Source organism: Argopecten irradians, chromosome 8 (genome assembly GCF_041381155.1).
Source record: "Argopecten irradians isolate NY chromosome 8, Ai_NY, whole genome shotgun sequence".
Lineage (NCBI taxonomy): Eukaryota > Metazoa > Mollusca > Bivalvia > Pectinida > Pectinidae > Argopecten > Argopecten irradians.
Genome location: NC_091141.1, coordinates 4,688,460 through 4,804,247, shown reverse-complemented (window position 1 = coordinate 4,804,247; position 115,788 = coordinate 4,688,460). Strand labels below are relative to the sequence as shown.

The 115,788-nt window shown below is 35.2% G+C and overlaps 2 protein-coding genes across 2 annotated transcripts; both read left to right on the top strand.

Annotated features, from left to right (window-relative positions):
- Nucleotides 1-14,865: 14,865 nt before the first annotated feature.
- On the top strand, nucleotides 14,866-36,330 carry LOC138329153 (sodium- and chloride-dependent GABA transporter 3-like). The gene is made up of 13 exons (XM_069275917.1): nucleotides 14,866-15,181; nucleotides 17,173-17,304; nucleotides 22,735-23,005; nucleotides 24,162-24,294; nucleotides 25,260-25,394; nucleotides 26,333-26,436; nucleotides 29,004-29,128; nucleotides 30,086-30,198; nucleotides 30,483-30,611; nucleotides 31,382-31,481; nucleotides 32,775-32,875; nucleotides 33,318-33,491; nucleotides 36,099-36,330. Exons 1-13 carry the CDS (start codon nucleotides 15,010-15,012, stop codon nucleotides 36,291-36,293), a joined length of 1,884 nt encoding a protein of 627 aa, XP_069132018.1. The 5' UTR covers nucleotides 14,866-15,009; the 3' UTR covers nucleotides 36,294-36,330.
- A 4,900-nt stretch (nucleotides 36,331-41,230) lies between these two features.
- Nucleotides 41,231-80,347, top strand: LOC138328907 (sodium- and chloride-dependent betaine transporter-like). The gene is made up of 13 exons (XM_069275623.1): nucleotides 41,231-41,396; nucleotides 45,355-45,486; nucleotides 59,652-59,922; nucleotides 60,304-60,436; nucleotides 61,550-61,684; nucleotides 62,278-62,381; nucleotides 64,107-64,231; nucleotides 65,720-65,832; nucleotides 66,830-66,958; nucleotides 67,309-67,408; nucleotides 68,854-68,954; nucleotides 78,421-78,594; nucleotides 80,065-80,347. The coding sequence occupies exons 1-13, from the start codon at nucleotides 41,231-41,233 to the stop codon at nucleotides 80,257-80,259; spliced, it is 1,878 nt and encodes a 625-aa protein (XP_069131724.1). The 3' UTR covers nucleotides 80,260-80,347.
- Nucleotides 80,348-115,788: the final 35,441 nt, after the last annotated feature.

The window sequence follows — 115,788 nt, the reverse complement described above, 5'->3', positions numbered from 1 at the left end:
AGTGATCTGAACCAATTCATAAAATCAATGTAGTTGATCTGAAAAAAAATTCTGATGTCAACTTCATTGCTCTGAAAAATCTATAAATAAAATTTATCAATCTCAACCTATAAAATCGATTTCATTTAATCTTAAAGTATTTATCGTCTGGTAGTGTCATGTGCGTTGCGCCTCATCAGAACAAATGGAGCTCTTGCTCATTTCATATTTCTTAGTAAAGCGTACTAACAAAGAAGTCATAATTTTGATCTGGTTTATGAAATTTACGTCTTGTTAACAGGCGATAGTGTCATTTAAAGGCTGCCTCCCAACATGAGTTACAATGTGAATACATGTGGGTTTTATAGCTACGCTGTATTTGTGTTGTGTCTCCGAAGACATCTAACAAGCACAATCACATTATATTGACAACGTGCAAACCTATTGTCCTACTCCCTTTATACTATGAGCAGAAACTTCCACGTTTATGGACTATGGTATGTTTCGCCTAGGGGACTTAATCTACAGCATACCTCACATGGGCGAGCGTTCAAGGGTTTGTGACACAAAAAGTGATAAGTTGTCTACATATTGGGCCCCCTTTAAGTTCACCGAAATACCCCACTCCATGGGGATGGCAAATGCACACACTGAGATACCAGGCTATACATAGGGCCATCTGGGCAGCTGACCGATATGCAAAAATGTATTGCGATAACGAGGCTGTCAGCCAGCTCACGTCACTGGTTCACCGACTGGCTCACCGCTGCTGATGAGACAGACACGAATAGAGCTATACACCTAAACTTACAGTTATCTTATTCTGTGTTTCACATGAAATAATTACAGGCTGTCATTATAAAATTCAGTGTGGTGCAATGTGCTGCTTATGGATGCTATAACAATCGCAGAAATAAAATAAGTTAAAATAAAATAAGTTTTATAAACAAGTTATTTCGCTTTCCAAAGAAGAAGAGTGTTCAAAATACATGGTTGTACTACATATGTGTCAAGTTTGAGCTGACAGAAAATCATCATTTGTGTAAATGGGGATAAGATAAGATAACTGTGGAGGCATTAAATTACTTCAGGGTCAATTTAATTCATGTTTGAAAAGGTGACCTATCATCTATGACCTGATAATGGTATTTATTGTACATTTATATTATAATTAGTCAGCCCTGTTTGTTAGTAAACATTGTACATGGAATGTGCTTGTTTCAAATGTGTGTTTGCTGGTAACAACTTAAGGACAATTCATCATCACCATTGCCAGCTACTCAATTACTCATACGAATGCTACAGTACTCATTATTAAATAAATAATTGCATGATATCAGTAATAGTATCTGGCTGTATAGTCATATAAATACATTATATCGAGAAGAGGATTGATGTAATGTATATAAATATTGCAACAAAAGTAACATTTCGTTAATAATAAATATATCAAAAGGTAAAAAATAATAAGAATATAAACAATTTACAGAGATGTTTTTTTTTATTGAAAACTATGGAATTGATATCATTTATCTCACAACAGCGGACCGTAGATTCCGATTCCATAACCATTGGATCACAGAAACCACATGAACACCTGTTGAAAATAAAAAAATATAACTAAATATATATCCACAACATAAAATGGAAAAATTGACTTTTGGTAATTGAACCATGTAATTAGCTTTGTTTTCATAGATGTAACTCATTATTATACACTCCTCTGTTGTTAAGAATATAATCCTCATTTATTGAATTTCTTCAATTGTTTTTGACATAGTAATAAAGTGTATTACACATTGTAGTTGATCTGAAAAAAATTTCTGATGTCAACTTCATTGCTCTGAAAAATCTATAAAATAAAATTTATCAATCTCAACCTATAAAATCGATTTCATTTAATCTTAAAGTATTTATCGTCTGGTAGTGTCATATGCGTTGCGTCTCATCAGAACAAATGGAGCTCTTGCTCATTTCATATTTCTATCTTAGTAAAGCGTACTAACAAAGAAGTCATTAATTTTGATCTGGTTTATGAAATTTACGTCTTGTTAACAGGCGATAGTGTCATTTAAAGGCTGCCTCCCAACATGAGTTACAATGTGAATACATGTGGGTTTTTATAGCTACGTTGTATTTGTGTTGTGTCTCCGAAGACATCTAACAAGCACAATCACATTATATTGACAACGTGCAAACCTATTGTCCTACTCCCTTTATACTATGAGCAGAAACTTCCACTTTTATGGACTATGGTGTGTTTCGGCCAGGGGACATAATCACAGCATACCTCACAGGGGCGAGCGTTCAACAAAAGGCCAAAAGTGAGGCGGTGTCAAGGGAAACGTTGGGAAGAGCAAAGTTAGTAAGTAGGAAGGACAAGAGGCCGATTGGCCTTAGCGGTCACCTGAGTTCGGATACAGAATGAAACAAAGGCACATAAACATTATATCTTGGCCCATAATGCCTTTGTAATCAGTCCGTGATCTCATAAATTTGACTTTTTAATCTATGAAGAGTATTTGGTTACAAGATTTTTGAAATTTTAGCCAATTTGACCGCTCTGGGGTCAGCCAGGAACCCCTCAGGCCCTTGGGGGCCAGTCGTGGAAAAGAGGCTTCAATGGCCAATCATACTGATTATTCTGATAACATTTGACCGATTTCCTGTTACAAATAATCAAAGAATGCTCAAAAATGTGTTTTTCTTATATAAACTTTAGTAATCTTGACTCCGTCGCCAGGGGAAAATGTTAGATCATAGGCTCACATAATTCGTCTTTTTGTAAAGGACCTAAAGGCCATTCAATCTATAAAAAGAATTCGATTCTACCATTTCTGAAATTTCAGAAGATATTTATAGTTTTAACATATGTGACAAATTTTTGCCTCACCCAAAGGCCCCTGGGAGGCTGGGACCATATTATTCAGAATTTTGGTTGACTTTTAGCCATGGAAGGTTTCTGCGTTATTTTCTACAAATTTGGTTTAGCAGTTTTGAGAAGAAGTCAAAAATATAAATTGTTTATCGCAATACGACGCACGTCGGACAGCGATGGACAAAAGGCGATTAGAATAGGTCACTTGAGGTGACCTTAAAAGTTTAAATCACAGATTTTTACGACCATGCATTAGGGGATGAACGCCCTACCTGCAGGACAGAGAAAGTCACTAAGCTATAATTTGGTTAGGTGTATTAGGCTTAATGTTATATTAGCAGCCATGTGTGCAATGTACTAATAAGAGCCTATACAGTATCAGATCAGACATGGAGAAGAAAAGAACAGATATGATCCTAAAGGAGGGTGGTTAAGCTATTTAAGTTTGTTGTAAGAGAAAACATTAAGCAACACCTACATTGCAAGTATGATGAGAAAATTGTGCCTGCTGCCTCATTGCATGACCGGAAAAGGCGACTAAATCTGGGATCTCAATTCTAGTGACTACCTAGATCAAAACATATTGGATTTCTGTCTCAAATATTATAGAGAAGGTTTCTTTTTCATGAAAACTTTCTCTGTCACTACAAACCAGTTAATAATAATTAGATAATATTCTCTTATGGTGAACACTAGATGTTAAATACATGTTATTGTCTGGTAAAGTCACGAGATAAAGGTTCCATATTTCATCGTCTTTTACGATCATGCAGCAGGCACAATTCTAATAAAATGCTTGCAATGCAGGTGTTGCTTTAGATTATCTCATAAAACAAACTTAAATACAGTGTAGCTTAAATATTTGCTTTATATATAGAAAATCCAGCATATACATAATTGACAGAATATACCTTTAATTTCATATGACCTCATTCATCCCCGTCACCCAGCTCATATGACCATAAGCTGCCATCATCTTAACCAGATCATTATAGAACCTAAATAAAGCTCTAAACGTCACTCTGAAGCTATGAATGGATGAAAATGTAACCAATGAAATTAAGATTCCAAATTTAGTCGCCTTTCACGATCATGCAGTGGGACAGAAGGCATAATTCTAACATCCTACCTCAGTGATGGCGGTGCTTGAAATTAAGCTAATAAAACAAGTCTAAATAATTTTTAATCCTAATTTAAACATGGGAAAATAGCATATGCTTAGTGGACCGATGATATCATTCATTGAATATGACCTAATTTATGCACATGACCTAGCCAATGTGACCCTAGGATGTAATCATCTTAAGCAGGTCATGTCAAGATCCAGATGCAGTACTAAACATCAATTTCAAGCTATCAAATTGGTGAAAAATCTTAGTTTTCAGCAAAAATATTAAAGTTTTTAATACTAAAATAGAATAAATTCTTAACTAGGTCACTGTGACCTACTTTTTGAACTTTTCATCTGTTTTCTGAACTGAACTTTACAAACCAAATATTTATAGGCGAAATCTGCACAAATTGTTATCTCTATTCTAATATTTCATTAATTAGGACTTAAACAATGAAAATGTGAATTTTCAGCCTTTGACCTTTGACCTCTGAAATTACCATGAGCGCAGAAAAAATATGATATTCTGAATATCTTACAATATCCAGCTGACCCTAAGGTATCTCCATGCAAAATATTTTGCTTATCACTGAGTGGCCGTACAACGACACAAAGTGATACCCCTCCTTTAGCCGCCCTTTGCAATCATGCATTGGTGGTAGCAGGTACAATATGCCACAAAACGACAAAGTGTTGATAAACAGTGAACGCGACATTGTTCCTATTTTTGCTAAATCAATTTAGGATGAAAATGTTATTTCAATTAATTGGAAAATAGATTCACCTTTTGAAGTTAAAACTTTATTTTTTAAAACAAACATGTTTATAGACGTCCGTTACATTATTGTTTAATGTTTTATCTGGAAGTGCGTGTTCGTCTCTGCAAGGCATGGTGCATATTCATTACTGTTTCCGAAGAACACTGGTCGAACGGTTGTGGAGATAGTTGTTGATTTATTGACAACAGGTAGCGTGTTCTTTACAATAACGCAATATAATGTCGGGACTAGTTCCTCGCAATAACACGAGGTCAATTAAGGATATACCTCGACCTTACAAAATACAATATAACTTGATGTTATTTGTCGTGCACACAGACAAGGTCGTCATTAAACAGCCATAGTTGTTGTTAGGTGTTACCAACAAAACACAAACAAACTGGCAAACGTTTGACAGGACGGGGATATTAATGGTGTGAAGATCGTCCGAAGTCTGCACAGGATCAATAGAGACACGCGACCTGATGAATAAGTAAAGATATTAGAAAAAAATAATGAAAATACCGGGAAGGTCAGTGCTATAATCATCGTATTGTACATTTCTTCTCCGACAGTTACATTAATTGTTCAATAAAAGACCAGCGTTTTCTCTTCCCCCTCCCCTCTTTTTCTAAATTAATGTAATATACTTAAAATATCTATTTTTGACACCAGCATATGATGATGACGAAATGAGTGACATTGATGGAACATTGGCGTCGATTAAAAAAACGTTCTGTTTTTCTAAAAGTGTCTTGAAAATATTGACTAATATTGACATTAATATTGATATCATATAACATTCTGAAACAACACAGCGTGAAGCATAGGACTGAATAGCTTCAGTTAGCATTTCTTAATTAACACACTGATCTTAGGATAAATTACGTTTACAAGAACGACAAAATTGCTTGATGGCGTACTTTTATATAAATTATTTATTTTCTCATTAACCACCGCATTGCGTGTCTTTGCAGAAGTACGTTATATACCTTGTTATAGAGGATCAGAATGACCATTGCTGAAGAGTAGATAGCGATAGTCATTATCGTACAGGTGTAATATGTTGCTTAGCTATCTTTGTTATGCCAACCCATCAATTATTAGTCAGTTCAGTGGGAGGAGGGACTATATCGTTAATTTTCAAATCGTCAAATTGCCAATGCAAACACTAGGTATTTCCCGCAGCACTTCTGCACAGAGGTATTGCATTGCAGCCTGGGCACGCAATAGAGACAGCTATCTATTCCAGCTTTATTATAGGTACACAGGTCTACGAAACAGTCGCTTAAAGAATGGATGGAGAAAAACTATTTTTCTTGTTATCACTTGTTGTGGCCATCACAGCACTTATCATACAAATACTGGCCGTGTCCTTGCCGTTTTGGCAATGGAATGCTATATATGAATATGTCAACGCGAATACCACACGATTGACACATAACCAGGTGCAAGGACTTTGGACTGCCTGCGACCTTAAAGATGGCTTTTCAAGTTGTTGGGAATTATATCAATCACAAAGTAAGTTTTTCATCGGAAATTTATGATATTTATACACAAACATCAACCAATTAAACGTAGATTCACAAGTATCTTTTTATTGATACTTGTGACATTCTTCTTGATCCACTTTGAAAAATGATACATATCTCTTAATCATTCTGCATCATTTCTTACATCAATTGATCATTTTAATTTAGTTTTAAATGGTAAATTGTTTATTCATGTTCTACATAAAGGATCTTACAAGAGTGAATTTATTGAGCGAGATCAATTATCATATTACATAGCCATTGAGCGAGATCAATTATCATATTACATAGCCATGAGAGTAAGACTATTAATATAGACAAATGTTATATTTTCGTTTCTGTGTCAGAGTGGAAAACTGCAAAGTGATCATAGATATTTAAGATTCTATGTATTTGTAGTAGCAATATGTTATACTTTACTTTTTATAATTTTACAATAGAAATGTTGGGAGCTGTTGCGGCCCTTGAAACTACATCCACAATATTGCTCCTTCTCATAGTGATATTGATGATTGTCTACCTGGCTTGTGTTTTCAAGAACATCATATTCCACGTTGTTGCAATCATAATCCTATGTGTTTGTGGTAAGTTTGAATTTTTGAACTATAAGCATTATCAGTTTTGAATTATGTTTATTTCAGAAAGAAAGGATTGTTATCAAATCAAAACAACGTTTGTTTGATATCTGCTATCAAAAACTTATTTCTTCTTTTCTATTTACTATCAAAACTATATAGAAAATTCAGTTTTTCATCTTCAAACATTAATATTCAATCTTTTACGTGTAGAAATCCGCGGAAATTGTATCAGAAATTTCCATTAAGTATTTTTTTTTTATATTTAACATATAGATGCCAGCCAATGATACAGATGGTCATAGCGATGCCTTTTTCATATGTTAATTAAACTTCTCTTTTTCATTCCAGCCATCTTGATACTTACTGGTATAATCCTATACGGAGTTCACATCAATGACTCATCACTTCATTTCGCATTTGCCTTCGCGTTTCTGGCTGCCATATTGTCACTTATTGCAGCGGCACTGCTAAATATATCTATATGTAAAGGTAGAAGTCATGCCAATAAAATTTCCGTGATAGAAAGTCGTGAAAACCAAGGAAACAGTGATGACGAAGATGACAAACATAATGACAACATGGTGGTGCAGACAGCAACAGTGTCACAAATAAGGGAAGTAACTCCAATCAAAACGACGTGTGGAGAGTGCGGGCGATCCCAAGGAACAATAGTGACGGATAGGTCGACATCAATGATATGGGTAGGAAGTGTTCTTCCAACTGTTACGAAAGGTCCAGATAAAACAACGAGATCAACATGTATGACACCTCTAAAGGAGATTGCTGGACAATTTAGACATCGGACGTCCCCGGTATACTGCAACAAGACTGTACCAAAAAGTAGCTTCGCATATAATGAAGGATTACATGGACCCTGTCCGAATTCATTATTGTGTTGTAGATGTCAACATAATGTTGTGAAGGCCAGGTCGTGTTCGTTATGTCATACCTTTATGGAAGATAGCGATATTTGTGAAAACTGCAAAGACAAACAAAGTAGGAAAGACAAACCTTTACACAAACATGATTATGATAGTACAAAAGAAACACCACGCCCGGTTATTCATGGGAGTGGTGCTATTACCAAAATAAATTATGGAAGGCAGCATCAAGTTTATGATAGCAGTGAACTGGAGAAAGCGAAAGTGTCCTCGCCTCCTCCTAAAAACAAGTCAAGTCGTGCAACAGAGAACAAAGACAAGTTGTCGAATGATGACGATGATACTCGAAACAAAGGAAAAGAAACAAAAGAAACACAGGCCATAGGCAAAGAACGCCATGTTAAGAATAACGAGGAATTAGCAACTGACACTACAAGAAATCTTAATCAAACGAACGACAAAAATGAAATCAAAACCAAGCAGACTGACACCAATTCTACACCTATTAGTGCTCCAATGAATGACAAGGACACATATAAACAGTCTAGTCAAGATCATTTAAGTCCACAACAGAATAAGATGGCGACTCCAACGGAAATAACTGGAAAGAACATAGACCAACAGTCAAGTCATGGCAAAACTAGTCCAAGTAAAAAGACGGCAATTCCAAAAGAATCAGATGTAAGGGGCATAGAAAAGCAGTCGAATCAAAACCAAGCAAGCCCAAGTAAAGAAATGGCAATTTCCAAAGAAACAGCTGATAGGGCCATAGATAATGAGCTTAGTCAAGACAAAGCAAGTCCAAGTAAAAATATGGAGATTCCAAAAGAAACCGCTGTAAAAGGCACAGGTACACAGAAAAATCATAACAAAGCAAGTCCAAGTAAAAAGATTGCAACTACAACGGAAACAAATAAAAAGGACATAAATAGTCCAAGTAAAAAGACTGCAATTCCAAAAGAAACAGCTATGATGGACATAGATAAAGAGCCTAGTCAAGACAAAGCAAGTCAAAGTAAAAAGATGGCAAAAGCCAGAAAGCCAGTCCGCAGTCGATATGCGTTCGACAGGACATCGGGAACGCTTCCCAACTATTCGCCTAATGACGCTGATGATAATAATGAAGGCGAAGGAAGGAGTACTACTGGCTCTTCTGGTCAAAAGAGTTCTAAACGAAGGAACCCACCACAAAAGTGGGAACGTTCAAGATGGAATTAGCAAAATAGATCGATGGGGCGATAATCTATAAAAAGAATGGCGCTTGTTTACAACTTTCAATCAATATCGCATCAATTACGTCATACGATATTGATTTTCGTTAGTGTTGCATAATTATCATGCAATCGTTTGGCGATTGATTTGCAATGTTTCTTACAACAAAAAAACTTTGATTGTACAATATATTTGTGTCTATCAGACACCCAATAGTTACAGTAGTTTACAATGATTACAATTACAGTAAAACATTTTAGTGAGATATCTTACCACCTTCTACGACCGTTTTAGCCAATAAAAAGGGATGCTCAAGGTGATTTTCACCTTTGGGTTTAAAACAAGAAGAGTTAATTTCAATGTAGTCACATTATACTACCATTACATATCACTGATTATTTACTGGTTCATTTTTCAACTAAAATAATATCCCGCGGAAATCACTAAATTTAATTTCCACGTAATTTAATGGAAATGTATAACTATTGACGTCACGATTCAAACATAATTGACGAGACGTCATGATCATGATCTACTAATAGTTTTAGACGTCCCCTATTACTCAAAACTAATCCTGATATGTCATTGTTTTATTTCAGATGAAGGTTTGGAGTTCTCGCTACAAACCTGCATTATTTCACAGTCTATTGGTGATAATGTACTTCACAAGACTATTTAAAACAAAAACATACCATCCGGGATTGATAGTTCATGTTTTAATCATGACGCTATAATGACCTTGGACTAAGGTAATTAGTCCTAATTGCTAATTTGCATATTGTTTTGTACATTAGCTCACATAAGCGTGGTATGTATTACCAATAGAAATGTAAGCCCTATAGAAGTTAAACGTTGCCGTTTGCTGAACCGTGGCACTAAACTGTATAATAATTTTCTGATGAATAATCCATTGGATTGTCAATGTATGTTGATGAAATTGTACAGCGTGCTAACTAACTAAAACTTGAATTTACGAACGTTATTATCGGCAGATTAGCAAACCTATTTCATTTACTACCTGCACCGGCAATGGATTCGATCCTTTCAATATTGTTCCAGCTCCAAACTTATTGCTAATTTGAAAATTGTTCATTTGAATATTTCCCTTAAACTATTTACGAAATTGTGATATGATGTATTTTACAACTATGTATTAAATATCTATTTCTGAAATAACTGTTAATCTCATTCATGCAAGCATGTCGGTTCATTGCTGATTGTATCGATTGCAATTTCCAAATATTTAATTGCCAAAATACCATACGTATGTTAATATTCTAACAGGATTTGACACCAGCCATAACATTTGTTAGTCCTAGTTATAAATGTGGTACAAACAAACAATATAAACATGAAACATATATACATGGTGTAGTTTATGAAGACAAGCGGAAGTAACTCCCTGATGGAGAACGATGTCATTGTTTTTATTTACTATAAGTCAACATTTATTTTATTTACCTTTAAAGTGTTTCCCAAATTAATTATTACTTGATTGAACGAAGAGACCGTTTTAGACTGCCGTCGTATCGATGTCACTTTGTCAGGACCATGTCAGGATCATTTTCAATTTCTTTTAACAAATTTTATTTCAAATAAGAGGCCCAAGAGCCTTAACATGTAGGAAATTAATTAGATACAGTGTCATGGTAGCCATCTTCGATTTGGTATCAACCAGACATGTAACAATAATTTGTCGGGACCATGTCAGGATCATTTTATGCAAGTTAAAGCCAAATCGCGTTTGTAGAACTTGAGAAGAAGTTCAAAATGTGTTTTAAAGATGGCGGCTGTAGCGGCCATCTTGGATTTCGGATCAACCCGAAAAATAACAACACTTTGTCGGGACCATGTCAGGATCATTTCATGCAAGTTTCAGCCAAATCGCACCGGTAGAACTTGAGAAGTTCAAAATGTGTTTTCAAGATGGCGGCTGTGGCGGCCATCTTGGATTTCGGATCGACCCGAAAAATAACAACACTTTGTCGGGACCATGTCAGGATCATTTCGTGCAAGTTTCAGCCAAATCGCACCGGTAGAACTTGAGAAGAAGTTCAAAATGTGTTTTCAAGATGGCGGCTGTGGCGGCCATCTTGGATTTCGGATCGACCCGAAAAATAACAACACTTTGTCGGGACCATATCAGGATCATTTCATGCTAGTTTCAGCCATATCTCACCGGCAGAACTTGAGAAGAAGTTCAAAATGTGAAAAGTTAACGCACGGCGGACGGCGCACGGCGGACGACGACGGACGAAACATTGACGACTATAGGTCATCCTGACCCTTCGGGTCAGATGATCTAAAAACGCCATTACTTTGTTATCAAGTATTTTGGAAAATATTCGATCAATAAAACATTTATCATGGGCCAGATATATTATCATATTGACCCTTTAACTAACAATCATTGCAGTCAATGGAGATATAAATGCAATCTTGGTAACAGATAAATACAATAGCGCCCGCTATAAACATTTATCTGCCACCCAGATGACATTTATATCTACTATTCTATAGTCATATTCAACAATTAAAAGATTGTTAGATTGCAATTAATAGTGATATAAATGGAATCTGGATGGTAGATAAATAGCATAGCGCCCGCTTTATATTTCCACTTATGGCAATGTAGCAATTCTTTAATTGTTATATTTACATTTTTTATTCGATTTGAACATTTGAAATTATTTGGTTTCCATTAATGCTGGTTCAGCGTTGCGAGGCTGAGTGTACTGGTCACTGGTGTGATGTACGTCCAAGTGATATCAGTGTAGCTGAAGTCTTCCACATTTCCAAGAAGGCGTTGGCTTAAGGTCAATCGCGAACTTTCTTTATGAAACATCTATAAAAAGATTGTCTGTTCATAGACGTAAACAAAAGAATGCCGGTCATGCTTAGAATTTAATTTGAATAACTTTTTGAAGTATCAATTATGCAAAAAAACTTACATTATGTGTTAAACTGTGAGATTTTGACACATTTGAGCGTAACACTAAACAGTCACTAAATTTGTGTATGTATAATGTATCGCTGTGTATTACAGAGTGAAACATTATCATCACCTTTAACCTCGTCTTTTTCATTCAAATATACACCATACAAACTCTTGTCTAGCCTCCGTTCAATGCAATGGAAATTGTAGCTATGAAAGTCCAGGGATCTATACTGCGTTCTTAGGCCGGTACATCAATGACATACATGCAGCAGCTCGGGGTGATTTCAAACTATGTTATCAATGGCCATACATTCAATATCTCAAACTAACTTCCCTCAGTTAAAATCAAATATGACGGTTCGCTCTACTTCTAACCGCATTACTACTCTGACAGTGATACTTAGCCGTTCCACCGTGGTTATCTCCAACTTTTTCTTCGAAATAGGCTTCATTAATACACCTTAGTTACATGCATCTCCATTTTATTTCTAAATGGACATCACTGATTTTCTTGTTACAATACACAGGTATAAAATCACACGCGAAATATGATATTACATGTCTAGTGACGCAGCATGTCTGGTAACGCATCATGTCTAGTGACGCAGTTTTCATTTACGTTTTCTTGTCAGAGTGTACATATTTGTACATATATGTCCATCTGAAGTAATATCGTGTATGTAGCGTATAGCTAGTGTAGTTTCCAGAGTGACTTTTGAATGATTAAATATTCTAAACGATCAGTTCTTTTAAGCGACCAGCTCAATTCTGATCAGTATGGTTTATTCCATTAAGAGACTATTTTTCAATTTCCCTTGGGTGGTCTCTTAATACAGATTGGACAATAGTCGTAAAATGTATATGAAATTAATTAAATATGGATTCATGGTAGCCATCTGTGATTTGAAATCAACCAGAGATGTAACGACACTTTGTCAAGATCATATCAGGGTCATTTCAGGGAAGTTTCAGTCAAAATCTCACCTGTAGAACTTTTGAAGAAGCTCAAAATGGGTTTGTTAAGATGGCGGTTGTGGCAGCTATCTTGGATTTTGGATTGAACTTAAAAATAACGATACTTTGTCTAGATCATGTCAGACTCATTTCATGCCAATTTCAGCCAGATTGCACCGGTTAAACTTGAGAAGAAGTTCAAAATGTGTTTTCAACATGACGGCTGTGGTGGCCATCTTTGAATTTGGATCGAACTGAAAAATAACACTTGCTCGAGACCATATCAGGATCATTTCATGCAAGTTTTTGCAATATAGTACTGATAGAATTTCAAAAGAAGTTCGAAATGTGTTTTCAACATGGCGGCTGTGCCGGCTTGGTCGAAACCATATCAACAACATTTCAGGCATTTTTTGGCCTATGGTTGAGCGCTCGCCCCTGTGAGGAAGGCTCTGGGTTCTGTCCCCTGGCCGAGACAGACCAAAGTCTGTAAAAGTGGTAGTTTCTGCTCCTGCTTAGCGCTCAGCATAACGGGAGTGGGACGACTGGTTTGCACGTTGTCAGTATAATGTGACCGGTTGGGGTGTGTTGCCTGGTGTCTTCGGCGGCATGCTTCAGTGATATAGCACTATAAAAAGGGCAACAGTTCCACTATACAAGAAGACACAATACGAATATACCGCAGTCTCCCAAAACACGCACCTCGCGCAACATACACGCAACACACCGCATACATGGGAGGCCGTCCTTACATGACCATAGCTGTTAATAGGACGTTAATTAATCAAACAAACAAACAAACAAAAAAGCCAAATCGTACAGGTAAAACTTGCGATGAAGCTTAAATGTGAAAAATTTACGGACGGACGGCGCACGGCGGACTACGACGGAGGAAACTTGATGACCTAAATTAATTATAGCGCAATCACTGTACTTATGATCATATTTGTACTTAATATCAAAAGAAATGCATACTGCAAACCAACTTATCTTCGAGTGCGATTACAAACTGCGAAAACAAATCTCCACAATTTTTCACATACAGATAAATGTTGAACCGAAGAGGTAAAGATCGCGAAATTAGGCCGCCGCGAACCTTTTTTAAAATGTGATGAAGTGTTAAATAAAAAAACAGGGATTGGGAAGTACATAACGCTACAAACTTGCGATGAAGCTTAAATGTGAAAAAATACCAATACAGTTCTTCCCCGTGAAGTTGTTGTTAAAGGAACATAAAATGTAGCTACTTTGAACACTCAGCTCAAACTGACCATTTCTACAATTTCGAATCCCAACATCGATAGGATAATGCCTAAATTATGAGCCAGACCCGTTGGTATTATAAAGGATATAATAATTGCTCGCGTTGAACCCTTGAGACCCAAAAGGTTGAGGTGACCATTTGTAAAATATTTAATAATTTATAACGTTCAGACAGGAAGTAGTTGATACCACGCGTACTCGTGGATAAGGTTAAATCCAAAACCTACCGTGATGCTTCAGGTCAATGAATTACTGACACCAATCACTGAACACAACGTATAGTCGGATGCGGTCTGACTTAATTCCTTTTAAGTCATTAAAGCTGAACATGTTGCTGACAAATGGTTAGTATGTGTATTTGATGAACCGGTAAACAACAGGCATGCTTCAGCTGTGCATTGAACGTGTGTTTGTTTACATTGCCAACACCAGTTATTTCGCCGGTATAAAGAATATCCATGCATAATCTGCATCATTCTTCATATATTTTATTTAGTTTACATGGAGGAAAACGTATACAATCACGCATTTCATACAATCTGAATTCTAGTAACGATTGTCGAGGCCCTCGTTAGTCGTCGAAACGACAGTGCTTCACTATTTTGGCAACTGCTGTCAGACACACGATTTTGTCAGGTGTTCCTTACGTCATTGCATTTGTCGCTTATATCATTAAGAAATGCAAATCATCTATTGGGGGAGATGAGCTAAAATCTGTAAACCTGAACGATATGACGACACGCTTCAGTAAGGACAATCAAAGCTAAACGCATATCTAACCAATATAGCGACAAGCCTGTAAAGCTATTTCAATACTCTAATTTGTTAATATATTCGTGTATGTTGTGTTAGATCTATACTAACGCTTTTATACACAAGGACTTCACCTGGTTGACCGTTCTAATTGAGTGGCTGGGTTGCTATCATGAGTGAACAAACCTCTTGCGATGTTGATTCCAGTACCGAAGGGAGCCATGGTAAAAAAAGTAAAAGAGTTTGGAAAAACAAACTGGAATATATAATATCTCTCGCTGGATATACCACGGGTTCGTCTGACTTCTGGAGATTCCCGTACATGATCTGGAGGCATGGCGGAGGTAAATTTTCGTGGTCAAGTGTTTTTAGATTTTAACGTTTAATAAGGACAAGTTAACTGATCAAAAGTTTTGAAAGATGAAATTCCGATAACATACGGCGTAATGTAATTAATTTACATGTAGGAAGTAACTGATATAATAATATAACTACATATGATACAATTGTAACTAAAACACATTTACACGGGTAACGAGCCCGATATCAAAACCAATATTTGCAAATATTTCGTGATCTGCTAGTAACATTTTGTTGCGGATAAAGCTGAGAGTCGTCATAATACATATACAACTTCCGGATGCTCTTACACCCCAAAATATATTTACTTTAATTTTTCTAACCGCACGCTCTATAGGTTGAACTACATGGTCGCCCATGATCAACTCAGTCGCGTCTCTCTGCACTCCTCCCTACTCTCTTAAAATCTTTGCACTCGAAGATACTGCTAGACCGCGGTTCCAACTTAGAACCTCCAAATACTAGACAAATTATCTACAGTCTGTGCAATATTATTGCAAATGCTGGGAAGAGTGCAGTCCCACTACAGATTTCTATTTGCTCTTTAGAAAATCCTACCGAGACAAATGATTCTAACTTAACAGATATAGTCATATACTTTCAATACTGGTGCATTGAGAGATGTAAACGATGTGGATGAAGTACGATTATCGTCGATTAGCCGCATTGTCTAGTTTCTGTGACGTCACAAAAATAAATATATGATGGATATCACCATTACCAGAATATGGGACTCATCGTCGGATAAATCGTTCTTCACCCATGGTTGTTTTGGTATCTCAAAATCGACATATTACTGGCAGCGAAGTAATGAAGTTGAAATATTTTATTCAAACTTCTATAGAGAACGCCAAAGGTATATTTCTATTACAGGCCATTTTAGTATCTGTTAGTTACCGATAACATACCATATCAGGTCGTCTTTAGAGCGTTTAGATATCTGTATAATAGTAGGATCGTCTACCAACCCAACAGAGATTGATCTCACAATAAAGTACACAGCATGTGGCGATCATATGCAGTGAATACTGAATTTGAATATGAAGTGGATTCTCGGTAATGGAATCAACACACTTTTAACATAAAAAGTACTATCTCTTTATCAGTTATACACGTATTTCATAACACTGTTAAAAGTTTATCACGTATAAGGCCTAGCTATATATATAGCTCAACGATGAGTAAAAGGAACGTTTGAAATGCTTCAGGGTTGATTTGAAACTCTATTTAAAACTTCTTTCATATACCCGTTGGACATATAGGATATCCAAGATATTAAATTACACGTATATTTCATACATAAATCTAAGTAAAATACGCAATACAGCTGAAAAATAACATTGACGTGACTATCACCGACTTAAAATCATTGCTTTATTGTAATTTCTGAGACCAACATCAATGATAATATTTCATCTAGATTTCGCTATTCGGCCTGGATCCGTTTTTTTATACATATAACTAATATTTCCATTTTTGAATTTTATCAATCGTTTAACTTAAAAACACACATGTAGTGTTGTGCTAATTATTCGACATTTTACATTTATATGTGCCTTAACTGGGCAAAATTTTGACATGTAATTTTTTTATTCAGTTAACTATTGAAAACCGTCAGGCTTGATGAATTAATCTGCAAAAAAAAAAAAAAAAAAAAAAAAAAAAAAAATTCAAATGGACCGACAAACACGATGTACTCATTTCATAGAACTGTAGATTTAAATACAACGATTTTGGCAGTACTGCCAAAATCATTTTCAGCACAAATTTGTATTCATAAAATAAAAACTAGTGCATACTAAGTATCAAAATTATCAAAAGATTGGTAATTTTTGGTGCTGAATCAGCTAATAAAAGCTGTTCTTGATTCGTGGGTATGAAAATTACGGCAAATAGAGCTTTAGTACCTTATGACCATGTTACGCTTTGTGATACTGAACTATTTTATTTTTCTAATGTAAAATGGTATTTTCAGGGACATTTATCCTGGCTTACGTCATCAGTGCTGCGATTATAGCTGTACCGTTATACTACCTAGAGGTAGCCGTCTCCCAGTTCTCCGGACGTGGGATGTTTGACGTCTGGGATATCGCCCCTATACTGAAAGGTGATGGTCGAGATACTCTGCGCTACAGAGACAAACTTTTCTCTTGAGCCATTACACTGTGGTAGTTTATTTGCATGCAAATACGCAATAGAGCTCATTACTTAATTCGAATGTGATTACGAAGGGACCATTCAAAATCGGTCAAAGGCGTACCTCACCCCAATCTGATTCTAAAAACGAACTGATTTGTGAAGCCCTATTCTTAAAGGGACAATTCACTCAGGCTAATTCTTTTACATAATCAAGAAGCAAAATATGGCATACATGTATTGTTCTACATTTCTTATGAAACATAAGCATGAATTATTGACAAATTCCACTTCAATGTTTAGTATCTTAATTGATACCATTGTAATTACAAATCGTTGATCAATACGATTAAGCAGATGAAATATGTACGCTGTACTCATACCCGTTAAAGAAATGAACTACATGGCCACTGTTGAGGTGATAAAATGATTTTTTAGGCAAGACAATTCACCTAATAAGGTAAGCACAATACTATCAGAGCGATTTGAGCACTTCTAGACAAAAGTAGCATTACTCTAAAAGCAAGGGACAGGGTTCGGCATACAAAATGTTTGACCACATTTAGAATGGCGGACAGCGAGCGCGTTTGAACATTTCACAAGCATTTCACCACCACGGGCTTTTCTGGCATATCACAGTAAAACCGACTGATCTAATTTCCTTTAGAACTGTTTTTTTTCTGATATCTGTACAAATTTGAATGTTCTCTTAGACCGAATTGTCCCTTTAATTCTAATCTCACTATATGAACAACCCACAGCACCCACTTTCCTTTATACAACACATATAAATACGATATCAGCATTCCACGCTTGGTTACACCCACGAACAAAAATAACACCGCTTTGCTATTTTGGCATTTACCATAGGCTATTATCGTACATTAGTGTAGAAGAGAATGTTTATTTATAGTTAATTCATATATGTATTCAATTACATGTCACAGGGTGCAGGATTTACAATAATTTTAATACCTGAATCTGCTAGTGATCGAACTCGGGACCTCTGGATTACTAGTCTGACGCTCAACCGATCGAGCTAAAGAGAACTTCTCTCTAGCCGAGCGATATATTGCGGCTAGTCTTGATCAGGGTTACATACACATCATTACCTGTCATGTATGCTAATATTTCCATGTAATCATAAGAACGCATGACTTAGCTGGTGAGAGTTTGTCTAGTTCGTGCGATTTTATTCAACGAAAGACATGCATTTAGATCTTAAAGGAGTTTTTTTTACACAAAAAGCATTAAGTCATACCGTATTCAAATACTATTTATCAATCAATGCCTTATCACGTATATGTTTGCTCTATGTTATACACGTATATTCATAGAAAAACCTTCAGAGGTCACTTTTTATTTTCTTTTACCTAGGAAGACAAGGATGTGACATTCATATTATGAACGCGTTATTAACGTATTGATATATTAATTTTAATTATAAAATTAAAAATATCACCAAAAGAGTATAAAATCCCCCAAAGATGGAAGTGATAAGTGTTGTTATGTGACCGAGTGATTTCGATAAGGTTTGGATATATGAGATATTTAAGGCGTAATTTCCTTTCGTTTGTTTTGATTAATTAATGTCCTATTAACAGCCAGGGTAATGTAATTGATTTAAATGTAATGTAAATGAAGTGTTTGGTGTGTATTTTGGGAGACTGTGATAGATTCGTGTATTGTCTTTTTGTATAGTTAAACTCTTGCACTTTTCATAGTGCTACATCACTGAGCATATTTAAGGCGTCGAAGATACCAAGAAACACACCCATCCGGTCACATCATACTTATAACGTGCAAATCAGTTGTCCGTCGTACTCCCTGTGTGCTGAAGCAGGAGCAGGAAAGACCAGTTTTATATACTTTTGTGTGTCTCGGGCAGTGGACAGACCCAGAGCCTACCTCACAGTATTTCATGTGTGTGGTATGTAGATGTCTGTATGTTTTGGAAAGTTGCGGTGTATTCGTGTTTTCCCTTTTTATAGTGCTACATTTTTTTGTATCTCACTGAATCGCAATGATTGTTTTACTTATCGAACAGTTGCCCAAATGGGCCTTGGCCTAGCACCATATCTTTTTATACGTCTGTGTGGTATAGATTTTCAGCCATGACTTAAATAGCTATAGACAATTTATCACTTTTTATGCCACAAACCCTGTTATATCATATAATGTTTTATGAACGTCAATGTCAAAATGAACTTCAAAACTCCAACGGAGACAGACATTATGTCCAATCGTTTGCGAAATCCAAACGTGACGTCATTTAATTGGTTCCGTCAGATGTCACAATGAATGTCCTGCCAGACGCAAGCAATATGTTATATTACACTAGTGATATGAAGAACTATCCAAGGTCGCGATCACTTGACATTAGACGGATTGTGATAATAGACCACAATCTATAGATCTAGACCACAATCTATAGATCTATGTATTTTTAAACTGGTGGCTTGTTCATTCCCTCTAAACCCAAAATATTCCAATTGATAGAATGAAATTACCCGTATAAATGTTCACACGGAGAAACATTTACATGTACTGCGCATGGGTATCATCAGTTTAAATAGATAAATGAAATGCAATAAAACCAAATCGTCTTGGCCGCTGAACAAAATATCTGAAAGCCATTTGCAAGACAAATAATTTGATAATATGTTTTCTACATAAGATATACACACGTATACATAAAGACTAGATGAAACTATATAAGCTGGAAAGTATTATAATTTCTCGTTAGTACCATGTAGTTTCATATAAATTGATATGATATCTGAAAACTGGCTCATATTTTTAATTTTGTGTTTGAGCATCAAAAAGAAAAAAGAAACAAAAAATCCTCATTACCGTATACAGATAGTTTCCGAAAATGATTATAAATTTTAATTGAGAAGAGTGGGTGTGGCTAGTGGGTGTGTCCATAGTCTATAAAAGTGGTAGTTTCTGCTCCTGCTTAGCACTCTGCATAAGGGAGTGGGACCACAGGGTCGCCCGTTGTCAGTATAATGTAACCGGATGGGGAGTGTTGTTGATGTCTTCGGTAGCATACTTCAGTGATATAGCACTATAAAAGGCAACATTTCCACTATGCAAGAAGACAAAACACGAATATTTCATTTCATTTCAACAAATTTTATTGCAAATAATATGCAAATGGATTTGGCAACAGGCAAAGCCTATATTAGCCATCTCCAAACAAATCCGGTATAGTACAATTATCAACAAAATATTTTAACATTTAACATTACATTATGAATTAATATTTTTATTAGTGTATCTCCCCAACCTATCATAGTAGAAAAATCTAAAAAAATCTTTTAGTTTCAGATATATATTCTGATATGCATTGCAATAAATATGTATTTTTTTTCTTCATCACAATTGTCACAGCCACGCAGTAGAGTTTTTGCGTTAAAATGCGAGTGGGGGATATTAGAGTTATGTATTTTGGTTCTGAGTGATGATCTTTGTTCATTAAATAAAGGACATATGAAAAGATAATGTTCGGCTGTTTCATTACCAAGGCCACAAGAACAAATTGGAGAATCTCTCAAATGATCGCGAAATAGGTCAGAATTTAGATTGCTAGAGGAATTTCTGAGCTGGCACAGAGTAATATTTATAATTCGAGAACCTTTGTTTATAAAGGTATTTGTTATATCAGGTTCCATTTTATTAATGTTAAAAAGGAGTGTTTTAAATTGTGCAACAGTAGTAACATTCGATAAGTCAAAGTTTAAAGCGAAAGAATTAAATTCTCTAAAGGTACTTGGAAAAAAACTAGTATAGTAACTTGCAGTTCTGCACATAGGAATATTAAAATATCTTGTCATCCTTAGTGGATATCTCTCATTTTCAGGCTGATATAAAAATGGTTGTACAATTTCAATCAAATGCTGTGGAGCAAATCCACGGAGTATCTTAAACATAAGAATAAGTTTGTGTTTTTGACGCCGATCAGAAAGAGATTCCCAAGCTAGTTCTTTATAAAGTATATCATGGGAGGTACCTCTGCGCAATCCCGTTATAATCCTAGCGGCTTCTAAGTGGACAGACTCTAACAGAAGTTTACATTGTTCAGTACAGTTATCCCATAAAACATCAGCATATTCTAAAATAGGTAAAATATAACTTTTATAAATGTTTAAAAGAGTTTTACGTGACACTTTTTTTTAATGTTTTTAAAACACGAATATACCGCTGCCTTCCAAATCAAACACCCGCACTTCACACGATACACACCGCATACATAGGAGGCCATCCTTATACGGACCTGGCTGTTAATATGACGTTAATGAATCAAAAATAAGAATGTAGGTGTGGGGAGTCACATTGGTTATTTGTAAACAATTATGAAAATATGGAGACAATTTCACCAACGGGTAATGTTTCTTGTCAGGTCAGTTTAAGTCATCTGACCTGAAGGGCCAAAATGACCTATTGTCATCAAACATCGTCCGTCTTCCTGCGCCGTGCGTACTTTTCATTCAAGCGACTACTTCTCAATAACCGAATTGATATTGGGCCTGTGATATGCTGGGACGAAGGGCTACCAAAGTAGGGGTATCACTTTGGGCCGTTTTACGGCCACACAAACGGCCACACAGTGATAAGCAAAATATTTTGCATGAAGATACTAAGGGTCAGCTGCATATTGTATGCTTTTCAGAATGTTCGATTTTTTCTGTGCTCATGTTTTTTTCAGATTTCAATGGTCAAAGGGTGTAAATTCACATTTTCATTGTTTAAGTCCTAATTGATTAAATATTAGAATACAGATAATATTTTGTGCAAATTTTACCTGCAAATATTGGGTTTGAGAAGTTCAGTCCAGAAAACTGATGAAAAGTAGGTCACAGTGACCTAGTTAAGCACTTATGCTTTTTTAGTAATAAAAACTTTAATACGTTTTGCTGAAAACTAGAATTTTTCAAAGATTTGATAGCTTGAAATTTATGTTTAGTACTGCATAAGGATCTTGACATGACCTGCTTCAGATGATTACATCCTAGAGTTACATTGACTAGGTCCACGTGCATAAATTAGGCCATATTCAATGAATGATTTCATCTGTCCACTAAGCATATGCTGTTTTCTCATGTTTAAAGTATGATTTTAAATGATTTAGACTTGTTTAATGAGCTTAATTTCAAGCACGTCTTCACTGAGGTAGGAGGTATGGTATATGGTTACGTTATAAAGACATTGTGTTATAAGCTTTTGACGAGGCTTTTCGCGTCATAGCTGACAAAGATTGTCTCCTCCTAAAACACTATCGCATTTTCCCTCCATTTTTCATTCATGTTATTTTACAAAACGCATATATTTCGTCGGAGTCCTGAACCAAATTTGGATTTGCTTATGTATATGTAGTTGATATGCTGCACTTTTTCAGGACTTGGAGTAGGAATGTTTATTATCAATATACAGTATCTGATGATTTCACCTGTCTTCCGATTGTGGATAATGCAATATGTCGGATACAGCTTCATGTCACCGTTGCCATGGAGAACATGTGACAACCCATGGAACACTCCCGCGTGTGTCGCGTCATATAAAACTCTGCAGGAAATGAACTCTACATTGAATACATCAGTTTCAGGTGTAACTACCTACAATGTATCAATAAGAGTTCCACAAGTGCTGGCCGAAGAGGAGTTCTTTCTGTAAGTAAATGACATTAAACTTCTCCTCTTCTTATCCAATCCAAAAATAATGTTAGAAGGTTTTGTACTGGTTGTACATATGGCTCACAAGCCGATCTGGCAGAGTAACCCAGGTGCCAGTTTGCTCAAAAAAGAAAATAACATTGATTTTAATGGTGTACGGAGATACATAAGCAAACTGTCTTTTACATAACTCACTGGCAAATGTCAACTATTAAGATTTACCAATAATGAGCTCCGTGACATACATTTACGTTGACCACAAGTTTCCTTTCTCAAAAAGAAACCTCAAACATATGTAGTATTTCTTGTCCCCAAAAATATTTGAGAAGTTTCGGTTTGATAAAATATTTGAGAAGTTTCGGTTTGATAAAAAACTTGTGGTAACTGTAAGTGTGTGCTAAATGACTCAATCTTCCGGGAATTGACTCTTGTCTGAATAATTGAATTTTACTAGTGTGTTCTGTAGCTACCCCTTTAATTGCGTTCTCCCCTTATCTAAAGGAAACCTATAATTAGATTTCCTATAGCTTAGCTATTATATGTATAAGTCATAATACTGATTTGAACACATTAGCGGAAGTATCACTATATTATATCAATTTACACTATGTACTTTGGATGTAAAAAAGCATTCATACAGCTTTTCAATCGAGATACATTGTGTATTATGTTTATCATTAAGACAATCTGATGATGTTCATTGTTCTTATTTCAGTATTTTACACCTTCTTAATACGCTTGATTCTTATTTTTCTGTGGTCCTTTTCCAATGACTTTGTTTAATTACAGTAATGTCCTATTAACAGCTAGGATCATGTAAGGACGACCTCCCATGTATGCGATGTGTAGCATGTATGTACATGTAGCATGCGATGCGTGTGTCGGAGAATGTGGTCTATCAGTGTTGTTTTTTCTTGTTTAGTAAGAACCTACACGGTCACATTATGATGACAACTGTCGGACCAGTCGTCCGAATTCTAATGCTGAGCGCTAAGCAGGATAAAAATACTACCAATTTTGACGTATATTTGCCAGGGGACAGAACGCAGGAGGCAAGCATGACATGTGGAAGTCCATAGAAGGTCTATCATTGTTTTAAGGAACATTATTGTTCCCTCTCATTTTATTTGTACTTATCATGTGTCTTTTCCAGGCACAAGATACTACAGTTATCTGACTCAATCACTGATCTCCGCACGCTGCGATGGGACCTTTGTCTGTGTCTATTAATCTTTTCGATTTGCTGTGCAGCCTGTGTGATAAAGAGTGTAGAATCCATAGGAAAAGTAATGACACTATCTATACCTTTTTTGTCTTTTCCTTTCTTCCAAGTGTGTACGTAACGTATTTGTATCATATGACTATCATGTTTTCTCGTTACACAATTGTATTTATTACACACGCCTCTATACTTGTATTACTTATTTTATTAGAAGACCTCACCTAACAATAATAAATGGTGTAATCAAAATTAAAATCGCATAGTTCAAATGATTCCACACGTCATATACAGAATGTTGTTTGTGAAGTCGTATGTGCTTTTTATAAGTTACAGGCATTTTCATTATATTGTTGCACTAATTTCATTAGTTTATTTGTTTCCCATCTTACATCCTGATAAAGAAATATATTGTTAATTAAGTTATGTTTCTAAGACTGAATATTTTTTCGCACTATTTTAATAATGCGCATATGTACTTGACCGAAGTTTAGTTTTTACGAGTACGGTCCGAAACGCTACTGATCGTTCAACTGGCTGCAAACTAACAGAATGAACAAGTTTGGACTCTTATCATTAACCTAGCATAAAGATAATCACATACCATAATGGTAGATCATTCAATTGACCTAAAGCGTGTTCAAAATCTAACAGAATTAACATAGTCTTGTACATTTATCTCAAATATCTGTTAAACTAGCCTCCAGTCTAAGAATCCATTAAAACCTACACATCGAAAGCTTTTATAAACTTATCAAATATGTATGAAATAAAACTTGTGAAGTGCGAAGTTTTAGATAAACACTAGAAAAATGTTTTGTAAATGAATGCATACTGCAATCATTGCAATTCAGGTTCGCATAATCGGTGACAGTAATTACCCAACATTGAAGTGTTTTCTATGATAATGATTCTGATACAAGTTTTCGTTGATTGAAATGTTTTAATTCTAATTTTGGATGTTTTTCCTGATCGCCCATGTAAGTTTTATATTAAACGTTTCCTGACTACTTATATAATCTATCATTGTAGGCCATGTATGTAATGACATTTCTGCCGATTTTGCTGTTGATCATTATATGGATACGATCTCTCATTGCACCTGGATCCGTGGCAGGGATGAAATATTTTCTGACTCCAGACTTTACCAAATTAGGAGATTTAGAGGTAAAGTTTCCGAAGTAGCCTATTCAATTTAACTATTATAAATTGGGTATAGGGTATTTTACTTGTTTTTGTATTGATAATAAATTTTACGTGTTAGACAATGTAAATAATACTACTTCATGAGTTAGTTATTCTTTCATTTAGTCTGGTATCAATTACAACATGGTCAATGTTATCAATAAAAGTATATGTATATACCTTTTAAATCTGAAAAACAAATGCATTTTATACCAAGTGATATTTATATTCATTATAACATAAATAGGTGACCTAATGTATATAGATATATAGAACATGGTTCAAGTCTAATAAATGTATGGAATATCAAATCTTACTGGATGAAAGCACAATCTCAGCCATTTGTTAATTAATTTCGTACCTAGATAAAATATTCAATTACAAATATGCAGAATAAATATGATAAAGAGGAAAAAAGTCATGTCTAGACGATTGGTGTTTTCTTGAAATTTAGTTTGAATAACAGGTTAAGATCTACCTATAGAGGACTAGGTTGAATCGTTGGAATCTGTTTCTGGCAGTTCACCGGTAAGTGTATGTGAAGGGTCAAATAGTTTGTTTCTTATTATACGTATTTATGATCAAACATTTCAGAAAACAATTTCAATTTTTGAATTGGTCAAAATTCTTCACCATGGCTCAGTTTGTCTTAATCCGTATTCGTAATGAGCCAAATTTCTTATTTACCATTGACGGAAAATTATACAAAACTTATATTTGAATTTTTTATGATTTTATCTATAATAAATACTATGGTGTACCAATTATTTGAGCTTTTCCCAATGTTTTAAATTCAGAAATCAAGTAGTGACATGACCTAAATACTCTGAACGATATACGAAATGAAGGTACTTTCTTAGCTAACCATAGATATGTTTTACTGGTGTCGAAAATTAACTGACTTCTTTTTTCCTTAACAGTTATGGATCCAAGCCGGATTTGCCGCTGCTTTTTCATTATGTACAGCTAATGGTGGGAATATGGAAATAGGTAGTCGTGCATCGTTTCGGACAAGTGTATTTAGGTATATTTAAGCATTATTCTCAATATCTTTTAGGGTTATGAGGTCATAGACAAAACACGGAAGGACATTCTTCATAGACGCGAAGCGATATTGAGAACAATGCTTGTAATGTAATTTAGATAACTCAATCAGGTACTAAATAGGCATAAATTGTCGTGATTTTACTTACTTTTACAATGAAACCAGTGGAGTTGAGGCGCAATGATATCTATCCAATAATTCAGTTTAGCCAATGACTGTGCCGCTGTTAAAATTCCCCGCGAAACCGTTCTGTGTGTATGACATCATAATACTTGACGTACCATTCTTTCGGTTTATGGAAAAATAAGCCCAAAGATTTATGGAAAAATAAGCCCAAAGATCTTTCCAATAAAATGAGTGTAATATATGAAAATAAATTATATATGTAAACACTCAAATTGATTTGCATGTTTTCCATGTTCATGAAAAACATTTCCATGTGATTCTTTGTTTTCCATGTTCATGAGGAACATTTCCACGTGATTCTTTGTCTTCCATGTTCATGATAAACATTTCCACGTGATTCTTTGTTTTCCGTGTTTATGATAAACATTTCAATGTGATTCTTTGTTTTCCGTGTTTATGATAAACATTTCCACGTGATTCTTTGTTTTCCATGTTCATGAGGAACATTTCCACGCGATTCTTTGTTTTCCATGTTTATGATAATATCGGTAAAATTGCGGATTATTACATAAAGAAAATATAAAATTTCACTTACTTCCCAGCTTTTTCATTGCGCCATTATCACAAAAGCGTTGTCATGCGTCAAAAGTGATGACATCATCTACAATGCACGTCGCGGTTACGTCGCATGTATTGTTGACGTCACGCAATTGTCTAGTACGTATGAGTTGTCCTACACACCAATGTGCAAGATAGAGTTTTCTACCTACCTATCTTCACATATTTTTCGTTGATGTTTACCCGGTAAAAAGACTTATTGAACTGGTTTTCAAAAATATTAGTATGTCTATGGCTGAGAATATTTTAAAATTATTTTGATTCGTGTTTGTTACTGTGCAACTTTAACAAATTTTTGATGAAGTAAAATAGAAATATACAAGTTGATTTATTGATTATTCTGGAGATAATTGCGTATATTTGTAGTTTTTATCACTTTTGAGGAAATCACGGGTGCAGAGAAGTATCATTTCCTACCTAGAGAATAGGTCAAGAGGAGATTCACAGATTCACACGACAGTCTATAGTCCTCAGCAAGACTCGGGTTAGACAGTCGTGAATCTCCTCCTCGGGTAGAGATTTCTCTATCCTATCTTCAAGGTAGGGGAAGATCCTATTAATCTTTCCTTTAGCAACCATGTAATATCATTGTCAAGTATCGGAGAATAATAGAATATAACATGGATCTATCAAGTGGACAGATATATCTCAGTCCGAGTGAAAAACTTTGGGTCGTCAACCCGAGGCTTGCCGAAGGTAGTCTTTTGTTTGTTTGATTGATTAATTAACGTCCTATTAACAGCTATGGTCATGTAAGGACGGCCTCCCATGTATGCAGTGTATTGCTTGTATGTTGTGCAGTGTGCAAGTTTTGGGAGACTGCGGTATATTCATGTTGTGTCTTCTTGTATAGTGGAAGAGAAGGGAAGATAAGATCCTAAATTTAGTCGCCTTTTACGATCATGCAATAGGGGCAGCAGGTACAATTCTAACGCCCTACCTGCAGGGCTACCGAAGGTAAACGGCCAAAATCTTTCACTCGGTTTGAGATATCAATTTACATGTTCATGTTTGATTCCTTTTCTCCAATACTTAGTAGAAAAAAAAGTGTTAATTGTTCGTTGCTTTCCAGCTTTTTCCTCGCGCCAATAAAGATGTACCGATTGGTAGGGGTTCTTTGGCGACATTCTCGCTTGCAGATATCCTCCATTGTTGAGATATGCGAATCTCTTGCTGTCCGGCGACAACTTCTTTTCAATTCATAGACACAGAAATAAAATAAAAGTAGACGTATGATTGATTTTGGATTAGTTACGTTAGTCTCGTACCCGTCTAAATGTGTGTTTATATTTTTTTTTAGAATTGTTAGAATGATTCATAAATTGTGTTAGTAAACAAACTAATTAACTGACGTGACCCTACTATGCCACACACACACACACACACACACACACACACACACACACACACACACACATATATATATATATACACACACATATATATATATATATATATATAGTAATATTAGTTTTTACGCTATTACGTTTAAATTTACATTTGATAATTTGTAAATACATGTAAAACGTATTAGTTTTAACAATTGTAACGAGGTTGTGATAGCACACATATATCAAACTTTATATCACGCGATTATCTTTTGAGACGTCCCCCGTCAGAGTTCACATTCACAGCTCATTCTCACCTTCGCTCGGTTGGTGGAAAATGTCTATTAAAACAGAACATGCTGTAATTGACATTTGATTTTCAATCAGTAAAGAAAGTAATGATTTATGAGTCACTAGGATTTTTAGGCATTTTTGCGTTGGTTGATAATAATTGTAATATTTTGTTCCTTTCAGCGCTTCTGTGATTCCGTGTATAATAGATGTGGCCGGGAGTATATTTACCAGTATGGTTATATATTCTGTGATTGGGGTGATGGCACACGAGAGCGGGATGAAGCTTGACGAGACCCTGTTTTCTGGTAGGTTTATAACTACATGTTATCTTAAAAAACAACAAGGATTTCCTTTTCACGCTTTAATAGAACGTGACGTACAATTCTTTCGGTCTATGGAAAAATAACCTCAAAGATCTAACAAATAGAAATAGGTGTGTAACATATGAAATTAAATTATGTTAAAAGTAAACACATATTGCATGCTTCTTTAATTCAATCATTTTTGTATATTTCTTCCTACCTTAATATACGAAGCAAATATTAACTTAAATATTAAGTTTTTGTTAAGGTTTAAAATGAAGGGTTTGTAAAAATAACAAAACTCAAACGTATAGCTGAGATTCATTTATCAGAAAAAATCTCTTAGGTTTATCGAAAAACAAATAAATTATATAAAGTAAATACTAAACTTGAGGCAAAACTGGGTTAAAACTAGAAGGAATATGAACCCATTTTTAGACTGTTTTGTAGATTTGAATCGATAGACTGTGATAGACTTCTTTATAAAGTTAACTTCAAAAATGATCAGAAAGGAAAAGGAAATCATGGGACGCTAACGCCATGCAATTAGCTTAAAATTACAAAGTAGACCAAATCATCATGAGATCTTCCGGGAACTACTTTTTATAATGGCTAATGACATCTCATCAGATTTTCAAATTATGAGTGCAAAAGAAAAGTTAATTTTCTTAACGAATGAGGAATCTCTTCAACACATTTTAGCTAGAGTAATATTTTATATATGAGAAAACGCTGTTCTTTTTACCCTTATTAATAACGCTTTTTAAGAAATATGTCGTGTCTCGTAAGCCAAAACTGACTAGGCATTGTATAAATCATTTATTATTAAATACTATAATGTGTGTATTTTTTTAAATGTGTGACACGTTTCAGATATTAAAAGCCGATGTTGACAATCATTAATGTACTCACTACATGTGAATTTCCCCTTTTTTAAATGCGAGAATAAATTCTTTCCAGGAAACTCGGCAGCATTTGTTGCCTTCTCCAGAGCATTTTCATTCTTCCCATTACCTAACCTCTGGCTTGTGTTATTCTTCGTTGCATTTCTGGTGGCGACATCGGACATTGTGGTTGGTATCATTTGAAATTATAATGTTTTGTGAAAAAAAAATCCAAAATCATATAATTTATTAAATATTTAAACCTTTTCGTGGTTATTCTTAATTTTGACATGCAATTACCATATGGATACTCGATTTCAAACAGTTTTATTGGCAATGTCAAAGCAATCAGTCATTGTCTATAAAGATATTTGTTCTATATTCGTTTTTGGTAAGGAGATAATGCGAGTAGATTAACAATGATGGAGTGATCCTATTTTATAGTAAAATATCTTTGTTACTGCCATCAACAGATATTTTATGACGAGATACTCAACCGGTTCCTTAAGACGTTTGTTCCTTGTCTCAAACATAGGCCTAAAGCATCCTTTGTCACCATGTCCGTCATCAGTGTCCTCATTGGACTTCCATTCTGCACGCAAGTATGTTTGTTTTACATGGTAATCAATGCATTTGTATGACGACATCGAAAGTGGGTTGTAAATTGATGAATTACACGAGCCACGAGTCCTGTCACAAACACGTGTGTTGTTACATAAATATCGATGATTTATAACTTTACGCGTGGGACTTTTTTTCAAATATCTTTGACGTTCAAACAGTTGTTTTTCCCATAACATTTTTATACTAATTATGAAACGGTCTCGGCATAACCCGCGTTCGTTCGTAAGGGTTACTTAACACGATACCCCCTTACTGTGTCTACGGAATTCATTTCCATTATTAACATTATATATTACCTGAACGTTATTTGTGTTTTGTGTGTCTTGATAAAGAGGCGGATTGTTCCGAATGTTATGCAGTATATTTGTCCACTGTTGGAAGTACGTCTTTGCCCTGTATACTTATCTAATTAATAGATCAGACCAATACAAGATTAAAACGTTTCATCATTTTCAAGTGTATATGTAATTTTTGAAACGTGCATTTATTGAGTCTCGTGGGGTCATCATTTGTTTGTTATTTCTCCTTACAACTTAAATATATGTAACAGTTTGTGTATAGCGTTGATTTCGTTACCTTTATTCCCTTTTAAATATAGGCTGGACCTTACCTGTACCACTATATTGGCTGGTACGTGGCTTTGATGGGGGTCTACATTTGTTTCTTCCTTTTCTCCTTACAATTTAAATATATATAACAGTTTGTGTATAGCTTTGCTTTCGTTACCTGTATTCCTTTTTATTTATAGGCTGGACCTTACCTGTACCACTATATTGGCTGGTACGTGGCTTCGATGGGGGTCTTCATCATGGCAACCATAGAGTGTATCATTTTCATGTGGATTTACGGTATGACTGAAAATATCATTAAAGAATAGAAACAATGGTTTAATTTTCATTAAAGATGCTCCACTGCCGACAGAGTATAAACGATACTCAACATTTGAACAATAATCGGTGTTTAATCGTGCATATCTGTCTAATTTACACAAAAAATCACATAAAATAATTTATTTTGTTTTTGGTGCATGCGACTTCAGCACTTCATTCCATATAGGACAAAGTGCCATGGAATTTTTGATATTTTTGTCTTAGTTAAAATTAGAAGCTCAAACTTTTCAATGTGGTATTTTTTTCAATTTCAACAATATTTTATTGATATTATGTACATCAATAGGATTGGACATCAGGCTACGCCTATTTAAGTCCTCTCCAGATCATATTTCAAAGTATATACATGAATTCATTCTGCAATTCATTAATACATATATTTATATATACAAATAAATTGAATTAGTTACAGTATAGTGATAATAATATTAATAATTACTAATTAAAGGGGGATAACTCCAATTTTATTTTTAATAGAAACTTTTTCAGAACAAGTTTAGTTATTTGGAATTCATATTCCTAATGATTGTAGTTTTTGGATAAGGATAAGAATCATGCTCATTTATTGACAGACTAACATACATACACACCATGAGATATTAGGCCAAAAAGAATGTGGCAATTTAATTGTTTAAAGTAAGTAACTTTTGTAACTGAAGAGAAATGCTTATTCGTCTGCTCCTTTTTTGATGGAGAAAAATACAATTTGTCAGCGATGGAGCACCTTTAAAGTTATACCCGATATGTGCCGTAATTTTTATACCCACGGATTAAAGAGTTTTTGATATGTTATTCATCACACAACATTTATCAACATTTTGAGAATTATAATACTTATAATGCATAGGTTTTAGTTTTAAAGAAAAAAAGAGCTAGAAATCAATTTTGGAAGTATCGCCAAATATCATGATATTTACTTTTATAGTGCAGTAAATCAAGGTACAGATGGTCAAAACGCCAACCTGAGGTTTACAGTTATTTTCATATTTTAATAGCAATATTAGTGACGTCTTCATAAATGTTTTAATACATAGATATTTACAGCAAACAAACAAGAACTATTCCAGTTCATTCCATTTGTGTTATTACCTATGTTTATATGCACCATACATGTTTGTCAAAACTGAAGAAAAATAACACGTCAAAAGTTTCCTCCATTTCGGCACATATAACTAATATAACTAAATCATCGTTACAGATATGATCATACCATAAATAAAACATGTCTAATCGAGTGTTCTTTCACCGTAGGAAGTCAGAGAATGGACCAAAACATACAGTTGATGAACGGTGTAACGATGCCACATCTGGTCCGGTTTGCAGCAGCGTTCATATGTCCCGTTCTCTTCCAGGTCAGTATTGGAATTAGTGATGAAAATGACACTCTTCTTGTGTCAGAGCAAATGATTAATTATGGTATTGTACACATAAAACCTTATTTTGACATCATTATGGTACAGTCGCAGAATGAATCAAGAAATATTAAACTTGCCTTTTCAGCTAATAAATTATAAATAAACTGTATAAGATGCATGTAACATCTCGTTCAAATGCTTGATTTTAAGTAAAGTGCATTGCTCATGGTCTCACTTATCTAAATAAATATGGTTTTACAATTAGGGACACCTTGAAAGATTTATACTTTACTTAATATTCTATGAAATAGTCTTATTATTATCATACAGTCATAAAAGACATTAATATTGTCTAAAATTGTCTTCTTAAAATAATCGTTTGTGGTTTGTTTTCGAACCTTTGATAGTTATTACTGAAGCATGTGTTTGCCATCTACAGGTGTTCCTAATACTTGGTATTGTGCGGTACAAGCCCCCGGTATTCGGAACATACCACTACCCGAGTGCTGCCCAAGGAATTGGTATCACCATAAGCTTATTGCCAGTTGTACCACTGTTGTTCTGGATAGTGTTGACCCTGTACAGAAACAGGAACACCGGATTCACTAAAAGGGTACAATATTTCATACATATTGGTTACAAAGCAGGTAACATGTGAATGATGGATGTATGTACACAGTACATTATAATATGTTTTGTTACATTTTATAGTCGTGCAAAACTATAGGTCTTACCTCCAAATAATTGCAACATAATTAGTTTTCTGCTTTTTGGTTGGAGCATCTTAGTATTTTAACACGAAAAAATCGCCAAAAATCATATGTTCGGAAAGTCGCTTTATCAACACTCAAAACATAAAGAAAGACAAACATTAGGTTAGTATAAATAAGTTGAAATGATACAAGAATTTCAGTCCATTGAAAAAATAATGAAGGATGCAAACGGCTCAAAACCTATTCAGGCAGCATTACCATTTGTGCTCTTTTCATATGAAATATAAAAAAAATATCTGAACCTGAACGATATCAGTTTGTTTTACGTCTAATAGGCTTGCGTTTTCTTTGAAGTATTTTCATATTCAGATATTGAACAAAACACTAATTTTGGTTGCCAATATTTCGGAAAATTGAAAGTTCAAAGTATGTTATGTTCTGTTTATATATATATTCTGTACATTATTTTGTATTTAAAACTCCATATCACGCAAAGACTGAATACCAAATACCAGAAGTATGGCTAAGTCCATACATTTGCACGAATTTTTCGAATATTATTTATTCGATTGGCATAAGATTTTGCTGTTAAATCAATCAGTACAATAATTGAAATAGAACCAGAACTTTTATTGTGTTACATTATCTTAATGAAAATTATGTTACCCCTATCTAGTTCCATTACGGAAAAATAAAAACACTGACCTTTTCAAATATATGATCACTTTATAAGAAAGCTTCATTATGGTTGTAATATCTGCCAGAGTATTTTGCAATCTGTTGAGTCACAAGATATATATTCACATTTCTTATTATTCAACTTAGCGACACAGCCAGTTTGAGACGTTTAGTCAAATTGGCACAAAATCGGGATTAGATCGACCTCACGACTTTTATGTTAGGGGTATCCTGATATATGTCACTTTTTGGTGAGAAAAGCCTACATAGAAATGAATGATTAGCTAAACACTTTAGACGTCCATCAGAATACAGTATCCTGTCACGTGATGCTCAATGTGGACTTCAAAATAGATTTTAAGGATGTATTCTTCTGAGGTTTCCGTCCCGTTAAAGTCTCGTTGCGTCATAGATCAAACAAGTTATGAGATTTTTAAATACAATTTATCAAAATCTGTAGTATGATAAAAAATAAAAAATAGTGTCTTTTTTCGCTTTGAGTAGAGCCACAGTTTTACCCTTTTTTACTTCAATTGTTTGTACTTAAATCATCAATGCGCCAGCATTTTTAGCTGCATCAAATTATGTTTTGCTGTAAATTTTTACTTGGTTCATTGTAATTAAAAAATGAGCATTATTTTGATAATTATACGCTTTTATCACTTTATTTTCACATTTAATGGTAATTTGAAATATTTACTTTAAAATATTGAAAAATAACAAATATTTAAATGTCAAAAAGTAAGTTCACGGAGCCCCCATTTTTCTGCCTGATTTAGAAAGAACAACCCGTTCCATATTGATATGCAAACTTATGACAAAAGTTTAATACCATAACTTTTTCTATAAAGGGTTTAATTTGTTTTAAAAAATGGCTAAAAATGGTGGATTTTTGAGCTCAAAATGAAGAGGTAGGAGAAGCATATGTTGTTATTCTGAGAAAAAAAAGTCTTATTAATCATAACTGGTATATTTATAAAAAAGACTTCTTGAAAATAAATTCTGCAAACATCCATTCATATCAAACACCTCAATAGGAGATTATGGCTTTAATTTCTCGTGTAGTGGTCAAAACGGCAAAATTCCCATAAAATCCAATATTTTGTCAACAAGGTATCTTTGAGTGACAAAAGCTCAAAAACGAGCACATGGACATATGTTTTTTCTTCTATTTTCTTTTATGGTATGGACTTCTATTTCCAAAAATCGATATGAGAAAAAAATGTAATACAAGAAAATTTTGACTTCTCAGAGGAGTACTTCCTTAAAAGGGCCAACATACCAAACTTTGAGCAATTTTGTTATCTCAGCGAGTAATTATTACAATTTCTTATCTAAACAATCCAACAAAAGCTTATATCGGTGTTGTCTGTGAAGTAACTGTGATACAGTATGTGATTGCATTGGCGAGTCAAAAGAATAACTACAGAGACCACTGTTACCAAGCATAGCTTATTTAGCAAAATTTTCATTTCCGGATAACTTGAAAAAAATCTTGATGGAATTTGTTTCAAACCTGCAGACAATGTTAGTTTATGCGGTTACACAGGCTAAGGAATAAAAAAAATGTCAACTAGTAAAGTCATTGCTACTTATATACTAACATACGGTCGCGGTAAGAGTTGCAGGGATCGGCAGTGGACAAGGAACAAGGGGCAGGGACTGCGTTGACCACAATGATTGCTTTTATATTTATATTTTATCTTAATTATCTTTGTTAGTGTCATTAAAATTTTCATGTGTTTAAGTTACAATGCTTCCTATAATTATTATATATTTCACGGATTCCATATTTTGTTGTTGATAACAACTTACTATTGTTCCTGCAGGGTCTAGGGAAACTGTTCCAGCCGAGTGGTCTCTGGGGACCAAGTGACATAGACGTCATGGACGAATACCAGGAGTACGCGACTAAACAGAGTAGCTGGTCACAAACAGCTTACTATAATCTTACAGGGCGACAAAGAGAAATAACTCGTGAAACGACGGATAAACAATGTCATGCCATGGCGAAGATGATATAGTTGGACAGGTGTTTATAATATCACGTGTTTACCGTGATATCAGATGAATTTAATTTCGTGTTTACCGTGATATCAGATGAATTTAATTTGTTAACTTTATATATTACATAATTATTCTTTTAAAATGATATAACATATTGATTACTACGTTAATTAGCAAAACTGGTGTCGTTCCTTTTAAGTATGACGTAATTCCCTAAAAAACATGACGTAGCAATCAAACCCGATCAATCAGATAAGCTAAGCGAAATAAAAAATATGGAATATACATGTGTGCTAATCCAATTATAGGAACATTGCTTTGAATTGCACATTGTATCATTAAAATATCATAATTGAGTGTTACGTTTGCAGTTGTTTTATATCAACGATTTCAAAAAGAAAATACAATATATCTGTATATATATATGATAATTTATCAGTATGACTTATTTCAGATCTAGCTGGCATAACATACTTCTTTTGTTATGGTTATCAACATATATTCTACAACCTGTATTTGAGTACATGGTTACTATAGAAACTGCACAACGAATAATAAACACTAGAACTCTCTATCCCAAACAGAGTTTGGTGAGATTTAAATCAATGAAGAATATACCACAATTTGTGCTATATATTGCCTTTAATTGAGTTCCCGTTGACTGTGTTTCGAGATAATACTTGATGTATCATCAGCTATGGGTCACCTGTAATATATGTTAACACTGGACTTTTTCAGAATAATGTGACTGGATGAGGTGTGCTTGTTACGTGTCAATCAGAGATCCCTATAAAATGGACAAACGTTTCTACTATTGACGCAACCAAAAATAGACATTTTCACACCGCGATATATTAAATTGCACTGGATGTAATTGAAAACTTTTCTAAATCAAGAGATCCCAGAGGGAAAAAGACAGTTAGAAAGAGAACAGATAATATCCTAAATTGTCTCGCCTTTAAAGATCATGCAATAGGGCCGGGGCAGCAAGTATAATTTTCAACGCCAAATCTGCAACAAATGAAATTGGAGAAAGTTTTCATCGGTACTTTCCCAGATATTGCGCAAACAAACTTCAACTTAAAAAGTCCAAGATAGCGGCCTGTTGGCCTTCGTGTAAACTGATCGGTCCCAAAAATGCAATATACACAACTAGGGTCCAAGTGGAACTATCATTATATGAAATATTGGTACAGATCCCTTCAGTTTTTTATGGAATAGCGGTAACATACTTCCACTATCAAAATTTAAGATGGCGGCCTGTTAGCCATCTTGTTGAGCGATCGGTCCCAAAATGCAATAGATCTAGCACGAATATCTAACCAACAGTATTTAATTATAAATATTACAGTATCAAGGGTATGAACTCTACGGTAGAAAAAAACCCCGATCTATTTCTTAATTCATGATTATTTCACAAACGGGCTCTATAAATCAGTGACGCATATCTTACGAGAAATAATTCATCTTTCCAATGAGTGCTTGATGAACAAAAATGGCCAAGTATGGACCAATATATAGCCAGATGAACAGAGAAATATACCAAAACAGGGCTAGGTAGACATTACATGCCGCTCTAAATGTCGTCTCGACTGTAATGGGTACCTCAATTACCAAGCCAAAATAACAAAATCTACGCTTGTGTGGTACACGGTTCCTAATTAAGCCAACACTGTGTTCACCCATAATATCACCTTGGAGGTGTTATGCCCCGTATAGTATTCAAGTTGTAGAAATTCCATTTAAACATCCACGCCATGTCAGCCATTTTATGTATAAACGCAAACATCATGTGTGGATCATATCAAAACGTTCAAGATGAATTTCACCTAGTTTTTCGTGTGTTTCTATGTACCTGAAGATGACCAAGAGGCCGAAAAGTTGTGGAAGGGATATTTATACTATTTAATGTTTATATATATTCTCCCTCTAGAGAACTAGTATTTGAAAGATTATGAATATGAATTTTGTGTTAAATAAAACTAATACTTTATTTAACCAGAATTTCCTTTATACTCTTCATTTATGTCCTAAATTATGATAAGACATTCTGACAGCTACATGTGGTAGTTTTGTAATTAATATTAGTCGACATGACCTTCATTGACACATGCACACTTTCTACACGAGTGTATGTGCGATATGCGATACAAATGGAACACATTTCATATGTATGTGTGATCTAGTGTATCACACATGATGTGTTAGGTATGTATGCACACTGTTATATTGTTATTGGTACCAGATATTTATATAGTATCTATGTCTCTGATGGTACATAGTATATCATACTCATTAATATACATTTACTCGATTCCGAAATTTCCAACATATGCCTTGTTAACCGACTGAAGTCACCGAACTAGATGTAAATCTATATCGATAATCAATCAATTTGTCTGTCAAGCTTAAATAGCATGAATAATCCTAGTCAAACCTGTTCTGGCTACATATTAATTATATGGAAACCATGTATGTTCTGTTTTACACAAACTGAAATCGACACACTATCAGTGAAATTCATTCCAAGTCCTCGAATTATAAACTTCAGCGCAATTAATAAATGGTATTATCAATTATAACTTGAACAGTGGGCATGAGTTCAGCGAACCGGCTCGATACAGATGACGCTATCACATTTAAGGTGGCGCTTGTCGTACAGCATTTGTTTGTGTGGTCGAACACTACAATCATTCCCCCAATACACGCAATCCCCAACAAATATTTGACTATCATTGCCAGAAATATAAAAAGTTTTATAATTCGAGTAATTATATCATAAAATCAAGACAATTTTCATAAATACGATCAATTTGTGAATGGTCAACTCGTCAATCTAATAGGTCAGAACAGTTTTGAAGGAAGGCGGCCCAAGTCCCGAAATAATCTTGTCTGCCGTGGGAGCTCTCTGGGAACCTGCAAAATACCATCGATTTCCAAGACCGACTTGTTGTCGATTTTTGCCTGTTTGACCCAAGATATCTCCACTAAACGATTTTTCCCAACTGCAATTTCAGTAGACATATCACGCCTGGAATTGCTTAAGTTTAAAATTTCATCACAATCGATGCATCATTTCTGTATTACTCAAATCGCGGTTTTAAGCAGGTTGCTAGCTAAAAGTTGTCGTGTTTATATTCGATCCGAAGAAACGATAACTGTTATCGCCCTTTACGTCTCTCATTTCATACGCATGTAAAACATTAATACAAGTTGACTTATTCAGCAACAAAAATGGTTCAAAAACTATTTCAATTAAAGGTTTAGCTTGAAAAATATTCCAGACAAGTACTGTAATTACGGAACCGTGGCATATAGCAATCTTCCATAATTTTAAGGTATTTTCACCATTTCGAATCTATAGTCATACATGAAGTTTACAGTATTACCACACTAAATATACCTATTTAGATATCACCTAGTATATGTTTAAAAATGTACAAAATGTTATACATCATTTGTTATGCCAGTAGTATACAAATAAACATCAAAGACTTTTCACCTATAGTGTAGGAACAAACAAACACTTGATGTGGTTACTTGTTGTAATTATATCATAAATGTTTATATATTATACTATTTAAATCGTGAATTTAAATCTGCATTTGTACAGTATTTGAGAAACATATATCAGAAAAGTAATTAATGTATTTTTGCTTAATAAAATTAATGTGATAGATAAAGTTTCGATTTAAGTAACTTCATTACCGTTACTCCAATATTACTTTAGTAACTTTAGTTTGAAATAATATAAAAAAAACCCGCTATCTCATTATACATTTATGCTTAATTTTGTGATTTTACTCGTAACAAGATAGTGTTAATTGTACTGTTAAAAATCCAGAAATTTAGATAGTATGCTATCTAAATCTCTAAAATAAACAAGGATTCGTAAGTCATCTACGTGCTATATTCAGACTGATCAGAACATTATTTTGATATAATCATCAAATTGGATTAATTATCAAATCTAAAGTGAGATTTGCTGGATTGAAATGTTTTTAATAAGGATGTTTTGAAACTGAAAATATAAAGCTATAGTCGATACTACCCGTTAATCACGATGACACAAACCAACCGATAGCACTAAAAGCTAGTCGATTCCTTGGATTTGACTTGATTTTTCATTTATCTAAAGCAATTTCCTGACTTATCAAAATTCTTTAACGGACGGAAGGACGGAGAGAAAGAAGGTAGGATGAAAGTCCGTTAAAACAAACAAAAAACGTTGTGGTTTGTCTTTCCCTAACACTACGAGTTATACGACCACACATTTCTACCAATGATCAAGTTCATTGTAGCTGAACATTAAGCAGCTGAAGAGACCATATATGCATATTTCATTAGTATGCTGCGGCTCGTACAAAAAAAACCATGGTATACAAACCCAAATTAATTTCCATGTAGACAGACTCTTCTAACGCCAAAGGCGAAAGTGAACTTTGTTAGAACTTTGATTTTCCTGTGTATATTATGGATATACCAGGAATGTTTATATCCTATCCCACAATCAACAGTATTAATATTTGTTGTAATATTAAACGATAGCCATGATGCATACACACTTTCTATCACCTGAGATATGTATAAACACACTTACGAAGTGATATAGAGACATAAAAAACATTACTACTTTAAACAGGGGTACTACTTTACGTCCTTTTGTAGTTCTTCACAATGCATGGTATTTGGAAATTTATATGTATTTTCGGACCATGCACAATAATAACATGCTTCAGTGACGATCATTATGTTTTTTTTATTCTCGCTCGTTCAGCCACACCGAGCAATTCGTGTGTGTAGGCTTCAGACAATCTAAACAACGTGTCCTCATTTATAGTCGAAGGCTAACACACACGTGCGGGTACCTGTTCACGTTAATTCTTATGTGTACATTTACCTGTTATTTTGTTTTATAAACTATCATTGTTATAGAAAGGTGAAATCATTCATAATGAGTGATAATTGTGATAATGATAATGGCTCCAGTAGGGATGGAAACAAAAGAAAAGAAGGAATGTGGAAGAACAAAATGGAATACATAATGTCTCTTGCTGGTTACTCCACGGGGGCATCCGACTTTTGGAGATTCCCGTATATGATCTGGAGACATGGAGGAGGTAACAAGGCGATGTATTTTGTCATTACAAATTGATTAGATTCATAAGTACTTGTTTCTTTGTTGTGCCTTATTCCTATGTATGCGATTTGTTGCGTGTATGAAGTGATGGATGTGTTTTGGGATATTGCGGTATATTCGTGTTGTGTCTTCTTGTAAAGTGGAACTCTTGCATGTTTATAACTCACTGAAGCATGCCGCCAAAGACACCAAGCAACACATCCAACTCGGTCGCATTATACTGACAAGGGGCGAACGCTAGGCAGGTGCAGAAACTACCACTTTATAGACCATTATGTAGACTCATCCAGGGGGCAGTACCTAAAGCCTACATCACAAAAGTGACTGGTAATGAAATCCAAATGTGAACCACTTATTATCAATTTATTTGTCTTTGTATTTTGTTTACATATGAGCATAAGTACGTGTTTTAAATTATATTTTCATTTTTCAATCATTGTTTTTCGTTGACTTTTATTCAACAAATTGGGAAAATATTGACATTCAAGTCGTCGAATGTCTTCTGTAAAGATTCAATGTGATACCAGTTAAAGCATGTGAAGACACGATCATCGACTGGTTCGCCCGTAGTCAGTATAATGTGACCGGGTGGGGCGTGTTGCGTGGTGTTTTCGGCGGCATGCTTCAGTGTTATAGCACTATGAAAATGGCAACAGTTCCACTATACAAGAAGACACAACATGAATATACCGCAGTCTCCCTTAACACACACCTCGCACAACATACATCCAACTCCCGTATTGCTGAGCGCTTGAAGTTACCACTTCTTCCCGTTACTGTGAAGTTCACGTGAACCTGTGCATATGCCATCATGGAATGACAATGACAATGATTTTATTCTCATAAACGTAAAGTCATACATGTATAAATAGACATTTGATAAAAAAGGGAAATACTTAAATGGAATTGATCCGAATATCTGTTTGATGAATCTACAAGTGAAACTAATTCGTCGTCTACAACAAAATTAAAAAGGGTATTGAATTTAAAAGCGCTGGGTCTTTAATAATAGTATCGAGATAACATTTTTTCTGCTATTTTATATTTGACGGTCATTACAATTGAATAAATAATGAAATTCATCTACACTGCGTTCTGATTACAGAGGTTACATGTTCTTTTTTCTCTGAGGATGTTGTTCCTTCTACCATATGCCACTGGTAATTTGCTATTACATGTTCGAGATTTACTATACATGTTAGCTAGTCGTGGAGGGAGATCTAGTAGGTACGTTTCAAATGTTAGGTCGTGTTTATAAATTCTGTAGTTGTTCCCTTTTAATGAGTTAAAACATCACTTTTCCAATAATATACGAATACCTTTTAAAGTGTATGCAAAACAGTACTTTTCAACCATTGTACAGTAGAAAATTCATAATTTTCAAAAACATGTAATAAGTTACATTTTTCAAAAATACTTTTTTTATACAATTCGATCATAGTTTATTATAGTTTCTGGATATCTAATACAGTTTGTCACTCTGTTTATTATTGTCTGATAGTACAAGTTTGGCCTAGTAGCTAACCATACGCACTTTTATATTTATATTTAATGGAAATCTTCTGAATTCTCCATATACCATAATATTGGGTGTGGCGGTTTTTATTTAAGAAAATGAGAATGATTAAATTAAAAACTAAACCCACTACAACCCACTACCATTGAAATGTTTTGTTTTGTAATTACAACTATCACAAGCCAAGAAGAATGACTACCACCGATCCAAGCTTACCTTGAAACTCACTCAGGTATAAAACTTTACATGTTTTACCTGTATCACACACGACTGCACCGACCGAGGGTAGGTCACGGGTGTGCGCTCCATTTACCCACTTTTCAGAGAACAATGAAAAGTGTTGGTATAGAAGAACAATGTTTGACCTACACTGTATTTGTTGATGTTTTTCATGTTTTCTAGCTCTCTTTCCTCCTTTCCCCTTCTCTTTAAATTTCCTTTCGTTCATCTATGTCCTTACTACTACTACAATATGTAGTCGAACTTTAGATTTCACATAAATAATATAATTATACTTTCGGCAAATTGTCAAGGTCTCAGGGATAGGGCAAAAAGGAAAGATGTCTTATCTTATTTACGAGACAAAATTATAGAATATTTTGTTTACAGGATACTCATTTCACAACAGATCAGGAAAATACTATTAGAAATGAGTGGGGTTACGAATGTTTCTTGAGTTCCTATACCTAAAAATCACGTGGCATATCAATTCTTTAAAATAATTATTTTGAATGCAAAGTACACAAAGGAAAAAAAAAATTTAAACGGTCATTTTCATGCACTTGATTTAGGTATTGAGGGTTCCAAGTTTACTCTTGTTTCCCTTTACGGTTCTAACCGAGATAATCCAAATTATTATGCCCTAGTCTCAGAAGTAATAAAATATTTTGATATTTAGAACGTAATAATTTGTGGCGATTTTAACTTAGTTTTTAATTCTGAAATGTACTACAATAATAATTATCAAAATACATGTATTAATAATGCTGATTCAATGGAAGCAATTTTAGAATTAATTGAAAATTATAGTCTTGCTGATATTTACAGAGAACATCACCCCGATAATAAAAGATACATGGTGTAATGTTAATCCAATAAAACAGGCCAGATTAGATTTTCCTTGATTTCAGAATCACTTCTATTTAGTATTCACAAGTCCAGTATCGAACCTAGTTATAGATCAGAACATACTGTATATATATTTGTATGTCAGACATTGAGAAAATTAAAAAAAATCATTAAGGAAGATATTCTATGGAAAAATCCAGATGGTCGCTAAATATCATTACCCCTTCCCCAACTCACCGATACACACTAATTATAACTACGGAGAGGTAAATACGTGTGGATATTTTAAATATTATAGTTTGGTAATAAAACAAACTGACCTACTCTTCTGAGAAAATAACTGACCCAAAAGGAGTATAAAAGGCCCCCTCCATCTATGAAGCGTATTTGATTCTATAATATGACTGAAGGCTAGGCCTTAAAGGGCGCAGCAAGATGTTTCGGTGATCATTAATTATGCAATGTTAAAAGTATAATTTATGGAAATAACGGGGCTGAATTTTCTGTTTATTTTTTATTCATATATTCACACTCTATCCTTGTCTCCAAACCCGCATTTGAGAAGGAAACCCCCATCAGAGAAGGAAGAAATTTTATTTCCGTAACAGATATTCCGTTTTTGGCCAGCTGATTATATTGGAAGGTGGTCTATCACTTGAACACTTGCAAATAAAGACGAAAGCACTGAGCTTCTGCCTGATGAAGATTATTTTTATCGGATTATAAAAGCGTTTGAACTGCTTGATATATAATGAGCCGACTTCAATGCACCGCATTCACGCTGATGGGATTTTTTACGGTGGGGGAAAATAGCGGCCGCAAACTGAAGCTGTCAGTGTGTAGGATTGAATTTGAAAGATTGTGGTTTTTTCTCATATATTCATGTATGTGTTACCTAGAAGTGTTTTGCACTTCGTGCCCGAAGCGCACTTTGTGCCCTTAGGGCACGAAGGGCTGCGCCCTTATTATCTAAACATAAGAAGATATTTAAAGTTCCCCGCCTCACAAGTCCCTGGTGGTTAGGATCATATTACGGAAACTTTAGTTCAACTTTAGCTATGGAAGGTTTCTGCGAAATATCAGCAGTTTTGGAGGATTCGAAGATGTAAATTGTTCACGAACAAAGACGATGTACAAAAGGCGAGCGCAATATGTCATCTATGACTTCGTCTCAGCTGATTTAATTACATGAAATTTATAGCCTTACCCCAGTTTTCTGATTTTCGTGAAGATTATTTAAAACAACATAAAAAACATATTGTTAACGACTTCCGCATCACATGAGTATGAAAATAGTAATAAGGATGTCCCTCATTACTAAACTTGTTTGATCTTTGTTATGTTTTTGTTTCAGGAACTTTTATCCTAGCCTACATCATCAGCGCTGCTATTATATCGGTTCCCCCGTACTACCTAGAAGTAGCTGTATCCCAGTTCTCTGGACGTGGGATGTTTGACGTCTGGGATATCGCCCCTATAATGAAAGGTAAGGATTGATTTGATATTCGTTTGTTTGTTTGTTTGATTTATTAACGTCCTATTAACAGCTATGGTCATGAATGTTCTTTAATGTCATACACACCTTTTACACTTCACCATGGTAGAGTTAGTGTGCTAACACGCTATGCATATGCGAAATACACAAGGAAGAAAAATTAATTTAAATATGCTTAGTAATTTCAAACTGCCCTAGTGTCGAATTCGTATCGCTTTTTAAAATATAATATATAGTCCTATTTGCTTCGTTAATTTATTTATTTATATTTCCTGTATGAAAAGCATTCGCTAAATGGCTGACCATAATAAAACGTGCAAAAACAATGCGTTAAAAAAGGGCAATTTTCCTTTAGAGGAGATATTAACTGCATCTAAGACAGTTTTATGTGTAAGTTAAATATAAATTCGGTTTCTCGATTCGACAAAATAACACTGTGGTACTATGGAGATGATTTTGACAAACGATAACATTTAAACATAGCTTGAATGGATATGCTTTTATATTTTGTATTGAATTTAAACAGACATATCTATGTACATCTAGATAACTGTTGATATTTTCGCTATTCATACTTTTGTCACGGACCACAAATTATAAAAAGGGATGTAAATCATCAACGTTTCACTGACCAATATGGTCAAGGTTATCGTCCATCCATTCTAGGTTATAGATCATCCGTTCTAGGTTATCGTTCATCCATTCTAGGTTATAGTCCATCCATTCTGGGTTATAGTCCATCCATTCTAGGTTATAGTCCATCCATTCTAGGTTATAGTCCATCCATTCTAGGTTATAGTCCATCCATTCTAGGTTATAGTCCATCCATTCTAGGTTATAGTCCATCCATTCTAGGTTATAGTCCATCCATTCTAGGTTATAGTCCATCCATTCTAGGTTATAGTCCATCCATTCTAGGTTAAAGTCCATCCATTCTAGGTTATAGTCCATCCATTCTAGGTTAAAGTCCATCCATTCTAGGTTAAAGTCCATCCATTCTAGATTATAGTCCATCCATTCTAGGTTATAGTCCATCCATTCTAGGTTATCGTCCATCCATTCTAGGTTATAGTCCAGTCCATCCATTCTAGGTTATAGTCCATCCATTCTAGGTTATAGTCCATCCATTCTAGGTTATAGTCCATCCATTCTAGGTTATAGTCCATCCATTCTAGGTTATAGTCCATCCATTCTAGGTTATAGTCCATCCATTCTAGGTTATAGTCCATCCATTCTAGGTTATAGTCCATCCATTCTAGGTTATAGTCCATCCATTCTAGGTTAAAGTCCATCCATTCTAGGTTATAGTCCATCCATTCTAGGTTAAAGTCCATCCATTCTAGGTTATTGTCCATCCATTCTAGGTTAAAGTCCATCCATTCTAGGTTAAAGTCCATCCATTCTAGGTTCTAAGATATATACTAATGTCTAAATTTATGAATTTTTAGGATTTAAAAAAAAATCATATTCCCCCCTATCACTTCCCTTAACATATGAAGAATATACCCATACTATTTTCATACCTCCAGTATAAGCAATACAATTCGTAAAGATATCAAATACGTTTTCTGAAATAACACGAACTAATTAAGTATATTTTCTAAATAAATCCAGGCCCGTTTTTAGTAAATGACTTAATATGGTTACGATTTCTTCTGAAAATTTGAATTAAAACAACAACAACAATTAGTGTTAGAATTTACAAAAATGAGTTTCTATCTGATACCCCTTAAATACTCACATAATGCTTAAAAATGAGCCTTTTAATATTTCATGTTAAGTTTTTATGAATAATTTATGATAGGTGCATCGACATATAATACAATGATTACATATGTGAACGTTATGCTTTAATGTGTTTCATACTGACGATTCAGTTTTATCAGTTCAGTCAAAAAAAATCTACATCTACGTTTTCACCTAACAGTGAAATGAGTACATAAGGTCAGCCATCAAGCCATGTTATGGTCGTCTACAATTTCATTTTACGTTTTAAAGTGTTGTTAACAATTTTGAAAGTGATTTCTGCAGGTATATTTCCATCCAAACATACAATAAGCTTAGAAAATAAAACTTTACAATGCATGTAAGTGTGTTGTTGATATTGTTTATAAGGCATCGTTCATATTAATCTGATCATTTGAATGACTGTCAGATAAAAATATATCTGCACAAATCACTTTAAAATTACTAGCAATACTTTAAAAATTCATGACATCTATAATTACCTGAATTGATCGAGTCGGGTCCTGTAGTACTTTCTGTGGTCGATAGCCTCGCAAATTGTTTGAATAATTAGCTCGTACATCATCTTTCACTTATAATTACGAATGTTTCCTCCGATTGATTAGGCCTTTATCTTTGATACCATGACAGGGTTTTCGATGCGCGAGATTATTATTTTTATTTTGTCATTTTTATCAATGTGTTTCAATTAAAATGAAAACTGAAATGTTACAGAAAAAAAAGCCCTAATCATTTAGATGTACCTTCTATATTAATACGGTATATTATTATAACAAAATAGCTTCATTTTTTTAAGAAAGTTTCAACATCGAAGTACACCTTGATTATGTTTCTCCGAAAACGCCATGAAAGCTTTATTCTGATTGGTCGGCATTTCCTAATATACTTTCTTCAGGAAAACGACGCAGATCGTATCAAGTAACCCACGGAATTAGACATTTGGAAGAAGAAAGCTAGTAAGGAAGAAATTAAAAGAAAATATCCTTAATTTAGTCGCCTTTTACTATTATGCAATAGGGGAAGCAAGGGCGATTCTAACACCCTACATGCAGTGCCAGGCTAATCACTTGAGGACCGACGATACATTGTAACTGTTGACCTTTATCTTCAGTGATTATTATGTTCAGTCACAGAATGGCATTATTTTATGAATTTAGTATACGGTAGAACTATAAAAGTTGATCCTATGATAATATTGGATTATAGATAACCAGATTCTATTGAGGGTTCCATTTAACATTAATACTGATGCTCATGGTAATATTGAAAATAACATATTGTCTTATTTAATGTACCCTTTTCAATTAGTATCTTGTCTTTTTAGGCTGGAATTTTTTATTGATTTTGTATGTACATATGTAATGTATTTTGTTTTAAATGAGTGACATTATAAAAAAAACATATCTTACTTACTGTCTATAACCACCAGCGCTCAGCATACAGGGAGTGGGACGACTGGTTCGCCCGCTGTCAATATAATGTGACCGGGTTGGGTGTGTTGCTTTGTGTCTTCGGCGGCATGCTTCTGTGATATAGCACTATAAAAAGGGCAACAGTTCCACTAGTTCCACTATACAAGAAGACACAACATGAATATACCGCCGTCTTCCAAAACACGCACCTCGCAGAACATACACGCAACACACAGCATACATGGGAGGCCGTCCTTACATGGCCATAGCTGTTAATAGGACGTTTATTAATCAAACAAACAAACAAACAAATTATACCCACCACCCTGACATTATAATGCATTCAAACTAGGATTGAAATAATAAAAATATGGCAAAATACATGGTAGTACCTTGAGACATATATTGCATCAATAATTATCAATAACGTTGTTTGTTGTTATTTTGTATTTGTTATACGTGTGATTAAGATTTCAAATTAAATTGGATTTAAATTGCATAGTAATCGACAGTATAATCACAACGAACCATAAAGTCAATTCCGTCATGACCAGCTACAAGCCATACAGTAACCCCCGAATAAAAGGCATTATTGTAGACATTCTAAATAATAATTTTTTTCACATAAATTATCAGGTTGTCTCTCCATACATAATTTATCATTTGTCAATAATTAGAATTGCAGAAATTAGGTCGGTGCGAATGCTAGTGTTGTTCATTAATGGTTGGTTATAAACAAATATGAAGTAGTTATCAATATATATATAATTGTATATATATTGTACCGATTGCAAAAGTTAAATAAATAATCGCTGAATCTATTTTGATATATAACACGATATATGAAGTCCCTAGAATTATTAACACACACATTGAATATAAGAACACGCTTATCTGTTTTTTTTTAATCTCTCGCTGGCGGTCGCAACATCCAGTATTTATAGAGTGGAGTTCGCCTTCTGTGAATGATAGTAATAATCTACCATCGGAATCGAACAATGTTGTAAATCACTCTGTATGTAAGTCTCTCTAATTTTATTAGTTTTGTGACTCTCGAGTAGAATATGCCTATCCTTCACAATCTGATTACAAGAGGCCCAGAAGGCCTTATCGCTCGCCTGTTTATTGTAATGCCAAGTAATGTTCTGGAAACAGGATTATTGTTTCTTTTCTGACGGAATTTCCCAAGGATGTTCCTGGTCAAATTTGGTTACATTCCATGCAGAACTCTATAACTAGTAGCGCTTTAACCCCTTAACTCCCAAGAATGTTTTATGGAACTCACGCAATTCCAATATTCTGTTTCAGTGATTTTTCACCCTTTTTGGTAAACATCCCATATATATTTAGAAACTTCATGTCACACCCTTTTCAGATGCTATAAGATGTTAATGTTTTTGCGTTAATGACGTTACCATAGCAACCGGAAATTGGGACTTTCACAACAATGTTAGAGTTTCTTACATGTATAGCTCTTAAGCATGTGAAAGTGATTTAAATGTTCTTTTAACAACTTAATAATCAAGTATATCATCGAATAAGAGATGAAAGTTCTATTGAATGTTACATTTTTAATTTAGTTTTTGCTGTTACCATGGTTTCCAAGAAATATTTATAACCGATGGTTTTTGAAAATGTTTTGATTTAGCGCTGTATTTCCCATTCTTTAGCTGTAGCAAAATGTTTTGTTTGAAAATTTTGGTTACCTTTCAACTTTCATATTGACTTTTGAATAGAACATGATCAAAGTTGAGGACAAATTATTGATTTTTGGCACTTAAATGTTACAATGGCAACTGAAAGTGGGCCTTTACAATTTGTTTTAGCTTACAGAAACATTTATGTGAGGTCCAGTCTAATGAAAAGATATTTTTATTATGTTGTACAACGTTTTGTTTGACTCATTTACTGTTAGCAACATTAAATATTCTATATTTATGAACGGGTCTTACTATTTAAGATGAGTTTTGAAATGTCAATATTCCACATTACATGTATAATATTCTATAGAAATCCTTCGATATTTTGTCATAGTTACCTGTAATCCGATAGCATATGTGTTTCGAAGATCATGAAGTTTTGATGAATAGGTTTACAAATGCCATTGGATATAACCAAAATTGTAGTGCAGTACTCTTCATGTGTGCATACTGCATTGATTTGTTAGTTACCAAGGCAACTAATTTATCAATTTACCTACTGTTACCCTTTCCTTATACCGCCACACAAAAGTATCAATACCAGCAACATAAATGTTGACAGAGCAAAAGTTTGTAACATGCAGGGACTTATATGGAAACAAATTATGTATTTTACCTGTATAAACGGAAACAGGAAAAACAAAGCATGTATTTACATATGTACACTTTTCAATGTTTCATAGGGTTCGATTTATTATGCATGTGTACAATGTTCTGTCTATAAAGCTGAGGAAAAGACATGTATAGGGCAGAAGACCCCAATGTCTTGGCCATATTGTATATACCATTCAGTGGTACTTTTGTGTGTTGTGTCTTGTTAAGTTTGTAGAAACACTGCACAGTACTTATGTGTTTAGTCTTGTTCATGCAGTCGAAGCTGACGTGCCTGTAAGTTTTCAATAAAGCATTTTTGTAAAAACCAACAAGAATCATATTGCTGAAGTATATCATTTGAATGGCAGTCCCTGTTTGTACAAGCATCAAATGAAATGTATGGTGCACTCTAAGTAACTAAGTATAAATACATATATCTAAAAAAAATTAGAGGCCCAAGGGCCTTAACGGTCATCTGACTATTCATCCCAGTATGTCACAGGCCATATATCAGGTATCTAGGACTCTTAGTTATACACAAGAAGTCATTAAACGATTTTAGCCAATTTGACCTCGTGACCTTGAATGGAGGTCAAGGTCTTTCATTCGATCAAACTTAGTAGCCCTTATCCGATAATGCCACAGGGCCAATATGAGTACCCTGAGCCTTTTTGTTCTTGAGAAAAAGTCGTTTAAAGATTGTAGTCTTTTTGACCCCTGTGACCTTGAATGAAGATCAAGGTCATTTACTTGAACAAAGTGATTAGCCCTTCATTCCAGCATGTCACAGGCCCTATAACAGGTATCAGGTATCTAGGCCTCTTAGTTATACACAAGAAGTCGTTTTTAGCCAATTTGACCAATTTGACCCCGTGACATTGGGGTCAAGGTCGTTTATTTGAACAAACCTGGTAGCCCTTCATCCCAGCATGTCACAGGCCCAATATCAGATATGTAGGCCACCTAGTTATTCTCAAGACGTTGTTTAAAGATTTAAGACCCAGTGACCTTAAATGAAGGCCAAAGTCATTCATTTGAACAAATTTGGTAGCCCTTCATCCCAGCATTCTGCAGGTCCAATATGAGCATCCTAGACCTATCGGTTCTTGAGAAGAAGTTGTTTTAATATTTTTCCTGTGACTTTTAATGAAGGTCAAGGTCATTCATTTGAACAAACTTGATAACCCCTCATCAAAGCATGTCACGGGCCCAATACCAGGTATCTAGGCCTCTTAGTTATTCAAAAGAAGTTATTAAAATAATTTTAGCCTATTTGACCCCTGTGACCTTAAATGAAAGTCAAGGTTATTCACTTGGAAAAAACATTATAGTCCTTCATCCCAGCATGTCATGGGCCCAATATCAAGTACATAGGCATCTTAGTTATTCACAAGATGTTTTTAAACGATTTTAGCCTATTTAACCCCTGTTAGCTTAAATGAAAGTCACGGTCATTTATATGAACAAACTTGGTAGCTCTTCATCCCAGCATGCTAAAGGCCAAATATCAGTACCCTGGGTCTTCTGGTTCTTAAGAAGAAGTCGTTTGAATGAATAGTTTACGCACGGCGGACGGCGCACGACGACGGACGGTGCATAATGACAATAGGTCATCTGACCCGAAGCAATAGGACCTAAATATGTTCATATTGAACACATTAGTGCTGCAATGAATTGCAACACGGCCGAAACGCACTGCCTTCATTTCTATTGTCCGTTGATCGTTACGTTCATTAAAAGTAACCGTGAACAAAGTAAAAGTAACGGTTTGTTTGAGGTTTTGGTTGAAAGCCCTTCCCGCTCGTTCTGATTGGTCGTTTACCTACAGTTAATGAAGGTGTCCGACAACAGCAGAGTCACGTATATACGCTAATTCATTAAAAAAAATTGACACACCGTCAGATATACTTCAAACACTACATTGGATTTTCTGCTAATACGCATGTTTATCTTCGACTATAACGAGAAATGGGGTCGATATATTTACATATACATCGATATGGATTTTATTATAGTATTTTGAAATAATTAAAATAATCATTTGAAATTATTTTCTGCAATGCATGAGGCTGTTATTGTATTTTTCATTAAAATGATAGTATGGATCGAACTGATAATGAAGTCAAATAACATCTATACGAAGACTGCATCTGTATTAAGACCACTTGCTGCACATGTAGCTACATAAATACCATAGACACCCATCATTGATATTCAGAAATGTACACTCGACTATGGTGAACCAAAACGCTAGGGCATATTACATTATATGTCTCTTTCGTATTGAAGGGAGATAAGTTCAATGTTTGTATATTTGTAAAAACGAGTCAATAATATAGTTATAGTTTTATCCGCTGCGCACGAACCCGCTCTGTTTCCACCATGGTGGAATTCATTGTAAGAGATGCAAGGCATGTATAACATTTGATAGACTGCCCTTCAGGTAGGGCGTTAGAATTGTACCTATTGCATGATCGTAAAAGGCGACTAAATTTAGGATCTTATCTTTTCTCTTCTTCCTAACTGACTTTTTCTTTCCTAATGCCTCCCTTGGCACCGCCACACTTTTGGCCTTGAGTTGAGCGTTCGCCCCTGTGAGAAAGGCTCTGGGTTCTGTTCCCTGGCCGAGACACACCAAAGTCTATAAAAGTGGTAGTTTCTGCTCCTGCTAAGCGCTCAACATACAGGAGGTGGGACGACTGGTTTGCCCGTTGTTGTAATATAATGTGACCGGATGGGTTGTGTTGCTTGGTGTCCTTGGCTGCATGCTTCAGTGATACAGCACTATAAAAATAGCAGACTTAAGTCAGAACCTAAGTTTTGCTCCTTATGTAACCTATGTAAAATATTTTTACTTCAGTCATTTTTTGACGAGAAATAGGAGATTTAAAATTGTGTAATGTTAATCTTCTCATGCAGTCTTGATATCTGATCCTTTGTTTTGTTAGATGGAATTTAAACAAACGTGCTGTCACGCTACTCTTTCAAACAAAGATCGAGTTATCATTAACACTTACTAGTAACCTGACGAATAATAGATAGTTATTGTAGCATTGAGCAAGTCTAATATAGTGTTACTGCATTTTTTTTCAAAAAGATGCATATGTCTGGAATGTCAATCACGACATCAATATGACGTGTCAGATTTTGTACCGAAATATAATCCAATATACATTTTTTTTATTCGTCTCATATATCAAACGATGTTTTAAAATTCCTATTCTAATAACAAAATTTTTGTGTGAATAAATTTATCTTTATTTATATAGCTTGAAAAAATAAACTAAAATTGATGCCGTTTTTGATCGCACATGTGCTTGTTTTGTACCGATGACGTTAAAGTCGTACAGGGCAGCGATTTCCGTCGAAATTATTAGGTCATCATGTACTGTCCCTCGTCGTACGCCGTGCGTAAACTTTTCATTCAAACGACTTCTACCCAATAACCAAAAGGCCCAGGGTACTGATATTTGGCCTATAACATGCCGGTTTGTACCAAGTTTGTTCATATGAATGACCTTGACCTTCATTTAAAGTCACATGGGTCAAATAGGCTTAAATTCCTTTAAACGACTTCCTTTGAATAACTGAGAGGCCTAGATACCTGATAGTGGGCCCGTGACATGCTTAAATAAAGGGCTATCAAGTTTGTTCAAATAAATAACCTTGATCTTCATTCAAGGTCACAGGGGCCAAAAAGGCTAAAATCTTTAAACGACATCTTAGAACCAGAAGGCCCAGGGTACTGATATTGGTCATGTAGCATGCTTGGTTGAAGGACTACTAAGTTTGTTCAAATGAATGACCTTGACTTTCATTCAAGGTCACAGGGATCAAATAGGCTAAAATTCTTAAACAACTTCTTCTCAAGAACCAAAAGATCTAGAATGCACTTATTGGGCCTGCAGAATGCTGGGATGAACATCTAACAATTTGTTCAAATGAATGACCGTGACCTTCATTCAAGGTCGTATGGGTGAAATAGGCATCAATCTTTAAACGACTTCTTCTCAAGAACCAAAAACCCCAGGATACTCACGTTGGGCCAGCAGCATACGTTGGTGAATCGCTACCAAGTTTGTCCAAATTAATAAACTTGACTGTCAGTCAAGGTCACAGGGGTCAAATCGGTTAAAATCTTTAAACGATTTCTTGAGAATACCTAGGAGGCCTAGAGACCTTATAATTGGCCTGACATGCTGGGATGAAGGACTGCCAAGTTTGTTCAAATTATTGAGCTTGACTGTCAGTCAAGGTCACAGGGGTCAAATCGGTTAAAATCTTTAAACGACTTCTTGAGAATAACTAGGAGGCCCAGGTTCCTTATATTGGGCCTGCAGCATCCAGGGATGAAGGGCTGATAAGTTTGTTCAAATGAATAACCTTTTTACAATAAAGAATTTTGTCCCGTTATTATTTTTTTTCTTGGATAAAAAATACGGCTGTAGTCACATTAAGTAAGTTGGTTGCGTGGTTATTTATTGTGATTGTTTATTGTCACAGGGGTCAAATAGGTTAAAATTTTAAAACGACTTCTTGAGGATAACTAGGAGGCCTAGAGACCTGATATTGGGCCTTTGACATGCTGGGATGAAAAGCTTCCAAGTTTGTTCAAATGAATGACCTTGACCTTCATTCAAGATCACAGGCGTCAAAATGGCTAAAATCTTTAAAAGACTTCTTGTGAATAACTAAGAGGCCTAGATAACTGATATTGGACCTTTGACATGCTGATGAATGGCTACCATGTTTGTTAAAATGGATAACATTGATCTTCAGTAAAGGTCAAATGGGTCAAATAGGCTAAAATCATTAAAAGAATATGTTGTATTGTGGTAATGGTCAGATGACCGTTATGGCCCATTGGCCTCTTGTCTAATTTGTAGAGGCAATAGAAAACTTATTTCGGCATGTTATGAATTACATATTTGAGTATTTTGACATATGGTTTCTCGGTTTTCGTGGTATGTATTATTATTATCTTTATCTTCCTCCAAAATGATGAGTACATATTAAGGATAATAGTAGGTACACAATTAGAGGTGGAGAGAAAAGGAAAAAAAACCCACGACATAATTATTATATATCAGAGAAAGAGAGAAGAGGACACAATTCTCTCTGATACTTCTATATCAGAACTATTTCAATGTGTATTCCAGAAAATACACGAGTATGTTTTGTAGTAATTGTAAAAATGCTACATATACAAACTGAACATCTTTTTAAAAGTAGACACTGATGACAATCTGAATTGTTCCATACCATACCTTTCCAATGTATAGGCCAAGGGACCTCCTAATAATACATGTATTAGCTCAAATTTTGAGAGGGAGTATGAACATGAAAAAAAATCTACATTTGTGATTGATACAATTGAACATATGAAATCATCTGTTATTTGTCCAGTTAATGAACAATTAAAATTAATGTATGTACATTTATCTGTATAAGTGCCTACAATAGATCCGAATCTTTTTTTTTTAAATTTTATTTCATAAAACATTTTACATATAAACAACTTGTACGTAGTCATCAAGTGTCTAGAATAAATCAGAATATTTTTTTTTTAATTTTATTACATAAAACATTTTACATATAAACAACTTGTACGTAATCATCAAGTGTCTTCAATAGAACAGAATCTTTTTTTTTTTAATTTTATTACATAAAATATTTACATATAAACAACTTGTACGTAGTCATCAAGTGTCTTCAATAGAACAGAATCTTTTTTTTTTATTACATAAAACGTTTTACATATAAACAACTTGTACGTAGTCATCAAGTGTCTTCAATAGAACAGAATCTTTTTTTTTTTATTACATAAAACGTTTTACATATAAACAACTTGTAAGTAGTCATCATTCACTTATTACCCATCTGTCATCTATTATTTGTGAAAATTTTGTTATACAATCATCTTATATATTATCGCACTGATATTACCTTTCAGTGTACAAATATCTCTCATTCTCTCTCAATTTATTACAATCCCATTAATACTATCATTCTCTTACTTACTCCTCTTTCATTCAATACTATAATCTTTAATTCAACATAATATCGAATAGTTCTGCAATACAAATCACGTTGTATATTTTTTACATCACTCTTGTTCTATTACAAATATCGTAATCAATGTTTCCAGTGTCCGATCAAATCCAAAACAAAAATGTTTGCTGTTCTGCTTAAATTAATTTTAATGTGTCTGAATATTAGATTATCATCATGATCAATGTCTTGATATTTAAATACATTTTTTGTTTTCCAAATCACCATTATGTTGTCATTATAATAAAACTGGTAATGCTTTGCTGTTCTTTGTTGAAATTAGTATTCAGTCCTAACATGATGGTTTTTTTCTTCCACAATATAATTTTGTGTAAAATATACTTATAATGATATTTTTAAATGTTCTTGGGCATTCTCAGACGGTAAGGTCTCCCAACAGATGACCATCACACCGTTGAACATTTTACTGTTTTATTAGGACATGAAACAGTGTCAATCATAACGTGGCGCCTTGATGCGTCTTGTACATAATTGTTGTTACAGGTTCTTCTGTAGATTTGTTGTGGTAAAAAGCTACAATACAATAGAAAGAACAATCTTACTAAACTGACATATCCATAACTTGCATCAAAAGTGCATACAACGTATAGAGAGTGTTTGTTTTCCTTTACATGTATACTATATATGTTCAAAAAGTGATACTGAAGTATTTTGCAAAGCGCTTACTAAGATATATTATCATTAGAACTAGTCAAAAACACACGGCAAGCTAACGATACTTTTTACCTAACATTCAACTAACAATTCCAAAATTTCTCTATAAACATAGTACACATGAGTGGCTGATGAAGATAAACATATTTGTAACAATATACACTTACACCATGCGCTTGTTAACATATAAAAGTTGTTTCTTGTTGCTGAAGCAGCATACCCTTGTCAACATCAGCATGTCTGATGGCGGCATTTTAAGCTTGGATGGCCCCTTACAACATTACAAAAATAACATTACAGCATGGTCGCTTTTGTACTTACAAAATACAAAAAAAGTACCAAATACACAAATTTCAGCCGATAGTTCGAAGGGAGATAACCGCTAAAACTTTCACTGACAAAATTACTTTAGAAATAGACATGATAACATGACATTAATTTTGCCATATTATTTCAATTTTTGGGCATGCATTTTACAGAGTCTTCTAAACGTAGACACATTCATTTTCATTATGTACCTTACATTTTCAAGGCAATTTGGATGACGTAGAGCTAGTTTCCAAAAGAAATGGGGTTTTAAAAATCATGTAAAGATAAGAATCGTGTGAATTCTGCGTCATTTGACATTCTCGATTTCCTGGCGTTTGTTTAATACATAGTTACAGGTTTGTGGACTAAAGCCTTCCAACAATATCTAGTAGGAAAAGATCTGTTATCGAAAAATAAGATATATTCTTATAAGTTATATTCCTTAAGTATTTTAGTAATGTCTGGAATGAAACGTTTTTAAACATACGTAGTCACATTATTTAGAAAATTGCTAACATTGAAAATTCTAAAAAATCAAATTCGTTCTTTTCATTCTACAAACTCTGCCTAGGAACACTAGTTTGTTAATATTTATATAAACCTCAATAGAGGTCCATTCTATTTATGAAGTACACATATCTAGTTCTAGTTCCTCTGTCAAACCCTTGTATAGACATTATAATAAAATATTGTTAGAGTGAATTTCTTTCAATATAAGTGGTCACACACAAAAGTGATACAAATATTCATTCTTGCCACTTGTTGCAAAATTCGAATCTCCGCGCTCCGGCGATTACGCCATCTGACACACGACGTCAACAATTTAAAAATGTTTTGAATTAAGTTGGCATGATTTTTCAACTCACTGAAAGAGAACAAAGACGTTGCCGAAAATAATTTTTATTTATCCCGATAGCACAACAAATAAGGGAGATATTGCAATTTTTCCAACACTGACATGAAATGCGTAGTTAGGAGTTAAGGGGTTAAAGACTTTACCTCTATTTTTCCTATTGGACACCGCACCTCCTGCCCCCGGGGAGTTAGAGCTGAAATTTATAAAAACCTGTTCCCCTTCCACAATGGAAGTTACTGACCAAATTTGGTTACATCCCATGCAGAGCTCTATGACTAGTAGCGATCTAAAAAAACAATTTTCCCTTATTGTGCCCTGCCCCTCCTGCCCCCGGGGACAAAGCCAAAATTTATACAAACTCTGTTTCCGTTCCCCTATGTTTATGGTTAAATTTGATTACATTCCATGCACAACTCTACGACTTGACGGACGGACGCCGCGCCATGACATAAGCTCACCGGCCCTGTGGGCCAGGTGAGCTGAAATTATAGTCATACCACCCAATGAGCACATTATAGCTATATGTACACATGATGCGACGAAGTGTTAGTTTCAGTAGATTTTTTTTTATCTAATTAACGTCCTATTAAGGGTCACGGACATTTCAGAAGCTGGGTCGAAACCTTGGAGGTACGGCAATATGTCACCAGAACGTGACCACAAATGGGATGTTTAAACTGAAGGTGGAATAACGGCCAGTATGTTACAAAGATTTAACCGTCATATCTATCAACATATGAAAGAGTCCTATATATAATTTGTAAGTGTTTGGAGATGTTTGTATGATTTCCTTCCATTATTTCCTATTGGTAGGGTTAGGATTCGGAATGTTTATTATCAACCTGGAATATTTGATGATGGCACCCAGCTTTCGTTTATGGATTATGGAATATATCGGATACAGTTTTATGTCGCCATTACCATGGAAAAGTTGTGACAACCCGTGGAACACTTTCGCTTGTGTAGACTCGTACAGCAAACAGCCTGGAATGAATGCAACGATGAACGTTTCTCTACCAGATAGTTCTGCATACAATGCGACATCAGGGGTTCAACAGGTGCTAGCGGAAGAGGAGTTTTTCCTGTAAGTAGACTGATTTGCACTATATATACTTTCTCTAACGAATCAATTACGATTCCACTGCGAATCTTTTCAGATTAAGAGAATAAATCAATGTTCATAAAGGCATTGAACGTCTTTCAGATCGCATTTATAGCCAATATGAATGCTTACTGGACAGGGGCAAATTCCATGAAGTGCGCTTGCGCTTCATTTTGAATCCCAAGAGTCCGTGCATCTAAAATTTATATATAAATAATTCGTGATTGCACTGGCACGAAATTTGTGACGTCATAATGATAATGACAATAAGGGGATGGAAGTCCATTGACTGATCTGTGCTTGGTACGTACGGTTGGAAATTAAAACTTTATTTATCTACATATATCAATGTTTATATTTCAGTCATAAGGTGTTGCAGATATCTAGTGGTATACACGATTTCCAAACACTGCGATGGGACCTGGTTCTGTGTGCTGTGATATTTGCAACTGTTTGCTGTGTTTGTATTATCAAGAGTGCGGAATCAATAGGAAAGGTAAAAGTTTACCTACTGACAATGCTAATTCTCTTCTTTACCTAAGAACGAAGAAGTGTCCAAATGTTAAACCGCCGGACTTTTGAGCCTAGTTTTAATCATTCTACACTGATAATGTCGGATTCTTAACTTACTACTTTTATTTGTTTGAGAGACATATTGTTTTTTTTTTTCCTCTTACTCTCATTAATCCGTGATATTTCTTGAGCAATACGGCACGTATCTTTGCAAAAATATTCATCATAGTGTAGAGCTGTGGACGCACTTTTTAATTTCCCGTCTATCAGTAGAATTTTCATTTCCTTTCATTCTGATTGATCAGCAATAAGACATTGTACGATTAGTTGAAATTTGATATGGGTTATGAGGAATACCAAGCACAATTGTAAAACTGTGGAAATCTGCGTTGCCATGGTAATGAAATAGAGGCATCTGATTTTGTTTGACATTTTGATGATCTTATTACTCCGAAAATGAACACACATATACCTATGATTTGAAGGATGCCGAACCCAATATTAATTTAATCTCTTGAAAACAGGTGTTGCCATATGGTTTCTCATTGTTCTAACTTTCGTTTTTAATGAAAATTGGTATACAGGTTTTTACGGATATCGAATGCAATAGTAGGGCCGTGAGGGCATCATGGTCACTAAGTACAATAAGTACTTTTTGTCATTTATGATACAAAACACCCGTCCATCAATCTGCCATTTGTCTTAAGTTGCTCATTTTCGGCTCATTCAAATGTTTTTAGAGACCTTACCACACATTCTTATTCCGAGCAAAACCAAGTTAGAGAGTTGAAACTGGAATGATTGCTAATATTATTCAGTTTTTTTTCTTTTGTTATCTATTTCTTTTTTTTCCTTACATTTATAAATATTATTATGAGTTAAGATATATCAAAATATTTCATTTTGTTTACAAATGACTAAGATTTGGTTTACAAAGTACATTTAAAAACATACTCATTCAAAAGAATGATCCGCTTTTGATTTCCATTAATAACATTTTATAGATATGATTTATCTGCGAAATCTTTTATCGGTTCTTTTTAAGTAATAAATGTCGCATAAAGGTACACAAAATGTCATCATACTGTCATTGTAGGTCATGTATGTATTCACGTTTTTGCCGATTTTGCTGTTGATCATTGTTTGGATACGTACACTGATTGCGCCTGGATCCGTGGCAGGGATGAGCTATTTCCTCACCCCTGACATCACAAAGTTATGGGACTTAGAGGTAGCAATTTATGATGGATCATCATGAAACGATGTTTCGTTGAACAATATTAACATGTCATAGCCCACAATAATCTTAATAAACTAATAGTAAGTACATTTTCAAGAAAAAGAATTGAAGCTATTTAAGGATATTAATTTTATCATATGCATTTTCTTTTTCAATTAAAGTTTTGTATCAATTTTCTATTTTGTAACTTCAAAAATTGCAAAAATCTTAATATTTACAGGGGCATACAGCGCAGAAAGCACGGGGGAGATTAGTTAACTTTCGAATAAATACTAATAAATCCTGCATTTATAGGGCGTCATGTACATTTTTTCCAGAAAATAATTGAAACGGAAACCACATAGTTAATACATATGTACTTTTTGTTTGTTTGTTTGATTAATTAAAGTCCTATTAACAACCAGGGTCATGTAAGGACGGCCTTCCATGTATGCGGTGTGTTGCGTATATATATACTAGCTTAAAAATGTACTATTCCCAAAACGGGGTAGTGTCGTGGTAGCTTTAAAAGAAATAAATGATCAAAAATCAAATATATTCATTTAGGATATGTATTACTAAAACCAGTTTGTTTTAATGAACAGTTATGGGTTCAAGCCGGATTTGCTGCCGCCTACTCTCTGTGTATAGCCAATGGAGGGATTATGGAAATAGGGAGCAGAGCACCTTTCCGAACAAGTATATTCTCGTACGTTATCATAATTATATAAGCACATATTACGCTTCATCAAACTAATCGGGATTTCTTCAGGCAATGGAAAATTAACACACATAGACATTTAGGAGTTCTACTTTCTGACGACTGTAAATGGACTCACCACATAGATTATGTATACCAGAAAGCATTTAAAAGGAAAAATATTTTAAAAACATTAAAAAAAAGAGTGTCACGTAAAACTCTTTTAAACATTTATAAAAGTTATATTTTACCTATTTTAGAATATGCTGATGTTTTATGGGATAACTGTACTGAACAATGTAAACTTCTGTTAGAGTCTGTCCACTTAGAAGCCGCTAGGATTATAACGGGATTGCGCAGAGGTACCTCCCATGATATACTTTATAAAGAACTAGCTTGGGAATCTCTTTCTGATCGGCGTCAAAAACACAAACTTATTCTTATGTTTAAGATACTCCGTGGATTTGCTCCACAGCATTTGATTGAAATTGTACAACCATTTTTATATCAGCCTGAAAATGAGAGATATCCACTAAGGATGACAAGATATTTTAATATTCCTATGTGCAGAACTGCAAGTTACTATACTAGTTTTTTTCCAAGTACCTTTAGAGAATTTAATTCTTTCGCTTTAAACTTTGACTTATCGAATGTTAATACTGTTGCACAATTTAAAACACTCCTTTTTAACATTAATAAAATGGAACCTGATATAACAAATACCTTTATAAACAAAGGTTCTCGAATTATAAATATTACTCTGTGCCAGTTCAGAAATTCCTCTAGCAATCTAAATTCTGACCTATTTTGCGATCATTTGAGAGATTCTCTAATTTGTTCTTGTGGCCTTGGTAATGAAACAGCCGAACACTATCTTTTCATATGTCCTTTATTTAATGAACAAAGATCATCACTCAGAACCAAAGACATAACTCTAATATCCCCCACTCGCATTTTAACGCAAAAACTCTACTGCATGGCTGTGACAATTGTGATGAAGAAAAAAATACATATTTATTGCAATGAATTATATCAGAATATATATCTGAAACTAAAAGATTTTTTTAGATTTTTCTACTATGATAGGTTGGGGAGATACACTAATAATAATATTCATTCATAATGTAATGTTAAATATTAAAATATTTTGTTGATAATTGTACTAAACCGGATTTGTTTGGAGATGGCTACTATAGGCTTTGCCTGTTGCCAAATCCATTTGCATATTATTTGCAATAAAATTTGTTGAAATGAAATGAAATGGAAAATTAAGGGAAGTTCCATTAGTTATCCTGAGGTCACTACAGTAATTCCATAATTTCCAAAATTGGTTGCTTGGTGTTTTGATTCTTCTTGTTCCCTTTATTGTACACTTATGCTGTTAACCATGTTTTCAACAAGTGCTTTGTTACGTCAAAGTACATCCTTCACAGTGCACATACGTATATCATATGTGATATCGCGTTTGATTTGGGTTTTCTTCAAGTTTTATATTCATTCAATTTGGCTACCATAGTCTTTCAAAGACGACTTTCCATGTGCGTAATGTGTTGCGTTGTGCATATGTCTATTTGGCAGACTGCAGTTTATTTGCGTTGTGTCTCTTTTTAATAGTGGAAATATTGCCTTTTGTATATCTCGTATACCTCAGCGAAGCATACCGCCGATTTCTCTTCGATAAAACAGTAAAGGTATATCTCATTTGACATGTATTCATGATATTTTCCTGTTTAGCGCTTCTGTGATTCCGTGTATAATGGATGTGGCCGGGAGTATCTTTACCAGTATGGTTATATATTCTGTGATTGGGGTGATGGCACACGAGAGCGGGATGAAGCTCGACGATACACTATTTTCAGGTAGGTTAATAGCAATAAGGTGTTACATGACTTAATTTAGTAAGATAACAAGAAACAACGGAGCTTGGATTACATATGTCTGTTTCAGGCCTAAGTCACAGTTTCCGAATAGGGCAAATAGAGAAGACAAGAAAATCAAATAACAATTAACAATATCGAATATGATACTCTTTAAAACGTAGTAACAATGGTAAAGAGGTACTTCCACTAGGGAATGCAATACGGTTTTTGGAATGTTCAAATGCTTTACCTGATGATATCTGATAACCATTTATCACATAACAATAAATACTTTTCAATCTATCATGCTCAAAACGTTTACAATATACATTCTTAGCATTATTCTCAATATCTTTTGGAGTTAGGAAGTCATAGACAAAAACGGAAGGACATCTTCATAGGCGTGAAGCGTCTATGAAAAAGAATGTCCGTCCGTTTTTTGTCTATGACTTCATAACCCCAAAAGATATTGAGAATAATGCTTATAATTTAATTCAGATAACTCAATCAGGTACTAATTAGGCATACATCTCCAATTATTCAGTTTGGCCAATGACTGTACCGCTTTTAAAATACGTCGCGAAAACGTTTTGTATTGATGACGTCATAAAACGTGACGTACAATTCTTTCGATCTATGGAAAAATAACCTCAAAGATCTAACCAATAGAAATGGGTGTGTAACATATGAAATTAAATTATGTTAAAGTAAACACATATTGCATGCTTCTTTAATTCAATCATTTTTGTATATTTCTTCCTACCTTAATATACGAAGCAAATATTAACTTAAATATTAAGTTTTTGTTAAGGTTTAAAATGAAGGGTTTGTAAAAATAACAAAACTCAAACGTATAGCTGAGATTCATTTATCAGAAAAAATCTCTTAGGTTTATCGAAAAACAAATAAATTATATAAAGTAAATACTAAACTTGAGGCAAAACTGGGTTAAAACTAGAAGGAATATGAACCCATTTTTAGACTGTTTTGTAGATTTGAATCGATAGACTGTGATAGACTTCTTTATAAAGTTAACTTCAGAAATAATCAGAAAGAAAAAGGAAATCATGGGACGCTAACGCCATGCAATTAGCTTAAAATTACAAAGTAGACCAAATAATCATGAGATCTTCCGGGAACTACTTTTTATAATGGCTAATGACATCTCATCAGATTTTCAAATTATGAGTGCAAAAGAAAAGTTAATTTTCTTAACGAATGAGGAATCTCTTCAACACATTTTAGCTAGAGTAATATTTTATATATGAGAAAACGCTGTTCTTTTTACCCTTATTAATAACGCTTTTTAAGAAATATGTCGTGTCTCGTAAGCCAAAACTGACTAGGCATTGTATAAATTATTTATTATTAAATACTATAATGTGTGTATTTTTTTAAAATGTGTGACACGTTTCAGATATTAAAAGCCGATGTTGACAATCTTTAATGTACTCACTACATGTGAATTTCATTTTTTCTCTCTAACAGGAAACTCGGCAGCATTTGTTGCCTTCTCCAGAGCATTTTCATTCTTCCCATTACCTAACCTCTGGCTTGTGTTATTCTTCGTTGCATTTCTGGTGGCGACATCGGACATTGCGGTTGGTAACAGACCTTTAAGTCTAATTCTTTTATTTAGAATTTGGAGTAATCGTTATTCACGATTCTTGGATAATCTATTCTATGGATGTGAGGAATAGTAAATTAAGATATTTTGACGTCGGGAAATTGTGGTGTTTTTGTATAAAACCAGGAAGTTTTAATATTGGTGTTTTAAAAATAAATTTGGCGTTTTTTTGTATTTGGCGCATAACTAAGGTAACAATTTTGAAGATTTACTTGTTTCACCTGTCCTTTCGTCGCACAAATCCCTAAACAGTGAGAAACTAAGGTGATTTGACTTGAAGCCATATCGATATTTAGACAAACTCTTGAAATATTGGTCTTCAATAGAAGTGATTAATAATCACATATATTTATACGTGTTTTCACAAAATAAAGAAACATGTGCACGTTTATTGTTTTTCTGGTTGATAGAACATACATGAGCACTTGCTTCATTTTAAGTACTAACACAGTACTAAGTTTCGGGAGTAATTTCTAAATCATAAGCGGAGGGCAAAATGTTATTTTAAATATCCATATATATATATATATATATATATATGAAATAAAAGTCAACGACTTTCCTCTTGTACATTCGCCATTTCATGATGGCTCTTCAGGGATATGTTTATTTTTCAAAGAACAAATTAATGACGTCACAAATAGCGTGACGTCACAAGGTACACACGTTTACATTAATAATATGAAGTTGCGCCATTTTCTATTATGGCCTATTGAGAGTTGGTTTTTATATTTTTATAAGCTGATTCTCCTTGTTTTCCAACAAAACAGTGCCTGAAGAATGTAATTGATATAATAATATATAAATACATTGATTGTTTAAATATCTTCAAATACATATAATTTTAATATGTACTCATTTCGAAGAATATGAAGATTGTAATTTTTTATGGTGTGGCAGACAGAGTAGACATTGAAAAACAACCTTTGCCGAAACATTCTTCATCGATGGAGACCTTTCCTTTTTTACAGATATTTTACGCAGAGATATTTAACAGATTCCTCCTGAAATTCGTACCTTGTTTACAAAGAAGACCGAAGATATCGTGTCTCGTCACATTCATTTCGATGCTTTTTCTTCTTCTGCCCTTCTGTACACAGGTAGTATATCTTATTTACATAAATATATTTTTAGAATATGTTAGTACACTACACAGATATCTATTTCACTTTTGAATTGTGCTATCGTGATTATCATAAATCATAAAACGACAACTTATTCGACTTAAATTTCACCTAACATATTCCTTAACGTATAGGAAAAGCAGTAGAATTTCATCCGTATCTTATAGACATATTTTCTTTCACTTTGGAATACGTTTGAAAAAAGTAAAAAAAAAAAAAAATGAAATCCTAATACTCTTGATATTCACCTAAAATTGCTGTTTTGACAACATTTTAGCAGAATGTACTCTTGAAGTCTTTACTATGTTTTAACCTTTCTACCATAGGCCGGAGCATACCTGTTCCATTTTATGGGGTGGTATATTGCATCTATGGGCATGTTCGTCATGGCAACAACAGAGTGCATCATTTTCATGTGGATATACGGTATGTTAATATAGAGGATAATAGAAATAATTTCGTGATGTAGATGTTTATTCTATATTTGTATATCTTTTATTCATAACCTTGCATTAACAAAACGGAATCAAATAACAAATCAACGAAATATCACAACAGAATTTCTGTTTTCTATTAAAATTATATTTCATACCAATTTCTATGTAACAATATGTCACTTAAGCATCTGATATTTAAACATTGACATGTAACTTGATGATTTAGCTCCCCAAAAGCATATGTCGGTCTATAAGAGAGCCGGAATCTAGGGTAATATCTTCCTGGTATTGAATAAAACGCCTTCAATCACCGCCATGTTCAGTACCTTCGGGTTTTTTTTTTTGGAATTCCGAATCATATCACGTGACTGACGTCAACACGACCTGCACGTGGCGATCCAGTTAATTAGCGTAAGCGCACGTTTGTTTATGTTTTCATTATGACTAATATGAGCAGATCGTGCTGGTATATGTCCACAGAGTGAGTATTTGAAACATTTAATTCACACATTGCCGTAATTCAATATTGTGTGTATCAAATATAGTAATTTGCGAGCATCATTTTCATTGTAGATCCAGTCTGCTGAGGTCGCCCACATGTTTTGTTTACGAAAAATGGTTGATATTTTCTCTTGGTTTCACAACTCTCGTGAGATTGTCGCGACGATGTTCGGAAGAGTTCGGAATGATTTGGCATCTTTTGAGTCTATTTTTCACGTGCACACATTTAAAAGGTTTTTCACTTTTATAATTAATAATACTTCCAGTGCTGCAACTTTTTAAAAAATGGTAAAATTAGAAAGTTTAAACCTTGGACAGACGGTGAAAAAAGTGTAAGACACTTTAAACAGTTTTCACTATGACAAAAATAGCGAAAGTTACAGACTATACAACTTTAAAGGTAAAACAGCCAATTAAATAGTTGTTCCAATGTATATTTATTAAATGAGCAGTAAGTGAGCAGGCGATTTCCGGAGTCTCCAAACATCGACCCGTAGAGATGGCCGATCTCTAGATCCTAACTGCTAACAAAATATAAGAGATGAAATCAAATGCATAATTGGTACAATGGGTGATATCCGACCTGTACATGTATAAATGTCTATTGTGACTGGCCAGTACTCTGACAGGTTTCATGCATCTCATCTAGTGTCATAAATCTAGAAGGGTCAGATTGTTAAATAATTTGATCGGGTATTTGAGACACAAGAAAATTGTTTGATAATTTCTATTTAACCATATGTCAGTAAATAAAGGGAAGAGATGTACATATATACGATAACTGAAAATATATCATTTCAAAATTAAAAAAACCAACAAATTAAATTTGCGGAAGTTTGCGGAAGGAAACCAAATTATAAACTAATGTTCACAAAGAAGCACTTTTATCATATTTTCTATGATAGAAAGATAAAGTGAATTGTATAATTTCAGGAGGTTATAAGATTGACCAGAACGTGAGGCTGATGAATGGGAGACCAATGCCACACCTGGTACGGTTTGCCGCTGCATTCATATGTCCCGTCCTCTACATCGTGAGTATAAACGTAATGAGGTTTTATCAAATTAAGCACATGTATACTATTAACTAGTCAATTAGACCTCCACAGCATGCTATAAACTAGTCAATTAGACCTCCACAGCATGCTATAAAACAATTACTACATCATGGTATAATTAAATAAGTTTCAGATATTGCGTTTGATATTACTAGCTGTTTTTTGAGTTGCTTGGTGTCTTCGGTAGCATGCTTCAGTGATATAGCACTAGGGCAATAGTTCCGCTATATAAGACACAACACGAACACATTATACTTTCAACCGGCGAACCCATCGTCCTAATCTCTGTATGCTGAGCGCTAAGCAGGAGCAGAAACTACAACTTTTATAGCGTCTCGGACAGGGGACAGAACCCAGAGCTTACCTGACATGGTCGAGCGCTCAACATAAAGCCAAATGTGAGGTGGTGTCAAGGTAGACGTTTGGAAGAAGAAAAAGAGGAAAAAGACAAAATATAAGATCCTAAATTAAGTCGCCTTAACGATCATGTGTACAATTCTAACGCCCTACCTGCAGGACAGCAAAACAAATATACCGTAGCCTCGCAAAACATACATACATACATATACTTCAATACATGCAACACATTGCGCACAGAATCGTCCTTGCATACATTTTATTCGGCTGTTAATACATGCATTAGCCGTTAATATTACATACTTTATGTACATCAGCTATTTATAGTAAATACATCAGCTGTTAATAGTAAGTTTATTATCTGTTAATAGTAAGTTTATTATGGGACAAAGAAGTAATTCCAACCGTGTGGACAAATAATTGTTAAATTTTCAAAGCGATCTGCCCCTTTATCAAAACACACAAAACGAACACGATTACACAATATGACACGAACAGTAAAATGGGACAATGAAAGAAGACAAATTTATACAGCACAAGTAAGTTAATTAGCTATAAATAGAAAACATTTTAACTGTTGATAATAAATACATTACTCTTACTAGAAAATGAAAATGAACAATAAATGTTATAGTAAATATATTAGCTGTTTACTGTAAATACATTAACTAAAATAGTAAATATAGTATCTACTAATAGGAAATGGATCAGCTGTTGTTTTCTTGTACTAGTAAATACATCAGCTTTTAAGTTTAGATACACTAGGTTTTGATAGGAAATACATTAGCTGATGAAATTATATAAATTAGCTGTTAATAGAACATTAAGACAACTGTGTTTTCCATTGTGATGGATCATCGTGGATATTATATGCAATATAAAACAATAAAAAACCAGTGTCAGTTATTCTCGTCTTTTCTCACAAAAATGAACACATTTAAGGGTAAGTTACGAATTTTCCACAACAGCAAAATTCAAAACACTAAAATAATTATCATGACAATAGAAGAATCGATGAAATGACTTTTATCTAAACAAAATAAAACAAATATTAAATGCTTTATTGAAGTGCAAACGATTTCGTCATCAACGACATCGGTCATATAATCCCAGAGGGATCTTTGCGCCCACAAAAAATAATCTAGGTCTCATATTGGAAAGAGGGATCTTCTCTGCTTTTCAAACTTTTTCATACATATAAAATTTTAGACAGATCGCTTCAGTACTTTCTGCGAAATAACGGTAACAAAGTTCAATTATCAAAATTCAAGATGCCAGCTTATCGGCCGTCTTGTTCACCGATCGGTCCCAATATGTAAGACTAGAGCCTTAGGGGAAGAACCTGCATATAAAATTTAAAACAGATCCCCAAGTATTTTCTACGAAATAGCGGTAACAAACTTAAACTATCAAAATCCAAGATGGCTACCTGGCGGCCATCTTGTTGATCGATTGGTCCCAAAATGCAAAATACACAACTAGAGAAACCTATATATCAAAATTGAAAACGATCCCTTTAGCCTGTTTGTTTGTTTCATTAATTAACGTCCTATTAAAAGCTATGGTCATGTAAGGACGGCCTCCCATGCATGTATGCGGTGTGTTGCGTGTATGTTGTGCGGATGCGTGTTTTGGGAGACTGCGGTATGTTACATTAACGAATAACAGAAAGGAGAAACCAGCAGCTAAATTCAAAACACAATTTAATTATATATACAATATTATACAGAGATGGTTTACAATATCTAAAGTAATTGGTGGTGGTACAAGACTAGTACGATGATTTAAAGTGTTACTTATCTGTATGCGAATGTCCTGGTATAATCCTTGATCCTTCCAGGTTTCAAATTAACAATAATCACAAATTCACAAGGAAATTGAATGTCCACCGATGATTTGTAAAGTTCCAGGCAATATGAATAACTCCACACAAAGTGTTGTAATAATCCACAGATAAAGTCACAATAGCTCTCCCAATAGAATCTTATATGGCGCTGTACAATTCTTGATATGTCTTATTACAGGTCTCATTACAGTTCTGATTAGCCTTGGACAGCTGGAGTATATATAGCTAAACCGTAATTCAAGAATATTGGAGAACCTTCTACTTCTAGAAATATCTAACTAAAAACAGTAAACAAGTAAACACACATAACTTTCTGGAAATAGATCATTCTAGATCTCTACTTAAAATCAACATGTTTACAAACATATTTGTTTATACATGATTAAATTCTAGAAAGTTCTATAACCTAAATCAATGATATGACCTTCATAGGATGTATTGATAAAAAAAGCTATAGGAGTTATCTCCCTTATCTCATAACTACATGTATTTAGTGTCATACATAACACACCCCTCCTTAAAGAAAAGAAAGTTTTCTTGAAAAGGAAACTTTCTTGACATATCAAGTAATATTTAAATCCTTGATAAAGCATCAGCTAGAATATTGTCTTTCCCTTTGATATGTTTGATGTCAAGATTGTATTCTTTGCAAAGTCAAACTCCACCTGAGAATTCTTTGATTTTTGTTTTTCATTTTCCCAATGAATGTCAAAGGGTTGTGGTCGGTGAAGACCAACACAGGCACAACTGTAGTGCAGAGATACACATCAAATTGGTTCAAGGCCAAAATCAACGCTAAACATTCTTTCTCAATGGTGGAATAATTTCTCTGGTGTTTGTCAAACTTTTTCGAGAAATAACAAATTGGATGGTCAATTTGTTCAGTACCTTCTTGCATCAAAACAGCACCAACACCTACATCGCTGGCGTCAACAAACAGTTTAAACTGTTTATTAAAATCTGGAGCAGTCAGAACTGGTGAGTTTGATAGTATGGCTTTCAATTTCTCAAAGGCAGACTTACATTCGTCTGACCAGACAAATTTGACATTTTTCTTTAACAAAGCAGTAAGTGGAGCTGCTATAACAGAGAAATTTTGACAAAAATTTTCTGTAGTATCCAGCCATACCAAGAAACCTCATCAGCTCTCTCTTGCCTCCAGGAGCTGGAAAATCTATAATTGATTCTACTTTGGCCTGAACAGGTTTAACCTGCCCCTGTCCTACAACATGGCCTAAAAATTCAACAGTTGCATGACAAAATTCACATTTCAATAAGTTTACAGTCAATTTCATGGTAGTGAGTCTTTCGAAGAATTCACGAATCCCGCGTAGATGGTCTTCCCACGTGTCGTGGTAGTTGATGACGTCATCAATGTATCCATCACAGCCTTCCAGGTCTGATATCACGCTGTTAAGAAGACGTTGAAATGTTGCCGGGGCATTCTTCATACCAAATGGCATAACTTTGTACTGGTACAAACCTTGCGAGGTTACAAATGCCGACACTTCTTTAGCTCTTTCTGTTAATGGCACCTGCCAATATCCTTTCAACAGGTCAAACTTGCTTACGTACTTGGCTTTGCCAACTTTGTCAATACACGAGTCAATCCTTGGAATTGGATAAGAGTCTGTTTTACTGACAGAGTTTACTTTTCTGAAGTCAGTACAGAACCGGTATGTCTTGTCTGGCTTTGGCACCAGAACACATGGAGAGCTCCATTCACTTTTGCTTGGTTCAATAATATCATTGTCCAACATGTATTGAATTTCTTTCTTTAAATGTTCTTCTTTTAAAGGATTGACACGGTAAGGATGTTGCTTGACAGGTGGCGCATCGCCTACATCCACGTCATGATAGATAGCATCTGTTTTGCCTGGTGTATCCGGAAACAAATGTTTAAACTCAAGTATCAAATCTTTAAGTTCATTGCATTCCTTTTCCGATAGATGACATAGTTTCTTGTCCAAGTTCGCGAGCACATCTGAGTTCCGTAACTTAACACCACAGTCTAAACCTACATCTTGTACACCACCATCTAAGTCTAATTTACAAATATCAGCTGTACTTTCACTTTGTGATGGTACAGAGGCCAAAGTAGCAATAGGTTGAGAGGTCTTGCTCTCTTCTCTATCTACATATTCCTTAAGCATATTAACATGACATAATTGAGTTTTCTTGCGCCTCCCTGGAGTTTGTACAATGTAGTTAACATCATCGACCTTTTTCTCAACAACATAAGGTCCAAAATATCTAGCTTGCAAAGGCTGACCCGGTATTGGTAATAGAGCCAAAATTTTGTCACCTGGATCAAAACTTCTTGCACGGGCATCTTTATCATACCATGTTTTCATTTTGGTTTGAGTAACGGCCAAATTTTCTTTTGCCAGTTCACATGCCCTTGTCAACCTTTGCTTAAAGTTAGACACATACTCTAAGAGATTCACTTTAGAATCTTCGTCCAAAATTTTGTCTTTCAAAATTTTCAAAGGACCACGTACAGTATGTCCAAACACAAGTTCAAAGGGACTGAAGCCAAGAGATTCTTGTACAGATTCTCTAACGCCAAACAACAACATGTGTATACCTTCGTCCCAATCTCTTTTGTTTTCAAAACAATAAGATCTCATCATATTCTTCAATGTCTGATGAAAACGTTCTAAAGCACCCTGAGACTCTGGATGATAAGCACTAGACTTATACTGCTTGATCTGGAGCTGGTACATGACTTGTTGAAAAATACCAGACATGAAATTTGAACCTTGGTCCGACTGGACAGCTTTTGGAAGACCAACCAATGTAAAGAATTTAACCAAAGCCTTGACTATGTTAGGGGCCTTAATATTTCTGAGTGGAATGGCTTCAGGAAAGCGTGTGGAAGCACACATAATAGTTAAAAGATACTCATTCCCAGACTTAGTTTTGGGTAGAGGACCTACACAGTCTATAATGACTCTACTAAATGGTTCCTCAAATGCTGGAATGGGGTGCAAAGGTGCAACAGGGATTTTCTGATTAGGTTTCCCTACCACCTGACAAGTATGACAAGACCTACAAAAATCAGCCACATCCCGTTTCAACTTGGGCCAAAAGAAGTGATCTAAGATCCTGTTATAAGTCTTGGTCACACCTAAATGCCCTGCCATAGGTACGTCATGAGACAAACTTAGAATATCTTGCCTATACCTCTGTGGGACAACTATTTGATTGACAACCTTCCAGTCTTCCTCGGGAGACACATCAGGGGGGCGCCACTTGCGCATCAACACACCTGACTGACGGAAGTAACAAACCGGGACTTTCTCAGCCTCTTCCTCACTCAAAGCCCGATTACACAATAAGGAGATTTCAGGATCTTTCTCCTGTTCTACTATAAGCTCCTCTCTAGACAAAGATGTTTTACTCATCATGTCAGACAAAGAAGTACCCTTGTTAGGAACAACTCTATCACTATCAAAGTCTACAGGATTGCTCAAAAGATCACACTTGCTCCCGACATCCTCTATATCATGAGCCAAGAAAGTGTCACCTAACCCTGGACTATAATGATCCTCAACTACTGCAACATCAGAAACCTTCTTACTCATTGAACAAGTTACAGCACAAGAAGGGAAAATACTAGGAAATTCCTGTTGAATAGTCTCAGCATCATCTGTTTTATCAGGGATACTGGACACTAAGGGATCTACCCTAACTTTCTCTCCAGCCAAGTCATTGCCTAAAATGAGCGACACGCCCTGTATGGGAAGTTCCGGTCTAACACCAATGGTGACAGGCCCAGTAACCAAGTCTGACTTTAAATAAACACAATGGAGAGGCACATTAACAAAACCTAACTCTACACCTTGAAGCAAAACACTACTACCAGATGAGGTCTCCTCAGACAAAGGCACTACGCCATCTAATATCAAAGAATGAGAAGTCCCAGTATCTCGCAAAATCTTCACAGGTTTCAAGTTGGTAATATCACTAGTAAGTGAAACAAAACCTTCAGAAATGAATGGAGAGTACTTCTCCAAGACACTATCAGACTCTGAGCTCTTAATCTCAACAGACACTTTAGAATCTTCCACAATATCACTAAGTTTCTGACTAGGCTTTGACATAGCTAACACAGAAGGAACTGACTGTTTACGCCTTTGCTCCTTACGCTGGAGAGAATAACATTCAGACATAGTATGCCCTACTTTCTTGCAGTAATTACAAACAGGACCAGAAGGAGACCCCACACCTGCCCTATGATCTGTTTTAGAAGCAGACTTAGTTTTATCACCTAATTTAGGTTTGTCGTTGGAAGGGCCACTAAAGGTTGGGTTCCTAGGCTGACCAAATTTACTAGTACCTGTGGTACTGTTTTTGTCTTGAGAACTGTTTTTAACAAATGAGCCTTTGTGGGTGAGAGCGTAATCATCAGCCATTGTAGCTGCTTCACTAAGTGTTTCAACTTTTCTCTCATCTAAATGAGTTTTTATGTTTGTGTGGACACAACGTTTAAACTCCTCTATCAACAATAATTGCCTCAATTTACCGAAATCCTCATAAATTTCTTTAGAATCACACCACCTATTAAATAATTGTTCCTTTTCTCTGGCAAATTCTACATGAGTTTGTTCATCTCTCTTTCTCGAGTTTCGAAATTTCTGGCGGTAAGCCTCAGGAACTAACTCATAAGCTTTCAAAATAGCTTTCTTGACTACTTGGTAATTTGAAATCTCATCTACAGATAAAGAAGAATAAATGTCTCTAGCTTTACCAATCAAGACACTCTGAAGAAGCATTGTAAGCTTATCTTCAGGCCATTTCATACTGTCAGCTATTTTCTCAAAATGCAGAAAAATACTTGTCAACTTCTTTCTCTTGAAAAGGAGGAACTAACCTAATGTTTCTACTGACATCAAAACCTCTGTTTCCTTGTAAACCCCTAAAAGTTAGATAACTTGAACTGTCTTGAGAAGCTAGCTCTAATTCTTTCATTCTAAGTTCTGTTTCAGCTTGAATTTTCTGCTTCTCTAGCTCTAACATCTGATCTCTCTCAATCTCTTTTTCTTTTAATTCTCTTTCAATTTCTTTTTCTCTTAACTCTCTTTCTTTGTCTATTTCTTTTTCTCTTAACTCCTTTTCTATTTCTAATTGTTTCATTTTCATTTCATGTTCAAGTTCCATTTGTCTAATTTGGATTTCTGAAGTGACTGTTTCCTCTATACTATCTAATGCACTAGAGTCAAATTTGTCATTGTCAACAAAATATCTTATAATTACATTCCTAATTTCAGCTTTCCTCAAATTAGTTTTGATAGTAAGGCCTAAATGTTTACCCAATAACAGTAAATCCTTCTTACTAACTTGCAAAAGAACTTCCAGGGATGGCGCTTTAACAAACTGTTCTACCTGCATAGTAGTCATATTTATCTAGCTGTTGGTTTCAAATGTAAACTCAAAGTTTGTACACAAATTTTGAAAATTTCTAAATTAATTTTTCAAAGTTAGATTTCACAAATTAAATATCGATCTCGGACACGAGCCCCCAATTCTGTTACATTAACGAATAACAGAAAGGAGAAACCAGCAGCTAAATTCAAAACACAATTTAATTATATATACAATATTATACAGAGATGGTTTACAATATCTAAAGTAATTGGTGGTGGTACAAGACTAGTACGATGATTTAAAGTGTTACTTATCTGTATGCGAATGTCCTGGTATAATCCTTGATCCTTCCAGGTTTCAAATTAACAATAATCACAAATCCACAAGGAAATTGAATGTCCACCGATGATTTGTAAAGTTCCAGGCAATATGAATAACTCCACACAAAGTGTTGTAATAATCCACAGATAAAGTCACAATAGCTCTCCCAATAGAATCTTATATGGCGCTGTACAATTCTTGATATGTCTTATTACAGGTCTCATTACAGTTCTGATTAGCCTTGGACAGCTGGAGTATATATAGCTAAACCGTAATTCAAGAATATTGGAGAACCTTCTACTTCTAGAAATATCTAACTAAAAACAGTAAACAAGTAAACACACATAACTTTCTGGAAATAGATCATTCTAGATCTCTACTTAAAATCAACATGTTTACAAACATATTTGTTTATACATGATTAAATTCTAGAAAGTTCTATAACCTAAATCAATGATATGACCTTCATAGGATGTATTGATAAAAAAAGCTATAGGAGTTATCTCCCTTATCTCATAACTACATGTATTTAGTGTCATACATAACAGGTATATTCATATTGTGTCCTCTTGTATAAGGGGAACTGTTGCCCTTTTTATAGTGCTATATCACTGAAGCATGCCGCCGAAGACACCAAGCATCACACCCCACCCAGTCACATTATACTGACAACGGGCAAACCAGTCGTCCCACTCCCTGTAGGCTGAGCGCTAAGCAGAAGCAGAAACTACCACTTTTATAGACTTTGGTGTGTCTCGGCCAGGGAACAGAATCCAGGGCCTTCCTCACAGGGGCGAACGCTCAACTCTAGGCTAAAAGTTAGGCGTTGCCAAGGGAGACATTAGGAAAGATAAAGTCAGTTAAGAAGAAGAGAAAAGATAAGATCCTAAATTTAGTCGCCTTTTACGATTATCCAATAGGGACAGCAGGTACAATTCTAACGCCCTACCTGCCAGATTCCTTTAGTACTTTCTGAGAAATAGTGGTAAAAAGAATTGTTAACAAACGGAATGACAGACGGACGGAATTTTTGTTTGTTTGATCGATTAATTAACGTCCTGTCAACAGCTAGGGTCATGTAAGGGCGGCCTCCCATGTATGTTGTTTGTTGCATGTATGTGGGCGAGGTGCGTGTTTAAGGAGACTGCGGTATATTCATGTAGTGTCTTCTTGTATAGTGGAACTGTTGCCCTTTTTATAGTGCTATATCACTGAAGCATGGCGCCGAAAACACCAAGCAACACACCCCACCCGGTCACATTATACTGACAACGGGCGAACCAGTCGTCCCACTCCCTGTATGATGAAAGCTAAGCAGGAGCAGAAACTACCACTTTTATAGACTTGTCTCGTGTGTCTCGGCCAGGGAACAGAATCCAGGGCCTTCCTCGTTGACATAGGGGTGATCGCTCAACTCAAGGCCAAAAGTGAGGCGGATGGACAGACCACGGACGAAAGGCGATTTTGATGGTGGGCTAAAAATAACAGATGTCAGAATGAGATTCAGATGTTTAGCTATTTAACTATATTTGAACTTTCAATCTACAGGTGTTCCTAATATTGGGTATTGTGCGGTACAAGCCCCCGGTATTCGGAACATACCACTTCCCGAGTGCTGCCCAAGGAATTGGTATCACCATAAGCTTATTGCCAGTTGTACCACTGTTGTTCTGGATAGTGTTGAGCCTGTACAGAAACAGAGACACCGGATATACGAAAAAGGTACTACATAGTCGCAAATATTTACTGTCATTGGTGAATTGAGAGTATAAATTGATTACACGTTGATTTCAACCAATGGCTATGAAATTGAGTATGTCACGTGCACTTTGGAGCCATACGGATGAATATATAAGATGGCCCTCAACAGAAACTGTTAAGTGTTTTCAGTACCGATCGTACGACCGCAGATCATGTTTCATGTAACAATACATGTAACGCCATGTGTAAATACAAATGTAGAAAAGTTACATTGTTTATGTTACTTCCGTATATCTTTGAGCAATGCTTCCATGCGTATGATAAATATACAATGTTTCGATGACGTCGCAATGTTTATATCTTGTTTCAGCAACACTGTGGTGTTCGCTACAATAGGTACATCCTATTTATATTTTTGTTATATGCAAACGAATAAGGTATGTCAGGAAAAAACCAGTCTTAGTGTAGGACAAGTTTTACCGAAACAGTAGCACGACACTACAGCTCGTTCAAGAGAGTCTCCGGAATGTGGGACACCGTGGGCCTACCTGTGTTGGTACATGTTCCTCGGCCGATGTCCAATTCGTTGGAAAATCTCCAAAATCCTAAAATAATGACATTTAGATCTAACCATAATGAAATTCGTGTATTCAAGTAATTTAAAACGTGAACCCGATCAAAGTAGAACACTCGTGATCACAAAATTTAAGAAACTGTTCGTCATATGCACCTCCTTGACGCAGGCGGTTTGAATCGGACGCCGCGTCACAACTATGTTAAATATCCTGTCACGTTATGAATTGTGTAAGCGTGGGTAATCACACTATGCAAACGCCTATAATCAAATTGATTCGCACTGTGTAGTGTTTAACATCAGTTAATAAAATAACTTATAATTCATGCCGGGAAACCCCCAGATATTATCACTATGCTTCATCAGACGTAACTCATTTTATTTGTATTTTCATTGATAAATTGGCAGGAATGCCCGCTACTTCGTGTGGCTGTTGCAAATGCCTGTCAGAGCCAAACGATTTTATTTTATTTTAATCTTATAAACGTCATAAACACTAAATGTGATAAATATTGAGCTATTGAAAATATAAAGATTAAATATCTTTCTGGTGTATTTATCGAAGAATATAGTTAGAGTACGGTATCGATAATTGTTTTATGGACCGCTTCCAAATATTCCAAATATAGATACCCTAGACGCGGTCTATGAAACAAATACCGATACCATACTCAACTTTATCCTTCGATAAATCCACCAGAAAGATAGATTTATCCTTAATTAAATCAAGCATTGTTATTGAATAAATGTGACAATGTGGTAAACGACAGACTGTGGTAGACTGAACTCACGGTGGTAAAAGTTGAATGAAATAAAAATCTCGGGGATACAGATATATAACAAAATTCCACAAAATATAAAGTACGTTCGTATCATATTTGGTTTTACGTTATGACACTTCTACATTGTATTTGCAGACTCTCTCAAAGCTGTTCACGCCGAGTGCTCTCTGGGGACCAAGTGATACAGATCGTATAGATGACTATGGAGAATGCGCGTCCAAACCAATCAGCTGGTCCCATACGGCGTACTACAATCTTACAGGCCGTCAAAGAAAGATAACTCGCGAAACGACGAATGAACAGCCGTACGAAATGACGAAAATGGTTTAGTTTGACGAGTATGATATAAGTGTCATGAATTTCAAACTGTGCTTTATGATTAACAATGCCTATGATCCCCAAGTGTTTGTAGTCATTCAATGGAACATTATATGCGGTTATTAAAATTCATCTTTTCTTTCGAAAGTCTTATATACATTATTAATTATATAAATATATATATTGTATTTTACCTGCAACCATCATTGATATTCTTTAAGCAAGTGCGCCGATTCGGACTGATCTATATCCGAGGCGAACCGAAAACTATCAGAGGGATATGGCATCACTGGTAACATCACTGGTAACCTCAGGTTCTATACTTTTATATGGGAGGTCCCATAAACTTTGTCATCTGCTGTATATAATTTGCATTACTATGGACAGTTGTGGTTTAGCAAAAGAGGTATGACATAGAACATAGATATTGCATTCCACGAAAACAGCTATGTACCTAAAAATCTACAATGATATTGTTTTAATTATCCCCCGCCCAACGAAGAGATTTTTCCACGAAACTTCATACACACATTGGTCTTATGGTCTAGTAGTGCCTTTTGCTATTTTTAGGTTTTCATTTTTTGCATTTTTTCCGTAACCATGGAAACATTGCAGAAAATATCATATGTTTGTACCAGGTTCGTTTCCGGAGCATAACTCTAAAACCAGAAGAGATATTTCCACGAAACTTCATAGACACGTTGGTCTTATGGTCTAGTAGTGCCTTTTGCTATTTTAAGGTTTTCACTTTTTGTACTTTTTTCTGTAACCATGGAAACATTGCTGAAAATGGCAGATTTTTGTGTAAGAATCGTTTCCGGAGCATTACTCTAAAACCAGCAGAGATATTTCCATGAAACTTCATAGACACATTGTTCTTATGGTCTAGTAGTGCCTTTTGCTATTTTTAGGTTTTCACTTTTTGTACTTTTTCCGTAACCATGGAAACATTGCTGAAAATATCATATTTTTGTACCAGGTTCGTTTCCGCAGCATAACTGGAAAACCGGTCGAGATATATGCACGGAACTCCATAGACACATTAGTCTTATTGTCTAGTAGTGCCTTTTGCTATTTTAAGGTTTCCACTTTTTGTACCTTTTTCTGGAACCATGGAAACATTGCTGAAAATGGCAGATTTTTGTGTAAGAATCGTTTCCGGAGCACAACTCTAAAACCAGCAGAGATATTTCCATGAAACTTCATAGACACATTGTTCTTATGGTCTAGTAGTGCCTTTTGCTATTTTTAGGTTTTCACTTTTTGTGTTTTTTTTCTGTAACCATAGAAACATTGCTGAAAATATCATATTTTTGTAGCAGGTTCATTTCCGGAGCATAACTCTAAAACCAGCAGAGATATTTCCACGAAACTTCATAGACACATTCTTTTTATGGTCTAGTAGTACATTTTGCTATTTTTAGGTTTTCATTTTTTGCACTTTTTCCGTTACCATGGAAACATTGCTGAAAATACCACGATAAATGGTAAATGTTACTTTGCAAAACTCCACCCATCTTTGTGTATGTAGTCTAATATAAATGTCAAGGCTGTATACCTGATTCAACAATTGCAGCCCCGCTCTACTTGAATTATACTCCATCTTTCTTTAGCTCAACTTCCTTTTTCCTGTTTTTTTTTCCCATACACATAAGTCTCCACAATCAAACTTACTTCAGCTTTGATATCTCCATTGGCGGGGGATCTGAATGACTATGTCCTTGTATATATTTAATTATGTCCCTTTACAATATTTAATTATGTCCCTTTACAACTTTCATATTTAGTTTCGGTTCAGCTTTTTTGAAAAATGCGTTTAACATGTCTTGCAAACAACTTCAATTGCATTCAACAATAAGCTTGCACTTCGTCATACATCCATCACACACTTTTGGTATTTATTTTAGATTTAGATTCAGATGCATACACTTTAATATGCCTTGTAGAAAAGTAAATGCATTTAATATCATATCACATAATTACGGGGTTCAGACGAATTCTAGTTTTTCATGAATAAACAATATCCCAAAATGATATTTTAGGAAACAAAATGACAGGTTCAATTTCTCTGAAACATTAACAAAAGATGGATAACTACATATTTACTTTGTAGAAATCTAAAAAGCATTGATTTCTTTGTTTGATTAAATTAACGTCCTATTAACAGCCAGGGTCATGTAAAGACGACCTCTCGTGTATGCAGTGCGAGTTGCGTGTTTTGGGAGACTGTGGTATAGTGGAACTGATTTTTATAGTGCTATATCACTGAAGCATGCTGACAAAGACATGAAGTAGCACGCACCACTTGGTCACATTATGCTGACATAGGGTGAACCAGAGGTCCCACTCCCTTTATGCTGAGCGCTTAGCAGAAAGAAGCAGAAACTAATACTTATTGAACTACGAAAAATTGGGGTATGCGAGTCTACCACTTTAAGCTTTCAAGTGAAACTTGATTCGCTAACAAAGATGAGGCATATATGAAAAGAATGTAGGCCGGAAACGTCTACCTCATCTGCACCATAAGGGAGTTGGTAAAGTACGCAAGTGGATTGACTTTAGCGGTCTTAACTCAGACCACAAACGACAACTTCCCATAACCCTTTTTGGTTTATCATATGTACGTCTTATCAGCAGACTGGGTCATTTAAGGACGGTATCTCGTGTAAGTGGTGTCTTACAGGTGTGAAGTGCTAAGTGTTTGTTCTTAGAGACTGCGGTATATTCGTATTGTCTCCTTGAAGAAGTGGAACTCTTGCCCCCTTTTTAGTGCTCATCTATGCATGTCGTCAAAGAACCCCGGTCATATACCGACAACATGCAAATCAGTTGTCCCACTCTGTTCATGCTGAGCGCTAAGCAGGAGCAGAAACAACCAGTGTGTCTCGAGCAGCAGACAGAACCTAGGAAGGTTCAACTAGAGGCCAAATGTGAGGTGGTGTCAAGAGAAACGGTAGGGAAAAGAAGTCAGTCCGTGCGAAAAAAATTGTAAATTACTAAGTCGCCTTTTACGACTTAGTAACTATAACTTTGTTAAAGTAATAGGAAAATACCTCATATAAGAATAAAACATAAAACACAGTATTCCATTGTATCTTGCTACTGACTGAAATCTGCTACCCGTCAATACGAAATTCTGTTGCAGGCAATATATCAGCGGTTGCTTCCCTTCAACCAGCGTAACAGGTTTTGTTAAAATAAATGTTTAACATCGCGCTTTTACCTCCACACAGTAATACATGCTGTTTGGTAAATTACGTTTCTGCTTTAAGTTTCAGTAAAAATCACGTAATGGTACAAATTAATCTGATTAAAATAAAGATCCTTATAATCACTACGCTGTATTGTTGAATACTTTGACATTTGTAAATGAGATGTTGAATTTTATCATATTTGTTGCTGTTTTCCCTTTTGCTCACGAATGCTAGGCTGGGAAAGGAACTTACTAATTTACAATAACGGACAACTCGCCAACAGGAGAAGCTGGGTCAAGCAAACGTTACATACTGAAGAAAACTCAAAACATATTGGGTAAAATCAAGTTTCAGGTTGTAGGAAATTTAGGTTTTTATGATTTGTGTAGTTATACATATGTATACTGTTAATTCATCGACTATCTGGTTGAGAAACCGCCAATATATTATCGTAATAATAGCGACATATGAATTTCGTCAGATGATCTTTTTTTTATTAAAAAAGCTGCAAAATGGTGTGATAATTATTTCTGGGACAGGGTAATACAATATCATGAAATCTTAATTGTCCTAGAAATATACCTTCTGCCGCTATTGTGTAATTGTTAAAGGCGAGTAGATTTAGGATTAATTGTTTTCTCTTTTACCTACCTAACTTCCTAACGCCATTTTGACACTGCTTCACTTTTGACCTTCCGTTGAGCGCTAGCCCCTGCGAGGTAGACTCAAGCAAATCCAAATGTGGAGCAAATATCTTCGTTCCAAGATATGGAGAATTATATTTCCCAACGATGGAATTATGCAACTTTATATGAGTTAATTTTTTCTAACACTTGACCAAGTACAGTTTGTATATTGAAAAAAACTTAAATCATTATAGCAAACGTAAGTTAACATTCAAATATTCCCGCCCTGGGGAATCTGCTCCAGAGGGTCAAATTCCGTTAAATATAGAAAATTCCCAACATGAACTTGTCAGCGGTCGTTACATATAACAGATGACGCATGACTTTGTAATAAATGATAACATGTTACATGGTTTGTTGTAGTTTGTTTGTTTTACTTCTTACGTGTTTTTCACTAATTTTTCCAGCTTTCAATGTTCAAATAAGTCGTCCATTATGTGTTTGCAAATTTAACTAGGTTTATAGAAAATAGAAAACGAATTGTTATTTTCTTACTGTTCAAGTTATTTTAAACTGTTGTTTTACGTAATGGACAATCTATTATTTAATTTCTTTTAGCATTCTTAAGATATCAATGAACATTTTTTTTTATTTTGTTATACACGTTAAGGTTAATATAGATGTATAGTTTACAAATGAGTTTGTTAACGATTTAACCTTGATGCCTCTTGTTCCTTATCCACCGCTGACCAATCGTATGTTTTCTTATAGATGCCTCTTGTTCCTTATCCACCGCTGACCAATCGTATGTTTTCTCTCAAAAAGGGGGCAGACGAATAAGCATTTCTCTTCAGGTACAACAATTTCTTACTTTACACCATTACCATCATTGAAAAGTTTGAGCTTCCCACTTAAAGCTAAAAATATTAAAAACAATTAATTGCGTCCCGAAAAAAAATCCGTGGTAATATTTCCGATATAGAATAAAGTACTTATTGTGCATGCACCAAAAACAAAAATAAATTATCTTGTGTTATTTTTTGTGTTGATTAGACTTATATACACAACGTCAAAAGTTAAGCACAACTCTATTTTTTTAATTTCAAAGTACGAATAAACAAACAACATGTTATTTATACATCATTTGTTTATATTAACAATAGAATAGTACATACAGTTTCTCAATCACAGAACAAATATTTTTAAATTAAGACATTCAGCAATGCAGGAAACCAGCTCGACAAAACTGCAAAATAAGATAGCCAAACAAGTATGGTTAATAGAATAAAATGGAAAGTCAATTTAACAAATGATATTAGTCACAGATAAAATATCTTATTTGCACGAAGAGCTGTTTGTCAATATATGTTGCATCCTCTGGTAACAGTTAGTGTTTTTGTCTTATGTCATCGCATGCTTCATATTAGACGACATATCCGTATCATCAGGTTTCTTTAATATTCCACATGGAGTGCCGCCGTTAAATCTAAAAGCTTTTGAACCTGAAGATCTTTAGCTCTGACTCGGCGTTCTAAATGATCCCACAAACGCTTTATGGAGTTGAGATCAGGACTATTCGCAGGCCAAGAAAGAATGCTCAAGGCGTTGGTTTTGCAGAAGTCAATCACAACACGTGCCCTGCAGGTAGTGCGTTAGAATTGTACCTGCTGCCCCTATTGCATGATCGTAATAGGTGACTAAATTTAGGATCGTATCTTTTCTCTTCTTTAACAAACTTTATCTTTCCCAATTCCTCCCTAGTCACCGCCTCACCTTTGGTCTTCAGTTGAGCGTTCGCCCCTGTGAGGAGTTTCTACTCCAGTTTAGCGTTCATCATACAAGGAGTAGGATGACTGGTTCGCCCGTTGACAGTATAGTGTGACCGGGTGGGGTATATTAATTCGTGTCTTCGGCGGCATGCTTCAGTGATATAGCACTATAAAAAGCACAATAGTTCCACTATACAAGAATACACAACACAAATATAACGCAGTCTCCCAAATCACGCACCTAGTACTGCATACACACTACACATTGCATACATGAGAGGCCGTCCTTGCATGACCCTGGCTGTTAATAGGACGTTACAATAATCAAACAAACAAACAAACAATGTTTCCTAACATGTTTTCAACTCGTTTATCATTCTGAGATATTTCTTTGCACTTCTCTATAAACGACGAGATTTCTGTCAACATTCGGGGGACATCTAGTACATAACCACACATAGTCGAACCGACATAAAGTTTTGTACTCCTTTATCTTTAAACATTGTATACAGTACCTATCTTTACATTGGCCGCATTCAAGATGTTCGGGGTTCATCGCTACTAATGCCTTGGTTTTAATATACTTCTTCCAAGTCTCAGTAATGGATGATAATTCTGTTCCCTTACTTTGATGACCGTTCTCTGGTGCATCAAGCGTAAGCCTACTGGATGACCGCATTTTGTCTACTCTCCCTGTCGATCCGCAATGTTTACTTTCCTTAATTTTCGTGTCTTAAGTCATCGTGGACCTAGTTCCTGTTGTTGTTCCCTTCAATATATCTTTGTAACATCGCCGTCCTAAAGAAATTGTCCAGAATATTGGAGTTTTACTACTTGTAGCGTGGATTATATTGTTTTAAATTGAAAATAAACGAAATGAGCTCAGTGATGGTCGGAGCGAAAAAACTTCGGCTGTATCCAGGAAGTCTGTAGATAATGTCTGTTTCATTTATCTCGTTCGCCTGCCAAGAAAATATAAATTATTTCAAAAGAAATATTTATATAGTATTCAGATTGTTTATTGTTAACTTTAAACACTTACATAAACTTCATATCACTGTATTTAAATATAATAGTAGCTGAATTGTAAAGAAAGAACATCAGTATCGGGTGTCGACTACCTTTCTTCCGAAATGTTTTTGGGGGCCTTTTTCTCCATGCAGCCATCACCAATTACGAACACGGTACACTTGCAAATTGGGCGATGTTAGAATTTTATTTAGTTATGTTTTTGTTATGTTTCAGTGTTATTTCACTTATTATGTAAATCTTATGGATATCTTAATTATTTCATTGCGTAACTATTTAATAAAACATTCTTTATAAAGGAAATTCAAAACTTTAGCTTGACCGGAATTTCTGTTTTGATTTGTGTATAATATGTCATGAAAATTTATAGTTATTTTGAAAGGCAATTGTAGTGAATTGGTGATTTGAAAATATTGATGCGTCATATTTAGAAAAAAAGATATCTATCTTTTGGAAAATATATATTCCCTACAATACTTATGAAAAGACCAGTATGTCAGTAGTGTATAATGCAGAAGAACAATATTTAAATAACTGCCTGGTAATACGGTGAAGATGCAGAATTTGGCTGAGATTCATAGGCAATATAAACTAAGTTCATTCAATGCAGACGAATGTCTAGCTTGCAATCCTCGCCTATCGATTGCTTTATATTATGCCGACATGGACCGGTAATTTAAATTTGAAGATGCGGGGGTGGGTCTGTCCCAGTAGACTATAACAAATATCATCCAATCTAGCTATTCACAGGTTACGCAGAAACTTGTTCTAGAAGTAACGCAAATGTATCCGATCGTTTCTGAAATAAGACATAAACAACAAGCCGGGATCAGAATGATCTCCTAGAAGACGTAAACACAGAGACGCGCTGAGATCCCATTGATAACTATTCAATATAAGCTCTCTTACTTTTAGCGTGTTGCGATATATCTCCGTATTTCTTGTGTTTTATTGTTTTAAAATAAAGTTGATTGATCCTATGATTCCTTCGAGCCATTACGTAAGGGCGGTGTTGCCTTCATAAATTGCATGTTCATGTCAACGTGAAACTTTTCTCTTTTATATCCCAATTGAGTAAGATGCCAAAACCACCGGTTAAACCAACCGTCTCATCTGTTCACAATCCATTACGACTTATCGGTCGAAGTCAACGAAGAAGATACCAAATTTAGTCGCTTTTAGAATCATTCATTCGGTTTTATCGTTTTAGTCTACAATAGTATGTTTATCAACTTAGATATTGATAGATCCGGTAAAGAATAGAAAGAACGAAGATTGCAAATTTAGTTGCTTTTTCAATCATACATTCAATTTTTTCGTTTCAGACTAGGATAGATTTTTCATCAATTGAGAAATTGACACACCTCGAACAGAGAAAGGAGCGGCATGTTTCTTTAATCTTCTAACTTTTAAGTTTGTTATTTTAACGTCCTGTTATACAGCCATGGTCATGTAAGGACGGACTCCCTTGCATGCAGTATGTAGCGTTTGTGAAGCACGAGGTGCGTGTTTTGGAAGACTGCGGTACATTTGTGTTTTGTCTTCTTGAATAGTGGAACGCAACTACTGCCCTTTTTATAGTGCTATATCACTGAAGCATGCCGCCGAGGACACCAAGACACACCCCACCTGGTCACATTATACTAATACCAGGCGAACCATATGAAAAATAAGCTTCGAATATAAACGCCTAGTATTTTCGGGGTAAACATTAGGATTGATCTAGCCTGACCTAGTTTCGACATAAATTGTAATAAATAATCCATTAAATTTCATCAAATGTAACTTCTCTATCATGTTTTCAACAAAGATAACCTTAAATGAAAAATCCCGGGTCATCTACTTAGTGTTACTCTTTTGAAAACGAACCACTTGTACCGGTGAATAGGAGGCACGGATATTTATTTTAAGTCTATATAAGTGGTAGTTTCTGGTCCTGCTTAGCTCAAAGCAGCTCTCAGCATATCAGTAATAGCTTCTGGTTCTGTCTATGTCGTACATGTATGCGATTGGATGTGTTGGCTGATGTCTTCGGCGGCATGCAATAACACAATAAGAAGACACAATACGAATACACCGCAGTCTTCCAGATCTTACACCCCACAGTGCATACACTCTGTACATCGCATAATTAGGAGGCCGTCCTTACGTGGCACTGTCTGTTAATAGGACGTTAATTAATAAAACAAACATCATTTTGAGGATTTCATACATAATTATTCCAGCTCTCTGATAATGAGCTGACCTCAATTTGACAATTTGAAGGCACACACACAAAATGTATCTATATATCATATATATATGTCTTGAAAATGGACAAAATGAACTCGGTGCAGATGGGTATTCTATGAACTAAGAAATTCCTAAACGAAGCTAAGTAAGACCCTAACTTTATAGAAAAAATACATTAGGAACATAGAATCCGTTCTATCAGATATCTTCGGGAAATACTGATATTTCCAGGTAATGAATGTGAACACAATGTTATTACGATCTCACAACGATAGACATAATCACATAGCTTTTCTTGTACAGTAGAGATTTAGAGACTCGTAAGCGAGGTTCAATGGCATTATTGTACAGGTACCACTCCTCACACCACTCCGCAATGACCTCCCCGGCGTAATATTAGCATCATGTAAGTCGTAATACAGGTAAAGTGGTAGAGGAACACAAGTCCCTGGATACGAGTGAGCGGGCGGATATTTCCGTTTGTCAGCAAATTTTGGAATAATGTCTTTGTGAACAACGTTTTTTATGTACGGCAAAGGAACAATTATTTGCGTAAATCGGGCTTGGTTGCCACCATAATTTTATCATAGTGATTTACTAACTGTGTTCTCATTCGTTACTGGTATTGTTTCAGCACTAATCCTGGAAACATTGCAGTATCCTTGTCACGAGCTGCATCTCTTGAGTATACTGACAACCTGCACACAAAAGAAAACTTGACTCGGATTAGATTCATTATGTACAATTTTGTATGATATGTGACATGCTATGGCTATATACCTCCAGTTTGTACACCTGTTTGATATACATAAATATATATATATATGTATATGTACAATATATCAAACTATTAAATAGGAATCAATAGCCGAAACCAGGCACCGATAAAATATCTTTATATCTTTATCATGGTGATTTACCAACTGTGTTCTCATTCGTTACTGGTATTGTTTCAGCACTAATCCTGGAAACATTTCAGTATCGTTGTCACGAGCTCCATATATAGTTTGTACCAAATAAAGATATGATTTGCAATATTCTTTTATTCTACAAGATTATTCAGTTCGGTAGAAGACACCTTATAGCAAACGAGCATTGTTTTTTGTTGTACATAGTTATTGTCATCAATGGACGGCCTCCCTTACATGCAACGTCTCGCATGTGTAAATGCTTGTTTTGGGAGACAGTGATATGTTCTTGCTTGTCTCCTTGTAATAGTGGAACCAATCATGCTATACTGCCATGATGGACACAAGCCTTAAAAAGCCCTTGAAATAATGTGTTGGCTTTGAAAGTCCTTAAATAAAGGCACCAAGCAGCCTTGAAAAGTCATTGAAAAACAAATTGGTTCCAACATGACATTTTGATTCATCGTTCCAAATTCGTATAAAAGGGTACAATGAACATGAAATTTGATCAATTTTGTGGGCTGATCGAACTGATATCCATATTTTTAATTCCAGTCCCCGGACCCTGTTCTCGTTCTGATTCAGAAACATTACAAAACCTCGTTTAAAGAACTATTTCTCATCTATAATCATCCATGATGGTAAATTATCAATCTAGCAATTGTTCCAGGAGCTGTAACCGACAGAACATTTGAGTTTTGTATTGATTAAAATCTAAATTTAATTTCAATTGGGTCTTGAAAATGACAAAAAAAGAATCGAAAAATCTTTAAAAGGTCGTTGATGGTAATTTTTCTCAAATTTCTGCACGAGTCATTGAATTTAGTCTGTCAACAGGCCAATTAGTCGTGTCACACTGTATTTGGGTGTTAAGCCGAACAACCTCTAGCGAAATCTCAACCCGAGGAGCAAGATTCTCAAGTTATTAATGAATTGAGATTACCTTTATCTTTGTCTCAAGGAGGCAGCTGATTATTTTTCCGTTACCCTATTCTCTTATTTAAGTATTACGTCTTAACCAACACCAACATTGACGTGATGCATTGGACATAACCTTAACACAGAAGTCGCCGACATGTACACCTTATTCCATGCCGTGAGACAATCGTATTTTCAATCATCTAAAAAAAATTGGCATTTTAAACAAAATATGAACGTTTTCTCATCTTATCATCGTATCTAGTCAACATTTCATCGTTTCATCAATATTGTGCATGCGTTTTCTCATGTGTTTTGGCCAAAACTATATTATCCTAAGCAATTATTTTTTTTATAAAATATCTACACAATCTGTGTTTTAGTTCCTACTTGCCTTTTTCTTATCCTGATCTTTTAAAGGCAATCTTTGTTTATACCCCGATATTAATGCCTGTAGTTTGGCCCTGAATAATCTTAGTTGTCGATGGGACGTAATACTCACTAAAACAAACAAACAGAACGTTAACACAGCATAATACTGACGTCATATAATTGTTTTGATTTTGAGCGAGCATACTGTTTTGACCAATCAAAGCTAGAGTGTGTGTGTGGGAGGGGGGGAGGGGGAACTTCATAACCAGAGCCTTGTCGTAACATGGTCACGGGTTCGTTGACCCTCGTAAAATAGATGATTATATTAAACCAGTAACCAATATGCTGTCTTGGTCAGAGGATATACCCCAGAACCTTCAACACAACCGATTGTGTAAAGGTTGTTTGGTTGATAAGTAAATATCCTATTAACAGCCAGCTTCATGTAAAGCCTGTGGTATGTAGCGTGTATGAAGTGCGAGGTGCGTGTTTTTGGGAGACTGCGTTATGGACGTATGCCATTACTCTCTATGCAATTTAACGACGCCAATAAATAATGTATTGTTATGTCACGTCGTCAAGAAATTAGCGGTCGACATTATTAACATAGCTAGCTTTTTTTAAAGGATACATTTGCAGTCATATGGAATTGTTTGCAGATTAAATAAAGAGATAATCTGCCATACGTGAAATAACTTAGCAAGTCACTGGTTTTTACCACCTTCTATTAACCTCCGAGTTAATAATACCCGTTATATACATGTATGATATAGTCCAATTGTCTCCGTCTCTACCGGTTTCAAATGTATGCTAGAAATTGCCTGTTTTGAACTCTTCACATAAGTAACAGAGTAATCCTACGCACGAACCAGAAATCTATCTGAACATTTTATTTTTATCAGAGATTATCATTATAACTAATATTAACGGCACTCCATATTGTCACAGTGTTATATTTGTTCACTTTTGATATTCGTTGACATGTATAACGGGATAATTAGTTTTTAGAAATATAAACAATGTAGCCAATATTATTATTTTCCCCATGGAAAACAATACCTGACATGTCCAAAAATTGACACAATCGTCAATTTTGCGTCTCTTCAGGGAGTCACTTTATGTTATTAATTACGACGGAAATGTCTATTTCTGTTTGTAATTCCATTTGCAGGATGGAAAGCTATATCTAGACAAAGAAAATGACTATGCGCTGATGTCACAAGCACAAGTGATGCAACTAATATGAATATAAGGATAGGAAATTTACGCTTGAATCATACCTTTGTTCTTGTTAATGTGAAATTTCAATGTGGAATTTGTCGCACTGGGTGACATTAACGCTCACCTTTTGTGTATGAAATGCGATGTAGTCATATGATCAAATAATGGGTCTGCCGACCAGATATGTCCATCTGTCGCCAAATATTCTGGTAGCAATGTAACTCGGTTTATTCTTTATAATTAGAAACTTTCAACGTTAACAACCAATACTCTGCTTTTTTAGTATGAATATTTGGTCTGTTCTATAATTATTCACATCAATGCACCGATTTCATATATTTAATTTAATTGCTTGAACGACTTTAAGAGACACTCCTTGAAAAACACACTCTTTCACCATACACAACCCATGGCATACAGCGCAGGTTGTCATATATGTCCTTCTATGTTAAAAACGACGTTATACCTAAATAAACCTATCAAGTTGAAGTTATTGAAGACGAAAATGGTCTTTTCATCTCTTATTTCTTTTCTGTCTCTATTGTGCTTTTAGCTCAATAAGCGAACTTTGCTATAAACTACATTCGGAATAATTCAAAACAACATTCGGTTGCAATCGTTTGCTATGTTTAGCACTAGATGAACATGTCCACTTAATTACTGACGTTTATTATTGTGTTTGCAAGGCCTCTAGTTTTTATGTATTGTTTTAAACCGAGGTTCCTCTACACAGTCTGCTCCGGGACACGTGGCCTACCTGATCAATGGACAATGGACTTTCAATAACTATTCGTGAAGAAGATCAAGCAAATTGTAATAGACAAGTGGGACCATTATAGTTTCAGCATTGCTATCCATTTACGGCTAAAGGCGTTTAGGGGCTACAAGGGAATACACGTTAACAGCCGAAACGTTCCAAACCTCATACCGACGTCTGCTGAAGATAAATCAATTTTGTTCACCATTAACAAATTTTTATATGAAATCTCACTATGATGACTAATACGTTAGGGAGTTTATAGATTTACACTATATAAATATATTAGAATTTCCGTTATGAATGAACGTCCGCTGGTTAGACCTTGCATAGTACAGTAATACATCAGTGTCCGAGTATCGCCACGATCACGCCGAATGTCTTGTACACTACATATACCACTCATATCAACTCCAGATAGGAGGCGAAGACATTTGAATTGTCTTTTTAGCGGTTTACAGCGGTTAACTAACATTAGCCTTTTAGTGTATTACTTCTGAAACAATTACGTTCTATGTTTTTCTCAAAAGTTTTGTCGTGTATTATATTGGAATATCATTTGTTGTTGAATTTATTATTACCCTTTCACTCTCTGTAAGGGTATTCATTCAATATGATTGTTGAGTTGTTACTTGTAACTGCGTAGATGCATACGAATTGTTTAACGGTAACGTTGTTCGTTGATGTCCTCAAAATCCCCAATTGTGGTAATGTAAATGTCTTTACAATCTGACAATGACTAGTCGGAGAATTTTGCGACTCATTACATAATAATATAGTTCATTTTACATGAATATTTGCTGCACAAGATTCACCCTTTTTTCCTGCACAGCTGTAAAAGAAATACCCAGTCATGACAGACCAGTATATTGTAATGCTCACGAAATTTATCACTTTCTGTCAGTAATAGGAAATTTCAGAAAAAATGGCGATGACCATGCGGCCACTCAAAGGTACATCTCCGTTTATCTGTACACATAAACATTGTGTGAACACAGTCGCTTGTGGTGTTTATTTACATTTTATTGTAATAAATGCTATGGAAGTCCGAGAATTATTGTGTTATTTTTCAATTGTAGAAGTGTAAATAAAAATATATAATAATTATGTATAAATGTAAACATATATGGTGTTCATATATTTTATTGTTTATACTTCATTTTCGACCGCCACGAGAAAAACACGGTTGCCATTACGTACATGTATTATATTGAAACCCAAAGTCCCCAAAATATCATACTGATGTTTTAATTAGCGATTACTGTTTGTTGTCGAAGTCTTACCTGGTAAAACATCTTACTATGTGAGATTATGATTAAATTAAACATTTCCTTTCGTAGATTACCCCAAGCGCACGGCAGCCATTATACTTTCGAGATCCCGAATTTCATCCATTTTCAGAGAGTCACAAAATTACGTATTCTGGATAACATTTTCGTCAGAAAGTTTTGAATTTGGTTTACGATATACAAATAAGTCAGTTTATAGATATTTTTATCATAGCTATGTGCTGTGGCCTGCGATGATCTACCAGCGAAGCCATGCACGAGTGGGGCCTTGGACTGGCCAGGTGGTTCACATTTCGTTATGTTATATAATGTTTTGAACAGTGTATAACAGAAGTAAGATAAATATGATACATGAAGATCAATTATCTATTAATAACTACTTCTTCATCGCATGGATTTCTACGTGTGTGAACAAAACCGGGTTATTGTGACGGCCCGGCAGCGCTTTGCAAGCTTGCTTCAACACTAAATCTACACAAATATATTTAGCAATAAACAACTGTTTATATAACAAGAGGCCCCTGGGCCTTAACGGTCACCTGAGTTCATATACAGAATAATACAAAGACATGTTACCACTATATATTAGTCAATCAAGCCCTTGAAGTCAGCCAATGATTTTATAAATTAGACATTTTAATCTATGAAGAGTATTTGGTTATGGAACCTAATCTGTGAATTCAGAAGAAAGATTTTTGAAATGTTATCCATTTTGACCCCTTTTGGCCCCGGCCCTCTCTTACACCTGGGAGTCGGCGAAGACCAATATGGATATGATGTTAAAATGATATCTCAGTCTAATATGACTAATTCCCTATGGAAATCGAGCAAATAATGCTCATAAATGTGTTTTCCCTATATATCAAATTTGACTCTCTCCCGAGGGAAAAATCTGAGATCCCAGGGCCATGAAATTCACAATTTTTGTAAAGGGCCTTAAGAACTTCCAATCTGTGAAGAGTATCTGGTTCCATCGAATCTGAGAATTCAGAAGACGATTTTTGAAATTTTTACCATTTTGGCCCCTTTTGGCCCTGCCCCTCTGGCCCCTGAGGGTCGGCTAGGACCAATATGGATATGGTGTTAAAAATGCTATTTCAGGCTAATACTTCTAACCCAGTTTGACTGATTTCCAATTATAAATGACCAAATAATGCTAAAAAAACGTGTTTTCCCTATATAAACTATAGTAAACTTGACCCCCTCCCCAGGGGGAAACATGAGACCCTAGGATCATATAATGCACAAATATTTGTAGTGGGCCTTGATACCTTTCTATCTATGAAGAGTATTTGATTCTACCTTATCTGTGAGTGAAGAAGATTTTTAGGTCACCTGAGACGAAGTCTCAAGTTACCTATTCTAATCGCCTTTTGTCCGTCGTCGTCCGTCGTATGTCCGTAAAGATTTTACATTTTCGACTTCTTCTCCAAAACTGCTGAAGCAATTTCAATGAAATTTCGCCCAAACCTTCTAAGGCATAAGGCCAATCAAAATTGTGAATTATATGGTCCCCACCCCCAAAGGGCTGTTGGAGGGGCCAAAAGGAGTAAAATTGATTAAAATTTCAAAAATCTTCTTCTCTACTCACAGATGCGGTAGAATCAAATACTCTTCATAGATAGAAAGTTCTTAAGGTCCTTTACGAAAATTGTAAAAAGTTATATGACCCTGGGGTCTCTAGTTTCCCCCTGGGGAGGAGGTTAAGTCTACTATAGTTTATATTGGAAAAACACATTTTTGAGCATTATTTGGTCATTTGTAATAGGAAATGAGTCAAATGTTGTCAGAATTATCAGTATGAAATGGCCACTTAATTCTATTAACACATTTTCTAAGACTGACCCCCAGGGGCCTTAGGGGCGGGGTCAAAAGGGTCAAATAGGCTAAAATTTCAAAAATCTTTTTCTGAAGTTCTGGAAATGGTAGAATCAAATACTTTTCATAAATAGAAAGGTCTTAAGGTCCTTTACAAAAATTGTGAATTATAACTGTTTTAACTTTCCCCCTGGGGAGGGGGTCAAGTTTACTATAGTTTATATAGGGAAAACAACTTTGTTAGAATTATTAGCCTGATATAGCATTTTAACATCATATCCACATTGGTCCAGGCCGACCCCCTGGGGCAGAGGGGCGGGGCTAAAAAGGGTCAAATAGGCTAAAACTTCAAACATATTCTAAAATTCTGGAAATAGTAGAATCAAATAATTATAGATGGAAAGGTCTTAAGGTGTTTTATAAAAATTGTGAATTATATGACCTTGGGGTCACACGTTACCTCCTGGGGAGGGGTCAAGTTTACTTTAGTTTATATAGGAAAACATATTGATGAACATTAATTGCCCAATTTTCAAAGGAAATTAGTCGAACTTGATTAGAATTATTAGCCTAAGATATAGCTTTTTAACATCCATATCCGTCCTCGATGACCTCCTGGGGGACCAGAGGGGCAGGACCAAACAGGGTCAAAATGATTAAAATTTAAAAAATACCTCTTAGTTCACAGTTTTGATGGCAGCAAATACTCTTCATAGTCTAAAAAGTCAAATTTATAAATCACTGACCAACTTCAAGGCCCAGCGTACAGTGTTTATACATATATGTATGTCTTTAATTTGTTTCATTATTTATTTCATTATATATTCTAATTCAGGTGACCGTTAAGGCCCATGGCCTTTGTTGAATTTTTAGCCAATTTTACCCCTTTTGGCCCCTCCCACAGCCCCCCTTTGGGGTGGGGGTAATATAATTCACTATTTTGATTGGCCTTATGCCTTAGAAGTTTTGTGCAAAATCTCATTGAAATTGCTTCTGCGGTTTTGGAGAAGAAGTCGAAAATGTAAATTGTTAACGGACACATCCCAACGACGGACGACGGACAAACGGGGATTAGAATAGGTCACTTGAGACTTCGGCTCAGGTGACCTAAACATGTTAATGTCTGTAAACTCGGAAACAATAAGAAACCATTTTTTAATCAGAATTGTATACTTTTGTATCGGTTATGTAGAAGGGAAGTACGTATCTGTTATTGTTTTTATCAGTCGCCATACTGTGTTTGTGCCTTTGAGGACCCTGATGTAAATTTCTGTTACGTCACGCCAGCTAAATATTGATACTGATGGTATCCGATATTTCTTCGTTCCAAATGGACTTCTTAATTACCAAACTACATGTAAAGTCTTTAAAGACTTTCACATCTCCATTTAACATCTCTTGATACCTTAGAAAATATCGCTGTTATATCTATTTACAACTAAAACGGCCACTTTTGTAGCATTTTGAGCAAGCATACACTTATTGATTGCTCATTAGTAGTATATTTTATTTGAAAAGAGTACTTTTGACAGAGCATTTGACAATAAATCACGTTTTACGCGGATTTTAGTAGTTTTGTACCTAAACTGGAATCAATACTAAAGCCCGCATACAAAGGGATAGTGTTGGAGTATTTGAGTGCATTAGTATAAAGGCTAGTAACCATATATTAATTGTTGTGCTACTGATATGGTTGGGTTTTATATTTCCGAACTTTATGTTACACAGGATAAGGCCTTGGGTTCTGTCCACTAGCCGAGACACACCATAATCTATAAAAGTGGTAGTTTCAGTTCCTGCTTAGCTTTCAGCATAAAGTAGTGGGACGACTGGGTCACTCGTTGTCAGTATAATGTGACCGGTTGGGGTGTGTTGCTTGGTATCTTTGACAGCATGTGTCAGTGATATATAGGGATTGGATTTCGTTTTTATGTTAACCATGCTTGCATGGAGCAATTCCTTTGAGAATATATTCTATGGGGCGCGTTAGCGCCCCATATTGAATATATTCTTAGAGGAATTAAGCATGGTTAGCATAAAAACGAAATTCAATCCCTTTATTTACCCTCAAACGATTTTTTTATTTATATTTTATACAATAAAATCGTCATTTGAAAGTGACGTAATTATTCAATAAAAGTCGGTCAAAAGTGGGAGGAGCTTACCCAATTGAACAGCGAATGATGACTCTTCACGTTAGATAGAATTATTCATCCGCGACGACTAAAGTTCAATATTTTAGTGTAAAATAAACATGACAAACAAAGTAAATTTCATAGATGATTTTATTTAATCATATCAGAAATTTAAATGGTATTCAATTTTGCCAAAAGTTAATATATAGCGTAATAACATAAAGTATTTGTACTCGGCCACATGTGTGAACTCGGTGACCGTTATTGTGCAGCGAGGCTGACGCACGCTTACACACTGGAGTTTTCCGAAGTTGTCAAAACACCAATGTTCAAGTAGCTAAATTTGCTTGAGATTGTCGTCTGACTTGACGATATTACATCCTTCAAAGCCATGCGATTATATAATCTACGCTTAGATCCATCGCCATATATAGATGGAACAACTTCACTTGTGTTCGATGGATACAATGTATTTGTGGTGACGTATGACTGTCAACACGTGGAATACTAGCGGTGCATGTTTAATAATACACACAGCTCTGTCAGAGGGTCTCACGCCCGTCAACCCCAAAGACTCGATCGTAGGACACAGACACAGAGGTAATGTTTACATTTGACCTCTATCATTTTTAACAAAAATGAAAGCGCTGCATGTCGCCCCGGTCGGGATATTTTTTCCCGTTTCTTTATACAATTGTTAATTTTAAAAATGTTTGTATCATATATAAATATAAAACATATATGTATTGTTTACATTTTCCCCAAATTCTATGAAAAACAGCACTATACACGTAATGTTACGTCAGAATGTAAACAAAGCCATGTGTTTCTTTTTTTTAAGTATCCCCTTTACGATGCATAGAATATTTTCATACGCAAGTTCAAAGTTCAATGCTACCATGCAGTTATGGTAAACAAAATCGGCTTGCACTTACGTATAGTGATCAAGCCTAGCAAGTGTAAATATAGTACTATAAAAAGGTTAACAGCTTCACTATACAAGAAGACATGGCATGAATATACGGCAGTCTCCATGCCCTTCATACAGACTACACACCGCTAGAGAGAGGTGGTTAAGATACCAGATCAACACAAGCGACACAACCCTCCATCTTGAATTTTATACGAGACATTTACCAGGTAATGACCGCTGGTCAGTTTTTTCCCTCGCTTTTGTGAGGAATGATCTGGATTCTGACCCCTGGCCGAGACACACCATACACCAGGACGTTTAACTAATCAAACCATGGTAACACCTTTAAACGAACTTTGTTGATGGAACTTTGAGGAAGTAACCATTTAACAGCTGACGGGATGTCTATTATTGAACGAGACCGAGAGAAACTTGAGTTGAAGAATTTTCACAATTCCAATTGTTTTAATCAACATTGTTGTATGAATAAATTGTATCCTAATTTAATATGTATGTCTGGCTGTAATACAATGTATCTGTAATCAATCGATTGCTATACAGTAAAAAACGCGATAATGCACTATGCTTATGTCGAAGTAATTTTGTTGGTTCTAACAGGTTCGTTACAAACATGTTTTACTCTATGGTATTGATACTACTATTATAATAGAAGGTGTATTCATGACTATTGCATGAGAATAATGACATCAGAAACCAAGAACAGTAAACATTTCTTTGTAAAGACAAAACACTACTTAGATTGCTATGCTATCGTTTGTGAGGCCATCGTTCTCCCGATAACAACTGAAGTCAATTAAGATGTGTTGTGATTACGCACGGAACGCCCACATCTAATAATCCCGAGTATATAGGCATTCTGTAAGTAAACACAATTTCATCCGGATTTTTTATTAACAATATACACGATCGATATCGCCGTAGATAGTAACGTTAGGTAATCACAACTTATATTTTCTGTTCACAATGTTAGGGATATTTAGTGTGCTGTGTTAGTAATTAATATTTGCCTCCACACATCTAGATGAAAATGTCCTGATAATATATAAGTATGTACTTGTACTGTACGATTTGACCAGTTTGTGTTCATTGTATAACATGTACATAATAAATGTCAATAAAATCTGATTGGCTGAAATTGTATTAGCAGCCTTACTCGATAACGGCAGCATCGTAATTTTAATCGCTGTTTAAAAGTACACGTATGTTACAAACAATTTGTAAATGAAAAGAATCTATGACTTTCATGGTAATTTATGAAGGAATGCTTAATCAGTATGATTCATCCCGATTGAAATATATAATTTCATTTTCAATCAAAGGGGAACATTCCAAACATATTCTGTACATCTCCAATGTGAATTGTATATGTATTGCGTTGCTATGAAGTGCTGTTTATTTCATCATACAGTAAAGCTCGCTAGGTCATAGATAATATTACAGAGTATAAATGCCTAATATATGTTGAGAGTACAGATAACATATTTTGGTTGATCTGTCTGTATTACTGAATATAATAAATGTGATCATGTGATATTTGAGTGTTGATGTGATCGTACGCTGTAGTTAAGCAATAGTTGGGCTATGCAGGCAATCTGCATAATGCGCGCTAGCATCTTTTTAGACCATGTATTTCATAAAAGGATAGTTAAATACTTAAATTAACATTCAGATTTATTTTGGTGCCATCTATTTTGCAGAGGTTAGATCATGAAACCCGTTTATCAGTGTTTGGTAAGTCTAAGATGGACATTTTGACGTTGATAGTTAACGTGTCAAAGTCAACGTTAGTGACATTATTATAGTCACTTTTTGGATGTCAATCATATCGCTATAGACTTCAATTTCCCGATGTTCCATTTAAAAGAATTGAATCATAACATGTTAGGGTTAATATAAGTTCCATACTTCTTTGTTAAACAGATGTAAAAGATGAGGCATCGAGTCTTTTAAAGATGTTAGGTAACCGTTTTTGCTTATAAATTTTAGGCTTTGGTCCTATCCTATAAAATCTTTTTTGTGAAACACAAATTTCGAGCCATTGTGCGAGAGAAGTCGCATGCCAATTAACGTGTTACGCGAAAATTTATACATGAATATGAATGCCAGAAAAATCGATTGATCACGAATTGATGGTTTCTTGAATATATCAATATTACCGAAGGTTTAACAATAAAGTGGTTTACAGTACAGATAATGTAGTTGTTCAGGAACCGTAACATTTAGAAACAGATCATGGTATATGTACCTATAATGTGTGGTTCACCTTTGTGATGCCTAGCTAGAACACCCACTAAATCCATTTCTAACTCCACATGCATAATTTACGTCATTACGAACAGGATGTGATGGGCGATTTGATGATGTATGCTGGGTTCTAAATTGGGTAAAATTCTGTTAATCGAGTCTCCTGTAATTGCAATGCCTCCAGGAATCAAGGTGTGGCTGAGTGTCCGGTACGAGCCGAATATCTAACTGATATAGTGGAACATCCCGTTTTTGTAGCGATTTGACTATCACATAATCTGATCCGTTTCGACCTGTCCGGGTACGTATGGATTCGGGGCGCTTGTTGTATGAATGTGATTGGTTGCATTTGTACATGTGCTTTATACGAATAGTCATTGTATAGTGCTATCTCAATGCAAAATACTGTCAAAGACATCAAACACCACACCTCACCAGGTCACCTATCGCTAGGCACTCTTTTAATGGCTCTTGTACCTCGGCAAGGAACAGCGCAGTTCCCATGGGACGAGCACTCAGGTAAAGACTTTAGGTTGAAAAGAAGTGATAAAGGAAAATTGAAAAAGTCAGATCCCACATTAAATTTCTTAAAGATCATTGTATGGGGACATTGGGTACGCTTCTAACAGTACAAGGATATTAGACTTTTAACGAGATATTAGATTACCAGAGGGTTACAAATTAGCGAAAGTCAGTCTTTTTTCAAGCTTATCATGATATGTCTATTGGGTCTTCAAACTAAACATGATTGTATCGCTTTCCTTTAACGATTCATTTTCTTCAGTCTGCAATCCTGAGTAAAATCAGTGCCAAGTTAGTTCGTAATTTGTAACACTTTCATTTACCTTGTTGAGTATTCATTGCAATAATCATGTTGCTACTTTCTCTATGCCCATGATGAAGTAAATAGTGTTCAGATTTATATGTAGCAATGTAATGATTAGACACATGACAAGATATATACAGGATGTTATTTAAGAGTTTGTTCCTGAACAATTTTGCCAGTTCCAAATATATAATTCAAAGCTTTGTCTGATCTATAAATTAAAATAGCCTTTTCGCCTTGTTTTTGAACATTTGTAATGTGAAAAAACAACTGTTCCTAATGTCAAGCGTGATACGTATTCCTGCTAAGTATGTAGCATCGTTACTTGACCTGGAAGACCGTCGTTCCCGAGTTGGATGCATATTTCGCGGTAAGTTTAATTACGTTCCACCGGATATTTTTTTCGTCCCGTTCCGGGTATTGGACGCACCGGGTAAGTAACGACACGCAGTCTAAGACCAGCGAACTGGTAAGACGTGTCAAGCCGTTGTTAATACCAGACAGGTGTGCCTTCACAGCCCTAGAAACGGGGTGAGTTTTTATTATGGTGTTCTATCTTTATGTCCTAAACTTTATATTTCCATATTCTTTCGGGTTTTGCATTTCTAATATTAGTTAGTTGTGTGCATGCACTCTATAGTAAGGTTAAGTAGGTCAGGTACGGGTGCGCGTCAGTCATGCGTATCTTGTTTACGTGTACATCTCATGAGTACGTTATTACATATATTAGTTGTTGTGATGTTCACGAATATAACTCATTTTGTGTATCGGTTTAGGACTTTAGTACTCTTATGATTATGACAGTTATGTATAGGATATAGGTAACTTGTGTATTATAATAGTGGGTAATTTCATGTACAACTGTATCTATAACATAATTTAATAGTGAGTAGGAATCAGTTAAATGTTAGAAGCCATGTATTTGTTATTTTGTTATATCACTATTATCATCTTTCTTCGTATATTATTCTTAGTTTTGAGGTCATTTAGTGTTTTAAGCATGCACACAAGCCCTTATGATGTATAGAATTTACGGTATCATAAATATTGACATGAGTGGTAATTGATATAATTATTCGTTGTGTTAACAAAGTATGAAAGAGTTATGGATGACGTATGATGTTCGTGAGTATTTCATCTAGAGTTGTATATGCATCTGTATTTTGGAGATGTCTGGTCTCAATACGGGAGATTGACATACCCGTATGTGAGGATACGATACGGCTACGGAGTGGATAAGACAGCCAATTCGACACATGAGACTTGGTTCCACGGACTGATGAGACTCGCCTGACCGCCTACACATTGAATGCTCATAAGTGTGCTGGTAGGGGTCGGAGTCGTCTTTAGGACGCTAATATCTTCAGCTGCGGCTTTGAACAGCATCCTATGTTAAGTGTCTGGGTGACACATGAGAGCCAGAGAGAGTGTGTTCGCGGGTCCTGAACGAGACCGCGGGAACAACTGTACAACTGTTTATGTCGTTTACGTCTGGGTGACGTCGTCGTTGTCATGGCCATCACATTACTGCGCGCATGAGTCATCGTAGTGGATAGTGATCGTGTGCAGAGACAGTATCTGAACATTCGCAACCGTTCCTGTGTATATATATATTTAGGCTTATTGAGCGAGAATGAATGAATCTGTGTGAGCAAGATGGATCGATTTGTACATCAATGTAAAATATCTATGTAAATAAATTGTATATATTGTAGTTGATTGTCTCCCTGTTTTGTGCATCCTCATCACCGTTCTCCCACACTACACCGACGAGGAAGTGAATACCGACCGACCATCTTATACTTATCGGCCTATTATCATATAATGCCCGGGTAATAACCGGCCTATTCATCGGTCATCAAGACAATGGCGGTTGCATTACCGCTCGATTTCCGGCTGGATATCGGACGATACTTAAACTATGTGTAAAGGATATGTGGCCGGTTATTAAAATCTACGGGACTACGGAGAGATTTTAACTTCGATTTAAAACTCTTCGGGCACCTCCCCGATGCTGCTTGAGATTCCCGGTCATGTCCGGCGACCAGGCCAAAATGGCTAAAAATCATGCCGGGAGTCCATCCTACGCCTAATTGGAAGGGGTTGTGACCAAAGCACTGATGTCCAGATATAAGAGTTACCTCGCGTACCCGACACATTAGGAGGACGAGGACACTGCTGAAATATACCTGACATTACATAAAAATTACCATTGAGAATCACCAAAACAGTCAGTAAATACTCAAAAGAACAACGAAATAGCTGCAGCTCGAGAAGTTCTGGTCTACCCGTACGACAGACGTGCACACGAGAATATAAAAACCACACGAACCTATCAGTGATCCCGATATAATGAACAAAAAAACCGATATAAAGAAAACCCACCTTAACACATCTGACATGCGATAGCAATGCATATACACAACATTGGTGTCAGAAGATCAATAACGGTTAGTCCCAGCGACGGTAACATATAAATAACGGGTACCAATTAACATTTCCACATTCATGCACCCTTGTCACATTCTCCCGTAGTAGGCCTACACCAAGCACGCCCACACAGAAAAATCAATAACAAGCTATTTTTAATGAATGTAAGTGACGTATCGAAATATGAAACAATCAAAGCTTTTGGGCGTATATACCATAGGTATATGTTCATGCATCAATATCGGTAAGATTTTGGGTTTGGTATCGGCGAAAATGGAACAGTCACTAGTTACTAGTCATAAAAGTCCAAAATATGTTTAAAGTTGTATGGTCTATCACTTTCGCTCTTTTTGTCATAGTAAAAACAGTATAGGTGCAATAAACATTTTTTCTCTGTCTGTCCGAGGTTTAAACTTTCTACTTTTACCACTTTTTATTAAGTTGCTGCCCTTGAAGTATTTTAATTATAAAAGTGAAAAAATCTTTTTAACGTGTATAGGCTCGAAAGATGCCGAATCATTCCGAACTCTTCCGAACATCGTCGCGACAATCTCGAAATGTCAACAATTTTTCGTAAACAAAGCACGTGGTCGACCTCAGCAGACTGGATCTACAAAGAAATTAATGCTCGCACATTACAATTTTTGATACACACACTATTGAATTACGGCAATGTGTGAATTAGATGTTTCAAATACTCGCTCTGTGGACATAAACCAGCACGATTTGCTCATATTAGCCAGAAGGAAAACGTAAACAAACACATGTGCGCTTACGCTAGTTACATGGATCACCACGTCCAGGACGTGTGGACGTCAGTCACGTGATACGATTCGGAATTCCGACAAAATCCGAAGGTACTGAATATGGCGGAGATTGAAGGCGTTTTATTCAAAACCAGGAATATATTATCTCTAGATTTCGGTTCTTTTATAGACTGACATATGGTTTAGGGGAGCTAAATCATCAAGTTACATGTCCATATTCAAATATCAAATGTTAAAACGACATATCGTTACAGTGAAAATTACAAGAAATACAACTTTAACGCTATTTAGGTGTTTTTGAAACTGAGTTGGAAAGACAATAAGTAAGATGGCAGCTATAGTACCTGCTCTATTCAATAAAACAAATGGGAGGGAGATGGATATCAAATTATGTTCTTCGCTTTCAATTACATAAAGATAACAGACCTCGTTAAAAGTTAAAGATATCTCCTATAAAAATAAAACAGTCATATTTCAAGAGTTGATTGTCAACAGCCTCATGCAGTAAGCCTTGTATGTACAGTTTTGAATTGAGGCTGATGTATTGTATTTTATTATACCTCAAGTGAGAATCCTGCATTCTGATTGGTCGAGAGATATTTGGTATTTTACACTATCACACGGCAGGTAACATTAGAACAATAGGAAACAATAGACACGTTCGTAGCAACCCCCCTAGCAATGGGTGATAGTGTATTTTTGACAGTGCAAAATATTAACCGCCCGAAAAAGATGCGCACTCGTTTCTTTTTTCGACGCCACCTTTGTTTTTTGAAGCGACGTTCCAAAATTTATCTGGAACTATTTTGTAATAGTTTTGCCAAATTAGTCTGTTTATCAATAAAAACAAAATCATATTAAGGATGGAGCTTTCCGTTCACGTCTTTTCGCTTACCGTCCAAGTGCTATATGTTGGTTTTTATGAACCCGCCGGTGATTAGGTGAACGGAAGACATGCGATTTCAAGCGTCTTCGTGACGTTGCTAATGTTGTAAACAGACGACGGGACGAAATAAAAATTCATTGAGATTTACAAAAACGTTAAGATTTAAACAAACGCAGGAGACAAGACAACAAGAATTTTCACTAAATGTTTATTGTGAGTATTCTTTTTACAATGCAATGATAGTTAGCGCTACTGAGTAGAAGCTGATATACTAATCTACTGCCGACGGTGACTGTACGACTTTTGCTAAAATCAGTTAAAATGTTTCAATAGATTGCAAAAACTTGAAAACTAGTTTGGTTTCTAGACTTTTGGTATAATAAAATAAATACTATCTGCATTAGAGGGTGACAGTGCCTAGTGTCACCCCTCGGAATATCACTGTCACCATCGGCTTCGCCTCGGGTAACAGTGACATCCTCGGGGTGACACTAGGCACTGTGACCCTCTAATGCAGGTAGTATTTATATAATATTGTATTTTTTCGAAGTATTCGCCATTAGTATCCAAGCCCTGTCCTCCCCGGACTTTAATGTCGTTTATAAGGAAGTGTTTTTTGACCATTCAGTGCATACTTCACCCTGTGCATGACACCATCGTCTGTAAGAAATTAGGTTCCGGAATCTGGTACTTAAATTCCACAAGAGGGTGAATCATTCGCTAGAGTTGCCAACATATCAATATATAAAACCTATTTACACGATAAAAATATCGAATCAATGGTCAATTATTGATATCGGTCATTTTGATAAAAGCCATTGACCGTTTTTAATTCAGAGTGCTACCAAACTGACCAACTAAGACTAGGTTTGGTACATGGCCTTAAATGATCAGGTAAAAATGTAGTATACAAGTGTATCGGAAATAGAGCCATGCTAAACTCTTTCAACACATGACTCACTACATATCAATCAGACATATATTTGATAACTCTATTTAATAACCATTGCAGAACTATACTGACATCTTTATGCCATCTGATGTTTCTCAATCCGTTCCATAGATGATCTGACAGCACTCCAAAAGGCACAGGGGAACTGGTTAGGGTAACTGCAGTTACCCATATCCAACTTGGTACACAAATACGAGAAAATCGTACTGACTATTCGCAGAATAGACGGGTATTGTTCTTCCATAACCGCTGTAGATCGTGTCCTCTAACAACATTAGCACAAATTATGTACTCACAGAGATCCACAAACGTTGGTATCAAACATGTAAAATAACGCATCATTAGGGTAACTCATATGTGAAGATTAGGGTAACTTATTTGTTTACCGCAGAAATGATGCGGGTGACTTCCATGGATTATTAAGCCGCTGTGGTATATTGTATGTAAAAGATTCCATGGAGTTGTTATTCAAAACATGAATTATAAACATAATTTGTTACATTTTATCAAAAATACTTTTATTTAAACGGGCACACTTCACCATTTTGAGATACCATTACGTGTACATACATGATTGTCTGAAAATAAGACATTGCAAAATATTTTACATGACAAAAATCAGGGTCTAATAGCTAAGACAAAGTGAAAATCTGAATTGCACCATGTATATCGCTAATTCAAAATCATATGAAGACACGATGATTAATGTACGATGTGAGTTCTAAGAATTTCTGATTTTGAAAGGTGTAAATCAATTTTTAAAAGTACGCATACGAGCGATCGACTACATAAAAGAAATGTAAAAGAAAAATGTTAAAAGCAAAGACACTCGGAAATATGTCTTTTTAGGATTGATATTCTTGTAAGAACAGATAATAGTGCAATATTGATGATTATTTACAGACCATCAGAAAAAACTTTATTAAATGATTATGTACAATACCCATAACAATCCATGTCTTATTCTACACATCTTTCTTGTCTTTTCAAAAGTAGCATGATTCCCCCACAGTTGGTGCATGATTTTCTGTAATACATGTACATTGTACTCAATCAGAATTTTTTTGGACAAATACATCATATTCATGTTCAACTGTTGCTTTTCTGGGCTTACAATAATGATAATAAAAAAAGATACATAAATTAAAAAAAGTCAACTGTGTATTTACCCTAACTACAATTGTACAGTATAAAAATGATCAAACTCTTCGATTGGATAAGAGTCTACATTGTATATGAAAAAAAACCCGGACGAAAGCAATTGGTCCCAATGAAAAAGCAAAATAGGGAATTCATCTTACTTAAACATTTCAAATATCAATATTAAGGATGTTTATGCTATCAAATGTAAATGTAGTTGGTTAAACTAATCCTAACCGAAAACCAGAATACCTTATTAGTTTCGCTATTCAAAAAATGTATCGGTGAGTTACCCTATTCACAATGTTGGGGTTACCCTAATCACGGCAAAATCGACATTTTGAGTTACCCTAATAATACGTAGTATCAAATGCTGGATTCCAATGTCTGTGGATCTCTGTGCATATGACCTACGCTTCAAATTTTTGCTAATATTGTTAGAAGATACGATCTCCTGTCGTTATGCAAGAACAATTCCTGTCTATTCTGTAAACAGACAGTGCGATTTTCTTGTATTTTTTTTACCGTCGCCTTGTTGGATAAGGGTAACTGCAGTTACCCTAAACTGGTTCCTCCCTGTGAGGAGGGATCACGTTCTGGTGATCTTTGTACTCACTGTGCTTCAATTGATATGTATTTTCTGCATCTTGGTACCTCAACTAACAATGATGTTTCGTCTCAGCATAATATGTATATGGGCGAAATGAAAATTTGCACGAAAATGATTCTAGCAGCTGATTATTTTTTGGGAATCTGTGATATATTGGTGTGGTGTCCTCTCCTTGTTAGAGAAACGTTTTTTATAGTGCTATCACAGGATGCACACTCCATGTACTCGAAATATGCTTACAACGGGCAAACCAGTCGTTCTACTACCTTTAGGACAATTGGTAAGAAGGGGCACACTATACCGATCTCATAGACTAGGATGTGTCTCGGCCAGAACCAAATGACTGTTGGCCAGTTGGCATTCATATTGGCTATGAGTGCCAGATGAAAGCCGTCCAATGCTTATATTTAAACTTGATAACAATTTCATGATGAAATCTCGAGAATATTTGCACCTAATACGAGTAAAATATTTGTTATCGTCATGGATGGAACAGCTATTTTTTGTGATCGCTGGCGCAGCAATTGTGACGTCACAATGGTTATGACGTCATAGTAAGCGGATGGCAGTTATTAGCCAAAATGAATGCCATATGGGTTTGGAAAGATTATATAGAGGGAATATCATAATATATATTATAAAGTGATTCAATGGAATAATACTCTTTATGCGTAAATATGTAGACCAGTGGTATATACTCTCTCCCGGTAATCGATGGCCTCGTGAACACTATTGATATCACAGTTTTGTAATCAAACATTAAACGAAATATATACCTAAACGTGTACATTTAACAGGATGTCTATAAATGAAATTTGCTTCACAAATATTTTTTAAACTCTACAACTTGCTGATCGGATGACGTCATAATCAATGCAAAATGCGTTCCTTGAACCTCAAGACGTAAATATTCAAAATTTATTGGATTCTGTTGATATTGCTCGATATTTTAATTTCATTTTCGCTCTAAAGTCACAAAAGTCAGACACAATTTACTTTGAATTCATTCATGTTCAATATAAAAATGAAACTAGCTAGCTCTATATCTGTAGGCGCTGTGAATCATAAGTATAAGCATACATGTTTCCTTGATATTAATTCAGAATAAGGCAATAAATTTTGCGTGAGTCATAGGGTCTCCCTGGGCCACGCTATACACATGTAGATCCATAAACAATCCTATCTGTTAAACAACTGTTTTTTTTTTCTATGATATACATTTTTTTGTAAATGTATTCTTTGTCGGCATTTGCGACAGAGATGTAAATTCGCCCAATATATCTTTAACAAAACAGTCGACTAATTAATTTCGAGGGGTGAATGTGTAAGCTTTAAGCATTTGCTCGTGAAAAGACGACATTTTCGATAGAGCTCTTACACCTTCGGGGAACCTTAATTCACCGTCAAGTTTGCAAGTCGTTGTCTAAGAGAAGTCTTTATAGACTGGGGCTACCTCTAGGGAAGCGTTTGCACGAGCGTGGCCTTATCAGTCTATACGATTGCTATTTAATACATTGATAAACACCAGGACCGGTATGCGTCTCCCAGTTGACCGAATTGGCGTCACTTAGTTAATATTGTCGGAACTGGGATAAAAATAGCCGTCATAGACATTGTTTTCGGCTGAATGCATATCTTGTTTTTCATAAGTCACGTGATCTGTCTGCAAGAGAATGACGTCAACATCACTAATCAAATAAATATATAACAGGACCAATTCTTGAAAAAGCGTCGATTGTTGTAGAAGAATGAGCAAACATTCTGTATGCCAGCGTTTGTAGGAACTATTGTTAAGGAAATGCGTAAAAAGAAAGATATAGTCGTATTAGTTACGTATTCAAAACTCTTTATAGAAAAAAACATTTGGACTGAAATAAAATGGGTAATTTACTGTGTGTAGCGCATTCATGCGTAGCATAAACATACAACTAAATTTACTGTTTATATGGATTTCCATTTGGTAACTTATAAATAATCGTAAAGATGAAACAGCCACTCATTCATGATCCATGCACTTGATAGCATAACAAACAGCTAGCTAGTTCGATCCTTATATTTGCAATGAGCCGAGTACAACGTTGAAATAGAATCTGTGCTACATACAGTGTATGATTAAACATCTCGAGTATAGGTCTAATTTACATGTTCTTTGTCTAACATCTGGCTTTTTCAGTTTTTCCAAGGGTACATCTCCTTTGACATAGCCCCGCTTGTGGCCTTCTTTTGAGCGCTCGCCCCTCTGAGGTAGACTCTGAGGCTTGTCTACTGGCCAAGACAAGGAAGTCTATAAAGTGGTAGTTTCTGCTCCTGCGACGATTGATTAGCCCATTTTCAGTATAATGTGACAGGGTGTGTTGCTTGGTGTCTTCGGCGGCATTTTTTGTTGATATAGCACTGTAAAAGGACGAGCGTTTCACTATACAAGAAAACATAACACCAATATACCAGTCTCCCATATTAAGCACTCCGCACTTCACACACGCTACACACTGCATACACGGGAGTCTGTCCTTCCGTGACCCTGGCTGTTAATAGGACGTAAATGAGATAAATCAAATGTTTGGAGTCCAGCATACAATGAGAGAACGTCTGGTTTGCCCGTTCTCATTTTAACGAAAAAGAAGTTTTACAATCCTCGATATCGTTGTTAGTATGATGCAGCAATTTACTAGAATTTAGCAATATATAATTATAGTGAAAGAATATAACTGTTACAAGCAGATAAAATGGACTTTCGTCATCGTTATGTGAAAACACACATCAAAACATCACAACCTTACTGAGTCTTACTTTCTTGAATTATTTGTAGCTATTGAAAATGACTGAATTTGACCAAATGAAATCAAATCATAGTTATTACATTTTCGTACAACCTTTTTAGCATTGATTTTTTATTGTATTTAAAGCGGGTTAACTTCGCAGGTGGTAATCAACTCGACTGGTACCATGGTATTGTATTAGTAAGATAGGACATGTTTAGTGTAAATATCCCACTATTCCATCATGAGATAGTATATAGTGGGTCGACCTCTGTGTTTGGGAGGGTCTGTATGATCAATCACATATAGTCTACCGAAAATGTAGCAAGCTACATTACGCACTATCAGTGACGATATGTCCACTTAATCTGTTCACAATAATGGTAAATTCTCTATTACAATTTTGTTATTAATTCGACAATCGAAGGGCATATAACGCTGAAATGTCATTTCGTTGGAATATATATCGTTACTGGAATGGCATATTTATTGCGTCAAAGGTCATATTTGGTTTATGGTTTTTCCTGATAAATACGCAATATGCTGAAGGGAGTATTAAGAACTGATTAGTTATCGTGATTAATTTATGAGGAATAGAGAACAACCTGCCACACAAACCTAGGCTTATTAATTGTGACTCATATGAAATAGTTATGTAGACAGCATGTCAAGAATTGGCACAACTTACTGCAAAACACATAATCTACTTTACGAAGTGATCATTCGAACGCAAATTCATATATAAATGATTGTATAAAACGTGAACGCTAAAATTTTGAAATAGAGGATCTTACATGAGTGACTATGTGATATGACATTTATGAAACGAGTTTCTGAAATAATTTGATATGCCACGAGCCTTCAGACGAGTAGCATATCAGATTCTGTAACGAGTTTTATGTAATAAGTGTTATCACACATGTGTCTCACGATATTTATGACATGGCTGGACGGGCCAGTTATGTGATAAATGCACCATTGTCAGTATATATGATTATGCCCTTATTTGTTGATCATATCACATTTAACAACAGTACTCTATGACTTGTTCCTGTTGATAGGCCGTTCGCAATTGACATGTGTGTAAATAACAACTGTAAAAGAAGTGCATGTAGCGCGTAAGGGTTAATAGAATATTACATGGGTACCGGTCTGTCAAGTGGAAAGGGATATCTCAACCCGAGTGAAAGATCTTTTCCCTAACAACCACGGGATGTCCCTGTGAGGTATATGATCGTAAAAGGCGACTAAAATTAGGATATTATGTTTTTTCTTCTTCCTAACGTTTCCCTCGAAACTGCCTAACGTTTGGCCGTCGGTTGAGCAATCGTCCCTGTGAGGTAGTTTCTGCTCCTGTTTAGCGCTCAGCATATAGGGAGTAGGAAGTCTGGTTTCCCGTTGTCAGTATAATTTTACCGGACGCGGTTTGTTGCATATAGGGAGTAGGAAGTCTGGTTTCCCGTTGTCAGTATAATTTTACCGGACGCGGTTTGTTGCTTGATGTATTTGGCGGTATGGTTTAGAGATATAGCACTATAAAATGGAGTTCCAACAAAGAAGAAGATACAACACGAATAAACCGCAGTCCCCCACAACATACACCTACAGTCCACACACGCAACAACACATCGCATACATGGGATGCCGTCCTTACATGACCCTGGCTTTTGACAGGACGTTATACATGGGAGGCCGTCCTTACATGACCCTGGCTATTGATAGGACGTTATACATGGGAGGCCGTCCTTACATGACCCTGGCTATTGATAGGACGTTATACATGGGAGGCCGTCCTTACATGACCCTGGCTTTTGATAGGACGTTAATAAAATAAACACATAAAGTAAATGCATAGCTTCAGTTAGCACTTTCTTCACTTTGCAAGGTACAGCGTTGCCTTCCATTGTGGGCAGGTTGCGTCATTATTTCGTAAGCAAAACTCGTCAAATTCTCTCTCAAAAGTATGATGTAACGTCAATATTTTGTTAACAAACTGTAGTTGTTATCTCTGAAAAATATGCTCGCAAACACACAATGTCACAATTAATACCTAACTGGAAGGGCAGATAACTCTATAATATGCAAATACACTATCATATGCCTCTTATTTCATATTAAAAATCTTTCTCTTAAAAATATCAGTCTTTCGTTTAGCAAAATCCTCTTTCCTATAGTTTTTACTCCGACTTCCTTATGATTTGACACAGCATTGACTCGTGAGAAAAGGCTGCATGTATTGTCACCTGCAAACGTTCCTTGTTCTGCTTCCCAGATTGGACTAGTCTGGCTATAGTAACTTATTTCTCAGTAACACAACACTAACGGTGTATAGAGTGTATATAATGATTATCTTCATAAGCAGGACGGACATCGCATATTAATGTATTCCAAAAACTTCAACACCAATACACATACCTTTCCTACATATTCAAAAATAGCTATTTTTTATAAAAAATATTTTCTTTTGCTAATGATATCTTTTTTTCATTCTAAAAGCCAATGTAGCCGACTGGTACATCATACAGTTACCCAAAACACTACGCACCACATACACGAACCGTATCACATACCTGAAGACCGACTGGCCCTGGTTGTTAATAGGACGTCAACTAACCAAGATTCTAACCTATCAGATACTTGACAATAATCCTAAGAATGTCCGATATAAATTCGTGTACTGACGAAATTTCATTATTCATAATGATCATTTTGATTCGCTACTTCCAAATTTCGCGACATAGATCAAATAGTAAGCTATGACTGTCAAAACAAATACATCAGAACTGAGTACAGTGTTATGTCATTATAACGTGACCCCGAATGGGATGTTGTCAGATTCTCAAACAAAGATCCTATACTAAAAAAAAGTGAAAATACATTTTAAAAGGTTTAAATACTTTGTCTTATCATTGCTAGTTCTCCTCATTAAACTTATTTTTCATCCTCATTTTAACATCTAGCTGATGGCTACTCTGGTTCTGTCCCCGACATAGTCATCGGAAAGTTAAGGATCAAATCTTCTGGTCGCTAATTGCTTAAGTCGCCTATAGAGTTTGATTATTGTAAGTGCTAATCCCATTTCAACATAGCTGTTAATAGGACTTTAATTAATCAAACAAACCATTACAACATTCAGGCCATAGAATGTCAGGTTGTTATAATTTGGTATAGCCTTTAATTATAAATAGGACACAACCATTATGTAGTGTACAAAATTAAGCATATATTCCTTATACCAAAAGGATATGCCGATATGTCGTTACTTAACTTAGACGATACCTTTCAATGAAATGTGGAAATTAAGTTTTAGTCCTTCTATCCATCTGCCACGCTGTCCGTCAATTGTAACGAAATGAAATTGGTATACTATGTATGATGGAGTATCTAAGACCAAGTTTGTATGACTAGTATATATGCATTCTTATGTATAACAGTATATCACCATTCAAATCCGATTTGTTTTTGTACTCTAAAGCTAGTGTCGATGAATTGTTTTGTCAATAAATGTGTCCAAATTGTTTAATTATGTTATTCCTGCATAACTATGCAAATCAATTAGGAACCTTCAAATCTTATTTCTTTCCAATGGTATATAGTTTTTTTGAAAAGCGAGAATATTACTTGCTTTGATGTGTTTGTCTTAGCACACTTGTTAAGAGAGCGACAACTTGGTCTTATAAGATGATTTAGATCATATCATACCCTACAGTCAGTAAAGGAATATG

What these genes read in the sequence shown, in the direction of transcription:
- LOC138328907 (XM_069275623.1), top strand. Translation starts at nt 41,231, where the DNA reads ATGAGTGATAATTGTGATAATGATAATGGCTCCAGTAGGGATGGAAAC. An exon ending in CAAAGTTATGGGACTTAGAG is followed by an intron (nt 61,685 to 62,277) that starts GTAGCAATTTAT and finishes TTTAATGAACAG; the next exon opens with TTATGGGTTCAAGCCGGATT. An exon ending in CGACGATACACTATTTTCAG is followed by an intron (nt 64,232 to 65,719) that starts GTAGGTTAATAG and finishes TCTCTCTAACAG; the next exon opens with GAAACTCGGCAGCATTTGTT.
- LOC138329153 (XM_069275917.1), top strand. Translation starts at nt 15,010, where the DNA reads ATGAGTGAACAAACCTCTTGCGATGTTGATTCCAGTACCGAAGGGAGC. An exon ending in CATTTTCATGTGGATTTACG is followed by an intron (nt 31,482 to 32,774) that starts GTATGACTGAAA and finishes CTTTCACCGTAG; the next exon opens with GAAGTCAGAGAATGGACCAA. An exon ending in TATGTCCCGTTCTCTTCCAG is followed by an intron (nt 32,876 to 33,317) that starts GTCAGTATTGGA and finishes TGCCATCTACAG; the next exon opens with GTGTTCCTAATACTTGGTAT.